Source organism: Tachyglossus aculeatus, chromosome 3 (assembly GCF_015852505.1).
Source record: "Tachyglossus aculeatus isolate mTacAcu1 chromosome 3, mTacAcu1.pri, whole genome shotgun sequence".
Classification (NCBI taxonomy): domain Eukaryota; kingdom Metazoa; phylum Chordata; class Mammalia; order Monotremata; family Tachyglossidae; genus Tachyglossus; species Tachyglossus aculeatus.
Genome location: NC_052068.1, coordinates 90,003,677 through 90,147,855, shown reverse-complemented (window position 1 = coordinate 90,147,855; position 144,179 = coordinate 90,003,677). Strand labels below are relative to the sequence as shown.

General features: G+C 45.1%; 1 protein-coding gene across 3 annotated transcripts; it reads left to right on the top strand.

The window, feature by feature from the left end:
* The first annotated feature begins 37,210 nt into the window (after positions 1-37,210).
* C3H18orf25 (chromosome 3 C18orf25 homolog) lies at positions 37,211-141,624 on the top strand. 3 transcript variants are annotated; one of them, XM_038744256.1, is made up of 5 exons: positions 37,211-37,374; positions 99,390-100,205; positions 119,024-119,206; positions 126,590-126,716; positions 137,176-141,624. In XM_038744256.1, exons 2-5 carry the CDS (start codon positions 99,479-99,481, stop codon positions 137,363-137,365), a joined length of 1,227 nt encoding a protein of 408 aa, XP_038600184.1. In that variant the 5' UTR covers positions 37,211-37,374; positions 99,390-99,478; the 3' UTR covers positions 137,366-141,624. The 3 variants fall into 3 exon arrangements, with proteins under 3 accessions (XP_038600184.1, XP_038600186.1, XP_038600185.1); XM_038744258.1 differs by lacking the exon at positions 119,024-119,206; XM_038744257.1 differs by lacking the exons at positions 119,024-119,206; positions 126,590-126,716; positions 137,176-141,624 and adding an exon at positions 106,564-107,231.
* Positions 141,625-144,179: the final 2,555 nt, after the last annotated feature.

The following is a 144,179-nucleotide window of genomic DNA, read 5'->3' as shown; positions in this document are numbered from 1 at the left end:
GGGCCTGGGAGTCTCAAGTTTTGCTGCCATTTGTCTGCTACATGGGGATAGGGCACAGGCCTGGGAGTGACAAGGTTTGCTGCCATTTGTCTGCTGCATGGGGACAGGGCATGGGCCTGGGAGTCACGAGGTTTGCTGCCATTTGTCTGCTGCATGGGGACAGGGCACGGGCCTGGGAGTCACGAGGTTTGCTGCCATTTGTCTGCTGCCTGGGGTTAGGGCAAGGCCCTGGGAGTCACAAGGTTTGCTGCCATTTGTCTGCTGCATGGGGACAGGGCACGGGCCTGGGAATCACAAGGTTTGCTGCCTTTTGTCCACTGCACAGGGAAAGGGCACGGGCCTGGTAGTCACCAGGTTTGCTGCCATTTCTCTGCTGCATGGGGTTAGGGCACGGACCTGGGAGTCACAAGGTTTGCTGCCATTTGTGTGCTGCATGGGGTTAGGGCACGGTCCTGGGAGTGACAAGGTTTGCTGCCATTTGTCTGCTACATTGGGAAAGGGCACGGGCCTGGGAGTCCCAGGGTTTGCTGCCATTTGTCTGCTGCATGGGGTTAGGGCACGGGTCTGGGAGTCACGAGGTTTGCTGCCATTTGTCCGCTGCATGGGGACAGGGCTCAGGCCTGGGAGTCACAAGGTTTGCTGCCATTTGTCTGCTACATGGGGATAGGGCACAGGCCTGGGAGTCACAAGGTTTGCTGCCATTTGTCTGCTGCATGGGGACAGGGCACGGGCCTGGGAGTCACGAGGTTTGCTGCCACTTGTCCGCTGCATGGGGACAGGGCACGGGCCTGGGAATCACATGGTTTGCTGCCATTTGTCTGCTGCATGGGGACAGGGCACGGGCCTGGGAGTCACGAGGTTTGCTGCCATTTGTCTGCTGCCTGAGGTTAGCGCAAGGCTCTGGGAGTCACAAGGTTTGCTGCCATTTGTGTGCTGCATGGGGACAGGGCATGGGCCTGGGAGTCACAAGGTTTGCTGCCATTTGTCCGCTGCATGGGGACAGGGCATGGGCCTGCGAGTCACAAGGTTTGCTACCATTTGTCTGCTGCATGGGGACAGGGCACGGGCCTGGGAGTCACATGGTTTCCTGCCATTTGTCCTCTGCATGGGGATAGGGCATGGGCCTGGGAGTCACCAGGTTTGCTGCCATTTGTCTGCTGCATGGGATTAGGGCACGGGCCTGGGAGTCACGAGCCTTGCTGACATTTGTCCGCTGCATGGGGACAGGGCACGGGCCTGGGAGTCATAAGGTTTGCTGCCATTTGTCTGCTGCATGTGGACAGGGCACGGGCCTGGGAGTCATAAGGTTTGCTGCCATTTGTCTGCTGCATGTGGACAGGGCACGGGCCTGGGAGTCACAAGGTTTGCTGCCATTTGTCTGCTGTGTGGGGACAGGGCACGGGCCTGGGAGTCACGAGGCTTACTGCCATTTGTCTGCTGCATGGAGACAGGGCATGGGCCTGGGAGTCACGAGGTTTGCTGCCATTTGTCTGCTGCATGGGGTTAGGGTACAGGCTTGGGAGTCACAAGGGTTGCTGCCATTTGTCTGCTGCATTGGGACAGGGAACGGGCCTGGGAGTCACAAGGTTTGCTGCAGTTGTCTGCTGCATAGGGTTAGGGCATGGGCCGGGGAGTGACAAGGTTTGCTGCCATTTGTCTGCTGCATGGGGACAGGGCACGGGCCTGGGAGTCACGAGGCTTACTGCCATTTGTCCGCTGCATGGGGACAGGGCAGGGCCTGGGAGTCACGAGGTTTGCTGCCATTTGCCTGCTGCATGGGTTAGGGCACGGGCCTGGGAGTCACAAGGTTTCCTGCCATTTGTCCGCTGCATGGGGATAGGGCACGGGCCTGGGATTCACCAGGTTTGCTGCCATCTGTCCGCTGCATGGGGTTAGGGCACGGGCATGGGAGTCACGAGGTGCGCTGCCATTTGTCCGCTGCATGGGGACAGGGCACGGGCCTGGGAGTCACAAGGTTTGCTGCCACTAGTATGCTGCCTGGGGTTAGGGCACGGGCCTGGCAGTCAAAAGGTTTCCTGCCACTTGTCTGCTGCATGGGGATAGGGCATGGGCCCGGGAGTCACAAGGTTTGCTGCCATTTGTCTGCTGCCTGGGGTTAGGGCACGGGCCTGGGAGTCACAAGGTTTCCTGCCATTTGTCTGCTGCATGGGGACAGGGCACGGGCCTGGTAGTCACGAGGTTTGCTGCCATTAGTCTGCTGCATGGGGACAGGGCACGGGCCTGGGAGTCACAAGGTTTGCTGCCATTTATCTGCTGCATGGGGACAGGGCACGGACCTGGAAGTCACAAGGTCTGCTGCCATTTGTCTGCTGCATGGGGACAGGGCACGGGTCTGGAAGTCACAAGGTTTGCTGCCATTAGTCTGCTGCATGGAGACAGGGCACTGGCCTGGGAGTCACGAGGTTTGCTGCCTTTTGTCCCCTGGATGGGGAAAGGGCACGGGCCGGGGAGTCACGAGGTTTGCTGCCACTTGTCTGCTGCATGGGGACAGGGCACAGGCCTGGGAGTCACAAGGTTTGCTGCCATTTGTCTGCTGCATGGGGACAGGGCATGGGCCTGGGAGTCACAAGGTTTGCTGCCATTAGTCTGCTGCATGGGGACAGGGCACGGGCCGGGGAGTCAAAAGGTTTGCTGCCATTTGTCTTGCTGCATGGGGACAAGGCACAGATCTGGGAGTCACAAGGTTTGCTGCCATTTGTCTGCTGTCTGGGGTTAGGGCACAGGACTGGGAGTCAAAAGGTTTGCTGCCATTTGTCTGCTGCATGGGTTAGGGCACGGCCCTGGGAGTCACAAGGTTTGCTGCCATTTGTCTGCTTTCATGGGGACAGGGCACAGGCCGGGGAGTCAAAAGATTTCCTGCCATTTGTTTGCTGCATGGGGATAGGGCACGGGATTGGGAGTCAGAAGGTTTGCTGCCATTTGTCTGCTGCGTGAGGACAGGGCACGGGTCTGGGAGTCACGAGGCTTACTGCCATTTGTCTGCTGCATGGGGAAAGGGCACGGGCCTGGGAGTGAAAAGGTTTGCTGCCATTTATCTGCTGCATGGGGAGAGGGCACGGGCCTGGGAGTGAAAAGGTTTGCTGCCATTTGTCTGCTACATGGGGACAGGGCACGGGCCTGGGAGTCACAAGGTTTGCTGCCATGAGTCTGCTGCATGGGGACAGGGCACGGGCCTGGGAGTCACAAGGTTTGCTGCCATTTGTCTGCTTCATAGGTTTCGGGCACGGGCCTGGGAGTCACAAGGTTTGCTGCCATTTGTCCGCTGCATGGGGACAGGGCATGGGCCTGGAAGCACGAGGTTTGCTGCCATTTGTCCACTGCATGGGGACAGGGCACGGGCCTGGGAGTCACAAGGTTTGCTGCCATTTGTCCGCTGCATGGAGACAGGGCACGGGCCTGGGAGTCACAAGGTTTGCTGCCATTTGTCTGCTGCATAGGGTTAGGGTATGGGCCTGGGAGTCACAAGGTTTGCTGCCATTTGTCTGCTGCATGGGGACAGGGCACAGGCCTGGGAGTCACAAGGTTTCCTGCCATTTGTCCGCTGCATGGGGACAGGGCATGGGCCTGGGAGTCACGAGGTTTGCTGCCATTTGTCCGCTGCATGGAGACAGGGCACGGGCCTGGGAGTCACCAGGTTTGCTGCCATTAGTCTGCTGTCTGGGGTTAGGGCACGGGCCTGGGAGTCACAAGGTTTGCTGCCATTTGTCTGCTGCATTGGGACAGGGCACGGGTCTGGGAGTCACAAGGTTTGCTGCCATTTGTCTGCTGCATGGGGACAAGTCTCGGGCCTGGGAGTCACAAGGTTTGCTGCCATTTGTCTGCTGCATGGGGACAGGGCACGGGCCTGGGAGTCACGAGGCTTACTGCCATTTGTCCGCTGCATGGGGACAGGGCACGGGCCTGGGAGTCCCGAGGTTTGCTGCCATTAGTCTGCTGCATGGAGACTGGGCACGGGCCTGGGAGTCACAAGGTTTGCTGCCATTTGCCTGCTGCATGGGTTAGGGCACGGGCTTGGGAGTCACAAGGTTTCCTGCCATTTGTCCGCTGCATGGGGATAGAGCATGGGCCTGGGAGTCACCAGGTTTGCTGCCATTTGTCTGCTGCATGGGGTTAGGGCACGGGCCTGGGAGTCACGAGGCTTGCTGCCATTTGTCCACTGCATGGGGACAGGGCACGGGCCTGGGAGTCACAAAGTTTACTGCCATTTGTCTGCTGCATGGGGACAGGGCACGGGCCTGGTAGTCACGAGGTTTGCTGCCATTAGTCTGCTGCATGGGGACAGGGCACAGGCCTGGGAGTCACAAGGTTTGTTGCCATTTGCCTGCTGCATGGGGACAGGGCATGGGCCTGGGAGTCACGAGGTTTGCTGCCATTTGTCCGCTGCATGGGGACAGGGCACGGGCCTGGGAGTCGCAAGGTTTGCTGCCATTTGTCTGCTGCGTGGGGACAGGGCACGGGCCTGGGAGTCACAAGGTTTGCTGCCATTTGTCTGCTACATGGGGATAGGGCACAGGCCTGGGAGTCACAAGGTTTGCTACCATTTGTCTGCTGCATGGGGTTAGGGCACGGGCCTGGGAGTCAAAAGGTTTGCTGCCATTTGTCTGCTGCATGGGGACAGGGCACGGGCCGGGGAGTCACAAGGTTTGCTGCCATTTATCTGCTGCATGGGGACAGGGCACGGGCCTGGGAGTCACAAGGTTTGCTGCCATTTGTCTGCTGCATGGGGACAGGGCACGGGCCTGGGAGTCACGAGGTTTGCTGAAATTTGTCCACTGCATGGGGAAAGAGCACGGGCCTGGTAGTCACCAGGTTTGCTACCATTTGTCTGCTGCAAGGGGACAGGGCACGGGCCTGGGAGTCACAAGGTTTGCTGCCATTTGTCTGCTGCATGGGGACAGGGCACGGGCCTGGGAGTCACAAGGTTTGCTGCCATTTGTCTGCTGCATGGGGCCAGGGCACGGGCCTGGGAGTCCCAGGGTTTGCTGAAATCTGTCCACTGCATGGGGAAAGGGCACGGGCCTGGTAGTCACCAGGTTTGCTGCCATTTGTCTGCTGCATGGAGTTAGGGCATGGGCCTGGGAGTCACAAGGTTTGCTGCCATTCGTCTGCTGCATGGGGAATGGGCAAGGACCTGGTAGTCCCAGGGTTTGCTGCCATTTGTCTGCTGCATGGGGATAGGGCACTTGCCTGGGAGTCACAAGTTTTGCTGTCATTTGTCCGCTGCATGGGGACATGGTACGGGCCTGTGAGTCACAAGGTTTGCTGCCATTAGTCTGCTGCTTCAGGACAGGGTACGGGCCTGGGAGTTACAAGGTTTGCTGCCATTTTTCTGCTGCATGGGGACAGGGCACAGGCCTGGGAGTCACGAGGTTTGCTGCCATTTGTCTGCTGCATGGGGACAGGGTACGGGCCTGGGAGTCAGGAGGCTTGCTGCCATTTGTCTGCTGCATGGGGACAGGGCACGGGCCTGGGAGTCACAAGGTTTGCTGCCATTTGTCTGCTGCATGGGGACAGGGCACGGGCCTGGGAGTCCCAAGGTTTGCTACCATTCGTCCGCTGCATGGGGACAGGGCACGGGCCTGGGAGTCACGAGGTTTGCTGCCATTTGTCCGCTGCATGGGGAAAGGGCACGGGCCTGGTAGTCACCATGTTTGCTGCCATTTGTCTGCTGCATGGGGTTAGGGCATGGGTCTGGGAGTCACAAGGTCTCCTGCCATTTGTCTGCTGCATGGGGAAAGGGCACGGGCCTGGTAGTCACCATGTTTGCTGCCATTTGTCTGCTGCATGGGGTTAGGGCATGGGTCTGGGAGTCACAAGGTCTCCTGCCATTTGTCTGCTGCATGGGGAAAGGGCACAGGCCTGGTAGTCCCAGGGTTTGCTGCCATTTGTCTGCTGCATGGGGTTAGATCATCATCATCATCATCAGTCGTATTTATTGAGCGCTTACTGTGTGCAGAGCACTGTACTAAGTGCTTGGGAAGTACAAGTTGGCAACATATAGATACAGTCCCTACCCAACAGTGGGCTCACAGTCTAAAAGGGAGAGACAGAGAACAAAACCAAACATACTAACAAAATAAAATAAATAGAATAGATATGTACAAGTAAAATAAATAAATAGAGCAACAAATGTGTACAAACATATATACATATATACAGGTGCAGTGGGGAAGGGAAGGAGGTAAGATGGGGGTGGATGGAGAGCGAGACGAGGGGGAGAGGAAGGAAGAGGCTTAGTCTGGGAAGGCCTCCTGGAGTAGGTGAGCTCTCAGTAGGGCCTTGAAGGGAGGAAGAGAGCTAGCTTGGCGGATGGGCAGAGGGAGGGCATCCAGGCCCCGGGGATGACGTGGGCCGGGGGTCGATGGCGGGACAGGCGAGAACGAGCTATGGTGAGGTGATTAGCGGAGGAGGAGTGGATGGTGCGGGGTGGGCTGGAGAAGGAGAGAAGGGAGGTGAGGTAGGAGGGGGAGAGGTGATGGACAACCTTGAAGGCCAGGGTGAGGAGTTTCTGCCTGATGCACAGATTGATTGGTAGCCACTGGAGATTTTTGAGGAGGGAAGTAACAAGCCCAGAGCATTTCTGGACGAAGACAATCCGGGCAGCAGCATGAAGTATGGATTGAAGTGAGGAGAGACACGAGGATGGGAGATCAGAGAGAAGGCTGATGCAGTAGTCCAGACGGGATAGGATGAGAGCTTGAACTAGAAGGGTAGCAGTGTGGATGGAGAGGAAAGGGCAGATCTTGGCAATGTTGTGGAGCTGAGACCGGCAGGTTTTGGTGACGGCTTGGATGTGAGGGTTGAATGAGAGAGCGGAGTCGAGGATGACACCAAGGTTGCGGGCTTGTGAGACGGGAAGGATGGTAGTGCCGTCAACAGAGATGGGAAAGTCAGGGAGAGGGCAGGGTTTGGGAGGGAAGACAAGGAGTTCAGTCTTGGACATGTCACAAGATTTGACATGTGTCAAGACTTGTGTCACGAGTCACAAGGTTTGCTGCCATTTGTCTGCTGCATGGGGATAGGGCACGGGCCTGGGAGTCACAAGGTTTGCTGCCATTTGTCTGCTGCATGGGGATAGGGCACGGGCCTGGGAGTCACAAGGTTTGCTGCCATTTGTCCACTGCATGGGGACAGGGCACAGGCCTGGGAGTCACGAGGTTTGCTGCCATTTCTCTGCTGCATGGGGATAGGGCACGGGCCTGGGAGTCACAAGGTTTGCTGCCATTTGTCTGCTGCATGACCTTGGGCGAGCCACTTAACTGGAGAAGCAGCATGGCTCAGTGGAAAGAGCCCGGGCTTTGGAGTCAGAGGTCATGGGTTCAAATCCTGGCTCCGCCAATTGTCAGCTGTGTGACTTTGGGCAAGTCACTTCACTCTCTGCGCCTCGGTGACCTCATGTGTAAAATGGGGATTAAGACTGTGAGCCTGTGGGACAACCTGATCTCCTTGTATCCCCCCCAGCGCTTAGAACAGTGTTTTGCACATAGTAAGCACTTAACAAATACCATCATCATCATCATTATTATTATTCTCTGGGCCTCAGTTCCCTCAGGGTGGCTCAGTGGAAAGAGCCCGGGCTTGGGAGTCAGAGGTCATGGGTTCTAATTCCGGCTCTTCCACTTATCTGCTGTGTGACTTTGGGAAAGTCACTTAACTTCTCTGTGCTTCAGTTACCTCATCTGTAAAATGGGGATTAAAAACTGTGAGCCCCATGTGGGACAACCTGATTACCCTGAATCTGCCCCAGTGCTTAGAACAGTGCTTTGGACATAGTAAGCGCTTAGCAAATGCCATCACTATTATTACTAACAAGCCAGCGTTTAGAACAGTGCTTGGGACATAGTAAGCGCTCAGCAAATGCCATCACTATTATTACTAACAAGCCAGCGCTTAGAACAGTGCTTTGGACATAGTAAGTGCTCAGCAAATGCCATCACTATTATTACTAACAAGCCAGAGCTTAGAACAGTGCTTTGGACATAGTAAGCACTCAGCAAATGCCATCACTATCATTACTAACAAGCCAGCAGTTAGAACAGTGCTTTGGACATAGTAAGCGCTCAGCAAATGCCATCACTATTATTACTAACAAGCCTCCTCCTCATTATTGAGTCCCCTCTTCCCCCTCTCCATCCCCCCGGCCTTACCTCCTTCCCTTCCCCACAGCACCTGTATATATGTATATATGTTTGTACGTATTATTACTCTATTTATTTATTTTACTTGTACATATCTATTCTATTTATTTTATTTTGTTAATACATTTTGTTTTATTCTCTGTCTCCCCCTTCTAGACTGTGAGCCCACTGTTGGGTAGGGACCGTCTCTATATGTTGCCAACTTGTACTTCTCAAGTGCTTAGTACAGTGCTCTGCACACAGTAAGCGCTCAATAAATACAATTGATTGATTGATTGATTGATTAGTCGGTTAATCAATCGTATTTATTGAGCATTTACTGTGTGCTAAGCGCTTTAGTAAATACTTGGGAGAGTGCACTGCTACAATCAACAGACACATTCCCTGCCCATAGTGAGCTTACAGTCTCCATCACCAGCCCTCCAGAGTGGGAATTTTTTTTATGGCATTTGTAAAGCACTTAGTATGTGTTAAGCACTGCTTTAAGCGCTGGGGTAGATGGATACAGGTTTATCAGGTTGGACACAGCCCATGTCCCACATGAGGCTCACGATCTAGATTGGAGGAAGGAGGATTGAATCCCTACTTTACAGTTAAGGGAAGTGAGGCCAAGAGAAGTTAACTGACTTGCCCAAGGTCACACGGCAAACAATTGGCAGAGTTGGGATTAGATCCTAGTCCTTTGACTCACAAGCCCGCGCTCTTTCAACTGGGCCACACAGCGTCTCAGGTTTAAAGTAGCCATGACAGATGTGCGGCATCAGAGGGAGTGTGGAGAGAAGGGCCTGCAGTTCCGGGCATCCGGCAACCTCCTCCTTCTCCCTCCAACACCAGGCATGTGCGGCACCCATTTTGGAAAGGTCTGTCTTGGCTTCTATAGTCATCACGTTCCAAGCAGCAGTCATGATGGTAAGGTAAGACTTTTTATCGTCTTTGTTAAGTGTAATCATCTTTGTTAAGTGATCACTACGTGCTTATTGTACTAGGCACTGGGGTGGATATAAGTTAATCAGGTTGGACCCAGTCCACATTCCAACATGGGGCTCACAGTCTTAATTTTCCATTTTACAGAGGAGGTAACTGAAACACAGAGATGTTAAGTGACTGGTCCAAGGTCACACGGCAAGCAATTGGGAGAGCTGGGATTAGAATACAGGTCCTGTAACTCCCAGGCCCAGGCTCTTTCCACTAGGCCAGGCTGCCTCTCAGGTTTAAAGTAGCCATGGCAGATGTGCAGCACCAGAGAGAGTGTAGAGAGAAAGGCCGGCGCTTCTGGCTATTCGACAACTTCCTCCTTCTCCTTCCAACTCCGGGCATGGGCAGCAGCCAATTCTGGGCAGGTCTATCTAGGCTTCCATATTCATCATGTCCCAAGCAGCAGTCATGATGGTAAGCCTAGATTTTTTTTTTTTTTTTGTATTTGTTAAGTGCTTACTATGTGCCAGGCACAGTTCTAAGTGCTGGGGTAGATAATAGTAATAATAATAATGATGATGGCATTTGTTAAGTGCTTACTATGTGCAAAGCACTGTTCTAAGCATTGGGGGGGATACAAGGTGATCAGGTTGTCCCACGTGGGGCTCACAATTTTAATCCCCATTTTACAGATGAGGTAACTGAGGCTCAGAGAAGTTAAGTGACTTGCCCAAGGTCACACAGCAGACATGTGGCAGAGCCAGGATTCAAACGCATGACCTCTGACTCCCAAGCCCGGGCTCCTTCCACTGAGCCACGTTGCTTCTCTAGTTGCAAGCTAACCAGGTTGGACACAGTCCCTTTCCTCCATGGGGCTCACAGTCTTCCTCCCCATTTTTTCAGATGAGGTAACCGAGGCACAGTGAAGTTAAGTGACTCGACCAAGGTCACACAGCAGGCAAGTGGCGGAGCTGGGATTGGAACCGAGGTCCTTTTGATTCCCTGGCCCTTGCTCTATCTACTAGACCACACCGCTTCTCCTGTACTTAAATGGCACACAGTGGCCTCCTGAAGCAGCTGCAACTTACTAGTTACTAGTTACACCTTACTAGAGTTACTACTTTAATTAATCAATCAATCAATCAATCGTATTTATTGAGCGCTTACTGTGTGCAGAGCACTGCACTAAGCGCTTGGGAAGTACAAGTTGGCAACATATAGAGACGGTCCCTACCCAACAGTGGTCTCACAGTCTAAAAGTTTAGCACTAGTTGGATCACTAACACAGCACTCACGTACATATCTTTAAATTAGATATTATAAATTACTTATTCCTATCAATATCTGTCTCCCCCACTAGACTGTACGCTTTTTATGGGTAGAGAATACATCTGCTAACTGTTGTTTTATACCCTCTCACTATGTGCTCAGCACAGAGTAAGCGCAAAAGAAGTACACTTGATTGATTGATGGATTGATAGTCTCTGGAGTAAGGAAATCTGCATGGCCCCTCCCCAGGTCAGAACCCCTTCCTTAATCTAGCCCCACCCCTGGCCTCCACCTTTGACTCCTGAAATATTAGGAAGCAACCTAACTCTCAATGGCCTAGCAGAGTGAGGGCTATCTTGGGCTCATCTTATCCCTAGACCATTTTTCAGTAGGACTCAACCTAAATTATCCCAGGCAGAAAGTATCTAACTGTGTGCAGAGCACTGTACTTAGCGCTACGATATAACGGAGTTGGTAGACCCTCTCCCTGCCCACATTGAATTTAACAATCTTGTACCTAGCACATTCTTATATAAATTAGCAACCTACAAAGTGGTTTATTTTAAACCATCCCCATTCTTTTCTCCCCACTTTCCTCCCAAAGTCTGATCACCTCAGAGTCAAAGCAGGTTCTCACCAGGGATCTAGTGATGGCTTCATTTGGTTGGCAGCTCAGCACTCTAAATGTATTAGTTTTCCAAAGATTATTATCAAAGAAGCAACCCAAGAAGGTAGTCTGGCAGGAAAATAAATCACCCCAGCATTCTTTCCCATTTGGGGTCTCTACTTGCAGGAAACGTGTCAACCAATTATGTTAGATTATATTCTCCCAATTGCTTAGTACAGTGCTCTGCACTCAGGAAGTGTTCTATAAATCCCACTGGCTGATTTTTTCAAGGTATCCATTTAGCACTTGCTATGCCCCAGGAATTGTACTGAGCGCTGGGATGGATACAAAGTAATTAGGTTTGTCACAGCTCATGTCCCACAGTCTTTATCCCCACTTTACAGATGAGTTAACCAAGGCATAGAGAACTGAAGTGACTAGTCTAAGGTCATACAACAGACACGTGGCAGAGCCGGGATTAGAACCCAGGTCCTTCTGACTCCCAGGCACATATTCTACACGCTAGGCAACGCACCAAATGGATTGATTTTGCTCCCACTCACCGGCTTCAACCAGTCTCCCTCTCTGTGTGTCCCACATCTTGTGTGTCTTCAATGTGCTCTCTCTCCTGTGGATCTCTGCCCCAGCCTCTCAAAGGGAGAGATTGCGTCTTCACAACATTTAGTCCAGTGTTGAGTACACAATGCCAAGATCTTTTTGTCCTATTCCTCCACTAAATTGGTTAGCAGTGTAGCATGAGAAGCAGCGTGGCTTAGTGGAAAGAGCATGGGCTTGGGAGTCAGAGGATGTGCGCTCTAGTCCCGGCTCCACCATTTGGCTACCGTGTGACTTTGGGCTAGTCACTTCACTTCTCTGGGCCTCAGTTAACTCATTTGGAAAATGGGGATTAAGACTGTGAGCCCCACGTGGGACAACCTGGTTACCTTGAATCTACCCCAACGCTTAGAACAGTGCGTTATGTTGCCAACTTGTACTTCCCAAGCGCTTAGTACAGTGCTCTGCACACAGTAAGCACTCAACAAATATGATTGATTGGCACATAATGAGTGCTTAACAAATATCATAATCATAACAACTATTATTATTATTAATAACGCATTGCTCGTGGGTATTGTATTCCATGAGTCAGTCAGTGTGTACATTCTCCAAATAGCTCTGCCGTTCTTCAGGAGGAATGAGTCACATGCTTGCTGTGTGACCTTGGGCAAGTCACTTCACTTCTTTGTTCCTCAGCTTCCTGTTTCAGTTCCTGTTCTCCCTCCTACCTAGATTGTGAGCTCCATGTGGGACAGGGACTGTGTCCAACCTGATTATCTTGTAAGTGCTCAACAAATACCACAGTTATTATTAAAATGGCCTGCACTGGGAATCAGGATGCCTAGTTTCTAGTCTTGGTTTTGCTTGCTGGAACCAGGCCATCAGCAGTGTAGTTTTTTGGGTTTTTTATTTACTAAGTGCCAGGCACTGTACTAAATGCTGGGGTCTTGACTTGTCTTATGCTGTCGAGTGGTCTTCGCCCCATAGCGACTCCATGGACACATCTCTCCCAGAACTCCTCACCTCCATCTGCGATCGTTCTGGTAGAATAGCCATAGAGTTTTCTTGGTAAAAATATGGAAGTGGTTTACCATTGCCTCCTTCCATGTGGTAAACTTGAGTCTTCACCCTCGATTCTCTCCTATGCTGCTGCTGCTCACCGTAGGTGAGTTTTGACTTGTAGCAGATTGTCTTCCACTCACTAGCCACTGTACAAGCTAAGAATGGAAAGGACAGGCCTCTACTTGACTCTCCCTTCTGTAGTCGAGATAGGTGGGGTACCGGGAACTCTCCAGGTGTGACCCTGAGAGGGAAATGCTGGGGTAAATGCAAGATTATCAGGTTGGACACAATCAGTGTCCCACATGGGGCTCGCAGTCTTAATCCTTGTTTTACAGACGAGGTAACTGAGGCACAGAGAAGTTAAGTGATTTGCCCAAGTTCACAAACCAGACAAGTGGCGGAGCCGGGATTAGAATCCAGGTCCTTTGATTCCCAGACCTGTGCTTTTTCCACTAGGCCAAGCTGCTTTTTTCGATAGCTGAGTGAGGCACCCACTAAGGTGTTTTATGAGGATAATTAATGAATTAATTAACAATTCCGGATCCAACAGGAATCCTGAAAAAAAGCTGCCAAATAAAAATAATGACGATGAAATTGCTAGTGCTTACCAGGTGCCAAACACTGTCCTAGGCACTGAAGTAAATATAATGCAGTCAGATTCAGGCCTTGTCATTCATTCATCCACTCAATCATATTTATTAAGCGCTTACTGTGTGCAGAGCACTGTACTAAGCACTCGGGAAAGAACAATACGACAATAAACAGTGACAATCCCAGTACTCTACCAGTCTCGTCTATGGGAGGGAGAGTCAAGCAGAGGCCTACCCATTCCATTCCTACCATGGGCAGTGGCTAGCGAGTGGAAGGCAATCTGTTATAAGTCAAAATTCACTTGTGCTGGGCAGCAGCAACAGGGGAGAGAGTCAATCAATCAATCAATCATATTTATTGAGCGCTTACTGTGTGCAGAGCACTGTACTAAGCGCTTGGGACATACAAGTTGGCAACATATAGAGACAGTCCCTACCCAACAGTGGGCTCACAGTCTAGAAGAGTCAAGCGGGGAGACTGAAGTTTATTGCGTGGAAGAAGGCAATGGTAAACCGCTTACCAAGAAAACTCCATGGATACACTACCAGAATAATTGCAGATGGAGAATGTGGCACTCTGGGAGAGATATGTCCATTGCGTAGGAGCTGGAGGTGACTCGAGGGCATAAGACAAGACAATAATAATAACAACAACAACAATATTTATTATTATTAATAATAATAATTTTGGTATTTGTTAAGTACTTACTATGTGCAAAGCACTGTTCTAAGCATTGGGGAGGATACAAGGTGATCAGGTTGTCCCACGGGGGTCTCACAATCTTAAATCCCCATTTTACAGATGAGGTCACTGAGGCACAGAGAAGTTAAGTGACTTGCCCGAAATCACACAGCTGACAAGCAGCAGAGCTGGGATTTGAACCCATGACCTCTGACTTCCAAGCCCATGCTCTTTCCACTGAGCCATGCTGCTTTTCTGACCAAGTCCTCTGGAGAGGGCTCTACCACCCATCCTTAACCGTGAAAACTGATGTGATTTTCAACAGAATTTCTGATGACTAAAGAAAGAATATTAACCTGTATATATGTATATATGTTTGTACATATTAATTACTCTATTTATTTATTTATTTTACTTGTACATATCTATTCTATTTATTTTATTTTGTTAGTATGTTTGGTTTTGTTCTCTGTCTCCCCCCTTTTAGACTTTGAGCCCACTGTTGGGTAGGGACTGTCTCTATATGTTGCCAACTTGTCCTTCCCAAGCTCTTAGTACAGTGCTCTGCACACAGTAAGTGCTCAATAAATACGACTGAGTGATTGATTGATTGAACCCACAGATATAGAAACGGTTATCACCACCTTTGTTAATTACCTCAATTTATGTGTTCCAAGGTATCTTCTTTCTTTGATTTTCTGTCCTGGGCTGAATACTTGCTTATCGTTATTAAGCACTTACTATATGCCAAACACTGTGCTGAACAGTGTTTCCAGGCCATCTCTCCCTTAAACCTGCAATCAACCCCCAGACACCAGGTCCCCAACAGAAGACCCTCGGTTCTTTTGTTTGTTTGATTGTTTTCTAATGGTATTTGTTAAGCACTTACTATGTGCCAGGCACCGTTCTAAACTCTGGAGTAGATACAAGGTAATCAGGTTGGACACAGTCCTTGTCCTACATGGGGCTCACGGTCTCAATCCCCATTTTACAGATGAGGTAACTGAGGCCCAGAGAAGTTAAGTGACTTGCCCAAGGTCACACACTAGAAATGTGGTGGAGTCAGGATTAGAACCGAGGTCCTTCTGACTCCTACACCCATGCCGTATCTACTAGGTGACACTGCTTCTCATTCTCGGGATTGATCTTCTGGTCCCCAGCTGCAGGGTAAAAGAGAGGGAGCTTAGGCTAGTGACCAAGAACACAGGACTGGGAGTCAGGAGACCTGGGTTCTAATCTCTGCTCTGCCCCTTGCCTGCTGTGTATCCTTGGCTGAGTCACTTAGTTTTTCTGTGCCTCAGTTTTCTCATCTGTAAAAGGGAGATTAAATACCTGTTCTTCCTATCCCTTAGATTGTGAGTACCATGTGGAACAGGGACTGTTTTTATAAATCTACCCAGAGCTCATTAGAATCAATCAATCAATCATTCAATCCATCCACCAGTGGTATTTATTGAGCACTTACTATTTTCCGAGCACTGTCCTAAGTGCTCAGGAGAGTACAATACAACAGAAGTAGCAGGCATGTTTCCTGTCCATAATGATCTTGCAATCTAGAGGGGGAGATAGATATTAATATGAATAAATAAATAATTTACGATATATAATTTAAAGATATGCTTGGCATATAATAATAGTAATAATAATGTCATTAATAAGTGCTTACTATGTGCTGAACAGTGTACTAACCTCTGGGGTAGATAGAAGATAATCAGGTTGGACCCAGTCCCTGTCCCACATAGGGCCCACAGGCTAAGTAGGAGGGAGTAGTCAATCAGTTAGTCAGTGGTATTTATTGAGTGGGAATTAATTCCCATTTGATAGATGAGGAAACTGAGGCACAGAAAAGTTAAATGATTTGCCCAAGGCCACAGAGTAGACAAGAAGTAGAGCTGAGATTAGAGCCCCGCTCCTCTGACTCCCAAGCCCAAGCTCTTTCCAACAGGCCTCATTGCTTTTTTTTTTATGTGGTATTTGTGAAGCACTTGCTAATAATAATAGCATTTATTAAGCACCTACTATGTGCAAAGCACCAGGCACTGTACTGAGCATTGAGTACAAGTTAACTAAGTTAACAAGTTAACTTAATTAAGTACAAGTTAATCAGGTTGGACACAGTCCCTGTCCCGCATAGGGCTCACAGTCTAATCCCTATTTTAAAGATAAAGTAACCGAGGCTCAAAAAGGTGAAGTGACTTGCCCTAAGGGCACACAGCTGACAAGTGGTAGGATTAGAACTCAGATCATCTGACTTCCCAGGTCCGTGCTCTATCCAATAGGCCAACTCTGCTTCCCTTTGATTATTATTAAGTGCCGTCGGGTCGTTTCCGATTCATAGCGACTCCATGGATATACTTTCTCCAGAACGTCCTGTCCTCTGCCATAATCAGCGACCTTTCTAGGGACCGTCTCTATATGTTGCCAACTTGTACTTCCCAAGTGCTTAGTACAGTGCTCTGCACACAGTAAGCGCTCAATAAATACGATTGATTGATTAATTGATTGATTGACCTTTCTAATGGGTCTTCCGTTATCGTTGTTATGGTCCGGTTCCCTAGCAGTGGCTTTAAAAATGCTACTATCACTATTAGGGTAGGAGAGCTGAGTCGGTTCAGATTTCCCCTCCCATTATCCCCTTCACCAGTCCCACTTATTTTCCAAACAGGAAAAGCACGTTCCAGTCTAAATCAATGCTGTAACTCACCCCCAAACCTGGAGTTGGAACCAGATGGAACTCAGATGAGTCATCCAGCAGTGTTGGCACACGTACACACGGCTAGAATTCTTCAGTCGCCTCTCGCAGCTGAATTCAGCCACAAAACCTTCAAGCGGGACCCGTGAAACTTTCTCCCCAGTGTCACTTACTGGCAAATCCAAGTCCATTTGGAATGCTGTTGCTAGTTAAATGACTCATAATTAGAAAAAAAAAACAGAGGTAAATAATCTTCCAATTTTTTATGTTTTGAGACTGGTGGCACATTGCTAATAATTGCCACTGGAGCAAAATCAAAGAGTCCAGTAGAAAATGGAGGCAAGGGGTGTCTCCGCTGTGCCCCAGAACTATGGCCAGGGTCCTGCCGTTGCCTTTGAGAATTCACCACTTTGAATCTTCACCCTACTCAGCCCCTTTCCCCCAGGACCGTAAGACTGTAGACCGTTAGGCTGTCTCTAGACTGTAAGTTCCGTCTCTAGTCTTGTGAGAAGCAGCGTGGCTCAGTGGAAAGAGCCCGGGCTTTGGAGTCAGAGGTCATGGGTTCATATCCCGGCTCTGCCAGTTGTCAGCTGTGTGACTTTGGGCATGTCACTTAACTTCTCTGTGCCTCAGTTCCCTCATCTGTAAAATGGGGATTAAGACTGTGAGCCCCCCGTAGGACAACCTGATCACCTTGTAACCCTCCCCAGCACTGAGAACAGTGCTTTGCACGTAGTAAGCACTTAATAAATGCCATCATTATTAGTCTGTAAGCTGGTTGTGGGCAGGGGATGTGTCTCTTTATTGTTATTTTGTACTCTCCCGAGCGCTTAGTACAGTGTTTTGCACACAGTAAGTGCTCAATAAACACGATTGAATGAATGAATGAATGAAGGACTGAGTTATGTGCAGGAAATGTGTCTGTTGTGTTGTACTCTCCCAAGTGCTTAGGTACAGTGCCCTGCACACAGTAAGTGCCTAATAAATACGATTGATTGATTGATTATAACAACTCAACGCTCTCCTTATTGATTTCTCACTTGCCTAGCCCAGCTCCCAAACTCACACGCCTGCCCATCTAATCAATTGGCCTACCTGGCTAATTAAAAAAATAAAAGAATATAAACGTGGCGACATATAAATGGGATATTGGGGAGCCCCAGGTGCCCCCAGCCTGGCCGTTACCTATCTGAGCAATGTTTGAGGGCTGTCAGTGGGGAGTTGTTGTGACAGTAGAGAAGCCATGTGGCTTAATGGTTAGAGTTAGGCCTGGGAATCTGAAGGACTTGGATTCTAGTTCCGGCTCCATCAGGGTCCGGCTCCATCACTCGCTTCCTGTGTGACTTTGGGCAAGTCATTTCACTTCTCTGTGCCTCAGTTCCCTCATCTGTAAAATGGGGATTAGGACCGTGAGCTCCATGTAGGACAGGGACTCTGTGTCCAACCTGATTATCTTGCACATAGTAAGCACTTAATAAATGCTATTATTATTATTATTATTATTATTACTGTATCTACCCCAGCGCTTAGAACAGTGCCTGACACACAGGAAGCACTTAACAAATACCATTATGAAGGGAAAAAGGGGCATCTAGGGTTCGCTGAGGTTGGCCAGACCAACCTAAGTCTCATATGGGTTTTTCAGCACTTAGAACAGTGCTTGGCACATAGTAAGCGCTTAATAAATGCTATTATTATTATTATTGTATCTACCCCAGCGCTTAGAACAGTGCCTGACGCACAGGAAGCACTTAACAAATACCATTATGAAGGAAAAGAGGGGCATCTAGGGTTCACTGAGGTTGGCCGGACCAACCTAAGTCTCATATGGGTTTTTCAGCACTTAGAACAGTACTTGGCACATAGTAAGTGCTTAATAAATGCTATTATTATTATTATTGTATCTACCCCAGCACTTAGAACAGTGCCTGACACATAGGAAGCACTTAACAAATACCATTATGAAGGAAAAGAGGGGCATCTAGGGTTCGCTGAGGTTGGCCAGACCAACCTAAGTCTCATAAGGGTTTTTCAACACTTAGAACAGTGCTTAGCACATAGTAAGTGCTTAACAAATACCATTATGATTATTATTATTATTTTTACTCTGTTTCCCATCTCCATTTGCTCTCCTTCCTTCCGGCATCTGACCTTCAGGCTCTCCCCTGTGCATCCACAAACCCAGCCTCACTCTCACCCCACTGGCCCTGTGCCTTGAAACACCGAATCTGCCCCACATGCCTTGTTTAAGAAAATCGTGTCCCATTCTGGTTGCTCTGTGCCTTCCCTATAATAATAATAATAATAATAATAATAGCATTTATTAAGCACTTACTATGTGCAAAGCACTGTTCTATGGTGCTTTTCTAACTCCCTCTTTGCCCGGTCTAAGACCCTAAAATCTCCAGGGCAGGGAGGCTTGGGTCACAGTGGACCCATCCTGTCCCTGCTCCCTGTGTTAGAGACCTTGGGTGGGTAGGAGGCTGCCAGAAAAACATGCATTTTAGAAGCAGTGTGGCCTAATGGATAGAGCCCAGGCCTGGGAATCAGGAGTACCTGGGTTCTAATTCCGGCCTCATCACCCGTCTGCTGTGTGATCTCGGGCAAGTCACTTCCTCTGTGCCTCAGTTCCCTCATCTGTAAAATGGGGATTAAGACTGTGAGCCCCATGTGGGTCAGGGACTGTGTCCAACCCCGTTTACTTGTATCCACTCCAGTGCTTAGTACAGTTCCTGGCACATAGTAAGCGCTTAACAAGTACCACAGTTATTATTATTATGAGGCAGGGTGGGTAAGATGAGGTGTTTCTTTTTAAGAGGGCAGTGGTGGGGTTGTAGCTTCCAGGTCCTGGGCTGGTACTGTCAAGGGGCCCAAGAACATTTGAGGAGCTCAGGAAGCTTAAAAGTGGATAGAGACAGTGGGGACAGGGAGGTGAAAATTAATTAATTCATTCATTCAATTGTATTTATTGAGTGCTTACTGAGTGCAGAGCACTATACTAAGTGCTTGGGAGGGTACAGTACAACACTAAACAGAGACATTCCCTGCCCACAACAAGTTTACAGTCTGGAGTCTCCTTCCAGGAAGGAGAGTGGATGGAGGAATAGCCTCAGCATGGCAAAGTGGATAGAGCACAGGCTTAGGAGTCAGAAGGTCATGGGCTCTAATAATAATAATAATAGTAATAGTATTTGTTAAGCACTTACTACTTTCAAAGCACTGTTCTAAGCGCTGGGGTGATACAAGGTGATCAGGTTGTCCCATGGGGGGCTCACAATCTTAATCCCCATTTTACAGAATGGGTAATTGAGGCACAGAGAAGTTAAGTGACTTGCCCAAAGTCTCACAGCCGATAAGTGGCAGAGCTGGGATTAGAACTCATGACCTCTGACTTTCAAGCCCGTGCTCCTTCCACCGAGCCACGCTGCTTACATATCCCCCTCCTAAAAAAAACCCACCGTGAATCCACGGCTCCTGCCAGTTTCACTCCATCTCCCTCCTACCACCCCTCTCCAAACTCCTTGAGAGAGTTGTTTACACCTGCTGTCTCCACTTCCTCTCCTCCAGTTCTCTCCGTGATCCCTTCTAATCTGGTTTCCGTCCCCTTCACTCTGGGGAAACGGCCCTCTCTAAGGTTACCGCTGACTTTTTCACCAAAGCCGTTGGCCTCTACTTCATCCTAATCCTCCTAGACCACTCAGCTGCTTTGGCACTGTGGACCAGCCCGTTCTCCTTGAAACTTTAGCCAACTTTGGCTTCACTGATACCGTCCTCTCTTGGTTCTCTTCCTAGCTCTCTGACCAATCTTTCTCAGTCTCTTTTGCAGGCTCCTCCTTTGTCTCCCACCCTCTGTCAGTGGGAATCCCCCAAGACTAAGTTCTGGGTGCCCTCTCCCTTGGAGAACTCATTCTCTCCCATGGCTTCAACTACCATCTCTATGCAGATAATTCCCATTCTCCATCTTCATCCCTGATCTCTCTTCTTTTCTTTTCACATTTCCTCCTGTTTTCTCTACTTGGATGTCCCATCTACACCTCAAATGAAACATGTCCAAAACAGAACTCCTTATCTTTCCACCCAAACTCCGTTCTTCTCTGTCTCTCCCATCAATGTATCATTGTATCTCCCTATCTCAGAAGTCCCGTAACCTTGGTGTTATCAACTCATCTCTCTCATTCAATCCACATGCTCAATCTGTCTCCAAAGCCTGTCACTTCTACCTTCACAACATCTCTAGAATCCACTCCTTCCTCTCCATCCAAAAAAATGACCACATTCAGTTTTTACTTTAAAGGTATTCGTGAAGCACTTTCTATCTATCGGGCGTTGTACTAAAGATACAGGTTCATTCATTCATTCAATTGCATTTATTAAGCACTTACATGCAGAGCACTGTACTAAGCGCTTGGGAAAGTACAATGCAGCAATAAAGAGTGACAATCCCTGCTCACAGTGAGCTCACGGTCTAGGGAGGCGGAGGGGAGACAGGCATCGATAAAAATAAACAGACATCAATATAAATAAATAACATTACAGATATATACATAAGTGCTGTTGGGGTGGGGGAGAGGGGGAAAGAGCAGAGGGACGCAGAAGGGAGCGACACAAGAGCGACACAGAAGGGAGCAGGAGATGAGGAAAAGTGGGGCTTAGTCTGGGAAGGCCTCTTGGAGGAGATTGCCTTCAGTGCACAGTCCATGTCCCACATGGGGCTCACAGTCTTAAGTCCCATTTTACAGATGAAGTAACTAAGGCACGGAGAAAAATTGCGGGCAAGTCACACAGCAGACAAGCAACTGAGCCGGGATTAAAACCAGATCCTCTGACACCCAGGCCTGTGCTCTTTCCAGTTGGCCACGCTGCTTCTCCATTCATTCATTAATTCATTCAGTCGTATTTATTGAGTGCTTACTGTGTGCAGAGCACTGTACTAAGCACTTGGGAAGTACAAGTTGGCAACATATAGAGACGGTCCCTACCCAACAGCAGGCTCACAGTCTAGAAGACTCCATCCAAGCCCTTCTCACATCCCACCTTAAATATTCCTTCAGCTTCCTCAGTGACCTCCCTGCCTCCAGTCTCTCCCTACTCCAGTCCATAATTCACTTTGCTGCGGGGATCATTTTTCTAAAAAATCCATTCAATCCACGTCTGCTCACTCACGCACTCAATCAGTTCGCCTCCTCCTATTTTACTTCACTGATCTCCCACTTCAGCCCAGCCCACACATTTCACTCCTCTATTCTAACACCACTATATCTTGTCTACCTCTCTGCTGATCCCTTTCCCACTGGTCTGGAATGCCCTCCCTCTCCATATATGCCAGACCATCACTCTCCCCACCTTCAAAGCCTTATTAAGGTCACATCTCCTCCAAGAGGCCTTCCCAGACTGTTAGCCCACTGTTGTGTAGGGACCGTCTCTATATGTTGCCAACTTGTACTTCCCAAGCGCTTAGTACAGTGCTCTGCACACAGTAAGCGCTCAATAAATACGATTGATTGATTGATTCCCAGATGAAGCATTCTTTTCCCCAGCTCCATCTCCCTTCTGTATCATCTTTGCACTTGGATCTGTGACATTTGGACACTTGGTATTTTCCCCACCCTCAGCCCCACAGCTCTTGTATACATACCTCCATACATGTATTATAAATTATTTATTTATATCAAGGCCTATCTCCTCCTCTAGACTGTAAACTCTCTGTGGGCAGGGAATGTGTCTACCAACTTTGTTGTATTATCCTCTCCCAAGCACTCAGTACAGAGTTCTGCACACAGTTAGCGCCCAATAAACAGTAGTGATTGATTGACTGATTGATGGCTGATCAGCTCTGTCACTCGCTCGCTATATGACCTTGAGCAAGTGACTTTGCCTCTTTGTTCCTCAGTTTCTCTAATCTATAAAATGGGTGCAATAATCCTTACCCGGGACCCTAGGAGTGAGTCAACCAGAAATACTACTTTGAGCTCTCATATGAATTTGGTACATAATTCTTGGTTCCAGCTGTGGCATGCATGGAAAAGTGGTTGAGTCTGGATTTATTTAGGAATGTAGGATTAATTCAGAGGGTGGTGTGTGTGTGTGTGTTTGTGTGTGTGTGTGTGTGTGTTTGTGTGTGTGTGCGTGCTGGGGTAGAATTTGAGATTTTCTGAGTAGCTAGGTTTGGGCCTAGATTGTAAACTCGTCATGGGCATGGAATGGGTCTGGATATTGTTGTATTGTATTCCCCCAAGCGCTCAGTAAAGTGCTCAAGTACAGTGCTTAGTATAGCCCAGTAAGTGCTCAATAACTACGATCAACTGATGATTGATTGACTAACTTCTCTGGGAACATGACTTCTTCAGGAGTCCATTTAGATTAGCCCAGTTAAAATCAATCAATCAATCAATCAATCATATTTATTGAGCGCTTAATATGTGCAGAGCACTGTACTAAGGGCTTGGGAAGTACAAATTGGCAACACATAGAGACAGTCCCTACCCAACAGTGGGCTCACAGTCTAAAAGGGGGAGACAGAGAACAGAACCAAACATACCAACAAAATAAAATAAATAGGATAGAAATGTACAAGTAAAATAAATAAATAAATAAATAAATAGAGTAATAAATATGTACAACCATATATACATATATACAGGTGCTGTGGGGAAGGGAAGGAGGTAAGATGGGGGGATGGAGAGGGGGACGAGGGGGAGAGGAGGGAAGGGGCTCAGTCTGGGAAGGCCTCCTGGAGGAGTTGAGCTCTCAGCAGGGCCTTGAAGGGAGGAAGAGAGCTAGCTTGGCGGATGGGCAGAGGGAGGGCATTCCAGGCCCGGGGGATGACGTGGGCCGGGGGTCGACGGCGGGACAGGCGAGAACGAGGTACAGTGAGGAGATTAGCGGTGGAGGAGCGGAGGGTGCGGGCTGGGCAGTAGAAGGAGAGAAGGGAGGTGAGGTAGGAGGGGGCGAGGTGATGGACAGCCTTGAAGCCCAGGGTGAGGAGTTTCTGCCTGATGCGCAGATTGATTGGTAGCCACTGGAGATTTTTGAGGAGGGGAGTAATATGCCCAGAGCGTTTCTGGACAAAGATAATCCGGGCAGCAGCATGAAGTATGGATTGAAGTGGAGAGAGACACGAGGATGGGAGATCAGAGAGAAGACTGGTGCAGTAGTCCAGACGGGATAGGATGAGAGCTTGAATGAGCAGGGTAGCAGTTTGGATGGAGAGGAAAGGGCGGATCTTGGCAATGTTGCGGAGCTGAGACCGGCAGGTTTTGGTGACGGCTTGGATGTGAGGGGTGAATGAGAGAGCGGAGTCGAGGATGACACCAAGGTTGCGGGCTTGTGAGACGGGAAGGATGGTAGTGCCGTCAACAGAGATGGGAAAGTCAGGGAGAGGACAAGGTTTGGGAGGGAAGACAAGGAGCTCAGTCTTCGACATGTTGAGCTTTAGGTGGCGGGCGGACATCCAGATGGAGATGTCCTGAAGGCAGGAGGAGATGCGAGCCCGGAGGGAGGGGGAGAGAGCAGGGGCAGAGATGTAGATCTGGGTGTCATCAGCGTAGAAGTAAAAAGTCAGTTAAAAGTATGCTGAATGTGTAAAAACCATGACCTTTTCTCTGTGGTATTTGTTAAGCGCTCATTATGTGACGGGCACTGTACTAAGCACTAGGTTCCATACAAGATAAACAGATTGGACACAGTTCCTTACCAAATAGGACTCACACATTAATCCTCATTTTACAGATGAGGTAACTGAGACACAGAGAAGTTAAGTGACTTGCAGACAGTTAAGTTGTCACCCAGCAGACAGGGGAACGTGTCTAACAACTCTGTTGTATTATACTCTCCCAAGCGCTTAGTACAGTGCTCTGTACACAGTAAGAGCTCAATAAATACCACTGATTGATCGGTTGAAGTGGCAGAGCTGGGATTAGAACCCAGGTCCTCTGACCCCGAGGCCTGTGCTCTATCCACTAGGCCATGCTGCTTCTCCATATATCCTTGGAGTTCTACCACATGGAGCCCCACATGGGACAACCTGATCACCTTGTATCCTCCCCAGTGCTTAGAACAGTGCTTTGCATATAGTAAGCACTTAACAAATGCCAAAATTATTATTACCACGGGCAACTCCTGACCTCTCTGTTGTGGGGAAAACATTGCAAGAATCTCACCTCCCCCTTTTCCCCTTCCCCACCTTTGCAAGGCATGGAAGGAAATGGGATGTGTGTGTGCGTGTGTGTGTGTGTGTGTGTGTGTGTATGTGTGTTGTTATTCTTGAAGTTTTCTCGCCCCTCTAGACTGTAAGCTCCTTGTGGGCAGGGAACAGATCTACCACCCCTGTTATATTGTACTCTCCCAAGTGCTCAGTACAGTGCTCTGTGCACAGTAAGCACTCGATAAATAGCATTGATTGATTGAAGCTTTCTCCCAGGCATGAACTGAAGGAGAAGGGTTGCTCCCTGGTCACAATCAGTGGTCCTTCTCCCTACAGGTGCTAATTGCCCTTGGTCTTGTGTGCACGGAGGTTGTTTTTGTTTTTCACTCAGAAGCCTTTTGCTCTAGGTGGTTGCCAGCAGCCAGAGACCAATGTCACAGGGAAAAAGACTCTGAGTGGGGGTGAGGGGCTCAGCTGGGCATCTGGGTACCCACAGAATAATGCCCTGGGCCCTTCGCAGAGGGGAGTGTCCCTCTCTTGATGTCTCCCGGTGGCGGAGATTTCTCCTGGAGCGAAGGCTTCAAATGCCCTTCATGTTCAACAACAAATTCAACCAGTCAGCTTAGTGCTCTCTGCCGATCTGAGCCAGACTCCTGCTAGGGATTGGAGAGTAATTGGAGCAGAGACCAGCTCCTTCTAAGAATCTATCCCAGTCTGTATGGAAAGTTGAGGCAATGCTCCCGGGAGCATTCTTTCTCTGGGTAGGCGGCCAGTCTATTTCCGAGTACTCGGGAAAGCAGAAACTCCTGTATTTCACCATGGACTCGCACTTTGGAGGGGCAGATGGGGGGGTTGGGAGGAAGGGCCGGAAGAGTTGGTAGTTTGCTTTGCTTTCCTCTTTGCTGCAAGGGTTTGGGGAAATCAATTAAGGGGGCGAGGTGGCCCTAGTCCCTCTGCAAAACTCAGTCGGCATCATCCTCGATCAAGGTTCTGTGGGGCTGTAGGATCTGGCTCATTCCAGGCAGGGGCAGCGCTACACTGCAAAAACCAGTCAGATGAGTTCTAAGCTCTTTTCTTTTATATATGGTATTTTTTAATAATAATAATAGTGATGATGGCATTAGTTAGCGCACTTACTATGTGCAAAGCACTGTACTAAGAGCTGGGGAGGATATAAGGTGATCAGGTGGTCCCACGTGGGGATCACAGTCTTAATCCCCCTTTTACAAATGAGGTAACTGAGGCCCAGAGCAGTAAAGTGACTTGCCCAAAGTCACACAGCTGACAATTGACAGAGCTGGGATTCGAACCCATGACCGCTGACTCCCAAGCCCATGCTCTTTCCACTGAGCCACACTGCTTCTCTGTAAGTACTATGGGTCAAGCACTGATCCTGCCCCTGAGGTAGACCAGCGCTTAGAACAGTGCTTTGCACATAGTAAGCACTTAATAAATGCCATTATTATATAGGATAATCAGCTTGGGTACAGTCCCTGTCCTGCATAGGGAATCACAGTTTTAATCCTCATGTTACAGCTGAGGTAACTGAGGCCCAGAGAAGTTAAGCAACTTTCCCAAGGTCACACAGCAGACAAGTGGCAGAGCCAGGATTAGAACCCAGGACCTTCTGATTCCAAGGTCCGTGCTCCATCCACTAGGCCATGAATCAGGTCCACTCAGAGCAGAAGAGAGCAACAGACTTGCACAATATGGCCCTTAAATAAAACTGGAAATAAAAGGAAAGCATTGCCTTGAAAACAATATGCTTACAAGGTTTCCCCATCTTCCTGGTGGGGCGGGATAGAATGCAACAAAGAGAGAGGTTTTTTTCACCGTATTTGTTAAGCACTTACTAAGTGTCAGGCATTGGACTAAGTACTGGGGTAGGTACAAGGTAATCAGGTTGTCCCACGGGGCTCACAGTCTTAATCTCCATTTTACAGATGAGGGAACTTAGGCTCGAAGAAGGTAAGCTACTTGGCCAAAATCACGTGGCAAGCAAATTAGGGAGCTGGGATTGTAACCCAGGTTTTCCTGATGCCCAGGCCCGTGAGCTCTCTACTAGGCCATGCTGCTTCTTAAGGGTTCAGATAGAGGGGTGATGGAGAGAGAAGGGGAGCCAGGCCACAGGTGCTTAGCCTGACTGATCCCCCAAATCCAGCGGATTTAGGTCAGCTTGACTCATGCCACTGAGCACTCGCTCAGTCTACTGCCTTGGGCCGAGCTAGACAACGGGAGAGCACCTAGGGGACGTGGGAGTGATTTTTCCTTTCGCTTTCGAATTTAGACTCCCAGATGCGCTGATCTCAATCCTCTCACCAGACCGGAGGGCTTCCAATCAGGGTGGAACGGATCTCCGAATGGTGACTTTCCCACCTATTAGCTTTTAGAATCTGTGAGCCCCCCATGGGACAACCTGATCACCTTGTAACCTCTCCAGTGCTTAGAACAGTGCTTTGCACATAGTAAGCGCTTAACAAATGCCATCTTTATTATTATTATTATTAAGTGGCAGAGGCGGGATTGGGACACAGGTCCTTATGACACCCAGGCCCGGGCTCCGCCTGCTAGGCCATTCCAGGGTCACAGAGGCTCTTCCCCGTCTCTCAGTCCCCCCCTTAGCTTCCAAAGCCCACTGACCACGGGTGTTCCAGATGGAATTTTTTGTTTTCCACTCAGCAGCGATCCCTCGAGTTTTGAGAGGGTTGCCGAGGCCAGAACAGCTGGTCGGTGGTAGCAGGAAGCTATTTGCTCTTGGAATGAGGTGAGCCAGCCTCCACCTTCCTGAGGCCGGCCCCCGTCTCTTCAAAGACTGGGAGAGAAAATCCCAGAAGCTGACAAATGGGAGAGGAACAGTGAGGAGGCTTGTTTCTGTCTTTTTTTCTTTCGCCCAAGGGAATAAAAAGAACTTTGAGTGACTCACTGAGTTATCGAAGGCTGAAGCGTAAAAAGATCCGGCTGGTCTTTCTGAGCCCCCTCTCATCTCCTCCCCTGCAGATGTGATGGGAAGGAGAAAGAGGGGGGACTTTATGTGGGGTGGAAAAGGATCAAATTGTCCTTGCGAAGGGTCTACGTTAGGGAAAGTTGTGCGGTTCTGAATAGTCTGGAGACATTAAATTCCACCGTGGGAAGAGGGCTGAGAGCCTGTGAGGGGAAGAGTGTCCGTCTTTGAGGACCGGCTCCGTTTCTGAGTAACTCTGGTCTCCCTTTGGGTGATGACTCCATTACCAGGAAATCTGTCAAGCTGCATAGCACTTTTCAGAAACTTTTTTTTAACGGCAAAAATGACTTTCCTGGTGGGTGACAGAAGAGGTTGGTAGTGGAGAATATCAGTGATGCCCAACCCTCCCTCCAGCTAGGAAAACTTGGGTAAGTCCCTGCTTCATTCCTTCCTGTCTCCATGTTTACAATGTACGTTTTTTAATGGTATTTTTTAAATCCATTCATTTGTTCACTAAAGTTGTTGCCAACTTGTACTTCCCAAGTGCTTAGTACAGTGCTCTGCACACAGTAAGCGCTCAATAGATACAATTGAATGAATGAATGAATGAATAAATCATATTTATGGAGAGTTTACTGTGTGCAGAGCACTGTACTAAGCTCTTGGAAAGTACAATGCGGCAATAAGATCATAACAACTTAATATCATTGTTAATAATAATAATTAATGTTATTTCGATTATATTACAATGCACTATTATATTACAATACAATATAATTATATTATATTAATATTACAAGTTATGTATGATCAATCAATTGATAATAATAATGTTAAGCACCGTCTGTGTGTCAAGCACTCTTCTAAGAACTGGGGTGACACTATAATTATAGTATATTACAATACAATATAATTATATCATATTAATATCACAAGTTATATTATTAATGATCAATTAATAATAATAATGTTAAGCACCATCTGTGTGTCAAGCACTCTTCTAAGCACCGGGGTAACACTATAATTATAGTATATTACAATACAATATAATTATATCATATTAATATCACAAGTTACATTATTAATGATCAATTAATAATAATAATGTTAAGCACCGCCTGTGTGTCAAGCACTCTTCTAAGCACTGGGGTAACACTATAATTATATTATATTACAATACAATATAATTATATCATATTAATATCACAAGTTATATTATTAATGATCAATTAATAATAATAATGTTAAGCACCGTCTGTGTGTCAAGCACTGGGGTAAATAAAAGCTAATCAGGTCAGACACAGTCCACGTCCCCACATGGGGCTCGCGGCCTTCCGGACGAAGTAACGGCAGAACAGAGAAGTGAAGTGATTTGCCCAAGGTCCCACAGCAGCCAGGAGTCGGGATTAGAACCCAGATCCTCTATCTACATTCCTAAGAAGCCATCTTCCGCTTAACATGGGGTTTAGGAGTTAATCCTAGCTATGCGCTTCACCTTTTTATATTCAAGCGCTCGAGTCCCAGCCACGTTGGCTTGGTTCAGGACTAGCTGGGAGACAGGAGCTTTAAATAATAATAATAATAATGATGGCATTTATTAAGCACTTACTATGTGCAAAGCACTGTTCTAAGCGCTGGGGATTACAAGGTGATCAGGTTGTCCCACGAGGGATGCAGTGTCAAGCCACCCAGGGAGGTGAAATCAATATCAATTGAAGTGAAAGCTCGATCCTTGCCTAATTGAGATTAAAAAGAGGGGCTGGAGTAGATTCCATTATGGCTAAACATCAAGGATAATCCTCTGGGTGAGCCAAGGTTCTGAGCCTCAAATAATATAAAATAAAATATAAAATAAAATATAATATAATATAATACAATATAATATAATATAATATAATATGATATAACATAATATAATATAACACAATACAATACAATATAATATAATATAATATAATATATAATATAATATAATATAGTATAATATATAAAACACAATATAATATAATATATAATACATAATATAATATAATCTGATATAATATATAATCTGATATAATACAATAATATAATATAATATGAGAAGCAGCGTGGCTCAGTGGAAAGAGCATGGGCTTTGGAGTCAGAGGTCAGGGGTTCGAATCCTAGCTCTGCCCCAGGTCTGCTGTGTGACCTTGGGCAAGTCACTTCACTTCTCTGAGCCTCAGTTACCTCATCTGTAAAATGGGGATTGACTGTGAGCCCCACGTGGGACAACTTAATCACCTTGTATCCTCCCCAGCGCTTAGAACAGTGCTCTGCACATCGTAAGTGCTTAACAAATGCCATCATTATTATTATTATATAATAACCATTATGATTATATTATAATATAATATATAATAACACAATATAAAATAATATAATAGATAATATAATATACAATATACAGTGCACATTATATAATATATAATAATATGTAATGTAATATAATATATAATATAATATAATATATTATTATTATTATTGTTATTATAATGATGGCATTTGTTAAGCACTTACTACGTGCAGAGCACTGTTCAAATGAATTAACCCCAGGAGATTGTGGTCCCTCTCTTCTTTTCTGGCATTTTTAAGGATCCGGGCCACTTTCTGGAGGGGTCTCAGGCCCGGGGGGCACTGCAAGCTTTCCTCCAGTCACACGATGCCCTGACTTTGTCTTCAGTACATCAGTCGATCACGGTATTTACTGAGCGCTCTCTGTGCGCCGAGCACAGGACCGCGGGCCTGGAGAGTACAAGGTAACAGAGTTGGTAGACGTGTTCCCTGTCCCCGCTGTGAGAAGCGGCCTGGTGTAGTGATTAGAGCACGGGACCGGGAGTCACAGGACCTGGGCTCGAATCCCTGTTCCACCACTTGTCTGCTGTGTGACCTTGAGCAAGTCACTTCACTTCTCTGAGCCCCGGTTACTTCATCTCTGAAAAATGGGGATTAAGAATGTGAGCCCCACATGTGACCGGGCCTGTGTCCAACCTGGTTAATTTGTATCTACCCCAGTGCTTAGAACAGGGCCTGACACATAATAATAATAATAATAATGGCATTTATTAAGTGCTTACTATGTGCAAAGCACTGTTCTAAGCGCTGGGGAGGTTACAAGGTGATTAGGTTGCCCCACGGGTCGGGGGGGGCTCACAGTCTTCATCCCCATTTAACAGATGAGGTAACTGAGGCACAGAGAAGTCAAGTGACTTGCCCAAAGTCACACAGCTGACAACTGGCAGAGCCGGGATTTGAACCCATGACCTCTGACTCCAAAGCCCGGGCTCTTTCCACTGAGCCACGAGCTCTTAACAAGTAATAATGATAATAATGATGGCATTTATTAAGCGCTTACTATGTGCAAAGAAAGCACTGTTCTAAGCACTGGGGAGGTTACAAGATCAGGTTGTCCCATGGGGAGCTCACAGTCTTCATCCCCATTTTACAGATGAGGGAACTGAGGCACAGAGAAGCTAAGTGACTTGCCCAAAGTCACACAGCTGACAATTGGCAGAGCCGGGATTTGAACCCATGACCTCTGACTCCAAAGCCCGGGCTCTTTTCCACTGAGCCACGCTGCTTAACAAATACTGTAGTTATTATTATTGGCATCCTCTAACTGAGTCTCTGGGTTCAAGTCAAAACGGCCCTCAACTATCACAGCCCTGAGCTTGGGCAGGGAAAATTGGCTCAGTGGAAAGAGCCCGGGCTTGGGAGTCAGAGGTCACGGGTTCAAATTCCGGCTCCGCCACTTGTCAGCTGTGTGACTTTGGACAAGTCACTTAACTTCTCTGTGCCTCAGTTACCTCATCTGTAAAATGGGGATTAAGACTGTGACCCCCCCCCCCCCCCCCCCCCGTGAGACAACCTGATCACTTCGTAACCTCCCTAGCGCTTAGAACAGTGCTTGGCACATAGTAAGCACTCAATAAATGCCATTATTATTATTGTTATTATTATTATATGGTTCATTCTCACTCAGGCACACTTCTGCTACTTGTATCTCATCGAAGAAGCAGCATGGCTCAGTAAAAAGAGCCCGGGCTTTGGAGTCAGAAGTCATGGGTTCTAATTCTGGCTCCGCCACTTGTCAGCTGTGTGACTTTGGGCAAGTCACTTCACTCCTCTGTGCCTCAGTTCCCTCATCTGTAAAATGGGGATAAAGACTGTGAGCCCTACGTGGGGCAAGCTGATCACCTTGTAACTCCCCCAGTGCTTAGAACAGTGCTTGGCACATAGGAAGTGCTTAATAAATGCCATTTTTATTATTCTCTGGGCCACTGTTCCCTCATCTGTAAAATGGGGATGAAGCCTGTGAGTCCCACGCAGGACACCCTGATGACCTTGTATCTCCCCCAGTGCTTAGAACAGTGCTTGGCACATAGTAAGCGCATAACAAATGCCGTCATCATCATCATCCCATGTCCGGTGGTGGTCCCCCTTGAAAAAAATCTCCAGGCAACGCATAATGTTGGTATTTGTTAAGCACTTACTATGTGCCAAGCACTGTTCTAAGCGCTGCTTATTCATTCATTCAATCATACTTATTGAGCGCTTACTTTCATTCCTTCATTCAATTGTATTTATTGAGCGTTTACTGTGTGCAGGGCATTCATTCATTCATTCATTCGTATTTATTGAGTGCTTGCTTTCATTCATTCATTCATTCATTCAATCGTATTTATTGAGCGCTTACTTTCATTCATTCATTCATTCATGCTTATTGAGTGCTTACTTTCATTCCTTCATCCAATCGTATTTATTGAGTGCTTACTGTGTGCAGGACGTTCATTCATTCAATCATATTTATTGAGCGCTTACTTTCACTCATTCATTCATTCAATCGTATTTATTGAGCGCTTACTTTCTTTTATTCATTCATTCATACTTATTGAGCGCTTACTTTCATTCCTTCATTCAATCGTATTTATTGAGCGCTTACTGTGTGCAGGATGTTCATTCATTCAATCATATTTATTGAGCGCTTACTTTCACTCATTCATTCATTCAATCGTACTTATTGAGCGCTTATTTTCATTCCTTCATTCATTCATATTTATTGAGCGCTTATTGGGTGCGGAGCACAGTGCTAAGTGCTTGGGAAGCACAATCCGGCCACAGATAGAGACAAGCCCTGCCCAACAACGGGCTCACGATCGAGAAGGTCATCAATAACAACTCCTTCCCGAGTGGCCCAGTCCTTTGTCGGACGAGTCTTCCTAAAGTCTAACCTGAATCCCCGCTGAGGTAAGTAATAATAATAATAATAATAATAATAATAATAATGGCATTTATTAAGCGCTTACTATGTGCAAAGCACTGTTCTAAGCACCGGGAAGGTTACAGTGTGATCAGGTTGTCCCACGGGGGGCTCACAGTCTTAATCCCCATTTTACAGATGAGGTAACTGAGGCACAAAGAAGTTAAAAGTGACCTGCCCAAAGTCATACAGCTAATTGACAGAGCCGGAATTTGAACCCATGTCCTCTGACTCCAAAGCCCGGGATCTTTCCACTGAGCCACGCTGCTTCCCATTATGATGATGATGGCATTTATTAAGCGCTTACTATGTGCAAAGCACTTTTCTTGTTTTGTTTTGTCATCTATCTAGCCTGTGAGCCCGTTGTAGGGTAGGGACCGTCTCTATCTGTTGCCCATTTGTACGCTCCCCAGCACTTCGTCCAGTGCTCTGCACACAGTAAGCGAAGTGGCGTGGCTCAGTGGAAAGAGCCCGGGCTTGGGAGTCTGAGGTCATGGGTTCGAATCTCAGTTCAGCCGCTTGTCTGCTGTGTGACTTTGGGTGAGTCACTTCACTTCTCTGGGCCTCAATGACCTCATCTGTAAAATGGGGATGAAGACTGTGAGCCCCGCGTGGGACAACCTGATCACCTTGTATAATAATAATAATAATAATGATGGCATTTGTGCAGCGTGGCTCAGTGGAAAGAGCCTGGGCTTTGGAGTCAGAGGTCATGGGTTCAAATCCCTGCTCCACCACTGGTCAGCTGTGTGACTTTGGGCAAGTCACTTCACTTCTCTGGGCCTCAGTTCCCTCATCTGTAAAATGGGGATGAAGATTGTGAGCCCCCCGTGAGACACCCTGATCACCTTGTAACCTCCCCAGCGCTTAGAACAGTGCTTTGCACATAGTAAGCGCTTAATAAATGCTATTATTATTATTATTATTATTTGTTAAGCGCTTCCTATGTGCCAAGCACTGTTCTAAGCACTGAGGAGCTTACAAGGTGATCAGGTTGTCATTCATTCATTCAATCGTATTTATTGAGTGCTTACTGTGTGCGGAGCACTGTACTAAGTGCTTAAGTTCCAAAGGGGGGCTGTAAGTCCCAAAGGGGGGCTCACAGTCTTCATCCCCATTTTCCAGATAAGGTCACTGAGGCCCAGAGAAGTGAAGTGACTTGCCCAAGGTCGCACAGCTGACAATTGGTGGAGGTGGGATTTGAACCCATGACCTTTGACTCTCAACCCGTGCTCTTTCCATTGAGCCACCCCCCCAGCGCTTAGAACAGTGCTTGGCACCTAGTATGCCCTTAACAAACGCCAGCATTATTATTATTATTAATAAATAGGATTGTATGGATGAGTGACTTTCCCCCTCCCCATCACCCCTGCTTTACCTCCTTCCCCTCCACACAGCCCCTGTATATATATATATATATATATATATATATATATATATATACTTGTACATATTTATTACTCTATTTATGTATTTTACTTGTACATATTTATTCTATTAATTTTATTTTGTTAGTATGTTTGGTTTTGTTGTCTGTCACCCCCTTCTAGACTGTGAGCCCGCTGTCGGGTAGGGACCGTCTCTACATGTTGCCACCTTGTACTTCCCAAGCGCTTAGTCCAGTGCTCTGCACACAGTAAGCGCTCAATAAATACGATGGAATGAATGAATGAATGAACAAACGCCATCATTATTATTATTCTTAATAAATAGGATTGTATGGACGAATGACTCTCCCCCTCCCCATCCCCCCCGGTTTACCCCCTTCCCCTCCCCACAGCACCTGTATATATGTATATATGTTTGTACGGATTTATTACTCTATTTATTGATTTTATTTGTACATATTAATTCTATTTATTTTATTTTGTTAATATGTTTAGTTTTGTCGTCTGTCTCCCCCTTCTAGTCTGTGAACCCGCTGTCGGGTCGGGACCGTCTCTATATGTTGCCAACTTGTCCTTCCCAAGCGCTCAGTGCAGTGCTCTGCACACAGTAGGCGCTCAATAAATACGATTGAATGATTGAATGAATGAATGAATGAATGAACAAACACCATCATCATTATTATTATTTTTAATAAATAGGATTGTATGGAGGAATGACTCTCCCCCTCCCCATCCCCCCCGCTTTACCTCCTTCCCCTCCCCACAGCATCTGTATATATGTATATATGTTTGTACGGATTTATTACTCTATTTATTGATTGATTTTATTTGTACGTATTAATTCTATTTATTTTATTTTGTTAATATGTTTAGTTTTGTCGTCTGTCTCCCCCTTCTAGACTGTGAGCGCGCTGTCGGGTCGGGCCCGTCTCTAGAAGTTGCCAACCTGGACTTCCCAAGCGCTTAGTGCAGTGCTCTGCACGCAGTAGGTGCTCAATAAATACGATTGAATGAATGAATGAATGAATGAATGAACAAACACCATCGTCTTTATTATTATTATTATAATTCTTAATAAATAGGATTGTATGGAGGAATGACTCTCCCCCTCCCCATCCCCCCCACTTTACCCCCTTCCCCTCCCCACAGCACCTGTATATATCTATATATGTTTGTACGGATTTATTCCTCTATTTATTGATTGATTTTATTTGTACGTATTAATTCCATTTATTTTATTTTGTTAGTATGTTTAGTTTTGTCGTCTGTCTCCCCCTTCTAGACTGTTAGCGCGCTGTCGGGTCGGGCCCGTCTCTAGATGTTGCCAACTTGGACTATCCCAAGCGCTTAGTGCAGTGCTCTGCACACAGTAAGCGCTCAATAAATACGATTGAATGAATGAATGAATGAACACCATCATCATTATTATTATAATAATAATTCTTAATAAATAGGACTGTATGGAGGAATGACTCCCCCCCCCTCCCCCCCTCTTTACCCCCTTCCCCTCCCCACAGCACCTGTATATATGTATATATGTTTGTACGGATTTATTACTCTATTTATTGATTGATTTTATTTGTACGTATTAATTCCATTTATTTTATTTTGTTAATGTGTTTAGTTTTGTCGTCTGTCTCCCCCTTCTAGACTGTGAGCGCGCTGTCGGGTCGGGCCCGTCTCTAGATGTTGCCAACTTGTCCTTCCCAAGCGCTTAGTGCAGTGCTCTGCACACAGTAGGCGCTCAATAAATACGATCCAATGAATAAATGAATGACTGAATGACTGACTGACTGACTGAATGAATGAATGAATGACTGAATGAAAAAACACCATCATTATTACCATTCATAATAAATAGAATTGTATGGACGAAGGACTCTCCCCCTCCCCCCCATCTTACCCCCTTCCCCTCCCCACAGCCACCTGTATATATGTTTGAACGTATTATTACCCTGTTTATCGATTGATTTTACTTGTACATATCTATTCTATTTATTTTATTTTGTTAATAGGTTTGGTTTTGTCGCCTGTCTCCCCCTTCCAGACTGAGAGCCCGCTGTTGGGTCGGGCCCGTCTCTAATGGGTCGGGCCCGCCTCTAGATGTTGCCAAGTTGTCCTTCCCAAGCGCTCAGTGCAGTGCTCTGCGCACAGTAGGCGCTCAATAAATACGATCGAATGAATAAATGACTGACTGACTGAATGAATGAATGAATGACTGAATGAATGAAAAAGCACCATCATTATTACCATTCATAATAAATAGAATTGTATGGACGAAGGACTCTCCCCCTCCCCCCATCTTGCCCCCTTCCCCTCCCCACAGCCACCTGTATATATGTTTGAACGTATTATTACCCTGTTTATCGATTGGTTTTACTTGTACATATCTATTCTATTTATTTTATTTGGTTAATAGGTTTAGTTTTGTCGCCTGTCTCCCCCTTCCAGACTGACGGCCCGCTGTTGGGTCGGGCCCGCCTCTAGATGTTGCCAAGTTGTCCTTCCCAAGCGCTCAGTGCAGTGCTCTGCACACAGTAGGCGCTCAATAAAAGACCGTGAGCCCACTGTTGGGTAGGGACTGTCTCTAGATGTTGCCAACTTGTACTTCCCAGGCGCTTAGTACAGTGCTGTGCACATAGTAAGCGCTCAATAAATACGATTGATGGATGGACGATGGACTGACTGAGTAACTGAGCGCTAAGCGGTGGGCCCCGCAGTGGGAGGAGCGAAGCGGGCCCGGTCGGCAGGGGGCGCTGCGGCCGTCCGGCGGCGCGCCTCCCCGCCTCCCCTCCTCCCCTCCTCCCCGGCGGGCGGTGGCGGCGCTCTATCCGCGGAAGCGGGCGGCGCTCTATCCTGGCGGCTCGGTGGTGCTGGGCGGAAGTGAGGCGCGGAGCGGAACGGGCTCTGCTGACATTTTCTCCGGGCGGCGCGGAGGGCGGACGCGGGAGCCCTCGGACTCTTCGTCCTCCATCCTCCTCCTTCTCCTCAGCGACCTCTTCCTCGTCGTCCTTCTCCTCCTCCTCCTCCTCAGCGGCCTCCTCCTCCTCATCCTCGTCGTCCTCGTCTTCCCCAGCGCGGGCCCAGGTGAGGCAGAGCTGGTCCCCCCCTCCTCGCCCACGGATGTGCCCCCCCCCCAGGCCCGGATCCACGACGGCTTCACACCCCCCTCTGTGTGTATGTGTGTGTGTGTGTGTGTGTGTCTTGCTCCCCCGTGTGTGTGTGTGTCTTCCCCCCCGTGTGTGTGTCTTCCCTCTTGTGTGTGTCTTGCCCCCCCCGTGTGTGTGTGTGTGTCTTGCCCCCCCGTGTGTACGTGTCTTGCCCCCCTGTGTGTGCGCGTGTCTTGCCCCCCTGTGTGTGTCTTCCCCCTGTGTGTGTGTCTTCCCCCTGTGTGTGTGTCTTCCCCCTTGTGTGTGTCTTGCCCCCCCGTGTGTGTGTGTCTTCCCCCCCCGTGTGTGTGTGTGTGTGTGTGTCTTGCCCCCTCGTGTGCGTGTGTGTGTGTCTTGCCCCCTCGTGTGTGTGTGTGTGTCTTGCCCCCCCGTGTGTGTGTGTGTGTCTTGCCCCCCCTCGTGTGTGTGTGTGTGTGTCTTGCCCCCCCGTGTGTGTGTGTGTGTCTTGCCCCTCCGTGTGTGTGTGTGTGTCTTGCCCCCCCGTGTGTGTGTGTGTGTCTTGCCCCCCTGTGTGTGTGTCTTCCCCCCCGTGCGTGTCATGCCCCCCCGTGTCTGTCTTGCCCCCCCGTGTCTGCCTTGCCCCCCCCGTGTGTCTTGCCCCCCTGTGTGTGTCTTCCCCCTGTGTGTGTGTCTTCCCCCTGTGTGTGTGTCTTCCCCCTGTGTGTGTGTCTTCCCCCTTGTGCGTGTCTTGCCCCCCCGTGTGTGTGTGTCTTGCCCCCCCGTGTGTGCGTGTCTTGCCCCCCTGTGTGTGTCTTCCCCCTGTGTGTGTGTCTTCCCCCTGTGTGTGTGTCTTCCCCCTTGTGCGTGTCTTGCCCCCCCGTGTGTGTGTGTCTTGCCCCCCCGTGTGTGTGTGTCTTGCCCCCCCCGTGTGTGTGTGTCTTGCCCCCCCGTGTATGTGTGTGTGTGTGTCTTGCCCCCTCGTGTGTGTGTGTGTGTGTGTGTGTCTTGCCCCCTCGTGTGTGTGTGTGTCTTGCCCCCCCCGTGTGTGTGTGTGTGTGTCTTACCCCCTCGTGTGTGTGTGTGTGTGTCTTGCCCCCCCGTGTGTGTGTGTGTGTCTTGCCCCCCCGTGTGTGTGTGTGTGTCTTGCCCCCCCGTGTGTGTGTGTGTGTCTTGCCCCCCTGTGTGTGTGTCTTCCCCCCCGTGCGTGTCATGCCCCCCCGTGTCTGTCTTGCCCCCCCGTGTCTGCCTTGCCCCCCCCCGTGTGTCTTGCCCCCCTGTGTGTCTTACCCCCTTGTGTGTGTCTTGCCCCCTGTGTGTCCTGTCCCCTTGTGTGTGTCTTGCCCCCCGTGTCCTCCCCCTGTGTCCCGCCCCGTGGCCGGTGCCCCATCCCCCGTGTGTGTCTTGCCCCCCGTGTGTGTCTTGCCCCCCGTGTCCTCCCCCTGTGTCCCGCCCCGTGGCCGGTGCCCCTGTCCCCTGTGTGTGTCTTGCCCCCCTGTGTGTGTCTTGCCCCCCTGTGTGTGTCTTGCCCCCCGTGTGTGTCTTGCCCCCCCCGTCTGTCTTGCCCCCCGTGTCTGTGTTGCCCCCCTGTGCGTGTCTTGCGCTCCGTGTCTGTCTTGCCCCCCTGTACGTGTCTTGCCCCCCTGTGCGTGTCTTGCCCCCCTGTGCGTGTCTTGCCCCCCTGTGCGTGTCTTGCGCCCCGTGTGTGTCTTGCTCCCCTTGTGCGTGTCTTGCCCCCTTGTGCGTGTCTTGCTCCCCTTGTGCGTGTCTTTGCCCCCTTGTGTCTGTCTTTCCCCCCTTGTGCATGTCTTGCTCCCCTTGTGCGTGTCTTGCCCCCCTTGTGCGTGTCTTGCCTTACCCCCCGTGCGTGTCTTGCCCCCTTGTGCGTGTCTTGCTCCCCTTGTGCGTGTCTTGCCCCCTTGTGCGTGTCTTGCCCCCCTTGTGCGTGTCTTGCCCCCCTTGTGCGTGTCTTGCCTTACCCCCCGTGCGTGTCTTGCCCCCTTGTGCTTGTCCTGCCCCCCGTGTCTTCCCCCTATGTCCCACCCCATGGCCGGGCCCCCTGCCCCCTGTGTCTCGTCCCCGATGTCACACGCCCCCTGCATCCTCCCCCTTGTGTCCCGCTCCATGGCCGGTGTCCCTGTCCCCTGTGTCCTCCCCGTTGTGTCTGCCCACCGTGTCCTCCTCCTTGTGTCGGTGTCTCTGCCCCCTGCATCCTCCCCCTTGTGCCCCACCCCCTGTGCCTTGTCCCCCTGTGCCCTGTCCCCGTGTACCCTCCCCCTGTGTCTTGTTCTCCTGTGTCCTCCCCGCTGTGTCTTGCCCCCCATGTCCTCCCTCCTTTGTCCCACCCCATGGCCCGTGATCCCTGCCCATTCTTGGGGCTGGAGGCTTTCCTCACCTCCCGTCGCCTCCCCGTCTTCCTGCCTTCCCTTCGGCCCCCAGCCCCGGGACCCGGGGGGACACAAATCCCCATTCCCCTCACTCCCCCCAACAACCCGCCTTCCAGGGCAAGGAATTCGGGTCGGGGCATAGGGAAGGGCGTGAACCTTCAAGGGTTGAACTCTAGTTTCCCCAAAGTTCTTGGTCTTTTAGGTGCTCCCTTCCCTCTCCGCGTCGCTTTTCTGTGTGAGCGAATGTTGGGGCCTTCCCAGTGGGGAGAGAATCCCAGTGGAAACATTTTATCCTTTTAATTAGGAATATATCCTACTTCCAGTTGGATTGAGGCTCTGGTCGCGTGGTATCTTCGGGTGCCTGACAGCTGGTACTTCCCAAGCGCTTAGTACAGTGCTCTGCACACAGTAAGCGCTCAATAAATACAATTGATTGATTGATTGACTTGTCAGCCGCCTCCTCTGGGTGCGGTGCCGTGCACTCCCGAGAAGGACGGTACGTGAAACCCCACTTTCTCCAGCAGACCACCACTTGAGGGTTAAGCAGGCTTTCTTGAAGAAGGACCCAGAGTCGGTGGTAGTTTCCCAGTGTTTCATTGCTACCTGGAGGTTGATATTTGGACAGCGTAGGCACAGTGGGTTCAATTCAGGAAACTCTGGGACGCTGGGATGTCTCGCTGCGTGAATCGCTTTCTGAACAGAGTAAACTTGGCCAAGCGACCGGTATTTTCTGTGTTACCGGAGGGATCCAATAGCCGCATTGTCGTTTACAGTGTTATATGGCGCCCACCTTCTAGTATGAAAAGAAACATTCAAAACTTCATCCTTCACGTAAAGGTTCTAGTCTCGTTTTCCCATTGCGGGGTGGGTGGGATGGTGAACAAGTGCATCAAAGGTCCCTTTGAAGAGTTTGTCAAGTATGTTTCTTGAATAAATCCTAATTTAAAGCCCCAAATAAAGTGAGGTTCTTAAAAGAAATATTATCGTGCCGTTTTCCAGTGTTTGTATTCGTATTTACTGTGGTATTAGAGAAGCTTTCAAAGTTGACTTAATGCAAGTTCCGGAAGTGGGGATTACGGTCTTGTCTTGGTTTTTCAACTTGGATCCTGAATTTTAAGACTCTGGGCCAAAGGTTAACGCAGCGCCTTGTGTGATCATTGAATACGTTGCTCTCGGGACATGGCGTTCTATTCAACTCTTTTAAAAAAGTTTATCGGCCGCGATCGTTCGCCGGGTCTCTCCGGTACCTCAGACTTGCACCTAGCCGCTCACTAAAATGAATGTCGTATCTTCTGGCGGTTTGAAGTTTGATAGTTCAGAAGGCCCAGCTCTTTTTGTAAACCAGGCTAGACGGCTGAGGTCTGAGGTGGGCACAGGAATTTTGGATTACTAACCTCTGTGTGAGTCTGTATCCGAAGGCACCTGTTAAATAAGGGAACGATGCCATTGTCGGGTCAAGTCAATTTAACGCTTCCAGAGACTTTGGAAGATGACAAATAGGTTCAAGTCTTACGGTTTCAAGCTTCCTAAATGTCTGGCAGATGAAGCTACGGCTCCACATTGCTTTCATCTTTTATTATTTTTTTTCAACAAAATGACTCATCACGCCTTTGGTTCAAGGTTTTACAGCACTGGTTGTAGACTTTTTTTTGGACCACCGAACTTACACCGTGTAACAGATTCAGTTTTTTTTTAAATGCTAAACTTGGTTCTAAAACGTAATTCACTCGCACCTCTCGTTCTCTTTCCGGCTGTCGTCTTCCTTCTTTTGTCAGAACCGTTGCTGTCGAACTACTAAAGCCAAACAGACATGTTTAATTTTCAGCTCCTAGGCGGGAAGCCGTCCTCAGTCAAGGTGGAATTGAATGCAAGTGGGTTAGTTTCACACAGCCCACAGGGCCTTGTGGTAGCAGAGAGGAACAGGGTGAAACCGAAAAGTCGTCAGCTTTCAATTTTGGCTGCGTGAGCCTCCCCAGAAAGGTTTTTGCCGTGGAGTTGTTAAAAAAAGAAAATGCCAGAGGAGGAAGGAGCAGTCTTATGAACAATCTACACACCGAGGTGGTGCTTATAACCGTCTGTGGGTGTTGTCCTATATTCGAAGATGTTGCCGTGAGAGAGCAAGTGCCCTAAATGACCAGTGCGGCACCAGCTTAAAGGCACGTGTAGCCCGCCTTGCTTACCCGTCATGACCTCTATTTCCGTGGACTGTTGTCTGTGGAGAGGTCTGCCTGCTTGCTTCCTGGCCTACTCCCCATCCGAGCTTGCCCGTCTCAGCGTGTTAATCCTTCTGCTGCTTCTTTGAAAGGCGGTCTGTCTGCAGCCAGCCTCGAGACACACCGCACCACAAAATTGTCAAGTTAACCAGTTGGAAATGTCTCCGCTGCATCATTTCCAGGTGAAGGTTAACGAAGGAGGGCCGCTTATCAGGGGAGGAAAATATATGGGAGGAAAGTAGAGGAAAGCCCCTCTCCAGGGCTTGACTGAGGAGCGGGGAAGGGAGGGAAAGGGAAGAGGGAGAAGACATACCAATCCTACTTTTTTAAAATTTCCCCCACTGCCGGTCGTTTTGGAAAACGACCGTGCCGGAAGAAACCAATATAACAATGGAAACTGCCGGGAGAAGCCAATATTACTACAGAATGGCCTTTTAAATTATCTTCTTGGAAGCTCATTGTGGGCAGGGGATGCGTCTACCAACTCTGTTATCGTGTACTCTCCCAAGTGCTTAGCACGGTCCTCTGCATATAGCACTCAATAAATAGGATGGTTTAAAAAGCTAGCGCTCCTTTTCTTGTGAGCCCACTGTTGGGTAGGGACTGTGCTCTGCACATAGTAAGCGCTCAATAAATACGATTGATTGATTGATTGATTGACTGTCTCTATATGTTGCCAACTTGTACTTCCCAAGCTCTTAGTACAGTGCTCTGCACACAGTAAGCGCTCAATAAATGCGATTGATTGATTGATTATACTTGATTAATTTGCAAACTACTTCACCATGTGGCGATCCAATCCAAATATCAGCAAATTAGCAGAGGTGTCACAGAAGGATGCAATTGTGCTAAAGCTTGGCTAAGCACAACACCCATTCCAAAAATGGATTTAATCTGGTTTCTGGTTAGGTTGTCCTAGTCAATAATGGAGAGAGATGAGATATTGACCAAAGATGCTAACATAAGTTGCTTGTTACGAAGATGTTGTTGCTTTGAGAAATTTTAAGCCATCAGCGTTTTCTAAAATGACATATCGTCGAAAGGTACTCTGTTGTTGTGAAGCGCAGAAAAGGGGAGGCTGGGTGGGGACCGAAATTCTAGGAAAATAGAGTTATTTTCCTTTCGTTACTAAGAACAAATACTCACTGTGGTTATCCTGTCTGCATTTGGGTTTACCTTTACAAATGCAGACTGTTCTCAAATCAGCGCTTTTATCACTATGCACCAAGTACTTAGAAACTTTGCCCTCCAAGACCAACAAGGGTCTACGGATACAATAGGTAGACTGCAATTATATTGCAATGTTTTGGGGACTGCAACTCCCTGTGTCTGAAGTAACTTCTCCGCTCAAGATGGGATGTTGTTTGGACTGATTATTGATACAAAATGGCTAGGGTGCCATCTCTCTCTGAGTCCCAAAGCTGTATTCCAAACCTCCCGGATATTACAGGGATCTCTTGGATGGTCTGAAGGAGGCTCTTCCGTAGTAGACTATTTTCTAATGCCTATGCCCTTGGATCTGTACCCCATCTGCACCCCCAATCCCCACCCCAACACTCTAGTACAAGTCCTTGATTGATTCATTCATTAAATTGTATTTATTGAACGCTTACTGTGTGCGGAGCACTGTACTGAGCGCTTGGGAAGTACAAGTTGGCAACATATAGAGACGGCCCCTACCCAACAACGGGGTCACAGTCCGTTGACAACAGACAACAAAACAAATAGGTGTTAAAACAGTGCTTTGCACATAGTAAGCGCTTAACAGATACCATCATCATCATCAAAACCTTGATGTTCTCCTGTTTACCCTAGCTGTTGCTTTATTTTAATGTCTGTCTCTTCTTGACTGGTGGCTACCAACGTGATTGTATTGTACTCTCCCAAGCCCCCAGTAGAGTGCTGTGCACACAGTGAGCGCTGATTAAATACCACTGCTTGATCGACTCTACAAAGTACGAGGGTTGACACGTAATAGTTCTTTAAAAGACCCCAGTAAATGTAGCACCCATCTCTCAGCTCTGCCAAACTCCTCCCACTGGCACCCTGTGCCCCTCTGCGTCCAGCAGAATTTGGCAGTTGGAGTCAAAGTCCATCGCTAACTCGTACTCCCTTATATAGCTGCTTTTTTCACTTACCAATCCCCAGAGCGCCCTTTTGGTTCCTCCCAAACTAACCCAACTGTACCCCGTTCTCGACTCTCCCCATCCCACCCCCTCACTTAGCCCGTTTTCCTGGCTTGGAACTCACAACCTCCCCAGATCCATCAGGCCACAGTTCCCCTCCCTTCTGTTCAAAGCCCTTCTAAAAACCCATTTCCTCCAACAACATTCCCTGATGAATTTCCAGCATCTCAAATCGTACAAAGCACTGAGAAGCGGTGTGGCGTAGTGGAAAGACCTCTGGGTCCTAAGTCTGCCATTTACCTGCTGTGTGACCTTGGGCAAGTCTCTCAACTTCTCTGTGCCTTTCTGTAAAATGGAGAGTCCGTGTCTGTTCTCCCTCCTCCTGTGAGTCCCATGGAGGACCTGATCATCTTGTATCTACCCTAATACTTAATACAGTGCTTGGCACATACTAAGCACTTAATAATAATAAAATAATGGTATCTTATTATTATTATTATTATTATCATTATCATAAAACCATCAGCTATTTCTAGCACTTATGTACTCATTCATACCCATCGTCCGCACTTAGATACCTATATTTATTTATTTTGATTATTCTGTTGGTAATTATTTTCGCATCCTCCTCCCCTGTCAGCGTTTACTCCTGGGCTAAAAAAATGTGTCACTCTCTTGCCCGGTACTTCTCACGTGCCTAGGCACACAGTGGGCACTCAAGTGCTACTGTGGCTTTGTTCGGTTCAATGCCTAAGGTCTTTTGGCTGCTTATTTAGCGTATTATCATAAGCCCCAGCCTTGGGTCACGCACGTCCTAGTAGTAGCGGTAGAAGCCGTGGGGAGCCGTCATCGCTCCGGGTTTATTTTTGGGGCTTATGATATCAGTGGTGGGCTGGGAGGCAAAGCTATTCTGATTCTCATAAATGTAACAGCTTTGATTTCAGCATAAGGCTTTCCAAATTCAACCCACTGTGGGACTCGTTTGTGTACTGCAGTAGAGCTTTGCCAGGGCGAAAGTCCGCGGGCCAGCGTGATCCAAGGTGAACCCCCCCAAGGGGCCGCCCCTCTTAGTTCTGGTAGGGGTGAAGCCACTCACACAGCATCAGCCAGCCCACAAGGCTTGTCACCCCTACTCACCCTTGGGATTTAGAATCCTAAAGGAATTTTGTGGGCGTAGGGGTAGTGCCAAAGCAGTTGTGTTTGCCAGGGGCTAGGAGCACCCCCACCTATGCCAGTGTGGTCCAAATCTAGTCAGTTCTTCCGAGGTGCTGCTAAAGGAGTTGACAGATCCCTCTGACTGTAGCGACATCCTTCCTGACCTCCAGCAGTCAATCAGTGGAATTTTTTGAGGGCTCGCCTTGGGCAGAGCACTGCACTAAGCGCTTGGGAGAGGACAGCCCAGCAGAGTTGGTAGCGTGGCTCAGTAGGAAAGAGCATGGGCTTTGGAGTCAGAGGTCATGGGTTCAAATCCCGGCTCTGCCAATTGTCAGCTGTGTGACTTTGGGCAAGTCACTTAACTTCTCTGTGCCTCAGTTACCTCATCTGGAAGATGGGGATTAAATATGGGAGCCCCACGAGGGACAACCTGATCACCTTGTAACCTCCCCAGCGCTTAGAACTGTGCTTTGCACATAGTAAGCGCTTAATAAATGCCATCATTATTATTATTATTATACCTTCCCTTTTCCCAGATAGCTTGCAGTCTAGAGGTGGGGAGACAGACGTTAGTATAAATATGTAAATAATGGACAGGTACATGCACCTAACTGCTCTGGGGCTGAGGGTGCGTGGCTCAGTGGAAAGAGCACGAGCTTGGGAGTCAGAGGTCATGGGTTCTAATGCCGCCTCTGCCACTTGTCTGCTGTGTGACTTTGGGCAGGTCACTTCTCTGTGCCTCCGTTACCCCATCTGTAAAATGGGGATTGACTGTGGGACAGCCCAATTACCTTGTATCTCCCCCAGCGCTCAGAACAGTGCTTGCCACATAGTAAGCACTTAACAAATGCCGTTATTATTTTGAAGCAGCGTGGCTCGGTGGAAAGAGCACGGGCTTGGGAGTCAGAGGTCTTGGGTACGAATTCCGGCTCCACCACCTGTCAGCTGTGTGACCTTGGGCAAGTCACTTCTCTGTGCCTCAGTTCCCTCATCTGGAAAATGGGGATGAAGGCTGTGAGCCCCACGTGGGATAACCTGATCACTTTGTATTCCCCCCCCCCCCCAGCACTTAGAACAGTGCTTGGCACATAGTAAGCGCTTAACAAATACCAGCATTATTATTATATCAAGTGCTTAAAGGGCCCAGATCCAAGAGAGTCTGGGTCCAAGGTGACACAGGAGGGAGAGGGAGTAGGGGGACAGAGGGCTTAATCAGGGCAGGCCTCTTGGAGGAGATGGGATTTGAATAAGGCCATGAAGGTGGCGAGAGTAGCGGTCAGTCTTCTACTGAGGGGAAGATGTTCCTGGCCAGAGGGAGGACCTGGGCAAGGGCTCGGTGGTGAGATAGACGAGCTCAAGTTAGAGGGAGTAAGTGGGTGTATGCCAGGTTCTTTTAGCTTCCCCTTCTACTTGAGCTGTCCCTCCTCTTTTTTATTTTCTGGTATTAAGAGCTTACTATGTGCCATGCACTGTACTAAGCGCCGGGGTAGGTACAATCTAATCAGTTTAGAAACGGTCCAGGTCCCACATGGGGTTCGCAGTCGTAACCACCATTTTATCGACGAGGCCCAGAGAAGCGAAGTGACTTGCCCAAGGGGCAGAGCTGGGACTAGAACCCAGATCCTCCTGACCAACAGGCTCTTGCTCTTCCCGCGAGGCCACGCTGCTCCTCTCGTCGTCTTCGTTAACCTGTCTCTTGCTTAGGGCCTCCCCCGCTCCCGCTTCATCTGGTCCTCGACTATCGATGCAACTCCAGCTGCCCACTCTTACTGCTGCTCCGTTATCCAAACTGCTCTTAGCCCAGCTTGAGGAGGAACTGAGTCGAGTGAACTGGGAAGCCGCACCCTTTTCTCTGTTGGCCGCACCAGCTCCTCTGGGTCTCTTTGACCTCGAGTCACTGGACTACGCCTGCGAGAACTTTGGCCTTAACTCTGCTGCCTCTCGAAGACAGGGCTGTCGTAAGAGCAGCCCGATTTTGTAGCTAAGGCCTGCAGCTAGGATCGATCATCTTAAATCCGAGCGGCACCTCGGAAAAGCAGCTATTTTTAAGGTGGCCGTCCCCTTGTCATTTCAGTAAATTGATATTTTTGTATAGAGACGAGAGTTGAAAATAGGTTACTCATTTTTCCATTCAGCTGTAAGGTAACCTACATAATTATGCTATTATGGAACAAGTAACGGCAACTTTTTCCAGAACTAAGATCTTGCCTATGTAGTAATTTGCTCAAAAAAGAAAGATTCTTTGAGACTCAGCACCTGGCTTTCAGCAAGACGTTGCTTTTACCACCCTCTACAACTTCTAAGTGGCTTGAGGCAAAAAGAGAAGTCAGTAGCATATCTCACTGGTTCATTGTAGATCCAGCCCCTCATCTTTCATGTAAGCATTGAACTACCTTATTTGTGTTTTCCAGTTGTAAGCAACTAGTGGAAGAACCGTTAGAAAGGTCGTGGATTATGGCAGAAGGCAGGACGTTCTGGAGAAAGTATATCTACGGAGTCGCCATGAATCGGAAACAACTCTGCGGTGCTTAATGATAATAATAATCATAAAAGCAACTAGTATAATCCCAGTGCTGTGCAATCTGTCATATCGTACTCTCTCAAGCGCTCAGTCCAATGCTCTGCACACATTAAGTGCACAGTAAAGACATCGATTGATTAACCGGTTCTGGTTTGATCCGGTTCTGGTTTGCTGATTGAATACTGAAGTGTGAAATCACCAAATTGGAAGTTTTGGTGTTGATTTTCAAGTAGGTGGTCAGCAGACTATCAGAGGAGCCTCTCACTTGAAAGTGGGCTAGGTTAGCAGTTCAGTAAAAAATCAGATCTGAAGCTCGTGGTCGTGGGAAGACTTTTTTGTTTCGTTTTCGAGAACAGCCTTCCTTGATACTGTTTGTCACAAAATATGCTGTGTGCCCACCCCCCCGATGAAGAGAAGCAGCGTGGCTTAGTGGAAAGAGCACGGGCTTGGGAGTCAGAGGATGTGGGTTCTGATCCTGGCTCTGCCACTTGTCCTCATCTGGAAAATGGGGATTAAGACTGTGAGCCCCATGTGGGACAACCTGATTAATTTGTAACTACCCCAGAGCTTAGAACCGTGCTTGGCACATAGTAAGTGCCTAACAAATACCTTTATTATCATCATCATCATTATTATTATTATTATTATTGTTACTATTATAAGCACTGTGGCCTAATGGAAAACACACAGGTCTTGGAATCAGAGGACCTGATTCTAATTTTGGTCCTGCCACTTCTCTGCCTTGTGACCTTGGGCAAGTCACTTAACAGTTCTGCGCCTCACTTACCTCATCTGTAAAATGGAGATTAAATCCTCCCTCTGACTTTGACTGTGAGTCCCATATGGGACAGGGACTGTGCTCAGTCTGATTCTCTCGTATCTACCCCAGTTCTTAATACAGTGACGGACGTACAGTAAGCACTGAACAAGTACTATTTAAGATAAATAAATTAAAAAAAAGCAAAAACCCGTTAGGCTTAAATTTTCGTAAGTTACGGTTTTGTCAGTTGCTATTGGTTGTCATTGATTCTTGTAGGGAATAGTACTTCTAAAATTAGAAAATCAGATAATTATTAGATTCCAATTACTGGTTTTGAAATCCTCCGTGATTAGGTTGTCACACTCTGTCCTGATAGCCAGGTCAGCTGACACTGGAATATCTTTAAAATCTGTCTCTGACAATAACAATAACCAGGAGGAGGTAGGTGCAGAATGCTGTTTTAAAAGCAGTAACTTTCGGGTGTTACCTTTTTGGGTTTGCAAGTTTCCCCTTCCCCTTCTTCACACCCTAACTGCCATCTTCAATTGCCTTTCCCCCTTCTAGACTGTGAGCCCATTGTTGGGTAGGGACCATCTCTATATGTTGCCGATTTGTACTTCCTGAGCGCTTAGTACAGTGCTCTGCACGCAGTAAGCACTTAATAAATGCAGTTGAATGAATGAATGAATGGTGCCTTCCAGTCTACCCGGGCATTCCCTGTTCATGCCGTGGGAAGAAAGCTTTTTCTTGGGGACTATTTCTCAACAGCTGAGGGTAGACATGGCAAAACCTAATGCCAAGGCAGGGGAGAGGATGGTGGGCGGGCTTGAAGACTGGCAATTGGCTATTCACGTATTTATTGTGTTTAAAATATATAAAGTGAACGCCAGGGAGGTGACTTTGAAGTATATGTGACAGGTAGCAATGGTGCAGATGAAACATTCTGCTTTCTCATTGGTTTTTTGCTTTGGGAGAAGGGGAATTTTCATTGAGTGGGAGAATATCTGAACAGATTTTTTTTTATAATGGAGTTTAAGTGCTTCCTGTTTGCCAGGCACTGTACTAAGTGCTGGGATAGACACAAGGTAATCGAGTTGGTCACAGTCCTTGTCCCACATGGGGCTCATAGTCTTAATCCCCATTTTATATAATCCCATTTTATAGATGAGGTAACTGAGGCACAGAAAAGTGAAGTGACTTGCCTGAGGTCACACAGCAGACCAGTGGTAGAGCCGGGATTGGAACCCAGGTCCTTCTGACTTCTCAGGCCCCTGCTCAATCCACTAGGCTATGCTACTTCTTTAATCCATCTAATCACCGATTGCTGCCTATAGTGGGCAAGGTCCCAAGTAGTAAATTCAATTTCTTAGTGGCGTCCTCTCAGTGCTTTGACTGTAGAGCAATAATCCTCATGTCTTCAGCCTGCGGTAGTTGTTTTTGGTGCTGAAATCCTCACTGTCAAGTTGTAATGCTTACAGAAATAAACAGGCTCTAACGTGTACACAGGTGCCCCGAAATAGGGGTAGGATGTTTAGGATGTTGGTCATTTACTTTAAATACTAATTTGCCAAGTGAGGCGTGAATAAGGGAGAGAGACTTATTTTTAAAATGTGACCCTTTTTATAAAGGCATGGCGATAATTATAGCATAAGAATGAAAACCTATAGAATAGCCACAGCCAATGCGGCGCTATCGTCGCGAGACACCACCCGAAGTGCCGGAAATTCCCATATTGGGGTCCTTTAAAACTAGATCAGCTAGAGCATGAAAAGTGGATTACAGGAAGAAATCCTTAGAGGTGTCGGTTATAAAGTACCCGACCCTTTGAATCAAGGTTCCATTTTGTTTCTCAGTTGTTATTTTTGTACTGAGTTTTTGTTTTTCTGTTAGCATTAAGGGCAAGCTCTGAGAACCGTGGTGTCTGCGAAAAGTCCAACGGTACCTTGTGGCCAGTCCCCCTGAAAATGTCACCCATGCCTCAGATGTCATGGCTCTCATCCAGAGCTGGGCAGGAAGTAGCTGATGTGGTATTCATTCAGTCATATTTATTGAGCACTTACTGTGTGCGGAGCACCTTACTTAACACTTGGGAGAGTACAGTATAAGAATAACAGACACATTCTCTGCCCACAGCGAGCTTGCAGTCTAGAGGGGGAGCTTACAGTCTGAGGCAGCAGTGGCCTCAGTGGTTCCTCTGCCCTTGGAGGGCTAAGGCAGTCTGACTGATCCCTCTTGCAACCCGAGGGGGACCCGTTCTGGACCAGGAAGAAGGTTTAATGGCAGTCAAGCGTTCCCGAATGTTTAGGTTTTTTGGAAAATTTACGGCTGTTGTGGTTGCCAGACTGAGGATGGCCCTCCTTGTTCATTTGTTCAGTCAGTCATATTTATTGAGCGCTTACTGTGTGCAGAGCACTGTGTTAAGCGCTTGGGAAAGTACAGTACAACAATAGAGACAGTCCCTGCCCACAACGAGCTCACAGTCTAGCGGGGGGAGACAGGCATCAATACAAGGAAACAGACACCAATATAATTAAATTACAGGTATACGCAGATATGTACATAAGTGCTGGGGGACGGGGGGGAGAGCCAAGGGAGCAAGTCAGGGTGATGCGGAAGGGAGTGGGAGATGAGAAAAAGTGGGGCTTAGTCTGGGAAGGCCTCTTGGAGGAGATGTGCCTTCAGTAAGGCTTTGAAGGGGAGGAAAGTAATAAGCAGGCATGAAGACCTGCTCCTTGGTTTTGTTTTTTTTTAATAGTATATGTTAAGCACGTACTGTGTGCCAGGCACTGTTCTAAGCGCTGGGGTCAATGCAAGCTAATCAGGTTGGACTCAGTCCCTGTCCCACCTGGGGCTCAGTCTTAATCCCCATTTTACAAATGAGGGAACTGAGGCCCAGAGAAGTTCAGCGACTTCCCCAGGGACACCCAGCAGACGAGTGGCAGAGCCGGGACTAGAACCCAAGTCCTTTTGACTCCCAGGCCTTCGATCTACCCACTAGGCCACACTGCTCCTCATGTGTCGTCTTGTGTCAGTTGCTGCTTTCCCTCCTGCTCCTGCTGTAGTAGTTGGTGAGCACCCTGTGGGCTTAGAGATCATCTGATTTTCAGCCCTGTTCTTTTTCCTCCCACGGTGCTCCTCCCCCAGGAGGTACTCAGTATTATTGAGTGAATGGATGACTATGGATCCATGAATGGATCACTCAGTATTATTGAGTGAATGGATGGCTGCTTTCTTGCTGACTTCAGTCACCCTACTGTTTACTGGTTCGTTTGCAGCCCCAACACACAGCCACTGATGAGATCCCATCTCTTGGGGACTGGGGCAAAATGCAACACGTCAGCTGAAAAAGATAATTATCATTCGTTCAATCGTATTTATTGAGCGCTTACTGTCTGCAGAGCATTGTACAAAGTGCTTGGGAAGTACAGGCCGGCAACGTATAGAGACGGTCCCTACCCAACAACGGGCTCACAGTCTAGAATGGAACATGCTGGCTTGGGCTAACTATAAGGTAAGAGTACCAAAGAAAAGGTCACTGTATTCATGTTTTCATGAGCAAAATGGGCTGAGCGAACTCTGTAGAATAAGCTGAAAGCAGTAGTAATTTGGGGGAAAGGACCATGCTTGTTGACTAAGTTGACCCCACCTGCACGATGCCCATGTCCCTTCAAAATGTAATGCCGTAATAATAATCATCGTACTTGCTAAGCACTTACCCTTTGCCAAGTTCTAAGTGCTGAGGTGGATACAAGGTAATCAGGTTGGACACAGTCCCTGTCCCACACGGGGGCTCACCATCTTAATCCCCATTTCACAGATGAGGAAACTGAGGCATTGAGAAGTTAAGTGACTTGCCCAAGGTCACACAGCAGGCATGTGGCGGAGCTGAGATTAGAACTCAGGACTTCAGACTCCCAGGCTCCTGTTTTTTCCATTAGGCCTTGCTGCTTTTGGTTGAGTAATTGTTGTCAGCAACCATATGGTAGGTGATTTGCATTTAATAATAATAATAATGATGGAATTTATTAAGCGCTTACTATGTGCAAAATACTGTTCTAAGCGCTGGGGAGGTTGCAAAGTGATCAGGTTGTCCTTCGGGGGGGCTCACAGTCTTAATCCCCATTTTACAGATGAGGTCACTGAAGCACGGAGAAGTGAAGTGACTTGCCCAAGGTCACACAGCTGACAGTTGGTGGAGCCGGGATTTGAACCCATGACCTCTGACTCCAAAGCCTGGGTTCTTTTCACTGAGCCACGCTGCTTCTCTCTTGGCATTTATCAGGGCAGCTTTTTTCTGTACGGAAAAAAATATAACATATAACTTTTTTAGCATTATAGCTTTCCTAAACAACACCTAGAATGCCAGTGAAGAAGTGGTAGACAGTAAGGTGGGAAGAGCCGGCTGATAGATGAGTACTTTGGAGATTACTGACCTAGTCATAGAAGTCCTCTGAAGATGTTTGAGGTTCCCAAGCCCTGACTCAGAATTTCCAATTCAAAACTTCAACCTTGCATACGCCTGGATGGTGACTGAAACTTGTGGGTGGCTAACAACAGTTCACTTCTGCAGACAGGTTGCTCACTTAACTTGGTACCCCCTGGACCAATACTGAAGGAGAAGGCAGTGATAGTCTGGTAACCTTAAGTTTTGAATCTGCTTTGGCTATGCAGGTCGTTAACTGGTCGTTAACTACTCACCAGTGAGGCTGAGTAATGCCCAAGAAACATTTCCTGTTGTCTTACCAATTCCTCGTAGCTTCAGGATCTGGGACATAAGTTTGAGGCATTAAAAAGGCAAGTTAAACTCTCGGTTTCAGGTTCGGAAAGGTTTTCAGTAATTTTCTGCTTACCCACAGAGCAAATTTGACATAGTGATGGCTTACGTTAAGTACTCCGTCCTTCCTGGTATGGGTGAAGCCTGTCTGTGGCAGTTCTCTCAGGCCCTGGCCTGGAGAAGTGCTAACTTCCTTGTTATTATATCAGTCAGTTGATAGCAGAACTCTGTGTAAGTGCTTGGGGGTTTACAGTAGCATTAGATGTAATCCTGACCTCAAGGTGCTGACAGTCTTATCTTCATTGTCAGTTCGGGAGGACATTTGCCCAGTGTGTAGCAAATTCATTCTTCACCCCTTGGTTGAAAGTGCCAGTACTGATATAGATTACTATTTATTGAGCCTCTAGTGGGCTCACAGCATTGGGTTAAGCACGGTGGGAGCCACAGAGAACAAAGTCGAACCCTTGGATTTGAAGCAGACTGAGGCTTCAAATTGATTGCACTGGGGCCACAGGAGACACACTGTGGATTTTTTTTCTTTTTGGTTCATGTCGAGTTGGATTTGTTTTTTTAAAGGCATTTAAACGCTAAGTATGTGCCAGGCATTGGGGTTGGTACAAGTTAATCAGGTTGGATTGAGTCTTCGTCCCACATGGGGCTCCCAGTTTTAGTCACCGTTTTACAGATGACAGAGGAATAGAAAAGTGATGTGATTTACATAAGGTCAGACGACAGACAAGTGGCAGAGCTAGGATTAGAATCCAGGTCCTCCTAACTCGGAAGGCCTGTGCTCTATCCACTAGGCCGTGCTGCATGTCAGATAGAAACCCCTTATTTTTATGGTGCCAAGAAGTAGCCAGGGTCACAAATATCCATTTGTCTTAAATTAAGAGAACTAAAGGTATGGCCCTGAAAGTTAATCTAAAAGTTCTATTTAATGTTTTACGTTTTAAAATGAGTGGATTCTCGCTCGAAGAACCCTAGGCGCTAAAATAAATACGGTCCCTACATGTGGCAGTGCTTCCAGAATTCTGGAGTTTTGGAGAACTCTGGAGCTTGTTTTTTTAGTAAGAATGAACTACTCTTATGTCAGGCAGGAATGAGCAGGAGTTACCTTCATCTTGCTAGCTGAAGGGACCAAGTTCAAGTCTCTGAAGCGTGCTTTCTAGACTTAAGAGAATTGTGTAAACCTCTTTCTATTTGAGATATGTAAAAAAGCCCTGGAGATTTGTGTGGTATGTAATCAGCATAAGTAGCATACTCTGTCCAAATAACGGAAACAGTTTCACAACTTGCAAATGAGATCCAACTCAAGTGATAAGTCAAAGGAAGGCATTAGTTGCTGTTTACCTCCTCTGGAGGATAAAGGGAGAACATTTTTTAAGTTTGGGGGGGAGGGCCGTAAAAAAGAAATGTGGAGTGAGGCCTTGAGTATAACATTTTTTAACTTTATCTTTTGGAGCTTTTGGTCTAATAAAGCAAGATCGATTTAGTTACAACCAGCTCTTTTTAAGTTGGAAGCCAGGTGGTTGTGAGGTTTAGTCGTCATTTGGTGGGAGGAGGAAAGAGGGGGCTTCGTCAGTTCCCCTGACTTTGGGGAAGGAGGAGTTGACTTTGTCTACTTTGAACAGTGAGATGGTTGGCCTTTGAGAAATGGGAAGGTTGTTTGTAAGGGGTATGTGTGTGTGTGTGTAGAAATGATTTATTTATGTATGTGAAAGAATGGGAAAGTGAGAGGTGAATAGAAATTAACAAGAATAATTGGACATGCTGGTTTGGTGGGGGACACTTGAATAATTTGACATGTGGGGTGCTGGGGCACCAGATTATACAAGAGTTGCCTAGTAGAAGAAACATAAGAAAAGGATGATATTCATGAAATTTTGAACAGATAAAGAGGAGGGAGATCTGAGGCATAATTAAAAAAATCCCAAGAAATTCCATTATTGAATAAGACCAATGATCTACCCATCCCAGTGTTCTATCTTGACAACAGTAGCAGGATATTTTGAAAGGAGGTTCAACATTGGTCTCCATATCCAAGAATTTATCTTCTAGGTTGTGAGATCCTCCACTAGGTTGTAAACTTTGTGAGGGCAGGGATCTTCTCTTCCAACTCTTATATTGTAATCTCCCAAGCTCTTAGTACAGGGAGTGCTTTATACACAGTAGGTGCTGAATAAATACCACTGTTGGAAAGACCAGTAATAATAATAATATTGGTGTGTGGTAAATGCATCCAATGTGTCAAGCACTGTTCTAAACTGCTGGGGTAGATACAAGCTAATCAGGTTGGTCCCAGTCCCTGTCCCCCGTGAGGCTTCCAGTCTTAATTCCCATTTTGCAGATGAGGGAACTGAGGCCCAGTGAAGTGACTGGCCCAAGGTCACACTGCAGACAAGTGGCCCTAGGTCACACAGCAGACAAGTGGCAGAGCCGAAATTTGAACCCAGGTCCTTCTGACTCCCACGAGGCCACGCTGCTCTGGTAAAGAAGCTGTTTGTAGTAGCTTAATAAAGGCTGTCATTATTATTAGTGCAGACAGAAAATGATGAAGACTTCTGCCAGGGTCGGGGTAGTAAGGGTAGAGAAGAAGACACAATATCAGAAATGTTAGTGTGGAAGAATCAATTGACTGTGTTTATTGCATACTTGTGGTGTGCAGAGCTCCATACTGAGCACTCACGAGAGTACAATGTAAGAGTTGGTAGACATGCTCCCTGCCCACAATGAGTTTACAATCTAAAGGGGGAGACAGACATTAATATAGATAAAGCGCAGATATGTACATGGGGGCTGTGGGGCTGAGCAAGGGGTGAATTCAGGGAGCCGTAGGTTCAGTGTTAGTAGGAGGCTTGTGGGCAGGGAACAGTCTGCCAAGTCTTAACGTGTCCTCTCCCAAGCATTCAGTACAGTGATCTGCACCTCATAAGCATCAGTAAATACCACTGATATGACTGAGTGTGGTGGGTAAATGGACAGAGGAGTGAGATGACACTGAAGTTTGGGGATGAGAATATGATGTTTTTGCCAACAGCAATGGGAAAACGAAGATGAGACACTCTCTTGGAGGCTAGAAGAAAGATTCCTAATGTTGTAGCTGAAACCACGTATATGGATGAGCCCTGGAACAGAATGAGCATTAGGTGAGTAGAGGAATCAGAGTTGAGCATTGAGGGACACACACAGAGTGATTAAGAACTGGTGAAAGAAAGGTTGAAGAGGCAGGTAGAGAACCAGAAGAGTTGTACTGTCAGCAGAATCAAGGCCAGTGAGTTTGTCGGAGGGGGAAACCTCAACTGTGTTGCCTTCATCTTTCCACATTGAAGGGTCTTAACGCTTTCATTTTTCGCTTAGAAGGAAGCTTCTCCATTTCAATCAATCAATCAATCGTATTTATTGAGCGCTTACTATGTGCAGAGCACTGTACTAAGCGCTTGGGAAGTACAAATTGGCATCACATAGAGACAGTCCCTACCCAACAGTGGGCTCACAGTCTAAAAGGGGGAGACAGAGAACAGAACCAAACATACCAACAAAATAAAATAAGTAGGATAGAAATGTACAAGTAAAATAAATAAATAAATAAATAGAGTAATAAATATGTACAACCATATATACATATATACAGGTGCTGTGGGGAAGGGAAGGAGGTAAGACGGGGGGATGGAGAGGGGGACGAGGGGGAGAGGAAAGAAGGGGCTCAGTCTGGGAAGGCCTCCTGGAGGAGGTGAGCTCTCAGCAGGGCCTTGAAGGGAGGAAGAGAGCTAGCTTGGCGGATGGGCAGAGGGAGGGCATTCCATGCCCGGGGGATGACGTGGGCTGGGGGTCGATGGCGGGACAGGCGAGAGCGAGGTACAGTGAGGAGATTAGTGGTGGAGGAGCGGAGGGTGCGGGCTGGGCAGTAGAAGGAGAGAAGGGAGGTGAGGTAGGAGGGGGCGAGGTGATGGACAGCCTTGAAGCCCAGGGTGAGGAGTTTCTGCCTGATGCGCAGATTGATCGGTAGCCATTGGAGGTTTTTGAGGAGGGGAGTAATATGTCCAGAGCGTTTCTGGACAAAGATAATCCGGGCAGCAGCATGAAGTATGGATTGAAGTGGAGAGAGACACGAGGATGGGAGATCAGAGAGAAGGCTAGTGCAGTAGTCCACTCCATTTCCCTGAACGTCTCGGTTGCCCATCTCTATATTTTCTTTAGCTCTTTTCTTTCCCAAGATTTAGGTTCCAAATGTGTTATTTCACATTCTATGTGGTATTCCACATGTAGTATTCCAAGCAAGGCTTGAGGTGACTAAATGTTCTATTAAAGATGACTGTCCGTCCGCCAGGACACTGACATCTTGTTTCATCTGAGGAGGGGCCATTTCTTCATCTTCCCCCTTTCCCTGCAGCCGGGCCTAAGTCCACCCAGGTGACAGCAACCCAGATTTTTACATGTCAGCTACTGCTTGCCTTCAAACCAACCCAGCCCCTTCTTTACTCCTGAACACTGGTCTCTTCACTCTCAAGTGCCTGCATGCATTTCAACAGTCTCCTCAGGGAACCACCAGGTTACACAGTTATTGCTGTTGATAATCTCACTTAAACCTCCCTGCTGTCTCAATCTCCATCTCCCAGTCCTCCCCTCCCACACACTCCCTCATAAATATAAATAAAGAAAGGGCTATAAATAAATATCACTTTATAAATAAATGGAATTATAGTTATGTACACATCATCAGTAAAAATAAATAGAATTATAATCACAAATATGTACATATATACAGAAGTGAGGTGGGGCGGGGGGGGGTGTAGGACAAAGGAAGCGGGTTGGGGCAGTGGGGAGGGGAAGGGAAGCAGAGGAGAAATCTCCCGTGGTTGCCGATCAAGCTCCATATCAAAAAGTCCTCACCGTTGGCTTCAAAGCTGTCCATCACCCCGCCCCTTCTTACCTCACCTCCCTTCTCTCCTTCTACATCCCAGCCTGCACACTCCACTCCTTTGGTGTCACTAACCATCTCACCGGGCCTCGTTCTTGCCTGTCCCTCCACTGACCCCTGGCCCACGTCCTGCCTCTGGCCTGGAATGCCTTCCTTTCTCAAATTTGCCGAACTAGCTCACTTGCCCTCTTCAAAGCCTTACTGAAAGCTCACCTCCTCCAGGAGGCTTTCCCAGACTAAGCCCCACCATCTTTTCCTCTGCTCCCCCCTCCTTCACATTGCTTGTACTCTCCTAAGCGCGTAGTACAGTGTGCTGCGTGCAGGTAGTGCACAATAAATATTACAGTGATTGATTGAAGATTATCCAGCGCTTAGTACAGTGCCTGGCACAAAGTGCTTAACAAATACTACAATTAGTATTGTCTAAAGAGGGAGGAACTGAAACAGGCAATTCTCCCATAATGTCTTTTTTCTTCTGTCTGTCTTGGAGAGAACGCTGTTTGACAGTTAGGAAACATTTTTGCCATGAGACAGACCTGTCTGGATAGAGCACAGGAAGATGTCAGTAGAAACTGCGTTTTCTGTTTGTGTGCAGCATCGTTCAAGGAATGAATATCCTAATGCATGGCTTGTCAGTAACGTAACCACCACGTGCTCGGTGAACCAACTACTGCCCATGTTGATTGGAGTCGAATGTAGCAGGATTTCAGGACTCTCCTCTCCCCTTTATCCCCAGTTCAAAAACTGATTTACATGGGAATTTATTAAAGTAAAGATTTCACGCACTCTCCAGGGAACTGTAGATCCTGTGAGTTTGACTTTCTTTCTTTCTCGCTCTGTCTGTCTTCATTTTCAGTAAATGGTGAGGGAAGTAGGAGGAGAAGGCCCAGTGTGTGCCGATGGACATTTATGCTAGTAAAGTACACTAGGAGACAGCTGGAAGGGTTGAGAGGGAGTTGGAGCTGGCTTGACGTAAGAAGGTTGTGAAACCGTCAGATGCTGACTCCTAGTTAAGGGAACTCTGTTAACAAGCTTTCCTGTTCTTAGAGCAGCTGCCCGAGAAGCCATTCTCTTCTCCAAACAGAGGCATGGCTGTTCCCTAAGCCACTATGGTGTTTGGCAGCAAGGACATCCCTGATCCCAAGAAGTGGGGCAATTTAAGTAAGGGTGGGAGCTCCTATTGTCTTGCCGCTTTAATCTGTTATTGGGGTGTGGGGAGACGGGGGAGAAACGACTCATTTCATGCAGGGAATGTTCTAGCGCATAGGTTTTCAGTAGTACTTTTCCTGGTTTCGACCAGAATTAGGAAGTGTCAAGGTTCCAAGCTCCTATTTGCAAGTGCATATGAAAAATTACCCACGTTTCCCGCTTCATTAGTTGTGGTATGGAAGAAGAGATTACTAGGTGCCAGGCAGGATGCTAAACACTGGAGCAGTTACCGGAAAATAAGATCAGGCACAGTTTCTGTCCCACGGGAGGTTACAAGCAACGAGGAAGGGAATGCCCCATTTTACAGGTGAGAAAACTGAGGCCCAAAGAGGATGTGACTTGCTTAAGGTCATAGAACAGGCTAGTGGCAGGGCTGGGATTGGATCTCAGGTCTCCTGACTTCCATGATCTTTCAGTCTAATTTAGCCAGTTGTTTTCAATTTAAATTTTATTTCTATCCTTGGTTATTTCTGGGTTCCCTCTATCTCCTAATCTCATAATTTCTCACCTTTCCTTTCTCTCCCAGTACATTTAGCTGTTCAGGTTCAAAAGTGATACTTCTGGTGAAATTTCATTACCATTCTCTGTTGATTGAAAAAGCAGTCTCTTCCATCCTGCTCCCACACAGAGATAGTTAGGACATCTTTTCCAGCCCCTTTGCCCAAATCAGGTGAGGAGTGCCTTCCCCTAGTGTAATAGTTGTAGTGTTTAAGTGCTTATTATGTTCCAAGAACTATACTGAGCGCTAGGTAGCAACAACATAATCAGTTTGGATACAGTCCCTGTCAAATGTGGAGTTCTCAGTTGAAGTGGGAGGGAGAACAACTATTACGTCCCCATTTTACAGGTGAGGAAACTGAGGCATAGAGAAATTGTGACTTGTCCAAGGTCACACACTAGGCAAGGGACAGAAGCCAGGTCTAGAACCCAGGTCTTCACGGGCCCATGCTCATTCCTCCAGGTCATGCTGCTTAACTTTCTGGGCAGCAAGAGGCTGCCAAAAAACATGCATTTTTCCTCCTCAGGCAGCCTGCTTAGCGTAAGTCTTTAGGGATGAGGAAGAATGTCTACAAGAGATGTGTGATTTATCCCCGACCCCAACCCAAAACACACTCCCAGAGTGAAGTGGGTTGAGTTGAACCGTCTGCATCCTTTTGCCTAATCCCGCGTCGAAAAGCATGTATTGTGAGATGACAGTGTCATGTGTGCTGCTTGTTTCAGTACTATTCAGTCAAGAGAGAGAAGATGCACAGAACCAGGGGAGGTGGGAGAGTCTGTTCCCTGAAATCTACATCTAATTTTTTTTTTAATCGTACTTGTAGAATGCTTACTATATGCCAAGCACTATACTAAATTCTAAGATAGGTTGGATAAAGCCCCTTTCCCACGTGGAGCTCACAAGCTAAGTAGGGAGGAAGTAGTTTTTAATCCACATTTTACAGGATGAGGAAACCGAGAAACACTGGGTGAGACTCAAGTCCAGGAACGGTGGTATTTGACCAATTTGGAGAAATACATGAGCTTTGGGCTTGGTTTTGGAACAGGCCACAGAGTAAGTCCGGAAAGAAACTTCCTTATTCTTTGCCAATGAACACAAGGCAGCAGACCATTTGGCTCGGGGCTAAGAAGCAGGTTTGGAATGTAATAATAATAATAATAATAATAATGACATTTATTAAGCGCTTACTATGTGCAAAGCACTGTTCTAAGCGCTGGAGAGGTTACAAGGTGATCAGGTTGTCCCACGGGGGGCTCCCAGTCTTACTCCCCATTTTACAGATGAGGTAACTGAGGCACAGAGAAGTGAAGTGACTTGCCCAAAGTCACACAGCAGACAATTGGCAGAACCAGGGTTTGAACCCATGACCTCTGACTCCAAAGCCCAGGCTCTTTCCTCAGAGCCACGCTGCTTCTCTAGGAGCTTTGTTCTAAACATTACTTGTCCATGAATTTACTCAGTGATCTTTTATGAGCCTGTCTCCTCTAAATTGAGAATAATACTGTTTACCTTTTGGGGTGGTTGTGAGGAGGAGCTAATAAAAGGTATTAAAAGTTTTTGCAAAGTATATAAAGGGCCATATAAATTAATAGTGACTGTTAAAATGTCTAGGGCCCTTGGTCTGTATAAACAGTAGTGTGGCTTTAAATTGTGCCTGTTTTTGAAAAAGTGCACCCTATATAAAAGCTTGCAGTAAAATGTGGGTTTTTTTTTTTTCCCATGAAAAAGACCTTTGACTGAAACATTTGGTTTCTTCTCCTAGGTCTTTCTGATGAAAGGAAAATTGGAGGTCCTGACCTCTTCTGGTCATTAAGTACTCCTTGGAACTTCTTGAAAGCCCTGTTGTCCTAGCTAAACTCCGATTGGGTAATTGTACTCTGCATCTCCTAAAATTTCTCTGGGTCCCACTGGGACATAATTTGAAGGCTTGCATAGAACTGTCAGTTGCTGGGTTTTAAAAACAAAAGACCGATCATGTTGACTCTAGCCAAATGGTGTGCCGCAGTTGAAGCGAAAACGTCATTTTATCCGTGAAACCCAGAGGCAGAGCCACCAAGTGCAATTGTGCATTTTGTTTTTTCCTCATCAGTGGGGCAATTTATACATGCTCTGTTAGAAAATTGTGCATTTCCTCACCAGTGGGGCAATTTATATATGCTCTGTTAGAAAAGAACCCCAGGAACTCATTGCACTGTGAAAGCTCCACTAATACTCCTAGGTGGAAGAGGACAACAGCATCTTGATTACATAAGTTTTTGTTTACTGTGCCCTCCCGAGGCACACGTGCTACTGCTTTTGGTCCTTTGCCACTCCCCTGGTTCTTTCATACCACCCTACCTACCTCCAGAGCTGGAGGTAAGTTGGAGCGGGCTGGGACTCGGCCCTGGTACAAGGAAACGTACTGGAAAGTCTGCTCTTGGCCACCGGGGTGAGTGGTCCTTTTGGCCACCCGGGTGTAATAATAATAATAATAATAATAAGGGCATTTATTAAGCGCTTACTATGTGCAAAGTGCTGTTCTAAGCCCTGGGGAGGTTACAAGGTGATCAGATTGTCCCATGGGGGGCTCACAGTCTTCATCCCCCACTTTATAGATGAGGTAACTGAGGCCCAGAGAAGTGAAGTGACTTGTCCAAAGTCACCCAGCCGACAGTTGACGGAGCCGGGATTTGAACCCATGACCTCTGACTCCAAAAGCCCGTGCTCTTTCGTCTGAGCCCCGGGTGTAGCACCCCCTTCTCTCTCCTCCTCACCCCACACACCCAACCCCTACTGTCTGCTGTCCCTTGGTCACCAACATCAACAATAGAGTGGCTAGAGCTCGGGCCTGGGGGTCAGAAGGTCATGGGTTCTAATCCCAGCTCCACCACTTGTCTGCTGTGTGTGACCTTGGGCAAGGCATGCCACTTTTCTGTGCCTCAGTTACCTCATCTGTGAAACGGGGATTGAGACTGCGAGCCCCACATGGGACAGGGACTGTGTCCGACCTGATTTGCTTGATTACCCTCCAGCGCTTAGTACAGTGCCTAGCACAAAGTAAGTGCTTAATAAATATCACAGTTATTATCACTGTTGTTATTACCTCTCCCATCTCAGTCCACCCCAGGGCTATGGGTCCGGCGTTGCTTTATTGGCTGGATGGCCACGGGCCTGGTCATACCATCAGGGCATGATGGAAGAAGACCAAGGTACTGAGTAGATCCCACAGCTTCAGACCCTGGATTCAGGCCGACCTGCCCTTTTCTCTCAGTGCAGAGTCCGAGCAAAGTAGTCATGCCCGGACAGGGAGGGATTAGAAATTAACCTGAATAGGGGGGAGGACTGGGAAGCGGTGTGGGCTGGGAGTCAGAAGGACCCGGATTCTGATCTTGGCTCCTCCACTTACCTGCCGTGTGTCAGCAACTCACTTCACTTCTCTGTACCTCCGTTACATCATTTGAAAATGGGAATTAAGGCTGTGAGCCTTATGTGGGACATGGACTGTGTCCAAATTGATTGGCTTGTAGCGCTTAGAATAGTGCCTGGTCTATACTAAGCTCTTAAATACCATTAAAAAAGAATGGGAGCAGTTGGCCTAAGTGGGAGTGAGAACTGACTGTAAGATTATAAGTGTGTTGTGGGCAGAGAATGCGTCTTGTTGTGTTGTACACTCCCAAGTGCTTAGTTCAGTGCTCCGCACACAGTGTTCGATAAATACGATTGATTGATTGAACACCCTTAAACTTGAATCGGTATGGTGTTGTGGCAAGAGTCCAGGAATCGGGGGACCCGGGCTCTAAACTAGTCCCATCTGTGCTGCTGGACTGCTGTGTAGTCTTGAGCAAGTTTGGATCTCCATTTTCTCATCTCTGAAATGGGGATAAGATATGTGGGTCATTGGCTGGTCTGATAAAATTATATCTACTCTAGTGCTTGGCCAATCCCTGTAACCGCTTAGTCTTGTACAAAAATGCAACAGGAAGTGAGGCACTTCTTCCAAAAACCTCCAGTGGTTGCCCTTTCACCTCTGCATCAAACAGAAACTCCTTCCCGTGGCTTTAAAGCACTCAATCACCTTGACCCTCCCACCCTACCTCCCTGATTTTCTACTACAACCCAGCGTGCACACCTTCGCTCCTCTAATGCCAACCTACTCACTGTTCGTCTAACTCATCCATCTCGCCACTGACTCCTCGCCCACCTCCTGCCTCTGGCCTGGAATGCCCTCCCTCCTCATATCCGACAGAGGATCACTCTCTCCACTTTCAAAGCATTATTCATTTCATTCATTCATTCAGTCGTATTTGTTGAGAGCTTACTGTGTGCAGAGCACTGTACTAAGCGCTTGGGAAGTACAAGTCGGCAACATGTAGAGACGGTCCCTACCCAACAACGGGCTCACAGTCTAGAAGGGGGAGACAGACAACAAAACAAAACATGTCCAGGACCTTTTCCAGTTAAGCCCCTATTTCCTCTTATCCCACTTCCTTCTGCATCACTCTTTGCCTTGGATTTGCATCCTTTATTCAACCCTCCCCTGGCCCCACAGCACTTATATATCCGTAATTTGTGTCTGTTAATGTCTGTTTTCCCCTCTAGACTATAAGCTGTTTGTGGTCAGGTAAAGTGTCTACCAACTCTTACGTGGGACTCTCCCAAGTTCTTAGTACAGTGCTGTGCACACAGAAAGTGCTCAATAGATATAATAATAATAATGATAGCATTTATTAAGCACTTACTATGTGCAAAGCACCGTTCTAAGCGCCGGGGAGGTTACAAGATGATCAGGTTGTCCCACGGGGGGCTCACAGTCTCACATCCCCATTTTACAGATGAGGGAACTGAGGCACAGAGAAGTTAAGTGACTTAAAGTCACACAGCTGACAAGTGGCGGAGCTGGGATTTGAATCCCTGACCTCTGACTCCCAAACCCAGGCTCTTTCCACTGAGCCATGCTGCTACCTATGTTTGAAGTGACTGCAAAAGCTATAAAGTGTGCCAAGAAAATAGGGAGGATAGAGTAATTTATCTATCTGTAATTTGTCTGTCTCCACCTGCAGACTGTAAGCTCCTTGTGGTTAGGGATCACATCTACGAACTCTACTGTATTAATTCATTCAATCGTATTTATTGAGCGCTTACTGTGTGCAGAGCACTGTACTAATCGCTTGGGCAATACAAGTTGGCAACATGTAGAGACGGTCCCTACCCAACAGCAGGCTCACAGTCTAGAAGGGGGAGACGGACAACAAAACAAAACATATTAACAAAATAAAATAAATAGAATTTCATTCATTCAGTTGTATTTATTGAGCGCTTACTGTGTGCAGAATACTGTATTAAGCGCTTGGGAAGTACAAGTTGGCAACACATAGAGACGTACCCAACAGTGGGCTCACAGTCTACAGTCTATGTACAAGTAAAATAAATGGAGTAATAAATATGTACAAACATAAATACATATATACGTATATGCAGGTAATAATAATAATGATGTCCCCAAGCGGGTAGTACAGTACTCTGCACACAGTAGGCACTAAATAAATACCACTGGTTGATAAACGTACAGAAATGCTGAGGAAGTGGTATAAACAAGGGCTAGAGGTGGCTGTTGGTTTATACATTTGGGGGTGGTGGGAAATTAGAGCAGTCTTGTTTGAGGAAGTGAGAGTGTTAACAGTAGACGTGGGGGAGATGGGAGCTGCCTCCGGGTGTCGTGGTTAGCATGAGCATGTATGAATTTGTATGAACTTGTATGAATTTATTACTCTATTTTATCTGTGCATATTTATTCTATTTTGTTAATATGTTTTGTTTTGTTCTCTGTCTCCCCCTTCTAGACTGTGAGCCCACTGTTGGGTAGGGACCGTCTCTATATGTTGCCAACTTGTACTTCCCAAGTGCTTAGTACAGTGCTCTGCACACGGTAAGCGCTCAATAAATACGATTGAATGAATGAATGAGCAGGGGGATGGCAGCAGCAAGATAAGAGCGGAGTACTGTTAGAGGGCGAAGACGGAACAGAGAGCAGCAAGTCAGGGGATGGCAGGTGGGGAGAGCAGCTGTGTGGGATGAGGCGAGCAGGCTTTAGAGCCCTTGGCTTGTTGCAGAGGGACTTGTGAAGTAAGGGAGAGTAGGGGGAGGGGAGAATTGTCCACCTAAGTGCCTGCTTCATGGTGCCAGGAGAGAATCAATCAATCAATCGTATTTATTGAGCGCTTACTATGTGCAGAGCACTGCACATAGTAAGAGAGAAATGCCATTAGCGATTTGTCCCATGGCTCTTTCAGCTGGAGCAGCATGGCCTAGTGGGCAGAGCATGGTCCAGGAGCCAGGGGCCTGCTTTCTACTTCTGGCTGTGCTACTTGCCTGCTGCGTGACCTTGGGCAAGTCACTTCATTCGTGTTGAATAGGGACTGTCTCTATGTGTTGCCAACTTGTACTTCCCAAGCGCTTAGTGCAGTGCTCTGCACACAATAAATGCTTAATAAATACGAATGAATGAATGAATGAATTCAGTTGTATTGAGTGCTCACGGTGCGCAGAGCACTGTACTAAGTGCTTGGGAAGTACAGCTTCACTTCTATCCTTCAGTTTCCTCATCTGTAAAATTCATTCAATCGTATTTATTGAGCACATACTGTGTGCAGAGCACTGTACTAAGTGCTTGGGAAAGGGGGATTAAATCCTACTTCCTACTGCCAAGACTGTGAACCCCAAGTGATATGGGGACTGAGTCATTCATTCATTCGTACTATTGAGCGCTTACTGTGTGCAGAGCACTATACTAAGCACTTGGAAAGTACAATTCAGCAATGAAGAGACCATCCCTGCCCACACTGGGCTTACAGTCTACAAGGGGGGGAGGGGGTCTTCAGCAGTCCCAACTTGACTATCTTGTATCTACCTTAGTGCTACCAACCACAGTGCCTGGCGCATAGTAGGTGCTTAACAGATACAAATTATTATTATTATATGCATATAAATTTGTTTGCCCAACTCCTCCATTAGGTTTTTAGCTCTTTGAGGGTGGGGAAACCTATGTTTTGCTTCTGGCCTGTTCTCCCACGTGCTTAGAGTTAGAAGTGGGCAGAGCAGAGGAAGCAGGTCTGGCCTCATGGGATATGCCCCTCAATAAAGGGTGAGGGGAGGTGAAAGAGTAAGCACAGGAAAATCCATTGCAGAGAAAGAGTTAGCCCAGCCCCTGTGGAACTTCTGCTCTCTGCTGTTTTCAACTTCTCAGTTTAAGATGCTGGGGAGTCATTCGTTTTTATCCGTATTATTTGTTAAAAGTATTCTCAGGAGTTGGCGGCTCTGGTGTGCTGAGAACCAGGAGAGTGATTTGAGGAGGAAGGAGTGGTCAACAACGTCAAAGACAGCCAAAACAGATTAGAGCTCGTGGATTATAGAAGTACTAGAGGCAGCGTGGGTCAGTGGAAAGAGCATGGGCTTTGGAGTCAGAGGTCATGGTTTCAAATCCCGACCCCGCCAATTGCCAGCTGTGTGACTTTGGGCAAGTCACTTAACTTCTCTGTGCCTGTTACCTCATTTGTAAAAATGGGGATTAAGGCTGTGAGCCCCCCCGTGGGACAACCTGATCATCTTGTAACCTCCCCAGCACTTAGAACAGTGCTTTGCACATAGTAAGCGCTTAGTAAATGCTATAAAAAAAAGATTAGCCAGGGTAGATTGTTTTAACTTCCTTCTTGTTTTCAGGTACTCCTTCCAAAATGGTAGCAACAATATTCTTTGGCATTTTTGGTAACTGAGCCAGATGATTTTGGAAATTCAGAAGCAAGTTGTCGATCCGCGGGCACTCCTTGACCTAAGCCTTTGACGAATTGCCTTCACAGCCCTTCTACATTTTACACCGTACTTCTTTAACTTTACAAGACATTTGCTTTGACTTTACAACGCTCCTCTCCTTTATGGCATTAGCTCAGGAGTGCAGGTGGGGTGGGGGTGGAGAGCTGCAGGAGTCCTTGAGAAATGGCAAAATCATTTAAAAGCCTGTGATGGGGAGGGAAATGGGGAAAGTCTTTTAAGGAGGTTTACCTGATCTCCTGGCAGTCCCCAGGGAGGGCCAACATATTACTTCTGTGGGCTCTCAGTGACTCAATACCATATATTTATTTTACTTTTACATATCTATTCTATTTTATTTTGTTAGTATGTTTGGTTTTGTTCTCTGTCTCCCCCTTTTAGACTGTGAGCCCACTGTTGGGTAGGGACTGTCTCTATATGTTGCCAAGTTGTACTTCCCAAGCACTTAGTACAGTGCTGTACACACAGTAAGCACTCAATAAATACGATTGATGATGATGATATAGCTGTCTTATTGTAACTGTATTCCTCGCCTATAATTGAACAACCAATTCCGGTTAATTTTGGTCAAAATAGGGTATCCTATTTTGGTTCCGGAACCACTCGGCCATTTATGATGTTGTTCATATGGGAAAATTGTTTCTGACCTACAAAGTTTGAGAAGCAGCATGGCCTCTGTGAAAGAGCACAGGCCTGGGTGGAGGACCCGGGATCTAATGCGGGCTCTGCCAGTTGCTTGCTGCGTGACCGTGGGCAAATCACTTAACTTCTCTGTGCCTCAGGTTTCCCATTTGTAAAATGGGGATTAAATCCTCCTCCCTCCAATTTAGACTGTGAATTCCACGTGGGGCAGGGACTGCGTCCAACCTGATAAACTTGTATCTGTTGAGCACTTAGAACAGTGCCTGACACATAGTAAGCGTTTAACAAATAACATAAAAAGTTTCAATTTACCTTGTTCCTGAGGACTGTGTCCTGTGTCTTAAGCCTTAGGACTACTTATGGTGAGAGGCAATCCTTGAAGAAGAAGAGGAGTATTGAGTGGCCCTGGTCTTAACCGTCTTCTTTAGAGCTTATGGGGAACATTTCTGTTATGCCTTCTGATCAAAATACTGAAACTGTTTCAAAGGAAATAGGCCTTTACTGCTCTGAGGAAAAAGTGGCATTTTAGTCCTCTTTCTCTAAGGCCCTGAGAGAACTGAGAGCAAAACTAGGTTCAGCAGTTATGGTGAAGTTAGTTACTCTGAAATGACATTTTTTAATATTAATGGTATTTGTGGCGGGGGTGAAATATTCTTTCAAAATGGGAGTAGTGATGAGTATACTTTAGACATGCAAAACAGGTATAAAACAGATGCATCTCAACCCTGCTGCAGTGCTCTTCCCTTAGGAAGAGGAATACAAGACTTTAATGCTGATAGGCCCCGCACACTCATTATATGATTGCAATAATGATGTCTGGTAATCATTCATTCAGTCGTATTTATTGAGCGCTTACTGTGTGCAGAGCACTATACTAAGTGCTTAGCACTGTCATATGAAGCTGTCTCACTTCCAGATGAAAAGTCACCGATAGGTTCTAGATCTTAAATCAGAAAACAATGAGCTAAATCAGAGTTCATTATCCCCTTTGAACAAGGTGAGCCACTTGTGGGGCATGGCAACTGTCTTGACAGGTACCCTAGCAGCCCAGGAGGAGAAAAACACTAAATAAAAGTAAAGGGAGATTTTTAAGAAGATAAAATGTAAAAACCAATTGCCCAAGTCCAGTTTGGCCTTCAGAGCTAACGTTTCGATTCTTACTGTTCTTTACAGTAGTGATATTAAGCGCATGCTATTTGCCAGGCACTGTACTAAGCACCGGGCTAAATACAAGGTAATCAGGTTGGACAGTGTCCCTGTCCCACCCGGGTCTCACAGTCGAAGTAAAATTCTTCGAAGAGATCCTGCTTTTCCTCAGTGCGTCTCTTCGGAAAGATGCTAGAGCAGAGCAAAACATCTGGAACGAGGTTCTTCAGCTGGAAAAGTTGGATTTGTTTAACATTAGGTACTGCTGGGAGCGCTAGGTACTGCATGGCACAGAGCTGTTCTCCCACTCAAACACATCTAGTTTCAGACTTATTGAGATTCGGAGATTGGTGAGATCTCACAGAGATCGATGACTCTGTGTGTTCTTATACCGCGTGAGCTGAAAGCAAGCTTCAGTACATCGCAGGTGAAAGATCTTAAGGGACTTCTTTCATCACTGAGAAGAAGGTTACATTTCATGTGGCAGTTAAAGTCCTTATCAGCTGCCAAGTCAATTAAAGCCCTGCAGGCATTGAGGTGTACATGATCTCTTATTTGGTTCTCCAGGAAATGCTCTATTTTTGTCCTAGGTTAACAGCAGGTTCAGGAACCGTGGTCCTTTCAGTTTCCAGTCGAGGAGGTCTCTGATCAACCCTTTGGCCCTTAACAGCCTTCTATGAATAGAGTATATGTACAAATTAGTCACATTTCTCCCTAAGAAAAGAGCCTCATGGACTTATCGTCAGGCCCAGAGTTGTGGGAGATGGTTACAGCAGACGTCTAGGCACTGTACAGTTTCTCCCCTCACCAACTCTGAAATCCCTCTATCTGACCTCCACCTCATCACCTGCCATCTCTCCCACACCTTCCTGCAGATCTGTCCTGTTCCCTGTTCCCCCACGGAGACCTCTGGTCTTTTGACCCCATCCAATTTTCTCAAGTCATCATATCCCACTTAGCCTCCATACCCAAACTACTACCTTCCCTTGATGACTGAATTGACACCTTCAACAGAACCCTGTCTACTAAACACAACTCACTCGATCCTCTATCCCTTCGTCAATCTCGTACCACCAACCCACAGCCCTGGATCATCTCCACAGTCCATTTCCCTTGGTCTTTTGCAAGAGCCGCAGAGCTCTGCCGGTGGAAATATAGATATCAGGTCACCCACGTCTACCTCAAGGTCATCCTTGCAGGTTTTAACTCTGCCTTCTCCTCTGTCCGGCAAAATTATTTTTCCATTCTTATTGACACCCATGCCCAGTTGTTTTTTCTCTTTTATGGTATTTATTAAGAGCTTACTCTGTGCCGGGCAGTTGTACGAAGTGCTGAGTTGAATACAAGTTCATCAGTTTGGACAAAGTCCCTGGCCCAAATAGGCCTCACAGTCTTAATCGCGATTATACAGATGAGGTAACTGAGGCACAGAGAAGTGACTTGACCAAGGTCACACAGCAGACAAGTGGTGGAGCCAGGACTAGAACCCAGGTTCTTCTGCTTCCAGGCCCATACACTATCCACTAGGCCATGCTGCTTCTCATTTGTTCCAGATGTTTAGCTCGCTCTTCAAGCCCCCTGTTCCCACACCACCCCCATCTCTCCCCCCTAATGACCTGGCCACGTATTTTATTGAGAAAATCAAAACTATCAGGCGTGATCTCCTTAAAATCTCCCCTGTCCCTTCTTCAATGCTCCCATTTTTTTCCAGGAGTATCTCAAAAGATCTCCTGCCTTTTTTCAAAATCCACCCCCTCCACTTGCACATCATACCCCATCCCTTAGCACCTATCAAAGCATTTACCCTCATCCTTCTTCCCTCCCTGACTGCCAACTTCAACTGTTTGCTCTCTCCAATGGCTTCTTCCCCACTGCTTTCAAACATGCTCATGTCTCCCCTACCCTAAAAAAAAGCTCTTCCTTAACCCTAGGGCTCCCTCCAGTTACCACCCTACCTCCCTTCAGCCAGTCTTCTCCACACTCCTTGAGCGAGTTGTCTACACCCTCTGTCTCAGGTTCCTCTCCTCCAATTCCCTCCTGATCCCCTCCAGTCTAGCTTCCATCCCCTGCACTGTACAGAAACAGCTCTCTCAAAGGACACCAATGATCTCCTTGCCAAATGCAGGGGCCTCTACTCCATCCTAACCCTCCTCAACCTCTCAGCTACCTTTGACACTTTCGACCACCCCCTTCTGGAACCATTATCCAACCTCAGCTTCACTGACGCTGTCCTCTGCCAGTTCTCCTCCTCTCTGACCACTCATGCTCAGTCTCTTTCGTGGGCTCCTCCTCTGCCTCCCACTCTCTAGCCCAGTGGGTTTCTGTCAAGGTTCAGTTGTGGGTCCCCATCTATTCTCCAGAGATCCACTCCCTTGGAGAACTCTGTGTTTCCCACGACTCCAACCACCACCTCTATGCAGATGGCTCCCAAATGTACATCTCCAGCCCCGATCCCTCTCCCCTTCTGCAGTCTTGCATTTCCTCCTGCCTTCAAGACATCTCTACTTGAATGTCCTGTTGACCCCCCCACCAAGCAGCTGAAATTTAACATGTCCAAAACAGAACTCTTTATCTTCCCAACCAAATCCTGTTCTCACCCTGATTTTTCCTGTCACTTTAGACAACACCACCATCCTTCCTGTATTGCAAGACCATAATCCTGGCATTGCCTTTGACTCATCTCCCTCCCTCATTCAGTGCACATATTCAATCTATCACTAAATTCTGTTGGTTCAACCTTCACAATATTGCTTCAATTGCCCTTTCCTCTCCATCCAAACTGCTGCCACATTAACCGAAGCACTTATTCAATCGTATTTGAGCGTCCACTGTGTGCAGAGCACTGCAATAATAATAATAATGGCATTTATTAAGTGCTTACTGTGTGCAGAGCACTGTAATAATAATAGTAATAATGGCATTTAGTAAGCGCTTACTATGTGCAGAGCACTGTTCTAAGCACTGGGGAGGTTACAAGGTGATCAGGTTGTCCCCGGGGGGACTCACAATCTTAATCCCCATTTTCCAGATGAGGGAACTGAGGCCCAGAGAAGTGAAGTGACTTGCCCAAGGTCACACAGCTGACAATTGGCGGAGTTGGGATTTGAGCCCATGACCTCTGACGCTGCAGCCCATGCTCTTTCCATTGAGCCACGCTGCTTCTCAAGCACTGTACTGTACTAAGCGCTTGGAAAGTACAATTCGGCAACATATAGAGACAATCCCTACCCAGAAACTGGCTCGCTTCGATTACTGTATCAGTCACCTTGCTGACCTCCCTGCCGCCTATTTCTCCTCACTCCAGTCCCTACCTTATCCTGCTTTTCGGATAGTTTTTCTACAAAACGTTCAGTCCATGTTTCCCCACTCCAAAAGAACCTCCAGTGGTTGCCCATCTATCTCTGCATCGAATAGAAACTCCTTAGCATCGGCATTAAAGCACTCAATCACCTTACTCCCCTCCTACACCACCTCATTACTACAACTCAGCCCGCACACTTCGCTCCTCCAGTGCCAACCCACTCTTTGTATCTCGATCTCCTCTATCGCACTGCTGACCTCTTTCCCAACTCCTGCTTCTGGTCTGGAGCAACTTTCCTCTTCATATCCAGCAGACACTGACTCTTCCCATCTTCAAAGCCTTATTGAAGGCACATCTCCAGTAGCCCTATCCTGACTAAGCCCTTTTCCCACTCCCTTCTGCGTTGCCCTGATGTGATCTCTTTATTCACCCCTCCCCCCCACAGCCCCACAGCACTTATGTACATTTCTGTAATCTGTATTAATGCCTGCCTCCCACTGTAGACTGTAAAGCGCACTGTGGGCAGGGAATGTGTCTGTCAACTTCGTAATATACTCTCCCAAATGGTTAGTATAGTGCCCAGCACACAAGTAAGCTCTCAATAAATATGATTGATTGAGTGTGCGGGAGAAGGGCTACTCAGTCTTGCTTGACCCTGGCTAGAGCCTCCATCCTTGAGATTTAAGGGGGAGTGACAAAACCCCACCACCCTTCCAAACCCGAAGCAGGGAGCTGGGTGGAAGGAGTTGAAAGCTCTTGACAAACCATATTTTATCAGCCAGTTATGTCCCACTGCATTTTGTAATCCTTGGGGATTCTTCCAATTCTTCTACCACCATATGTATCCCCTATCCTAAAAACCCTCCCCTGTCCCCACAGCTGTCTCCGGTTATCACCCTTTCTCCCTCTTACCATTCATTCCTCTCCAAACTCCTTCAACTGCGTCTCTATGCAGATGACTCCCAAATTGACCCCTCAGGCCCCGGTCTGTCTCCTTTTCTGCAATCTCATATTTCCTCCTGTCTTTACGAGGTCTCTATTCAGATGTCCCACTGACACCTCAAACTTAACATGTCTAAAAACAGAACTCTCAAATTCCCACTGAAACTGTTCTCCCCATCTTTTCTATCACTGTGAGTAACACCACTATCCTAACAACCCCATAACCGTGGCAGCATCCTTGACCTTCTCTCACGTTCAGTCAGTCAATCAGCAGAGCAGTGTACTAAGTGCTTAGCTTAGGAGACTACATTATAATAGTTGGTGGACATGTTCCCTACCCACAGTAACTTACAGTCTACAGTGTGTTCCAAAATTATTTTGGTTCTTCCCTTTACAACCTCTCTAAAATCCACTCCATTTTCTCCATCCAAACTGCCACTGCACTAATCCAAGCATTTCATTATCTCCCACCTACTGCATCAGTATCTTTGCTAACCTTCCCAGCCTCCTGTTTATCCCACTCCAGTCCTTACTTAACTCTGCTGCCAGATCATATTTTTTTTAAGTTCGGTCCACATCTCCCCACTCTTTAAGAACCTCTGGTGGTTGCCCATCCACCTCCACGTCAGAACAGATGCTCCTTACTGTCAGCCGTAAATGGTTGTCTCAACTCTCCCCCTTACCTTACTGCACTGATTTCCTACTACAGTCCGGCTCACACACTCTGCTTCTCCAACACTAACCTGCTCACTGTACCTCAATCTCACCAGTTTCACTGCTGACCCTTGCCCACATCCTCCCTCTGGTCTGGAACCCATCCTCCTCTCCCCCCAATCCCCTTCACATATGACAGACCACTACTCTCCCCACCTTCAAAGCCTTATTAAAATCACATCTCCTGCAAGAGGCCTTCCCCTACTAAACTCTCATCTCCCCTACTCCCTCTCCCTTCTGTGTCACCCCGCCACTTGGATCAGTACCTGGGATCAGTACCCACTTGATATTCTCCTTTCTCTTAGTCCCACAACATCTCTGTGCATACCCACAATTTCTTCTATTAGACTCTAAGTGCCTTCTGGGCAAGGAATATTCATTCAGTCCTGTCGAGCTCTTACTGTTTGCAGAGCACTGTACTAAGCACTTGCATGTACTAAGAACACTGTACTAAACACTAATATATCCCCCAACTCTGTTGCACTCTCCTAAGTGCCCTCCACACAGTCAGCCTTCAGGAAACGGTATTGATGGATTCAGTCTGCAGTTCTTTGAAGAAGTGAGACCAGGCATTTCTTCGTCTTTGTCTTTCTCCATGCCTTTTGCAGACGTCTTGGCTCTTCCTCCATTGCTCACCTTCATTGCCTGGGACTCTGAGGGATGGGAAGAGTGCAGGTTAGGATGATGCTGGTTAGGAAATGCCACACTGATTTCTTGAACACCTACTTAGTGCCAGTCACTATTCTAAGTACTTGGGAGAATATGAGAGTAATGAGGCCCAAGTTCCCTGCCCTTTAAGAGATTTACCCACCCGCAAGAAGCTTGTATTCTAATGGGGGAGATCATCAAAATGATTTGTAGATGTAGCATCACTCAGCACACATCCCTCTCCCCCAAAGTGTCTAATCGTTTCCATTTCCTGTTGTATCCAGTAAACTCCACACGATCCACTTCAAGGCACTTCACCGACACTCCACATTTTATTCAACAGCTCTCTTCAGCCACTTCGCAGCTTGCTGTCTTGGTTCCTTTTAAGCTATCCATCCAACAGTACTCTGCCCACGAATTTCCTGCCTCTGTCCCCTTGCTCAGGCTGTTCCATAGACATGGAACTCCTTCTCTTCTCCCAGCCCCCAAAAAGACTTGGGTCTGGGTTCAAAACCCTCCCCAAACCCCATCTCCTCCACCTAACCTTCGTTGGTTAATTCCCCACAACCCAAGTTGTATCAAACCCACAGTCACCTTTATATATGATTACCTGAATGGTTAATTATTTATTCTGACTACACTTTATTGTAAGTAATTTCATATTTGTCCCTCCCATTAGAGTCTAAGTATTTGTGATTGGAGATTGTGTTGTGGGCTTTTGTTGTATTTTCCCAAGAGCTTAGTACAGTTGTAATCCACCCAATAAATACCATTACATACTATTATGGTAGTGAAAGTCCTAGGATGAACAAACAAAGCAGGAAACAGTACAAATACATCAAGGTGAAACAGCTGAACAAATAATTGAGTATACAGATTAAATAGAAGGCTAGGGGCAGGCTGACATTGTCACTTCAACTCTTACCCCTTTCCTCCTAGTCCTGTTTTTTTTTTTTTTTGCTTTCCAGAGTGTGTTAGAGATTTAATTATTAATGAACATGATGTGTGCAGCCCAGGCATTCCCAGAAATCCCCAAGTCCCGTAAACATTTAAATAAAAAATAACAGAAAATTGTTATTTGAGACCTGCTGCCTGATTTCTTTGAGACCCGCTGCTTGATTTCTTGGGCTCTGAGCATATGGTTCATTCATTCAATCGTATTTATTGAGCACTTACTGTGTGCAGAGCACTGTACTACACGCTTGGGAAGTACAAGTCGGCAACATATAGAGATGGTCCCTACCCAACAACAGGCTCACAGTCTAGAAGGGGGAGACAGACAACAGAACAAAATTGTCTGAACAAATAGAATTAAAGCTAAATGCACATCATTGACAAAATAAATAGAATAGTAAATATGTACAAGTAAAATAAATAGAGTAATAAATCTGTGCAAACATATATACAGGTGCTGTGGGGAGGGGAAGGAGGTTGGGGGGGATGCGGAGGAGGAGAGGAAAAAGGGGGTTCAGTCTGGGAAGGCCTCCTGGAGGAGGTGAGCTCTCACTAGGGCTTTGAATGGAGGAAGAGAGCTAGCTTGGTGGTTGTGCGGAGGGAGGGCATTCCAGGCCAGGGGAAGGATGTGGGCCGGGGGTCGACGGCGGGATAGGTGAGAACGAGGTACAGTGAGGAGGTGAGCGGAGGGTGCGGGCTGGGCTGGAGAAGGAGAGAAGGGAGGTGAGGCAGGGGGCGAGGTGATGGACAGCCTTGAAGCCGAGAGTGAGGAGTTTTTTCTTGATTCGTAGGTTGACAGGCAGCCACTGGAGATTTTTGAGGAGGGAGGTGACATGCCCAGAGCGTTTCTGTACAAAGATAATCTGGGCAGCAGAGTGAAGTATAGACTGAAGACAGTCTATCCTGAAGACTATGGTTGAAGACCTAAAATAATATATTAGTAATAATAATAGTGGTAAGCGCTTAGTACAGTGCTCTGCACACAGTAAGCGCTCAATACATACGATTGATTGATTGATTGGTATTTTTAAGCACTTACTATGTGCCAGGCACTGTACTAAGCACTGGGGTGGGTACAAGCAAATTGGGTTGGACACAGTCCCTGTCCCACATAAGGCTCACAGTCTCAATCTCTATATTACAGATGAGGTAACTGAGGCACAGAGAAGTGAAGTGACTTTCCCAAGGCCTCACAGTAGACAAGTGGCAGAGCCGGGATTAGAACCCATGACCTTCTGACTCCCAGGCCCGTGCTGTATCTACTATTCATTCATTCAGTCATATTTATTGAGCGCTTACTGTGTGCAGAGCACTGTACTAAGCGCTTGGGAAGTACAAGTTGGCAACATATAGAGACGGTCCCTACCCACGAGCGGGCTCACAGTCTAGCACTACACCATGCTGCTCCTCCTATTCATTATTTATTCATATTATGCAGTTTTATCACTAGTACTTCACAAACAGCATCTTATTAGTTTGTAGATAAGAGGAAAATTGAGCACAGGTTTTTTTTGCCCGGGGCCAAAGAGCATTGTCAGAGTCGGGATCAGATCTGAAATGATCTTTGATTTCCCCTCCAACACCTACTTAATACATAACCCTCTCTAGTTCATCAAGGGAAGTCATTTTCTCTTGGGTAATAGTGGTGATCTTTATGTTTACTTTGTGCCAGTGTAATCAGGCACTGCAAGGCTCATGATCTGAGGCAGGGAGGGCCGGTATCTTAGCCCCATTTTACAGATGAAGAGACTTAGACCCAAAGAGGTTAGTAACTGACCCAAGATCACTCAGACGGCCAGGGACAGGGCTAGGCTGGGAGCCCAGGCCTCCTAACCCCAAGTCTGTGCTCTTTCCATTAGGCTTTGTTGCCTCCCAAGTTGTCTACCTTAAATTAAATATTCTTAGGCTTGTCAGCCTTCATCCTTTTCATTGCTCTTTTTGTATTGATGGAGGGGTGAAAGGAGATGATATTGCTGTTTCAAGATTTCGGGACTATAAATTTCATTCCTAGTTATATAACCTGTACTTTAGCCCCGGCACCGCAACCAGCTAGCTGGTTATCTTTAAGCCGATGAACATCTCTCTCTTGCTTTTCCTTTCTGTAAAATGGGAATTAGTGAAACCTGTCAAAGTTAATCACAGGACTATTGGGAGGTTGAAGGAGAAAGCTAAAAGCACTTTTTCACTCTCGGTAAGGGAGGTTCTTGACATGGCCCCAGTTAACTCATGCCACCTTCCACCTTCGAGCAAGGGACGTGTCTGGTTTGTACTAGGGTATGTCCGAAGAAGGTAATGAACAGAAACCTTCAGTTGCAACCCTCCCTCAGAAATGTATTGTTGATCCACAGACTGGTAAACCCAAGACCCAGGAAATTCAAGCAGATAAAACCTAAATGCAAACATTAATCTCTACAGTTCTACCCACAATTTTCACCTGGCAGTATGAATTCAGTGCCTAGATTTCCCTTCTCTTTTTCTCCGGTGTTAGAGATCCCTAATTCTTTATTTTCTCCAAGGGCCACAAGCTCGCTCCCTTTCTCAACCAAAGTCTGATTGGATACCGATTACACCTCCCAGACTGCCTGCTGGAAGGCCTTTTCCAAACTAAAAACTATTTTGAGATGGCTAAGTTTTTTCTGCAGCTTAGTCTCAAACAAGTTCCCTTCCTGTGCTCCTTTTCCTGCTTAGTAACGCAGGGGTCCAACCTTGAGACCAGGGCCGGTCCTGAACCAGTGATCCCCATATTAGTAATCATTATTCTTAGTAGGCTGCCTCTAGGAAACTGAAGCAGCAAAGTTTGTGATTGTCCATTTTTGCCAAATTTTGAATTAACCGGGGAGACGAAACAAACCCCAATCTTCTGAATCCATAGGCTCATTCCCAGATTGACTGGGAATCGAAGAATCCTGCAGGAAAGAAGAAATTTAGTGGTATTCTATTTCATTCCCACTGCAGCCTTTTGCCAACTGTATTGCTGTTCAGGTGATTTCAGCCTGCCTCGGAGTGAATGGCATTTATAGCCCTTTGAGTTTACTACTGACTGAGGGCAAACTTCATTCCAGAAAGTTCTTTAATAGAATGCTCTTGTTTGGGAGCAACAACATTTGTGAACATACATTTGAGGTGTATTTTGCTGTATAATGCCGATGATTTTCAAGCATTTAGTAATGCCCTCTACTCAGTAAATACTATGGCCTTTTGATGATGTAGTTCAGTCATTTCTCCCAGTCATTTCTGATATTAGTACACTAATCCAGACAAAAATGTTGTGGGAGAACTGCTTTAATAGTAATAATAATTGTGCTTTTTTTGTTAAGCACCTCTGTGCTAAGCACTCTGCTAAGTCCTGGGGTAGACACAACATAATCAGGTCTCACATGGGGCTCATAGTCTAAGCAGGATGGAGAATAGGTACTAAATCCTCATTTTCCAGTTGAGGAAACTGAGGCTTAGAGAAGTTATGGTTTCCCCAAGATCTCACAGCAGACAATAGGCGGAGCCAGGATTAGAATCAGGTCCTCTGACTGCTGGCTTGTGCTCTTTCCAGTAGGCTTTACTGCTTCGTACTATTACTTAGTTGCAAATGTTTGCTGAGTATATAAAACTAAGATATTAAAGTAAAATGTGTGTAGTACAGTAAGAGATGGAGCTGTGAGGTAAATTTATATAGCAAGCCCTCATTGTATTTTATATAATACATGTGCTTAGGCAAACCTAAAGCTTTGGAAAGGAGAGGTCACAGATTTGGTTAGGTATGATTTATAAATCCCAGTCCTAATATTGTGGGTTCCAGGTTGCCTCTGTAGAGCTTAGGGAAGTGTTGGGGGAAGATATGAGTCTTGCCTCTGATGACAGTAGTTTATAGCAGAGGCTATTTTTAATTGTTGGATTTGTTTCCCAGTCCCCTCAAAGGTTGTATAAAATCTGTGCAATCGCTGCAGGATGGTATGCATAGTATTTGGTTTTTATGCCTCTGGAGGTGTCCTAGAGAGCTGAGGAAGAGCCTTGAGGTGGTACTTCACGTGTTGTGCTGATTCTTAGATGCCCTAGGAAGAATTTGAAATTCCTCTAGGTTCCACTGTCTACTACCCTATCCCATAGGGCAGTAGATAGGAAGAGCCTGAGGAAATGCCCTAGCTTTCCTGACATTCACTCCCAGGCCCCCTCGACACACCCTGTCATTCAAGGTACATTTTTGACCTTTGGACTCCAGGATCCTTGAACTCCAGGATCCCCTGACTCCCCTTTTCTGATTGTGTTTTCTGAGTGATGAAATTGCCCTCAGTTTGACTGCTCAGCCGTCAGGGCGGAAAAAAAGACAGAGCAGGGTCAGCAGTCCTGGGCGGCATCAAAATAAAGAAAGAATCTGTCTATCCTGAAAGGAGGACGGAAGAGGAGGAGATGAGAAAATCCAGGATCTAGGACCATGTCACCCCCAACTTGGCCTCAGTGTCTGCTCTCACTCTGGGGTTTTCTTATAGTCAGAATTCCAGGCACCCGAAACTAATTGTACAGTTGAAATTCTGTTTTTGCAGGCATCTCCTCAGCTGCTCAGAGCTCTGGGTCCAGCAGTTTAACAGGCCTGAGTTAAGACATGGGACCTCTTTGCCTTTTCACACCTGAGGATTATAGGAAATGTATATGACCGGAGTCACTTAGTCTCATAATGTCTTAAGAGTTTGTCAGTGCCCCCTCAGTGGGTCAGTTTTTCAGTTCATCAGAACAGCAGTATTTTTGTTCATTTGATTCACACAAAGTTTTTCAACATTAGAAGTTCACCGTTTTTCAAAACACGGGCAGCATTCATATGATGTCACGTATCTTGTATAATTTCCTAGAAGTTCTGGAATCTGTGTTGGGAGAACTTGAGTAAACTTCTTGTTCAGTGGATTTGAAGCCAGCAACCTTGGCTGGTCCAATTTTCCTTTTCTCCTTTTCCCTTAAAGGATCTGATATTTATTTTGGTGATCTAAATGTAAAAAAATCCCCCTTTACTTTTTCACTTTTCACTTCTCTGTCCCATATCGAGCTTCCCAGATTTCATTCCTGTGTTGGTTCCAGAGCTCTGCCCATATTTCTACTCTGATCGGACCTGGCCTCCCAAATGGGTTAACCTGAATTACGGCTGAACTCCCTGATAGTGCTAGCCAAGCTAGTGTTTTTAATAGCCGAAGCTTGCCAGCAGGCTTCCCCTCGTCCTCTCTTCCACCATCCAGGGGAGGTGGTCCATCACAACTTGAAAATGTTGGGAAGCTGCCCTTACTCAGGACCATGTTTTTTCCACCCTGTGCTCAACCCATCCCTGTTCTCCTCTTTGGCTGCCCCTATAAAGCATATATTGGGACCTCATTCTCACCTGAAAACAGTCTCCCCTGCCGCTCTCTCTTGAGGGAGCTCATCTCCCATCTCCCCCCTGCCCCCTGCTCCCCCACCAACCGACTCATGGGGGGAATGCCTGGGAGGAGACAGACATTAAGCAGCATGGCATAATGGATAGAGCACAGGCTTGGGAGTCTGAAGGCCATGGATTCTAATCCCAGCTCCACCACATCTCTGCTGTGTAACCTTGGCCATGTCACTTCACTTCTCTGGGTGTCAGTTACCTCATCTGTAAAGTGGGGATTGAGACTGTGAGCCCCATGTGGGACAGGGACTGTGTCTAACCCGATTTGCTTGTGTCCACCCCAGCACTTAGTACAGTGCCTGGGCACATAGTAATTGCCTAATAAGTACCATTATTATTATTATTACTACTAATAATAATATTACCTGACAGTAAGTACTTAAATATCCCCCAAAATTAATTTTATCATCTCCCTCTGACCCCTTGCAACCTATTGTTTTATCCTATTAAGCATTCATTTGAATATTCACCTTTCCTTCCTCCTCTTATTTGTAAATGATAAATGTGTTTTGTCTCTCCCACTAGATTGTAATGTCACTGTGGGCATGTACTGGATCTGTTATACTCACCCAAGTGCTTAGTGCAGTTTTCTGCATGCAGTAGGTGCTTTCTGGCGCTTAGAACAGTGCTTGGCACATAGTAAACACTTAACAAATACCATCGTTATTATTAATAACCTTTGGTTGTTTGGATAGGGTTTGTATTCTGGTTTTAGCCTGGAATATAGAAATGGTTTACCATCTACTCTTTTTTGGGACTATCCAGGAATTTGTCAGCTAACCCTGTTGTATCGGACTCTCTGAAGTGCTTAGTACAGTTCTCTGCACATAGTAAGCACTTAATAAATGCCATCAATCAGTGGAACGATGGAATGCCAAGGCCTCGGAGGCAGGGGAATCCAGAATGTTCAACCACCGATTATTATCCGATTCGGCTCTCTTGGCAGTGCCCTCATCGAGGAAGCAGTTTTCACACACTATTCTACATTTCAAAGGGGACTTCCTGAAGAAATTCTGCCAATTCCAGTTCTCGAGGCCCACAAAATTCTCAGCAGGGGACTTTTTACAGAGCAGTACTGAAGTTTAAATCCTGGGAGGGGGACGACGGAAAAAAACAAAACTTGTCTTATATTCCAGCCAATACAGTCGCCTCTCTAGGGAAAATAGTGGAAGCTTCATTGCTTGACATTTAAAACTAGATTAAAGTAGTAGATGTACTTACACTGTCTGGAGCTGCCCTACAATGGCAAAAAAAAAAAATAGACTGACTCACCTCTTAGGCGTGTTTCAAGTCTAATTTATCTGACTGGGAAAACATCTTGCCTTCTTCAAAGGCCAAAAAGGATTTTGCAGTGAACATCGGTAGTGTGGTAACTTCACCAGAGTTAGCTTGCATTGAAAATGTGAAGCCTTGGGGTTAGGCCGTATCCCAATATCCTGTTTTGTGCAAGAGTGCGTAGTTGATACTCATGAATTATCAAAGGCTGTCACTTGCACGTGTTCCGAGGCTGTGTAAGTTAACCAGTTCATATCCTGTCTGGGGGGATTAACTGCTTAGATCTTTTATAACTCTGGGGTGATGTTTTAAGAAGAATGGGAGGCCGGAATGGTGCAGGTTGGAACTTCTCATTTTGCTGGGCCCTTGGTGCAGCAAAATCCTCCATAGAAATGTTCATCCGGTTAGCATCACTTCATAGGCAGTGCGTGTGTCAGCTTGTGGTTTCAACGGAAAAGTGCCTGTGGCAATAGAGAAAGCTGACAACCAACTCCTTGATTGTATTTTTTTTTCTCTCAGGAAGGAAAGAGCACATTTTAGTTTGAAGCACTTCTTAATTACAGTAAGTTGAACTGAAATTAAAATGTCAATTTAAAGCTGTTGAAATATTCCAAGTCGGAGACATCTGCAACAGCCCCAAATGAATATTTTTTAGGTTACTTCCACTTGGAATGGAACCGAAGGAGATTCAGAGGAGGGGAAGCAAGCCACGTTTGAGTTTCAGTAAGGATTAAGGTACCTTCCGGTAAAGGGTAGTAATGTCTCTCGTGTTTAGGATTTGGAGCTGTAGGCGGGACTCCGAATTTTCACCGAATAAAAAGTTATTTGTAAGAGTTTTCTTTTTGCTTGCTTTATTTACCCATCCAAGAGCTTAGTACGGTGCTCTGTACCTAGTAAGCAGTCAGTAAATACCACTGACTGATTATTTGTTCATTTATTCAATGTGCTGTGGTCTTAGAATCCTTGTGGATGGAACAGCAATCTATTATGGTATCCCATAGAGTGGAAACACTTTCAGCATGGATGGAAATGGTATTCACTGGATACCCAACACCCATCTACCATTCAGCAGCACGTTTCTCGGGCATTCTCCCTGTTCCTACCAAGAAAAGCAATTGAGGGTGAGGTCAACCCCTTGACAAGCAGTTCTAAAAATCCCCAGGACACAGATAACAGTACCTGACTTGTTCCCATTTCCAGGGCTCTCCCCAAAGGACAGAGACCCTTAGGTGCGATTTTTCAAAGTGTGGAGTGGCTTGCCTTTCCCCAAGACACCTGCTCGGTCCTAGTTCCCAACGTTGGTGGCTGGCACAGGCACACGAGGAAGCCTGCATTTTTGTGGCCTCTTTTAAGGCTGTTTATTCAACAGGAAGCGCACGTGCTCTTCTGACATCCTCATCGGGGCCTTAGGGGAAATGCAGAGTCCAGGGGGAGACCGGTAAGCACATTTTCCAGCCCCGACTATTTCTTTGACCTATTTCGGCCTACCCATTCACGGGTTGTAAACTCTCCTGTGCTTCAGGTTTTTCATCCCCAGGATAAAACCTCCTACCTAAGATTAGGTGAGAGACACTCCTGAAATGTGGTACTGAAGATCCTCAGATCTTTCAACTCTGTTTTGAAAGTGTGGCTAATTATAGAATTGAAACATCCGGAGGGAAATGGTGTATTGTCTTTTGAACATTCTCTAGCCACCTAAACAAACTACCGCACACATGCTGGTAAAATTGAGATGGAGGCCATTTGAGATACTTTCTGACCTATTCTTTCTCTATCCAAGTCCTTATGGCTGTTCATGTTCCCCTCTAGACTGTGAGGTCGTTGTGAGCAGGGATATGTCTATTGTTACATTGTACTTTCTCAAGTGTTTAGTACAGTGCTTTGCACACAGTAAGCACTCAGTAAATACGATTGAATGAATATTTTATAAGAGATCATGCGGTGTGTGGGAGGGTGAAGTTTTGACTTCTGTGAAATTATAGTATTCTCAAACTTTAGATTCTTCTTCATGTATCAACACAGGATTCATTAGCATCTTTAGTGATTTCCCCTTTTCCATCCCCAGACTTTTCTTTGTTAGGAGATGAGGAATAATCCCCTTTTGGGGCATCCAGTGGCCATGCTTGCCGCATGAAGAAAACTTATCCTCACGGCCTGGGTTTAAATGCCTGCTTAGTTAGCCCCCCCACCCCCTTCCTTGGGACTTACCTATGTATGACTGTTTAACTGAATGTTTGGAGTAGAAAAGGATTTTACTTGGAATTCCCAAACACCAGATCACTAAATACCTATTTGATTCAGTGTTTCTGCTCAAACTGCTTATTGATATAGTGAATTTAAAAAAAAATCAAAGTAGCTCTTGTTCTCTCATTTCTCTAGTAGTTTGTTAGAGAACTTGTCATCTGCCTGCTCAGTACAGTAATTTGGGCTGAATAGACTCTCTTCAGTACTTCACTTTTGGTGTAAGGGATTGTTGCTCATACTTGCTTTTTATGGCAACACATGCTGTGTAATCCAGGGTAGGATTGCTATGTCCAGTTTAAAACATAAGTAATGTTGCTTGCTCACATTCTCTCCAGTAACTTTCATAATTCCAGTTTCATTCTTAGCTTTTGTGGTGTCTTATTGATCTCATCGTCTGTCCTTTTTCTCCCCAAACTCACCAAGCACAGTTGGCAGTCTCTGTGGACACTGATGTTGGGGAAGTAGTGGTGGAGTGGGGACCCATCCCAGTTTTCGGGAGGCAACTTGATGTGGTCATTAGAGTACGTGTTTCTTGCCGCTGTTCCGTAAATTGCTCCAGTTACTCCTGCGTGGATCAGAATTCCAGGGTTTAGCCTGGTTTGGTCTGGGTTCAAGTTGGATGGGGAGGGGATTCCAGGTGGAGCAGAAATTCATTCATTCTTCAGTCGTATTTATTGAGTGCTTACTGTGTGCAGAGCACAGTACTAAGTGCTTGGGAAGTACAAGTCAGCGACATATGACTAAGTTCATTGTGGGCAGGGAATGTGTCTGTTTATTGTTATATCAAACTCTTCGCAAGCGCTCTTCAGACAGTACGTAGTCAGTGAAAGTGATTGAATGAATGAAATGACTGAGGATACTTTTCTGGGAGATTGCTACATTGTCTGTGCAGTGGCCCTCATGGGCTGCTGTGAGATATACTGGTAGTCCTAGGGGCAAGTGGCCCTGGGTGTCAGGAGAACCCCAATAAATAAGGGCTGGTCCGGACAGGGTTTCAGTCCAAGGCTGCAGTTTCACTGGTGTGAAATGGGGTTCTGGGGAGGAATGTGTGCAGGTATCGTATCTACCGACTCCGCTTAGTACGGTGCTGTGAGTACAGTAAGCACTCAATAAATGATTTTTTTTAACGGTATTTAAGTGCTTACTGTGTGCCAGGCACTGTACTAAGCTCTGGGGACGAGACAAGCTAATCAGGTTGGACACAGTCTCTGTCCCATGTGGGGCTCACAGTCTTCATCCCCGCTTTTACAGATGAGGAAACGGAGGTGTAGAGAAGTGAAGGTCACACAGGGTCACACAGCAGACTCGCGGTGGCGCTGGGATTAGAATCCAGGTCCTTCTGACTCCCAGGACCATGCCTTATCTACTAGGCCACACTGTTTCTCGTGACTGATAGGGAGCGTCTGAACCTGGCCATGGTGGAGGTTTTTTTCTGACTAGATCTAATTCTGTGGACGGTAACCGATCTGTATAGGCAATGGTATTGAATCCTGAGGTCTCCTGGGCTACCGTCACTTTCACTGGATGGAAACTCAATTGTTTTCAAACCTCTGCTACCTACTTCTGGACTCTCGGTGTTTGAATTCCATCACCTGTTGCATTGAGTGTTCTGCTGGAACCATGGGTATTTTTTCCCTGGAGCCGTGGAACGATTTGGCCGGTGCCCAAGTACTGGTCACTATGGGAGGCACTGGGGGGAAAGTGTAGGTTGGGGTGGGGCGTTCCTGGCAAGGCTAGTGTGAAGAGCAATTGATATTTAGAGAACGAACACAAGCCGGAAGGAAAGAGGGCAGGGATAAGGATCAGCTAAACTCTCATTCTGAAATCCTACAGGAAGTCTCCCGTCTGAAGTCCCCCACCCTGAACTACATGGCTACGAATTGGGAATGAGCAGGGATGGAATTTTAGAATTCTGCTCTGGGCTTTCGCTTCGCTGTGGCTTTGAATTTTTTTAACCCGACGAGGCGGTAAACGGTCCATACTGTGAATCAGTGTTCATGGCATTTTGGGACTTTCTAAAAATTGTCACTCTGTGAGAGAGATTTGGGATGGTTAAAGATGCTTTAAAAAAGATTTGATTGTGTGCAGCGGATAAGGTTGAAAATTTTAAAAGTAGTACAAGTTAACTACTGATTTTATAATTCAGAGGTTTTTAGGGCCATTTATCACTTGGCTCTTCCCAACTTTCTGCAAGAACTTTCCTGCTAAGAAGCTGAGGGGTTGAAACAGAACAAACCAATATTACATTTGTAGCTAAAAAAAGTTTTCATTGAATTGATAATTTGTGCCTGGATATTCCTTTAGAGGTGTTTCAGGCACTTTGCTGTCTGCCACCCTGACTGGAGAAAAGAAATGCTTGCCAAAGTTCTCCCTATGTTCTCAACTCATAATAGCTATATTTGCTATTGTAGTAATCAATGGTATTTATAGAGCGCGTACTATTGCAGAGCACTGTACTAAGTGTTTAGGGGAGTACAATGCAGTAGAGTTGCCAGACGTGTCCCTTACCCACAGAGAAAGCATCACATCACTTAATGTCAGGTGTCTCATCTCCCCCCCCCCCCCCCCATCGCCCCCCACGAACCAGGCCAACTTCACCACCAAGTGTGTTTTAGATTTTTCGTATTGAGATTTCGTGATGTGTTATATATAGTGGCTTTTATGAAAGTACATCCTTGGGAAAGAATGTGACTAAAAACACGACAGTGTAGAATTGTGTGGGTTGAATTCATGTCAAGATGCTGCTGCAATAATGCTGCACCACAAAAGCAGTGCCATCAAAATACGGCCTGAAAAAATAGTGGGCTGGCATTGCAGCACAGAGCCAAACAGCCCAGGAGACCACACTTCTGTGCTGTGTATTACATGAGTAAACAACCTCAAATAATATCATTTGATATGCTTAAGGAATGGTGCTTGCAGGGACGCTTGGAGGGAGGGGGAAAAGACAGGAAGTTGGAGGAGGGGCTTCTGCTAAACTTGGGCAAGGCGATCATTCTCCTTCTTTGTTCTATCAATTTTGCTTTTCCTTTCCAAGCGCACCCTCAGCACTTGTCCCTGTTGAATTTCACCGCCTAGCTGACCTTTTCTCCAGTCGAGGCTAATTTTGGATTGCGAGACCACAGGCCTCCATTCTGCATCTATCTTCCCGAAAAGTTCTAGAAAAGCGCCGAGGATCACGGCTCACTCGAATCGTTCGGCTGCTCCGACCAAGCAGTTCAGTCAAGAGCTGCTTGACATTTCAAAACTGCAAACTTGAAAGTGACACACAAGGAAAGAGAATTCTATGCAACGTGTCAACTTGAAGGTGCCCTCTATTGAAGCTGGGAAAGATCCAGGCTAGAAAAGCTACTGCTGTGTCCCACTTAAGGCTCTTAATTGGTTCCATGAAATAAGTCAGTGAGTGTGCTAAGCAAAATAGACTTTCCCACAGGAACTGATGTAAATAACACATTCCCAAGAGCCCCAGATGGACCAAAGCGATATAAAAATTAGAAGCAGAAATTAAAAACACACCATAAATGTTATGACGTGACCAAATACCAATATAAATAAATACCTAACAAGCTTTTGAATCGGATGTTTTCAAGTGTACATACATGAAAGCTTATTTTCCAAGTGATCTCCTTCGCATTCTAGTCAGTAAAGAGCCCCTTTGGGCTAACAGCAGGCATGGGTCATTATGCTAATTAGATCAATTAAAGTGACTTTAATCAGTATTCAAGTCAATCATTGGTATTTTTGGAGCGCTTACTCCATGTCCACCACTCTACTGAGCTCTTGGGAGAGCACAGTACAATAGAGTCAGTAGACATGGATCTGCCCACAAGGAGCTTATGGTCTAGAGGGGAGACAGACGTTAAAATAAATTACAGATAGGGAATGGCGGAGTATAAAGGGCATTCACTTAAGTGCTGAGTGTAGTGTGAGTCCGTCAAAATACATTAAAAGTTGAGGAGAGGAAGGGGAGGTGTTTAAACCAAAGTTAAACCTTGTAGATGATCTTCAAAGTAGTTGAGGGTAGCTGTATCAAGAACTAGTTCAGATTTTTCACTAGTTCTAAGGCTAGTGGTTTTCAAATTTTTTCCAGGCTATCCTCCTGTAAAGGTCCTGTGTCTCAGATTTCCCCAGTGCTCTTCTGCGAGAGAGAGGGTTGACTGAGGAGGGGAGAACTAGAGTGGTCATGTCTTGGTTCCTACCTCCTTCACTGTAGAGACCCAGCTGATGAACACAGGTATCCTGAATTCATTCAATTGTATTTATTGAGCGCTTATTGTGTGCAGAGTACTAAGTGCTTGGGAGAGTACAATGCAATAATAAACAGACACATTCCCTGCCTACAGTGAATGCTTGGGAGGGGTGGAAACAGACATTAATATAAATAAATTACAGCTACATACTTAAGTGCTGTGGGGCTGGGATGGGGGAAGGACATAGGGAGCAGGTCAGGGCAACGCAGGAGTGGAAGAAGCGGTGAGGGCGCTTGGTTGGGGAAGGCATCTTGGAGGAGATGAACCTTCAATAAGGTTTTGAAGGCAGGGGAGAGTAATTCTCGGATTTGAGGTGGTAGGGCGTTTCAGGCCAGAGGCGGAGCATAAGTGAGGGGTCGGCGGTAAGATAGATGAGATGGAGGCCAAGTAAGAAGATTAGCATTTGATGCGCAAAGTTTGTGGTTGGGCTGTAGTAGAAAGAGTAGTGAGGTGAGGTAGGAGGGAGCAAGGTGATTGGGTGTTTTGAAACTAATAGTGAAGAATTTTTTTGCTTTGTTTTGGATGCAGAAGTGGATGGGCAAACACTGTAGTTTTCTGAGAAGTGGGGAAACACGTCCTGAGTGTTTTTTGTAGAAAAATGATCTGGACAGCAGAGGGAAGTATGGACTGGAGTGGGGAGAGACAGGAGGCTGGGAGGTCAGCAAGGAGGCTGATGCAGTAATCCAGACAGGATAGGATGAGCAATTGGATTAACGTGGTAGCAGTTTGGATGGAGAGGAAAGGGCAGCTTTTAGCAATGCTGTGAAGGCGGAACCGACAGGATTTAGTGATGGATTGAATATGTGGGTTGAACGAGGGAGGGTTGAATGGCCTATCCTTAACGCCAAGGTTACGGGCGTTACCTAATCGTTTTCCTAATGAACCCCTCCAAACCAAGTCTGCCGTGCCACATTCTATCCTAACCCTTCCTGTCCCTTCGGCTGCTTTCGGCATCGTTCTCATTGAAGCACCATCCAACCCCCCAGTTCTCCTCCCTCTCACCACTCCTTCGTAGTTTCGTTTGCTGATTCATCTTCTGCCACATAAAGGGGATGAGGGGGGATTTTTGGTTGCTTGAATGTGAGACAGATAAGTGGGAACGATAGACTGTGGGAGTCTCCCCCACCCCCCAGTTACTGGTAGCTGCAGTTGGTTGAGGGCCCTTAAGGATTTCGCGTTCGGGTGTAAAGGCACAGCCAGACAAGGAAGAGTGTCATCACGGTAAATCTGACAATGGCATTTTCCTAGCCAGGAGAAAGTAGTAAAAGCAAAACCAGATGAGACAACACTATGAGGCAGAGCAATGTCTGCATATTATCTAGGATACGCTTTACAAGGGCAATTGACTGTCATGTTTCAGAGCACTAGGCGATTACCAACTACTAGCAGGCCCCAGTGTGTCCGGGAGTGGAAAGATCAGGAGATCTGGCTTCTAATTTGCCTGCTGTGTGACCTTTGGCAAGTTACTTAACTTCTCTGGGCCTCAGTGTGCTCATCTATAAAATGAGGATTTAATGTGGAGAAGCACCACAGCTTAGTAGCAAGAGCACGGGCTTGAGAGTCAGAGGACGTGGGTTCTAATTCCGGACCCGCCTCTTGTCTGCGGTGTGATCTTGGGCAAGCCGCTTAACTTCTCTGTGCTCCAGGGACTTCATCTGTAAAATGGGGTTTAAGACTGTGAGCCCCACGTGGCTCAACCTGATTACCTTGTATCTATCCCAGCACTTAGAACAGTGTACATAGTACGTAGTAAGTGCTTAACAAATACCATAATAATAATAATTATTATTATTATTATTATTTCCTCTCTCCCTCCCCCTTAGATTGTGAGCCCCATGTGGAACAGGGGCAATTTTTGATATGATTGTATTTCCCACAGCACTTAGCACAGTGCTTGACATATGATAAGCCCTTAACAGCTTACACTCTGCTTGGAAGCATTTGACACTGGCTTTGATCAGATTCAAGTAAGTGAACTTTTGATGTATTCTGGTATGCCCGATATCTGTTAGGTGCACATACTAATAATTTTAGGGTAATTGTGATTGTTTTGAATTGTGTTTCTCCTCTTTCCCAGCCTATAAAAAGAGGGTAGATTCCTCCTCTTAGCAGTAAGTCGAATAAAAGAACTTTCAAAATAACAAAGCTATCACTTTCACCTCTGCTTTTTGCTGTCAAAGTAGCCGGTCAGGCAGAAGCAGGTACATGACGTGTCATGCGGTGGAGAAGTATGAAATAATTCCTGATGTTGTCAATCAGTGGTATTTATTGGGCACGTACTGTGTGCCAAGAACTTGCTTTCTGCTGGCAGCAGTTAAAAACCTGCTTCGTAGAAATCTTTTTCATACCTGTGTTTTCGAAAGAAATAATTTCTAATGGTCAGTGTGGCGGTCTATGCCCTTGGAGTTAACAGGGTTTTTGCTGAACTCCATGGTCAAAGCAAAAACCTAGCTGGGAGTCATTTTCCATTGTGACACTGCAGCGGGCTGCGCCCAAGTGGGCGGGCATTGTCCGGCAGATGTTTCCAAATTCCCTAACAGCACCCTAAACCAAAACACCAAGTGAAGCCCAGAGTTGTGGCTGAACTGAACAACGGGTCGTAGTCTCAGGACTCCCGTTTTGTCATCACCCTGAAATAGTACTGAAGCATTTAGGTGCACATGGGAACCTCATGCTCTGCGTAATGCCTAACGTACTACGAACCTTGCTAGCGGCGGGCCTGCCTTCAGCTGATTTTTTTTTTCCTCGCAGAGGTCCGTGAAGTCCGCGTTGATGGCTCTGTGGACAGAGGCCCAACTCCCCATTACCCAGATGGGTCCTAGAGGCCCTATTCCCTGCAATACAGATGGCACTCAAGCCACCTCTTCAGTTCTGTTAGCTCCATTTTTCTCCCCTTCAGTAAGTGCAGGGAATTGAGAGAGAAACTCTCGGTGCGATAGGGAGAATAGTTCCTATCCACTAGCCAATTACTCTCCCCACCTGCAAAGCCTTATTGAAAGCACATCTCCTTCAAAAGGGCTTCCCTGACTAAATCCTTATTTCCTTTTCTCAAACTCTCTTCCGCGTCACCCTGAATCGCTCCGTTTCTTAACGCCGCCCCCCACTCAGCCCCACAGCACTTATGTACATATTTGTAATTTATTTGATTTAATGTCTGACTCCCCCTCGAGACTGTAAGCTTGTTGTGGGCTGGGAATGTGTCTACCTAATCTGTTATATTGTAGTCTGCCAAATGCTCGGTACAGTGGCCTGCACTCAATAAATACACAAGATAAATTGCAAATATCAATAGAAAAGCAGCGTGGCCCAATGGATAGAACACATGCCTGTGAGTCAGAAGGACCTGCGTTCTAGTTCCGGCTCCTCCCCCTATCTGCCGTGACCTTGGGCAAGTCATTTAACTTCTCTGAGCCTCAGATACCTCATCTGTAAAATGGGGTTTAAGACCGTGAGCCACATGTTGGACAGGGACACGATTAGCTTGTATCCACCCCCAGCACTTAGTACAGTGCCTGGCACATAGAAAGCGCTTAACAAATACCACAGTTATTACTATTGTTATTGTTAATCAGTTTCTATTTCTTTTCATTTCACCTCTGCTGCTTCTGCGGAGGTTTTTCCCCCTCTTTTGTCTTGGAGAGTTCCCTTGTTAGATGGTAGGCCTTGTTCCACCTGACCTATCCCTGCATGGTCTCAGCCTCTCCTGCCTCCCTCTGCCCAGCAGGATCGATGCTACACATATTTTAGACTGTGAGCCCACTGTTGGGTAGGGACTGTCTCTATATGTTGCCAACTTGTACTTCCCAAGCGCTTAGTACAGTGCTCTTCACACAGTAAGAGCTCAATAAATACTATTGATTGATTGATATTGGAGGGGCCCAGTATTGGGCCAGAGGCACCCAGGAACCCTCAAGGAGGAGAACTCTGTAAGACCCAGGAGAGGATACTGGCAGGGTCAGAGGAAACCAATTCCACCATTCATCCATTTATGCAATCATATTTATTGAGTGCTTACTGTGTGCAAAGCGCTTGGGAGAGTACAGTAGAACAACAGACACATTCCTGTCCACAACGAGCACCACTATGGGCGCATGTAATCAGTCCCTCCTTCACTGCTCGGTTCTCTCCTGCTGATTCAGTGAATACTGCAATGTAATAATAGTACTAATTGTGGTGTTTAAGCGCTTACTGGTGTTCCAAGCACAGTACTAAGCGCTGGTGTGGATACAAGCAAAATCAAGTTGGACACAATCCCTGTCCCTTGTGGGGCTCACAGTCTCAATCCCCATTTTACAGATGAGGTAACTGAGGCCCAGAGAAGTCAAGGGACTTGTCCAAGGTCACACAGCATGCCTATTGAAGGACTTCCAATGAAACACCGCGTTTATCCAAAGTATTGTAGTGCAGCTACTCAGCGTGCATTTCGTCACGTTTTCTCACATCCCATTCTCATGTTTCAGAGTGGATGTAAGCACTTAGTACAGTGCCCTGCACACAGTAAGCGCTCAATAAATACGATTGAATGAATGAACGTTCGATAATTTCCTGGTCTCCTGTGTGTTTCCAGGTGATCAAACGTCGAATTTTTAAAAGAGATCATTTTCCTTTTCCCACAAAGGTACAACCAATTTTATCACTCCTACGTCGTAAATTTGAAATACTTTGCAGGGAAGTATCGGTGATGTGCCATCAGTTTGAAAAGTTACTGGTCCTTCTCCGCTTCTCCTTTGAGAGAGATAAGAGCTACTGGTGTCATCTAACCTCTGACGTTTTTCTGTCTTAGGAATGTAGAGCCGCAATTCTCTTGTGAACGGCTGTGAACGTGGATTCTTTTTTTTTTTTTTGGTCATAGAAAAACGGTTCACTACACCTTCAGTTTTCTCCTAGACTCCAGGTTTTTCTATTCCTGCCTGTATTTAAAATTAGCATTTTATTTTCTGGTTTCAATAACTGGAATTACTGTCTCGGGTTTAGGTTTATTTAACTCTTACCCCCTCTGCTGGCATTATAAGGGGGCTACATTTGCTTTAGTCCAGTTATTCTATAACAGTCTTTCACTCGTATTAGGCGCTCACTGTGTGCAAAGCACTGTACGAAGCGCTTGGGAGAGTACAGTATAACAATAGACAGCCAGTCCCTGCCCACAGCGATCTTACAGTCTAGATTTAATCAATCAATAGTTGGGTAGGGACCGTCTCTAGATGTTGCCCACTTGTACTTCCCAAGCTCTTAGTCCAGTGCTCTGCACACAGTAGGCGCTCAATAAATACGATTGAATGAATGAATGCGTGAATGGTATTTATTGAACACTTACTGGGTGCAGAGCACCGTACGAAGTGCTTGGGACTGTACATATGCTTGGTACCTGTATATATGTTTTGTACATATTTATTACTTTATTTTACTTGTACATATCTATTCTATTTATTTTATTTTGTTAATATGGTTTTGTTCTCTGACTCCCCCTTCTAGATTGTGAGTCCACTGTTGGGTAGGGACCATCTCTATATGTTGCCAACTTGTACTTCCCAAGCGCTTAGTATAGTGCTCTGCACACAGTAAGCGCTCAATAAATACGATTGATTGAATGAATGAATGGTATTTATTGAGCACTTACTGGGTGCAGTGCACTGTATGAAGTGCTTGGGACTGTATATATGCTTGGTACCTGTATATATATTTATAGAGAGAGAGTAATAAATATATACCTGTATATATATATATATTTATAGAGTAATAAATACGTACAAACATATATACATATATGTTTGTACGTATTTATTACTCTTTATTTATTTTACTTGTACATATCTATTCTATTTATTTTATTTTGTTAATATGTTTTGTTTTGTTCTCTGTCTCCCCCTTCTAGACTGTGAGCCCACTGTTGGGTAGGGACCGTCTCTATATGTTGCCAACTTGTACTTCCCAAGCGCTTAGTACAGTGCTCTGCACACAGTAAGCACTCAATAAATGCGATTGATTGACTGATTGGGAGAGTCCAGTACAACAGAGTTAGTAGACATGATACCTGCCCACAAGGAGCTAACAGTTTAGAGTAGGTCAAAGACTTACAGCCTAAGTACTGCATAACCATTTTGAAAGTAGGTCCCATTTTTGCAATACACTGTAAATGTGTCCAGGGCCTAGATAAATCATGAGTCAATTGATTAACATTTGGGGATGAACCCCTGTGCTTTAAGGGAGGCACTCTATTATCACCCTCCCTCGTATTTATCCATTCTCTTCTCCCACTATATGCCAGCTTTCACTTTCCGTTCTGCTCAAACTAACCCACTCACTGTTCCTTGTTCCTGTCTCTCGCGTCTCTGACTTTTTCCTCGTGCCCTTCCTCCTGCGTGGAGCTCCCTCCCCCTTCAAATCTGCCAATCCTTAGTTCTCTCAGCCATTTAAGCCCTTCTCGAATCACATCTCTTGCAGGAGGCCTTCCCTGGTTGAATTTATCCTCACTCCAGGCTGAGTCCCTTTTGTAACACCTCAGCCCTTTTGTGCCAGTGAGGCACTTAGGCACCCGAAGCACCTGTGTACGTGTCCGCCTTCCTACCCTACTACTGTTTAAAGCACTCTTGTAGGTAGTGCGTTTCCCTTTCTCCTTCTGTAAACAGTTTTGTTTGTTGTCTTCTATCTCTGTTGTAATCCTCCCAAGCACTCAGTACAGTACTCAGTTCAGTAGGAGCTCACTAACTATTGATCAGTTAGAAGGGGAATTATAAATCTAGATGAAAATACACCCCTGACACAGTGATTTGGTGTGAATAGTTTGCATAATATAGGCTTGAACTTTGGGGACGAAACAGTAAAGGGCTTATATGGTGTCCCCCAGGAACCGCTTCACATAGAGAATTTTCAGATCTGCAGGTGATCAGCTTCTGGTTTCGGAAAGTTGTTAAAATTAGCTTCTGTACAATGATACCGTATATAACATATACCTCAAGGAGCCAAGTGAAACAGTAGGCAAGCTAATCAGGTTGGACACAGTCCCTGTAGCACATGGGGCTCACAGTCTTAATCCCCATTTTACAGATGAGGGAACTGAGGCATAGAGAAATTGAGTTGCCCAAGATCACACAGCAGACAAGTGGTGGAGCCGGGATTAGATCCCACGACCTCTGACTCCCAAGCCTGTGCTCCATCCACTCGGACACACTTCTCTTGATGATAGGTAAAGAGGGGTTTCAAGCTCGTTTTATTCTTTATAGGCCTCCCCGTCACCCTCGTTTCTCATGAGAAGGAAGTAGAGGTGCTCTTTATAGTTTGCAACTGAAGTTAAAAGCTTAGGAGAGAAAAATGTATTCTTTGACAACAAACAGAAACCACCATCTCTTGTTTAGCGAGGCTGGGAAAGATGGGTGCATGAAATAGTCAGTAGTCCTTCCCGGATGCGGGAACTAGGACCCGAAATAGTTTCTCCTTAGTAACTGGGGGTAGGAATCAGGGGAGGGAACTTACAACTACTGTGAGGCATTGATCCTAAAAGGTAAGACATGAGGTAGAGGAAAACTTGAATTAACTCCTGCCTTGCAAAAGTTAGAGGCCCCGGTCTCTGATTTTTCCAAATGACATTTCTTTCTTAGAATCTAAAATTCACCTTAAAGCCAGCATTTTCAAGGTCACGGAGCTTGTTGAAAACGAATATAGAATATGAAGTTTGGAAGTGGTTTTCGTAGCTAAATGCAAGCATCTATGAAGACAGTTGCAGGTGTGAATGTGCCATTTTTAGGAACTTCTTGTAACAGCACCTCAGTAAGTAGACCCCAGACCATTTCTCCCTCTAAATAAAGCATCCAGGAAAGAAGTACAGATTCTCTGGATGTGTTCTCAGGAGATGTCAAGTCTCTACAGGGTAATTTTGTCAGCTTCTTCCAAAAGATACCCTGAGGTGCTTCTATCAATCAATCAATCAATCAATCGTATTTATTGAGCGCTTACTATGTGCAGAGCACTGTACTAAGCGCTTGGGAAGTACAAATTGGCATCACATAGAGACAGTCCCTACCCGATAGTGGGCTCACAGTCTAAAAGGGGGAGACAGAGAACAGAACCAAACATACCAACAAAATAAAATAAGTAGGATAGAAATGTACAAGTAAAATAAATAAATAAATAAACAGAGTAATAAATATGTACAACCATATATACATATATACAGGTGCTGTGGGGAAGGGAAGGAGGTAAGACGGGGATGGAGAGGGGGACGAGGGGGAGAGGAAAGAAGGGGCTCAGTCTGGGAAGGCCTCCTGGAGGAGGTGAGCTCTCAGCAGGGCCTTGAAGGGAGGAAGAGAGCTAGCTTGGCGGATGGGCAGAGGGAGGGCATTCCAGGCCCGGGGGATGACGTGGGCCGGGGGTCGACGGCGGGACAGGCGAGAGCGAGGTACAGTGAGGAGATTAGTGGTGGAGGAGCGGAGGGTGCGGGCTGGGCAGTAGAAGGAGAGAAGGGAGGTGAGGTAGGAGGGGGCGAGGTGATGGAGAGCCTTGAAGCCCAGGGTGAGGAGTTTCTGCCTGATGCGCAGATTGATCGGTAGCCATTGGAGGTTTTTGAGGAGGGGAGTGATATGTCCAGAGCGTTTCTGGACAAAGATAATCCGGGCAGCAGCATGAAGTATGGATTGAAGTGGAGAGAGACACGAGGATGGGAGATCAGAGAGAAGGCTAGTGCAGTAGTCCAGACGGGATAGGATGAGAGCTTGAATTAGCAGGGTAGCGGTTTGGATGGAGAGGAAAGGGCGGATCTTGGCAATGTTGCGGAGCTGAGACCGGCAGGTTTTGGTGACGGCTTGGATGTGAGGGGTGAATGAGAGAGCGGAGTCGAGGATGACACCAAGGTTGCGGGCTTGTGAGACGGGAAGGATGGTAGTGCCGTCAACAGAGATGGGAAAGTCAGGGAGAGGACAAGGTTTGGGAGGGAAGACAAGGAGCTCAGTCTTCGACATGTTGAGCTTTAGGTGGCGGGCGGACATCCAGATGGAGATGTCCTGAAGGCAGGAGGAGATGCGAGCCTGGAGGGAGGGGGAGAGAGCAGGGGCAGAGATGTAGATCTGGGTGTCATCAGCGTAGAGATGATAGTTGAAGCCGTGGGAGCGAATGAGGTCACCAAGGGAGTGAGTGTAGATTGAGAACAGAAGGGGACCAAGCACTGAACCTTGGGGAACTCCCACAGTAAGAGGATGGGAGGGGGAGGAGGAGCCTGCAAAAGAGACTGAGAAAGAACGACCGGAGAGGTAAGAGGAGAACCAGGAGAGGACGGAGTCTGTGAAGCCAAGGTCAGATAACGTGTTGAGGAGAAGGGGGTGGTCCACAGTGTCAAAGGCAGCTGAGAGGTCGAGGAGGATTAGGACAGAGTATGAGCCGTTGGATTTGGCAAGCAGGAGGTCATTGGTGACCTTTGAGAGCGCAGTTTCCGTGGAATGAAGGGGACGGAAGCCAGACTGGAGGGGGTCGAGGAGAGAGTTGTTGTTGAGGAATTCTAGGCAGCGTGTGTAGACAACTTGTTCAAGGAGTTTGGAAAGGAATGGTAGGAGGGATATGGGACGATAACTAGAAGGTGAGGTGGGGTCAAGAGAGGGTTTTTTTAGGATGGGAGAGACATGGGCATGTTTGAAGGCAGAGGGGAAGGAACCAGTGGAGAGTGAGCGGTTGAAGATGGAAGTTAAGGAGGGGAGAAGGGATGGAGCGAGAGATTTCATAAGATGAGAGGGAATGGGGTCAGAAGCACAGGTGGCCGGAGTAGCACTTGAGAGGAGGGAGGAGAGTTCCTCTGAGGATACCGCTGGGAAGGATGGGAGAGTAGCAGAGAATGTTGAGAGCCGGGGGGTTGGAGAAAGGGGGGAAGAGACTTTGGGGAGGTCGGACCTGATGGATTTAATTTTGTTAATGAAGTAGGAGGCCAGATCGTTGGGGGTGAGGGAAGGAGGAGGGGGAGGAACCGGGGGCCTGAGAAGGGAGTTGAATGTACGGAAGAGCTGGCGGGGGTGATGGGCATGGGTGTCAATAAGGGAGGAGAAATAGTTTCCTTCTTCTAGGGTTTGAATAGTCTGTTTGAACAGTCTGTCCTTTACGTTCCGTTCACTAATTGTGTGTGTCTTTGCGCAGGTTGCTTTCCCGTTGAATCCTTGATCTAGTTCCCCAGCCTCTAGACGCTGGGCTCCATGATCTGACTCCAGGGAAGTGGGAATTCTGCAATGAAGATGGAGGAGGCGGTTGGAAAAGTCGAAGAGCTCATCGAGCCCGAAGGCCGGCCGAAACCGTCGGGAAAACAGGAGGCGGCTCAGGCCGAAGACGGACCTATAGAACTGGAAAGCCCCGCTCCGAAAGACGGAGTGGCCATCGTAGCAGATTCCACGGTCCTCTCTTCAATGCCTTGCTTGCTGATGGAACTGAGGCGGGACTCCTCCGAGTCTCAGCTGGCATCCACCGAGAGCGACAAGCCCGTGGCCAGCCGGGTGTACGAGAGCGACTCTTCGAATCACTGCATGCTCTCCCCCTCCTCCAGCGGGCACCTGGCCGACTCCGACACGCTGTCCTCCGCCGAGGAGAACGAGCCGGGCCAGGCGGAGGCCGCCGTCGAGGGCGACCCTTCCGGCGGGACCGGCTCGGCGGTGGGGCGCAAGGCCAGACGGTCCCGGTCCGAGAGCGAGACGTCCACCATGGCCGCCAAGAAAAACCGGCAGTCGAGCGAGAAGCAGAACGGCCGAGTCGCCAAGGTTAAAGGCCACCGGAGCCAAAAGCACAAAGAGAGGATCCGGCTCCTGAGGCAGAAGCGGGAGGCGGCGGCCCGGAAGAAGTACAACCTGCTGCAGGACAGCAGTACCAGCGACAGCGACCTGACCTGCGACTCCAGCACGAGCTCGTCCGACGACGACGAAGAGGTCTCGGGGAGCAGCAAGACAATCACTGCGGAGATACCAGGTAGAGGATGTTTTTTAAACTGAACTGTAAAAGCGCCTGACGCCGTTTCTCAGCTGTCATGCTAAATTAGATGAGTGACACTTGAGAAAACCAGGAGGCCTGCAGCTCTGTGTAAATTTGAAGACTGCAGTGTATTAACAAGACATGGCAAATTAAAAAAAAAAAAAAAAAAAACCACACACACACAAACAAAAAAACCCAAAAAGCTTGTTTTGAGGTTTCCAGTGCACTTTTGCACGCCAGCAAAAATATCAAAATGGTGAAAGATAGGGACGAGACTATTTTTAAACCATGGGATCTTGCCCAGATCTCTTTCTCTTTTAATGAACCTCCCACTAGTGCTTTCAGTATTGATTAGACGTTATTAAGACACGGCCTCACTGCTCCGTACCTTGTCCAGAGTAGTAGGTGCCCCTTCCTTACAGCATCTTCACCCAACTTTATAGCATCTGAAATCACGTTCTGTCTTATCTGAGTCTTCCGATCCCCTCTGCCTCATTCAGCGGCCCATGCTTTATAGTTCTGATCTACTTTTCAATGCCTGATAAGCTTAGTTAGCTTCTTTGTGCATTATTTCTACGCTAAGAATGGCTTGTTGGTGTTTAAGTAACAATCCAGCAAGTTTTGCAAAATTTCCCCCCTTTTGAACCGCTCAGTTCAAGCATTCCGAAATGTCGAGCGGTCTGCTAATTTCAACTCCTTATGTTATCCTGGTCTAATAGTTTGCATCTTTGAAGTCTCCTCCGTGTTCTCATCGCTGGCACAGTGTACTTTCAAGGCCAGCTCTGTCATTTCACAGAGGAAAGATGAGTCTGCCATATGAAAGAGATCCATTAGAGCACGGTCAGAAATATGTTAAGTACTTGTCCATCACCTGATCCTCAGCTTTGGTATTTGCAACCTTAAAGGGGGGGAAGTTTTGGTTTTTCAAACTTACACGGGTAGTTCTACAAAAAATTCTTTTCTTCTAGCTAATTTATCGGAAGGTACTTGGGCCAATTGTGTACCTATGTGCTAGATAATATTGCCGTAGTGGAAGGGAGATTCAAAATAGAAGATTGTTGGCTAATCTTCATAAATGCCTAAATTTATATAAGCTGAGAAATAGAGAATGGTTGTAAAGCACATGAAAGATATAAAAGTGCTGTAGAGGGGGCATATAATAAAACATCTACTGTACAAGAATATATATTAAATATGAAATTTTTCATATTTCAGTATGTCTGTTTCAGTATCTCTCCATTGAATGAATGGGGTGTGTCTCCCCGTGGGAGCTGTCGCACTTTGATACCTCACCATGGCTGGAACTCCTGCTGGGAAGTGGGTGAAATCAAAGAAAATGAAGCTCAGCATATGAGTGCATGAGAGAGGCAGAGACTTTTTGAGATGATGTAACTCATTTTTACAAGTTAGCAGTGGCTTTAGTAATGGTATCACCTCAAAAATCATCTGTTTTCATACATGTCATTGATGAGCTCCATTTTGGAAGGCTTAGCCTCTGTTGTCAGTTTGTCAGGACTTTAGTCCTCAGAATTTTATTCTTTGATATATAGGTTTTTTTTTTAATTTGTAATTTGACCCATTGCGTGAATGATATTACTTGTTGCTGGCACTCTGGGGGTGCGAGGGAGGAATTGTTAGAAGTTGAATGCTCCATGTAGAAGAGCTGGTGGCCAAATTAGCGTATGTCTTAAACCACTTTAATATGGGAAAACACACACACACACACACTCACACACACACAACGCTTTAGCACATACATAACATGTATATATACTTATATATATGTATGTGCTAAAGCATTGTCTTCACTTTCTCAATGTCGGTCATGTTATTTCAAATATGCAATGAAAAATGTGATACTTCATTTCCTGAAGTGTCTACAGAGGCTCTAATATAGTACATTTTGGGGGAATCAGATGGATGGTTCAGCAACCAGTGCTCCTTGCTACGAGAAAATGGTAATATTGTGATATTAAAACTTGCAATCCTTAGGATTCTGAGAAGTGGTCAAAAGTCACTGATTATTTTTCAGTAACCCGAGTATTGCTCTAATGGCAATTACTACCTCCAAGCTGGCTCATTAGGACATGATTTCAACGTAATGATTTCAGCACAATGCAGATGAACTTGAAAACTGGATGTACAAAGAGAAAAAAAGCCTCTTGGACAGCGATGCCTAGCGACCTATCTCATCACTAAAAGAGAGACAAAGGGGAAGTAAAAAAGTAGAGGTTCTCACTGTCACCTGACATGAAAAAGCAGATAGTGTTATAATGCAGACTACTAGCTTCAATAACAAATGCTTATTGTTTTTAAATAACCTGAAAATTGAAGGTATGAAGTAAAATTCCAGGTAGATATCAGAAGTTCTTGGATGCCAAAAATGTCAAGTTTCCTTGTAAGGGGACGGATAGTTGATGGTTGAGACATGTGGTATAGGATCGTGCTGTAAAATTAAATGTGTGATGTGGGTAATGTTTACTAAAAAGAAAGGCTGATTTATTTGGTAAAAGTGGCTAATTATTCCACGGGCCACCTAAAAAACAGTATTAGAGCAGGTCCTCTCAATTCCTCCTGAAAGTACCCTTAAAAAAAAAAAGTAAGTTGAAATTGGTCATTAGGATTTCAGAAACCAAAATTCATGTAGACACTTCTAGTTTTGGAGAACTGGGAGTGAGGTGAAGAACAAATGATCTGAGTTCACAAATTACTTTGGTTAATTGCAGCATTTCCTAGAATTTCTGCATAAGAATTACTTTTTGGAGCACTGTGGTAAAAATCACCCTAAAGCGAAATGGCATTTCCAAGGGCTGAACTTGGGAACAAATTGTTACTCTTGTTTTCATGGGGCAAATTTAATGGCTTAAGAAAGTCAAAAATTCGGACAGACTTTAAAAATGCTATTAGTATCTGATTCTTTAACCAGAGTCCTTTTGAAAGAGAATTAGATACTTGTGCTTTGGAAATTCAGCATAGTAGGACTCAAATGCCATAGGTTGTGATGATACCGATTATTTTTGTTGTGAGATTGGGTCCTTTTGAGTACCTCCTAATTGGCCCAGAAATTTGCCAGGAAGATTGGAATAGACAGCCGCTTCCTGGATGATGCTTAGTACAGTACACTGCACCCAGCGGGCTCTCAGTAAATGTTATTACAAAGCATTTCATCAATCAGTGGTATTTATTGAGCGCTTACCGTGTGCTCTACAGTAGAACAGAGTTGGTAGGAACGTTCCCTGCTCAAAACTAGCTTATTTTTTCTTTTTCCCTCCTCTGGGGCTTTTCTCCATCACTGCTTCCTTCCTCCACTGTCCTCTCATTCAATCTGGACAACTGCTCGCCCACCCACCAGGTTGCAGTAAGGAAGCAAAGGAGAAAAGTTTTAATGCAGCATCCCAGGATATGGAGATACAGGACCCCCAAAACGTTAATTTCATCTACCAAGCCCCGTCTCTCCGAAGTTGGATGGGGTTGATGTTTGTCCTACTCTTTTTGGTTTCAGGCCCCAGAATGATTTTTCTACTGAAAACTTAACTTTAAAAATGCCTGGGCCACGTATACATGGAAGACAAGATTTCAGAAAGGCACTCTATTTTAGAAAACAAATCCATAATAAGGACTAGCCCATGGCAGAAGAAATAGTTAAATGTTCTCCTGGATTTGTGCCATTTTCAGCATGGAGTGACTCTTTGTGAGCTTCCAGGAGCAGTGGGGACCGTCGATCAACGAATGGTATTTTATTGGGGGCTTGCTCTGTGTGGAACGCTGCACTAAGCGCTTGGTACAATAGAGTTGATAGATACAATCCCTGCCCATAAGGAGCCCACAGTTTGCATTGTGGAGACTTTTGATTTACTATCCATGCCAAGTGACTGAAAATAGCCTACAGTCCTGTGAACTGCAGTATTAGCAAGGGGAAAACTCTTTTGGGGTGCCCTAACGAACCATGCAGAAAATCCCACAGCTGTTACTTGCCACAGCGCCACTTCCCTGGTCTCCAGGATCGTGACTGGCAGTCCTTCCCTTGTCCCTGCCAAGAGTTCAGACAGATGAACTGTTGAGGAGGTGAGCTGTTTTTTTTTTTTTTCCTCAACTTACGAAAACCCAGGAAAAGCATTCAGGAAGCTGTCTTCTCATTCCCTTGTAACCTCCCCAGCGCTTAGAACAGTGCTTTGCACATAGTAAGCGCTTAATAAATGCTATTATTATTATTATTCCCCCCGCTTTACCTAGGAAAAGCAGAGTGGCACCAGTAGAAAGGAGTGTGAGAGTAACTCTCCCCTTTCTGTTGCCAAGCCCAGATGCCCAGTAGAGTATTCTTATCTTTAAACTGAAAACTCTCCAACCAACGCTGATACTTGGTTATCCTTTCACATCCTGGCATTGTACTCCAGCCTTGAACTTTTACTCAGTGTGTTTACCCAACCAAGCTGAATGTTTGTTTTTTCCCCCCCTTTTCCTCCTTTTTTCTTTAGGCACCAGGAATATTTGGGAATGAGGAGATACTGGCCTGGGTAGTTAGTGTTCAAACCATAGAGTTTGAGCTGCAGTTGTTAATATTCCTTCCCGAAGACTATGGCCCTCCCTTCCTCTCTGTCCCTGAACTCCCAGTATCTTGTATTAGTGACCTTTATGCTTGACAAGTTAGCATCTGAATTAGTGCAGTAAAGTCAGCAGGTGAGGGCCCCTAGGCCAAGGTTCTACGAAGTGATTTTTGAACATCTGTGGAATGCTGTCCCAGTGGAAAGCTGAGGAACATGTGCCCATTCTTTAAGGAGATGAGCCAGTCTTAATCTGGGGGCATCTCTGTACCAGGTAGGAACCTCATGTAATACATAAATGAGATACTGAGAATGTCAAATAAAATAATTAATGTCCTCAGGAAAATTAAAAAGTGAAATTCTTTTTCTGTCCCCTGTTTCTTTTCCATCTTCCTTCCCCAGAAGTTCATCATTCTAATAAACACCCTTCAATTTTGCAATTTCCACTTAATTAACCACAAGGCATCTAGTGGAATTGAAATTTATTTAATAAGCTTGCATGTGAGCAAAGAGATGTTTACTGAATCTTGACCTATCACATTTTAACCCTCCAAGTGATAAATCTTCAAAAGATTATGGATGAAAACAACAAACCAGCCGCCCCCCTTCTAAAAACTGGTCATCACTATAATTTTAGAGCAAGAAACAAATTCCTTAAATCGGAGAAAAATTTGCTTAAATGTTTTCAATATTAAACAAGGAAATCCTTTTTCTTATATCTGAGTTCAGTGACTGTGTCTATATTGTGAACTGTATGTGCTGAAGACTGGAGAGTTGTCCTAAATTTTGCAAGCTTTGAAATGTGGGATTGCCTCTACGTTCTTTCTTGACAGTCTCCTGCTTTATCGTCCATCTTGCTCAGTGTCAGTTATAATTTTTGCACTTCATTTCTTGCTGCATTGGAAGCGAGGGCTTGTCAAATTTAGGAGCGTAGGGGCCCCCCTGCATTGGAGACTTGAGGCTGAGAATGCCCAACTTGGGGTCGGTTGGAACAAAAGTGATGAATGCTGAAGTGAACATACGGTCCCAAGGTTCTTTCCCTGTCCCCCGAACTCCCCACCCCAAGCCTTGCCTGAGTCCCTTTATTTATTTGGAATGATCTTTGCAAGACTACTTCCAGTCTCACCTTGTACCCTGGATGTGGTCAGAGCCGCCTTCCTGCCAATTTGAGGCCTACCCGCTCTTTCTTGTCCCCACTGTTCAATATTTTCAGTGAACTAGTTACTGTCAAGATAGTGCAACACCTATCCTTTGGAGTTTTACTATCCAATGTATGTAGTCATGTTTGTATTTTTGCCCAACTCTCATTTTGGAGTTAGCTTAAATAAGATCTTTGACGTTTCAATTAAATCACGGCATTTCATAGAGCAAATGTATTCTAGTTTTGATCGAGACACACACTTTCAACCCCAAGAGTTGTAAAATGCTTTGGGTCTGAGTCAACTGTGAAAACACTGAAAAACAATTTCTGGTTGAAAAGGGCCGTTAGATCTTCACAGTCCACAAATTGGGGTAGCCAAACTACCGGGGAATGGAGAATGAAGCATTTTTTTAAAAAAACCTTTAAGAAAGCAAGAAAAAAATTGGAAGCATAATAGGATAAACTTAAAGCACTGGTGATTTGTACGGTTTGTTTTCCTCTGAAGTGCATACACTCTTCCAGTCAATTTGGAGTTTGCAGCTTCTCCAATAGTGTATCCGCCTGGTCGTGATTAGGAATGTTTATGCTGTTTTCCTGAGTTAGCATGTCATAATAAAAGTAACAATGTTCTGACTTAATGATGTCTTATCAAATGGCCTCAATGTCTTTAAAGCTGGCTTCAGTCGTGCTGGGGGATCTGGAGGAGCGACCAGGGAAATTCCAGGATTGCTTGACAGGGGCACCGTGTGGGATAGGAACTGCATAGGCAATGTCCTGGAAGAGGCCATGAACTGCTTTGCGGAGATGCAGAGGCAGACAGAGGAGAAATTTCGCATGTGGATAGAAAAGCTAACGCGCCTTGACACTGACGAAGAAAGCAAGCACCAGCTGGAACCCAGGGAACCTAAAATGCAACTAGTTGGCCAAAGAATTCCCCCCTCCACCCAGTCAGGTGTACAGATGCCTGATAGCCAAGTTCTTCCGCAACAACCCTTCAGTTCTTATGTGAGCTATCAAAATGTTGACACGACAGTAGAATTTCCGGCGACTTTAAATAACAATTTTCCAACTAACTTTCCAGAAAATGGGAATATTGCAGAGCATGATTTGAATCAGTCACAAACTTAAAAGTCTGATTTTAAACTGTGACATTTCTTTGGATTATGCTAAAAAAAAAAAGCGCTTTTTCTCCATGTGAGTTTTTTTCTTGATGTTGTTTTAAACACCACAACAGTGAATGTTTTATTTAAGGAAAACTCTTGTGAAAACAAAACCCACAAACACCCCCACCAAAGCTTGGTAAGATGTAACTTAGAATCTTGTTACTTATCTTTGCAACATTAGAGCTCTGTTTGTTATACTGTAATAGAAGTGTTCATACTATATTCTACTGTATGCTCTTTTTGCATGGCAAAATGTGGATTTAGGGAAATTTAGTTTTACGTTTAGAGATCTAATGATCCTAAAGCACCTGTGAGCAGTTAGTACCTTCATATACATTCTGCAATTCAGACTTCTTTATTGATGACTCTCTCCACTCAGATTTGGCAGATTTCATAGGTTAGACCTTTCGCCCCTCACAAATCTCTAACATGCATGGTAATTGATATTCATATTTCACTAACTCACATCTCATTTAATTACTAATTTGCCCTCAAGCTTTTGTGGATTCCAGTACTGTGTTTCTGAAAATTTATATGTAGGATAAAGCAGCAAGAGAAAATTATGATTGCCGTGCTGGAGTAGTGTCATATTTATTGGTAGGTAGGAGAACTTGAGTTTCCAGCCGGGAATTTAAAAGCGAATAACCGATAACTTGACAAGGATTATGGCGTTCTTGTTGCCCTGTAGAATACTCAATTTATAAAGTGCAAGCATTTTCTTTGGATTTTTTTTTAAATGGCCAAGTTGCAATGGTCATTTTCCAGTGGGTGTGTTTAGGTGACCGTATTTTTGTTTTATGTGTCGTGCCTAAACTGTTCTTTTTGTTGAATTGTTGAAGTATGAGTTGGTTGTGGACATGCATTTCCTAGGATTTCAGTGCATCTAATGCACTGAAATAATGGGGCGGGGGGGGTGGGGATATATCACAAGACGCTCTAACTTTGGCAGTGATAGCTGCTGCTGTAGTACCGCCTGACCCAGGTGTATTAGGATATAGGCTTCTGCAGTGAATGTGACTATGCAGACTGGCAAGCTTCGTGTTAATGATGTAATAGAACTTTGTAGTGTCAGTATCCTGCATTACCCGAGTGTCTTCAGTGTCTTGCCTTTTGGGCCTGCACCTGAAAGTAAGGCCCCCCTCTCAACTCCAAATTTATAGTAGTAGTTGAGTAACCTTGAAAGGCATATAATCTTATAGATGAATCACAACTGTTATTTCGCGGTTCATCCAACACTGAATTTTATGAAGAGGAGAGGGAGGTCATTTGTATTTTGAAATAAGCTTCTAAACCATCTGGGGAATTAATTCAGAGTTGGGCAGCCAGAGCCCATTTAAAGTAGTCAAAAATGCCAAAGGGTATTAGTATTATGTTTTGAAAATGGAGTATTTGTAGTTGGGAAGTTAACGGAGCTGCCCAAGCCAGTCAAGACTTCCTGTATTTTTGGTGTTTTGAGTGGAAAAGGAGTGGATCTCTTCCCTTTGCCAGAGCTTCATATTGAAGGACTGGGGGTTAAGAATGGAAAGTGTAAGCAAAATTGAGGCCAGTATCTCTTGTATTTTATAAATGGCACCTATTTTGGCAGCACGTCTTTTTATGGTATTTTTAAGCGCTTACTATGTGCCAAACACTGTTCTAGGCGCTGGGGTAATCAACAAGGTAAACAGGTTGTCCCACATGAGGCTCACAGTCTCGGTCCCCATTTTACAGATGAGGTAATTGAGGCACAGAGAAGTAAAGTGACTTGCCCAAGGTACCCATCTGACAAGTGACAGAGTCTTTCCTAGGAATGTGGAGAAGTTGAGAGATCTACGGAAATGTAAAGGTGATGAGAGACTAGTTCTCTTATTCATACTCAGACTGTCTTCAGGATTTCTGCTGTATAGCTTTTAGATGCCAGGGTTAAAATTTTTACTTGGTTTTAAGCAACCAGAAGTAAAGTTCTTCCGTATGTAAGCCCTAGGATGATTTTAATAAGGAAAGTTTCCACTGAACTGTGGAGAACCCTCAAATAAAGCTACCTGGATTCTTTAAAATGAAAGAAAAATACACGTAAATTTTACCTCATGAAGTCTTTAAAGCCTAGGCAAATTAAAGATTATAATGCGATAAATGTCTTCAGTCGAAATCGTTCTTTTCAGGGAAGTTTTGTTTATCTTTTCCCCGATGTCCCCTCACTTTTTTGAAATTCACATTATGTACAAAGTTTGAGGAATCTGTACAAATCACTGTGCATTCACAGCATGTTAACATTACTGGCTTCCCCATGCATGCATAAGCAACTTCAAGCAGTAATTGGTTTGGGTTTTTGTTTTTTTGATCTCCTAATTAACATGTTAAGCATGCCCTGAAATGATTTTATTTTTTTAACACATAAGCATTTTTAAAAGGAATGAATTGCAGAACTGCATATAGATTTGAATTAAATTGTTGTTGTTTGTGGAGTCATGTGCTAATTATTATTATAACTGATTTACTTGTAATTGGAAAACAGCTTTTAGCTTGTTTTTTGGCCTTCAGGGGTATAATCGTGGAAACCTGTTTAAATGAGGTCCATCTCTTCTTAAATATGGATCTTAATGTTGTAAGCTGATACTAATTTAAGAGGTTGTTGGGTTTTTGGTTTTGGTTTTTTTTTTTTTAGTGTAGCTTATCTGTCTCTTCCTTCTTGCCTCTGAGTCTCTTCTTGTGTCCCCGATTCCCACTTTTACAAAGAACACCACTTCCAAATGTCCAATTTGGATGAAATGAAGGAGGCTTTCAGACAAAAGTTTATTGAGTATATCCTGATGAATTTCCAAAGTTATTAAGTAATGCTTCCGTTTGGACTCCTCCTTTTCAACAAGTTGCTTAATTATGAAGATAACCTCTAAGGTAGATATTTGAAGTTTTAAGTGATTTTTATCGTCAGTCTCTAACTGATCCTTGAAAACGTCATAGATTGTTTTCTGGTTTCACAGATCATTCTTTTGAAAAGAACAAACTTAAGGCAAAGCCAGACGTTTCTCTGTTCATATTGTATTATTATTGTATGTGACTTTTCACAGTTAAAGGATGCAATTCCTCTCTGTATCCCGAATTTTTGAAAAGCATTGTTTCCTGGAAAAAAAATGAACTCTTTACCATTGATTTTGTTTTGAAATTATGATTGTAAAATGTTGCTCAACACTGGTTTCCCCAAGTTTTGATAGTCTTGCCATTTGAAAGCAACTCTAGAAAGTAGGAGTTTCCTTTTGATTATAATATAATAATAATCTCGTAGCTAGAGTTAAGGTTCTGGTAACTCTTTTCCCCGTATGCCCCTAATTTTAGAAGAATTATGGCTAGTTTAAAATCATGCCCTATGCCAAAATTTAGTCAGTAGTGCCTTTATAGCAGTTTAGTTATTGTTTGAAAGAATAAAATGCCTATCCCAATTTTTAATTGTTTTTTCTTAATTTTTAAATGAATTTTAAAGGACTCCTGAATTTTCTTTTCAGGGGCTAAGCTAGCGAACCATTTTGTCTTTAAGTAGTGGTCTGGTTGGAAATAGGGAGGGAAAGAATGGAAATTAACACGAGGTTTTTTAACCTCATTTTTAAATGAGGTTCCTGCACAAGGTGAGTGTATCTGATCCAAATAAATGCTCTAGCATTTTACTCAGAGACTCTGAAAAAGTATGAGGGCAACATTCTGGCCATTCTTAAGTGTAATAAAACAGTAAGAACCCCATATGTATACCATTTTAAAGCTTCCCACATTTCCCCTGAGGGCATACCATATTATTAATGTGTACTTTTTAAAATAAGGCAAATCTAGGACCAAATTATAAGGTCAAATCATGATTATTGTGTTACTCCACATAGCTTGGAAAAATAGTGCTGTGGAGCCAATTCATCTCATGGGTGTAAAAGACAAATTTTCCCCTGGGCTTACTCATGAGTCTTTCAGAGAAGGAGCTGTTCGGAAGGGGGATCTATTTTCGTTCCATTGAAGTCAAAAGCAAAATCTGGGAGAACATTCTGCGTAGTATTTAAGTGTCTGAAATATATTAGGAGTTAAGGAGTTTAAAATAAGTACACAAGCTATATGGACATTTTCACAGTGTGCAGCTCAAGTTGGAGCAAATGCTGGAGCAAAAATCCGTCTTTTAATAGAACAGCATTTGGGGCTGCTCTGGCCACTAGTGTACCCCTTCCTGTTAGGCTGAAGCCCTTTCTAAAATTTTAATTCTTTTTTAAAAGAGTATGTGGGAATCTACAGTAAATGAGAATGCCGCCGGAGTTACTGCCTGGTAAAATTTAACTGGCTTCCCATAACATCAAGAGGCCTCTCCCAAACCTTTTTCACGTAGAGTATTAACTGTTTTACTCAAGAGATCAGGTACATTATGGGTACCACTCCTAGAGTACTTAATACCCATGGGGTTAGGTGGGATTTTGTTCTTTTTATTGTATTTAAATGCTTACTACATGCCAGACACTGTACTAAGCACTGAAGAGGACAAAAACTAATCGGGTTGGACACAGTCCATGTCCCACATGGGGCTTACAATTTTAAACCCCATTTACCGATGAGGTAACCGAGGCACAGGGAAGTTAAGTGATTTGCCCAAAGTCACACAGCAGGCAAGTGGTTAGTCACCTATGTCAAATACTTGACAGGTGATTCGTACTTTCGTACATCCATACCTGGTGTTGTGAGTTTAAGACCTGCAGGACAGAAATAAGGAAAAACCAACAGCTGTGCCATGTCTAAGTAGGAAAAAAAATAGAAATTCTGGATTTTTCCAGTGCATGCCACACTCGGTAATGTCGAGTGCTGTTTTTTCGGGTGTTCTTTTTTGGAGTGGATAGCTAACAGAATCTTATGTTCATGTTTTCAAAGTACTGGTTATTTGCACCCATACCATTATGATTACTCTCATATTAAACCCTTATGTTTGAGAGGGTGTTTTGTAAACATAAAACTCATCATGCACATGTTCCCTAGGGGAGACCTTTTTTAAAATTACCAATTTAGATTTTCTTGGGGTGGTGGAGGTGGGAAAGGGAGGATAATACAGATTTTTTTAAAAAAAATCTTAGATCACATCCAAATACTTCTGTGAATACATTTAATTTTTAATATCCGATTGACTGAGTTGCCTTTGATGGCAAATAAATGACTTGTATTTTATCCTTGAGAAAACTTAAGGATGCTAAAAATATAAAATGTGCATATTGTGCATGCATTATATCTATCTTCCTGATCACTATCATTTTGTGTTTTGAACCTGCACCCTTAGTCTGTAATTATACAATAAATTGTACAGATTATTCTGATGGAGGCAGTTCTTTCAGTTGACTGCATTCTTTAAAGGGTTTAAGTATTGACCCAATTCTAATTCATGGATTCTCCAAGTGCATATAAGCCAAGTTCTGCCCTTGAATGAACTTAGCTTCTATTGTCCTTAATGAAACTGTGGACCTACTCATGAAAGTAAAGTTTATTCATGGATTCTTTTTAAGTCCATGTTTCTTGGAAATGAAATACTTTGTTTTATTTTGCATTTAAGCACTTAGTACAGTGCTCTGCACACAGTAAGCACTCAATAAATACAATTGAGTAAATGAATCTGTGTTGCCTGACATTTAACTCAAGTTCAGTAAGAATACTTTGATTCAGTATAACAGAGCCTTTCGGTATTACAGCCACAGGAAAACTTAGGATCCTAGATACATTTACCTGATGATTAGGTGTAATGGAGAATATCTTGCTAAAGATGAAATTTGAATTTTCGTGTAGCTGATCTTATTTATCCCATGTACTTTCTTCCCCTTTCCTTTTCATATTGTCTACTAGGCAAAGTAAGGGTCTATAATAGGTGATTTTTGGGGATGTCAGAGAACTGCAAAGTGACACCCAAATACTGTCCAAACCATTTTTACAGTATTTTGCTTTTGATGGAGAATTTATGCTGCAGGAAGGGTAAATGTATATTGTACAGAAGGTTCAGAGTCTATCTGAATTTGCCCTAAATAACAATGCAACTTTGTAAAGAAATTGCTTTTCTGTATAAATTGTTAAAACCGTTATGCTTCATTTAATGAGAGAGTAGTAGGAAAAAGATGAAAAGATTTTTTAGACTTTCACACCCAATTCTCTGTTTCTCTTTTAAGTTCTCTCAAATCTAGAAAAGTCAGACTGGGCTGAGTGAGTGAGTGTGTTTACGTGTACAGTTTACAGTGATATATCAGCCACCCCACCACTTGATATCTTTTCATGCAGTATTACCACATTGTAAAATAAATCAGATGCCCTGTAAAATGAAGGAAAATCTGAGCAGTATTCCTCTCTCCAGCAATGAAGCTTTTTTTCCCCATTAATAATTTTGAAATTTTATGGAGAATGTTGTTGAAATAATATAGGTTTCTATTGTATTTACATTATGTATTCTCTGCTTAATTCTGTCAATTTGAAATGTAATTACTGTAACCTAGAATAAATAAATATAAAAAAGTGAGTGTTTCTTGTTACTACATTTTAACAAGGACAGTATTCTACATTTTAGGGATTTTCTGTAGTATTCAGCGTCATGAATCACATTCGCATTGTAAGATCAGTGCTTGATTTATATAGTGAACATAATCAGGTTTATATCATCTGTAAGCCAGCGGTAGATTTGAAGCTTTAAGGATTGATAATTCTTGAATGACTGGCTTTTTAAAATGAATACCTTATCATTATACTGTTTCATATGTTAGGGTCAGTATCAAGCCAGAACAGTGTTGTGAAGAGATCACTTCTCACCATTTCTTCCTCTCCTACTCCAAAAATTTAAGCTAACTTATAGAAAAGCCCTGATTATGAATTACCAGCCAGTTTATTGAATATGCCCAATCAACCCAAGAAGTTAAAAAAAAGGTTTTTTTTAGGGGGTGGGGGGCACTCTTTTTGAAGCTGCAGAATTCCTGACAGATCAGATAGGGTTATCCTAGCTGGAGTAAGTCTATAGTGCGTTTGACACTTTTGTGATTTATTTTTTGCCTCTAGAGTAATCAAAAACAAGCAAACAAAGAAACCCCAGTGATTTCAAGAGGTGAAGTTATAGATCCTTGGTCTCATTATGTTTCTGAATAATCCATTAGTTATCTCTGCTTTTTCCCATTACATTTTGGTTTAAATTGATGTCTGATTTATTGGCTTAAGTGGGCTACCTTTTGATGGTGGCTAAAGCTTTTTGAGTGGAGATGGTTTATATATGGCCTGTTGCCTTTTATTGCACGCTGTAGCCTGAAAGATTCTGTCGTAGGGTAAGAGGATGTTTTTATTCATTCATTCATTCATTCAGTTGTATTTATTGAGAGCTTACTGTGTGCAGAGCACTGTACCAAGCGCTTGGGAAGTACAAGTCGGCAACATAATAGAGACGGTCCCTACCCAACAACGGGCTCACAGTCTAGAAGGGGGAGACAGTTTATTAATAGGGTAAGTGCAATGATAAACAAAATTGAATGTAGACTTAATTTGATTTCAAAAACTCTCTCAATCATTTGTCTTGGTGTTTTTCATTTTTGTCAAAGGGCAGTAATTATCCCTTACTGGGATTTCTTCCCTTTCAAGCTAAAATGTGTTCAGTACAGCATTGAGAAATGGATACTTTTGCCTTTTTTGTTGTTGTTGTTATTTAAACAATTCCCACCATCCGTGGAGAACACAGTTAATACTGTGTCTGGAGGACTTTTTGAACTCCTCATTTTCACCATAAAAAAACTGTTTTCCTATCTATCCAAAACATTTCTAGTAAATATTCCACTTTACCTCTGGTGCTATGTAGCAAAAATAATCTCTGGTTCCTTGGCATTTCTCTGCAGCTGCCAATTTTGTTTTACCTAATGTAATATTTCAGTACAGTTGATTAATATGGTAATATATAATGGCCAATTGCATTATTATTTGTGTCTAAAGTAGCATCTAAAAGCAAAGGAAACTTTTAAACTGGAATATAGGTAAAAGTCAGTGTGGCTGCCACTTTGGGGCTTAAGGTGGTTTTCATGAGTATTTTGGAGGATAAGGCCACTAGGCTAAGTAAAACGGGTCCAGAGATCTTTGCCAGATCAGAAGGGTGGTAACAGAAGGTGGTCCCAACTCACGGTAGGTGAAGCACATAGTTTCCAAAAAGCTTATGGGGGTAAAAAGTAAGAAGCAGCAGCATCAGAAAGATTGAGAGGGCAGAGTGGGCACAGAATTGAGACTATCAGTAGAAAGCAGTCAATTAGTGATATTTATGAAGCGCTTACTGTGTGCAGAGTACTGTTTTAAGCGCTTGGGAGAGTACAGTAGAACAGAGTTGGTAGACACGTTCAAGTTTACGATCTAGAGAAAGCAGAGGCATGGAAGGTATCCAGATATGAACAGAGAGGAGGAAATTAGGCATGTTAGGCGAGAAGGAAAGGGGGAATCTTGAGTGTGAGTTGCCACAATGGGAAAGGCAACTTTTGCTAATGGGAAACAGCAAAAGTATATTGGGATCATTGGGATTCATGGATAATCCTCAAGCCCCATTTTAGGCAAGGGTGTTTATTTCTTACCTTTAAGCCCATTGCAAGTGCTGTTAATGAGTGATGAAATGGATAAACCCCAATTTTTACCCCCAACCAAGTCTGGCAGAGATAAGCAGTTTCAGGGGAACGGAAGAGCTAAAGATTGGGAAAACCAAACACTGGGTGATCAGCCCCAGGGTAGTCCTTTCTTAGTGAAAAGGATGCATTCTTACAGTACAGTAGAGAAATTTATGATGGATTATCTGTTAATTTGAATGATTCTTCGAAGGTGGTGATTTCCAATTTTGAAGGGGGCCTTGGGTAGTGCTACACTTATTGACTCCTTGGGGCTAAGGGTGTGTAAGCCAGCAAATCACAGTTACATGTCGTTTTTGGCACCTTCACTCTATATACTCTTATGAATTTACCCTGCAGTTTCAAAGTAGGGGAGGAGGGAGCTCATGTTTTTCCAGGTTTGCAACAGACATGTAGAACTAAACATATTGAAAATTCTGCCTGGCAAGTGTTGCCAATGTTGAATAGTAACTGCAGTGAAATTCAAATGTTGAGTAATACCTGCAATTCTAATAATTGAGAACTGAGAAAGATCAATGCATTTCCTGGTACATGAAATTGTACTGGAAACTAATTGCTAAATTATTCCTCATGGAAATTGAACTCCCACTTTGTTCACTCTGCAATGCTATTGTAACTTTCCTCATTATTTAGTGGGGGAAATCTAGTGTTAGTTAGGAAGTTATGTCCACATTTAGACCTGGATTCAAATCCAGAATCTTTGTAAACATCAACGGAACCTTCCTAAATTGCCCCACCCCCAACCTTTTTTTAAAAAAAATTTTGAGCTTTCCCCTCTGCCACCCCCCCACCTCCCCTTCCCATGGCTCTTTTTGAAACTTCCCCCCAATCGTAATATTTCTTCAATATTATGCCCAGGCAGTTACATTCATCAGTCATTGGTGAGAGGTTTAAATTAGCTGTGAGTCAGAGGAGCCCCTCATTTACAATTTTAAATTTCTTTTGAAAGGCAAATTTGAAAAGACAAATATGCTGATGGATTGTAAAATATTGCTTTCTTTCAGCCAGGTTTTCTGTAAATTAAGAATGGTTACAATTGAATGTAAAATATAAAAACACTGCTGTCTTTGTTTATAATGTGTACTAAATTTAAGCTAAGTTATAAGGTGTGCTGTTTGGAAGTGTGGAAGATACAAGAGTGGAGCTACAGATAACAAGTTTATGCTTGTATATCCTTCTGATGAAGACTTTCACAAGTTATTTCCATGGGTAGGTGATAAGAAATATCACTCTGCATGTATATACATTTATTATACATTTTTGCATGATTATACATGTAGGAGTGGTACAATTTTGACTTGACTGCTAATGCTTTTTTATCCAAATATTATTTGACTTTTGTAGGCATGTCTGTCCAAATTTGACTTTTTTCATAGCAATATTGAAATTACAGTAAAGAATAAAAAATCCATTAACTGAAAGAGTGCATTAAACGTCTTAGAATCCATTCCACAAAATTAGATCCTTTTGTAATTAGAAAACATGGTCAAATAGTCAATATTGTACTTGACCCTCGTATCTTCTGCACTCAAGCATTTAGTCTTTGAGGTCACAAGATATATCGATATCATGATTTATCACTTTGAACTCTGATGAGAGCATAGGGAAGGGATGCAGCCAAATGTTCTTTTTCCTTTTCAAAAAATAAAATATCTAATCTATAATCTAGTTTATATGTAATTATCTTCCCCTTTTCCTTCAACCGAAAAGGCAGTCCCAACCCATTTAATTGTAAGGCCATTGTCTTTGAACTTGTGTGTCCCTTTTTGGAGACTAGAGGTCATCTTTTTATAGTTAGCTATCTGGATTTTTTTTTTTCAGTTTTGTCAGAATTTCATATTGTGATCTGTTGGCTCTTTCTACATTGGCATTAAACTACCCATTTCCTTTTACTTTGGGTCTTTTTTAATTTGTAGTATTACTACATGAATGTGATATGGAAGCTGGGGGAGAAGAGAAGATGCCAAAAATGTGTTGTGGCAGTTTTACAGAACTAATGTCTATATCAAGTAAATTTCCTTCAAAATATATTCCAATTTGAGATGTGTTTCTCTTTTGAAGTACACCATTTCATAAAATGGTTTTATTTGCAATATCCACTTCAAGGGTGAAACAGAAAAAATCCCTTTCAAATATAAGAAATAGTTTTAAGCCATGTCACTGTGTGTTGAAATTCATTTTTGGCCTTTGGCCAGTGAGGGGGAAAAACCCAAAACATTCTGCATGTGTCACTTTATAGGGATAGTGAGAATTTTCTGCTTCCTTGAAAGAAAACCTTTTTTGCAGGGGATTTTAGCTGATGATATATATGCTGTGGATAATATAAAGGAAGCCATTAATATTTTTTCAGACTGTAGATGTGTCCAATTAGCACACATATTTAAGCATTCTAGCCTGCAGCACCGAAATGTAATTCCTTTAGAGACTATTCCTTGTTGGCTTCTCCAGTCCTGTCAATCAGGGACAGGAGGGAATTTGTTTTTCCCCCAGAGAAAACTTGAGCATCCTCAGTGGTAGTTAATAATTAGCCCCTACTCTAAAAATCACCCAGAATCAATTAAAATCTTTTGGAGTCTGTGGCTTCTTCTGATTTTCAGGGATAGGTAATAGGGAAGAGAATATTTCTCTGTGTCTTGATGTTACTCCAGAGCAGAATCCTAAAAAACTGACATTTGTAGTTTCTCTTACTGTGGAAAGAGTAGATTAACATTGTGAACTGTACAAATTCTTATCGTCACAATCCTTTCCTTGTTACAGACAAGCAGCTCATGAGTTGCAGTCCTTTAGAATGTTTCAGCTGGTTATAAAAACGCTTGATATTTATATAAACTAGGGTACATGCTAGGAAAATTTTATATGGGGAAGATGTCCTACCTCCAATACCTTATTAATCTAGAACATTTGGCTAGAATTGCCCATTGAAAATGACACCCACTCAAATCAGTTGTTAAAAATTTATATTACTTTTTTAATGGCTTATATTGATTTCTGCAACTCTCCCCCCACCCCCACTTGAACTAACAAAATTCAATTTCATAAATTTTGTAGTAGTTTTTTTCCCCCCTGAATCATTTATTTTATTCTTTGACAGTAAAGATAATTGAATATAGCCCGTTGAATTCTATCAAGCATTTTTTTAACTAACAAGTTTTCCTTGTTCTGACGTCAGTTTAGTGTCCTATCCTGAATCTTTCCAAGTCTAAAACACCTCTCTGGTCTCAGATTATATTTACAATTGAAGCAGGAGGCATGACTCTTCTGCTCAGTCCCTGTAGGAAAAGGCAACTGACATGAAGTGAGCTCTTGTTTATTTTCAGGAGTGCTTTGTACCACACATGTAGATACAGTATACATTTTCTTTCCTCCCCAGATGGACCTCCAGTTGTAGCTCATTATGATATATCAGACACCAACTCTGACCCAGAAGTGGTAAATGTGGACAATTTATTGGCGGCTGCAGTAGTTCAAGAGCACAGTAATTCTGTAGGAAGCCAGGACACAGGAGCTACCTGGAGGACCAGCGGGCTTCTAGAGGAACTGAATGCTGAGGCAGGTTGGTCTACTTTAACCCCTTTCTGATGCCATTATGTGCATGTGTCCTTGGCAGCAATCTTCCCTGTACTTCTAATATACCCTGCCAAATTGTTGGAACAGGCCAGACCAGATATGCTTGACCGCATCTGATTGGGCCTCTAATAAAAGTAGCTGTTCACTGCAAGTGACTGACAGCCTATCACACAGAAAAGGAGAGAGGCCAAGCATACACTTGAAATATTAGTGGTCAGGCTCAGGTTGATTTCAATATCGAAATGCTAGGATACTTTAAAGGAGGCTAAACTTTTTCTTCGGCCTTTGCCGTATTTCTTTTCAGAAGGTTGGATCAGAAATCTTTTCTCAGCTGTCTCATGGGCTTCCATTCAGATTTCTAGTAGTAGTTACTTTCAAGTCATCCTTGCTTTTATGCAACATAAGAAATTGTATATTGAGTGGTTTGGTTTGGAAAATGGCCCCGTGTTAAAAAAAAATACAGACCTTAAGACCATCACAAGAAAACGCTGTCCCTACCGAAGCTGCAAGTAGTGTTTAGCATGTACGTGTTTGACAGTGAATGGCATCTCCAGCTAATATCGTTTAAGACCAATTTCATCCACCCTGTAAAATCTATTTACTGTCGCCCTCTCAGGAGACTCGGGCAGTCGCTGGTTATTTCTCAGGTGGACGGGGATTCTCAACTATTTCAAGTTATTTTTCATAGCGGTCGTAATTTTGGCCAACCTAGGCCTCCGAGGCACAAAAAAAAAATGGAGAATTTTCACGCCCGCTCGCACTTAGTAGAAGAGTGGAAATCCGGTGCGTGCATTTTAATGTGCTGTGAGGCCACAACCAAGTTTTAGACACTGTTTTGGCTTGGTTTTCGACTTCTGATCCATTCTAAAGCGTTACTATTGACTGTTTTCCGAAAGGTCCACTGTGGGTTATGTGTGTGTTCTGAGCAGTGTGGTGAATTGGTCCTCATTGTAAATTGGGGACTTAGAATGGTTCCAGAGTGCAGCGTAATGCCGGAGGAGAGTGGAGTCTAGGTCCCGTGGGACACTGAATACCAGATCTGTGGCTCAAGGCCAGGACCGGATGTGCTGCGAGACTGTAGCTCCCCTGAGGCGGGCAAAGCAACCTGCCGCTTTTCCCAAGGAAGTGGGCGGCCTTCTAGGAGCCAAACTTTTTTTTTTTTTAGCAAGAGGACATCTCTGCATCCGAGGCAGAAGAACTGAATCGTCTACGGATTGAGGAAACTAAGTAAATTCAAGAGAGTCAGTCATCAGAGGAATGGGTCCATACAGGTATTGCATTGCTTTCTTGCTTGTTGAAATAAGTAGCTTAATGAATGGGATTATCTGACAAGAATTGGGAGCCAAAGCTGCACATTTTCTGTTATCCAGGCAGTCGGTCCCATTTACCTTTGTGCTGGGGAACGCGTTGCTCTTCACCGGCATATCCGAAAACCTGTGCTTCTTTTACAACAGCTGGTTTACAGTTCAGCGTTAACTTGCGGGCCTGTAACAGCTAGCCGGTGGCAGACCTAAGGCTAGAACATGGGACTCTTCATTTCAGATCAAATCCTGTAAGATTCCATGACAGTTATTTACCAACCATTGGGGCAGGTTTTTCAGTGATCATTGGGGGTTCCTTTGAGCCAGCCAGTTGCCTTCCATTATAGAATGCCCTCAAAACCCACTGAAAAGTATTCAGTTATTTTTGACTATTTCTAGAGATATAGCAGGCTGAATCCCATCTGCTGGTTGGAAGAATATAGGCAGAGCTCCTCTTTGGTACCCTTACAACTAAACCATTCGAGATGACAACGAAGCACGGTTCTTTAACTCTATGGCTTGCACAGTTGCTTCAAGTCACTTGGCAGATTTTCCCGTTTAGTGGCCTTTTCCACCCATCTCTTGGACACATTCGTCTGTAGGCTTAGTCAAGTTGATGCATCCGCTTACCTGGGTGGTTAATATGGAAAGTGCCACTGGTGCTTTTTTTTAACGATATTTCATTCAATCATATTTATTCAGCGCTTACTGTGTTCAGAGCACTGTACTAAGATATTTCTTAAGTGCTTCCTATTTGCCAGGCACTGTACTAAGCGCTGGAGTAGATATGAGCTAATCAGGTTCAATCCAGACCCTGTCCCTCATGTAGCTCACCATCTTACTCCCCATTTTACAGATGAGGTAGATGAGGCACAGAGAAGGTGAAACAGCAGACAAATAGCAGAACTGGGATTAGAACCCAGGTGCTTCTGACTCTCTAAAGGAGGGTGGAGGCCATATTGGATGATCTCTGTGGCCCGCTCCAAATCAATCAATTATATTTGTTGAGCGCTTCCTGCCAAAAGTCTGTTTCCCATCCTATTTCAAAGTGTGAATTTTTGTGGACGTTGTGCAGAAAAGGGTTTCTCACTTGAGAAAATCCGCTTTCTTTAATACACCCTAAAACCCAATCCTACAGAGATAAGATGAGATTTTTTCGAAGCACCATCAGTGTACAGGGTGCCAATACCAAATTAGGCTCTCCTTTTACCTCTTCTTACAGTGCAGTGTTCTCTAGATCTTTCCACCTTTTGGTCTTTTAGCCTACTTGCCACAGTACATCATATAGTGGCCATTCTTTTATCAGTCAAAGGTATTTATTGACTGTCTGCTGTGTGCAGAGCACTGTATGAAGCGTTGGGAAAGTACAATACAATAGAGTTAATAGACCCCGATCCCTGCCCACAAGGAGCCTACAGTCTACAGGGGGAGACAGCCATTGAAATAAATGACAGAGGTTATAGACTATAAGGAGATGTACGAAAGTGCTGTGGGTTTGGGGGAAGTATCATAATGCTTAAGGGATGCATAGCCAAGTGCACAGGTGACACAGAGGGGAGGGTGGGTAAGCAAAATGAGGGCTTAGTTGGGGAGTTTTGTGCTTAGTTTTCTTTCTAGCCAGATTGCCTGTCCTGACATTTTATGTTGGTTGAAAATGTCTCTGGTGGGAGGAAAGAAAGCAAAAGAACTTCAGAAAAGTAATTATCTTTACAAGGTTGTGTACAGGCAATACAAAGAGTACACAGGCAGCCCGCTGCCATCATAACTAAATATAGTCCTTTTTAATATATTATGGTGATAATTAAATTTTTCTATTTTCAGGCCTGACTCAGGCATCTGAGCTGGAGAAGGCTACCACCCTGATCCCAGCATCTCAGAAAGAAGCAGAATTTCTGATCCTGTTGCATGCCCAGATATCTGCCCTGAAGAGCAACTTGGATTAAGCATGAAGGAAGGCGATGTAGAATGTCCAGTGCACGTCCGGCCTTGCTCAGTACGAAGCAGAAGGTTCCCGGAGGAATTTTTGGTGTGACATTCAGAGGCATGGGGAGAAAAGAGGCGTTCAGACCATGGCTGTAGAACGGATGAAAGCAGATGGCAGCTCATCCCAGGCTGTTTTAGAAGACGGCCGATGCCACGCCCTTGAAGGATATCCTCCCGCCCCGACTCACAGTCAGCACGAAGCTTCTTTCCCACTGAGGCTCCAGGGAAGAATGAGGCAGATGCTCTCGAATCTCAAGCCGAGGAGGATGCCGCGGGAGATTGGAGCTGGCATCGTTCGGTTTCTGATCTCGCTTAATTTTTTTTCACAAATTTTGTGCATATAAGCTATCAATAAAAATAGTTTGGGGTACAAAATGACGACTCTTAACTATCAATTTCACAGATTCGTGACCAGAGTTTTGGGTGCACGTTTTACATTTACAGACAGGTCCACTTCTGTTTGGATTCCCGTGGTTTTGCAAAGGCTGCTGCTGTACTCACTGGCTGCTAATTCTGCACTGAGCTTAGCACAAGGTTTTAAAAATCACCTGCCAAGTTATTTCTCCCCATTCCTTGGGTAAGATTTGCTACCGTCATGAAAAATACACTAGGCTTTGATAGCTTTTAGATCCCATGAAAAGCAGAAGAAAAATCTCCCCCTTTAGTAGTAAGTGTAAAACTGCACTAAGCATTTGAAAGCTTTATTGCATGATCGCACTGTCATCGCGTCGGGTCATCTTTCCGAGGCAAACCAGAGCTTCACTAATGTGATTAGTCAATCCGTCTCATTGGGCTATGTGTTTGTTTGTTTTTTAATGTTGATTTTGCTAGAGGCAGCAGGGCTCTCCCAGCGCTTCTAGCTTCAGAGTCAGAACAACTTCTTGCTTATTGCTGGTACACATTCTTGATTCCGTGTTTCCAAAGATCCCCTGTGCACTCTCTCAAGGGGCTATGCACACCACTGAAGGATACCATATTATTGATCGGTTGATTGATATCATCTCATTCCCTCTTTTGACACATTTGTTCCCCTCACCCATAGGAATGTGTAAGCTTTTCCATGTGTTGTTACTAATGTTTAGCACTTCTAGTCCTGCTCTCGCCTAACCTCTAGCTAGAACATCCGCATCAAAGGCTCTTTCAGTGTTGGTTGTTGCTTTAATAATAATCATGGTATTTGTTAAGCGCTTACTATGTGCCAAGCACTGTTGTTATAGATAATACAGTGCTCTGCACACAGTGAGCGTTCAGTAAATACTACTAATTGAGAGATGATGACTGAAACCTCCCAATGACTTTGTCCTTTGTACCGAAAGCTATTTCAGTGGTAATATCAATATCAGAGGGGGAATTAATGAAAAAAAAATTGGACGGTGCCATGCCTTGATTGTTGTTGAATATGAAGCCTACATTAGAAGAGAATCAGATTTAGTTGAATAGCTGTTAATCCCCAGAATGCACTTCTGATGCATGGGATAATGGGAAACCTTCCAGCATACAAAGTCCCATTCTTCATAGCTAAATATAGTTTTACCGATCAAATAGTAACTTGAAGGCTCACAGATTAGTTGATACTCTAATGTAAAAACTCATAAAACTGAACTCTGGCATCCTGGAACTTTTTTCAGTTTTGAGAAAGACTGTATATAATCCTGGAGATGCTATTTTATGACCCTAAAAAGCACATGGAGACCAGCTTCTCTTATTGCTAAGGGTGGATTCGTTATAGTTTTGAGCGAGTGGTTGCTTAGAAAAGCTATAATGCATTTTAGACATCTGCTAAATGCAATTACCCAGAATTAAAAAAAAATGATCTGGGCTCAATTGCCAAAGGAGAATCCCTATTAGTAATTTCACACACATGGTTGGAGCTGCAATCAATCAATCATTGGTATTTATTGAGCGCTTACAGTGTGCGGAGCACTCGGGGGAGTACAATACAAAAGAGCTGGTAGCAAAGATGTGCTAAATTCAGAGCCCACACCCCCCTCCTCTGCTGTCCCACTCCAGTTACCTTCATGAAAGCAGTGATGCGGAGAAAAAAAGTTGACTAAGGCCCACACGTATTTTAAATGTGCCTTTTATTTTTTTGTTTTCTGGGCTCAGGTTAGAGTGATGGGCTCAGCTTCTTGCCTGCTGTTGGGTATGCGAGAAGCTTTCTGAAGGCCTGTTTAGTAATGAAAAGACGAGTAAAACTGAAGCAATAAGACCGATTTTTCAGGAGTGGTACTATTTTATCTGGGCTGCCTTTTGGTTTTGAAAGCCAGCCTTTCCATTTGGGCAGACAATAACTTCCAGGTTTCATGTTTAACCACGGCCGTGCCTTGTTTTGGATGAGGACCTTTTTCACAGTGGACTTGGAGTATTTTAGGCATTAGTCTTAACAGCATTACTAGTATCAGTAATACCTAATTTGAAGATGAGGGGTGTGTGTGCCCCCAACTTGGATGTTGTGTATATTTTTAAAGTTGAGTTCTTTCCTTACCTACAAGTTCCCAGTCTTGAGGGGAAGCGCTTAACAAATACCATCATTATTATTATAAAAGACAGCTGACCATAATTAAAAATAAATATCTTCCTAGGCCACACAGCAACAGGTATCCCAAAATGGAGATTTGTTAGTTAACTGGAACTGCATGGAGATGCAGTTCTTTAACCTGTAGGGATGGTTTCTGAGTGATGTGAAAGTTGGAAGAAACAGTTTGACTAGTATGTCTAATATCTAACCAACATCATTACCATGATGTAATGAGGAGGCAGGTAGCAGAGGCCTGTTTTACAGTGAAAGAAATGGAGCTACCGTGAGGTTGTGGCTTACCGAAGCCAAATTATATTGATGGCCACTGGGATGGGATTCCTGATTCTCAGGAGATGTGGTTATGCTGTATCTGCCAAAGAGCCTCAAGGTTGTCATTTTTGGAGAGATTCTCAGAATATCCTGAAGAGAAGAATCTGGCCTTTCGCATTGTAATGTTATGTCAGTCAAGAATTGCAGTTAGTGATCACTTAAAAAAAATTGTTTATACCTTTTCCTATTGCAGGATGGTGAAAATTCATCTTGGTTCCGGGTACCGACAAGTCTTCTGGAGTTGGGACAAATGCTTGCATTTGATTGTAGTTGTGACCATTTCAGGGTAGTCTCTGGTTTGTTTCGTTGGTTACAATTGATGTTATTCATGGATGTCAAGCCAGAAAATAAAAATTGAATAAAAGTGTAGGATCCTAATGAGAAACAGGAAGGCTGTTGTTGACATGTTCTCTGCCTGCCTAGCTGATACCCTTCCTGATGCCCATAAAACACAGAATGTGTTCCATTTTGAGGTGTCTTAGGATGAGAAGTTACCTGGGATGCTGCATCTATTTAAAGGATCGGAAGAAAAGAATCATCTTTTTTCCTTTCAGTGTAATTCTCTACTAAATTGTTGACATTCCTGCTCTTTCAGAAAATCTGTAGTTACCACCTGGGCTGTGTGTCATGGCAGTAGCCACTCTCCTCAATGTTCCGATTCCTTTTGCCTAGCAACTTTATAAGGCCCTGACTTATTCTGCTACTGGAGGTCTCTAAGAGTTGAACCAATAAAATATCCATTCCTCTCCAGCCACTTTCCAGCCAGTGGTAAATCTTGCCTCCGGAGTCATGTTCAACCTCACTGGATCAATGCGCAGACAGTTCTGTCGTTACCACATGTGTTCCGAATGGGTTTTGTCTACAGTTCCGCTTGGGAACCGGGGAATGTTCTGACAACACACCTCTATACTGGATGCACGCTTGTGCGCAGGGTCACTCAATGCCACCACGTGAGTTTCCGTGACACAGGGTCCAGCAGGAAAGCACCCCCTGTGTTAGAGGAAAATGTGGTGTGTGAGTTATAGGTAACACAGCGAGGATTGAAAGTCGGCAAATAGGGCACTCAACCCTTTGAGCCTTTTCTTATTCTGTGGTTCTTTATGATGGACTGAAATTAGATAAGACATTCTGGTTTACAAAGTTCTTTTATGGTGGATTGTTTGTGAAAAGTGATTGCAAGTGAAAAAAATAATCAAACCACAGCATGTGACGTTTGTTTCTTTCTCTTCTTTCACAGGTCATTTGGATCCTGGGTACCTAGGAAGTGACAAAACCACCTCTGGCAACGCACAGCTCAACGAAGAGATCAACATTGCCTCTTCAGATAGTGAAGTGGAGATCATTGGAGTTCAGGAACACGCAAGGTAGAGAAATGAAGCTCCTGTCTTGCATTTGATAATTCCTGAAATAGCCCTCTAAACCCAAAGGAAACTGATGAGTGGCACATTGCATGAGATGAACAGCGAATGCTGTCTGATCTACTTGCGGAGGTCTGGAAATGCACATGTTTTTATGTTCAAGAAGGGAGGGTATATTGCCTCTTGTCTTGAACAATCAGCAAATAGGTCCCCATAGGAAAGAGCTGAAATCCATACAGGCTTACACATTTTTCTCTGTATATCAGTTGCCTCATCGTACTTTCAGGTTTATATTTTGTTCGTTTTTTGGCAGGGGGAGGTGTTTTAGCCTCACTTTTTGCAGTTTGCCCAAGTGTTTCTCTTCCTTCGTCTTGGGCCGAGGCAATATTAGAAGTTAACAGTTGAAGGTATGCTTCAAAGTGACCAGGGACTCCAATTTTAGATTTGGAACCCAGGCAGTAAGTCTTTGCTGAACCTTCTGATTTTGAACTTCCCAAATAAAAAAAAAAGTTATGACTGCAGACAAAGCTTTGAGTTTCTAATTTACGCTGTACACAGGTAGTCGAACGTAGTAGCCTTCCAATGAGAAATCATCTTAATGAAAAGAAAACAAGCAGATTAGATATCTTTTGGGCCTCTTCCCTTAGGTAACATTCATAAAAACATTTATTATAATGAATCAGTGTTATTGAGCACTTACTGTGTGCAGAGCGTTGTACTGAGTGCTTGAGAGAGTACAATACAATGTGACAGACACATTCCCAGCCATGATTTCTCTAGAGGAATTTTCATCCTCAAATGATTTGTCCTTGAAGCAGCAGACGTAAATACGTGATTCTCTCAGAGAACACTGAAAATCTTGCCAGAAATTGGAAAAGCATCACAATGCCTGGATTTTCATTGCACCTTGCCTTAGCCTAAACTGATGTGGTTAGAGTAACAATCACAGTGGAAATCATTCATTTATTCAATCGTATTTATTAAGCACTTACTGTGTGCAGAGCACTGTACTAAGCACTTGGGAAGGTACAGTACAACAATGAACAGTTGTTTTGCCTGCAACAAAAGTCACCGAGAAATATCTCACTGTTCCTACCAAAAGTGAGCTGAGATGCATTGGTGCAGGGTGGACGTATTCTGTAGATCACCTCTTTGAGGAGATAACTTTTGCTGTAGGCTTATGATGATACCTGATGAGAAATTGCAGTGAGATTTGGCCTGCCACCAAATGTACTTTAAGAATGGAGAATGCAACAGAATAACTTGAAAACTGTAATCTCACTAATGACAAATCTAGAATTCTTCAGACCCCATCCACCTTCGAAAGAGCTTCAATTGAACAACTTTCTTCTTTCCTCACTGTTGTTTCTTGCCTACACAGCTTTCTCTTCTCTCCCTGTTCCTAGTTTTTACTTTCGTTCTCATTAATCGTTTTCCCTCCTCACTCTCCTGAAAGGTTTTCTTTCCCAGCCTCCTTACTTCAACCTATATGTACTTCCCTACCCTCCTCATTGATTGCCCTCATTCGTATTCCCTCGGATATCCTTGCCGTCTGCCTTCTCTTCTGCCATTGTAGGCTCATATTTCGGCAGGGTCTACATCCCTCTCTGTCTTCTCAACCTTCTGCTTTGTCTTCCCGGTGTCTCGTCTTCATCTGAATCCGTTCGATGGGCCATTCTCTCATCACTCCAGCTGTTCTCTAGTGGTTTTCTCTTGGTAGCTCCAAGTAGATGAGTGTACTCTGTATCTTTTTCTCTCCTCATGTAACTTTTACTGTCTCAGACTTTGTGTCTTGGAGGCAAACGTTCTTGGATATTATTTAACTACTTGCACATCTGTTTCTCTACTCACCCTTATTTCATTCAGTTGTATTTATTGAGCGGTTACGGTGTTCAGAGCACTGTACTAAGCATTTGGGAAGTACAAGGTGGCAACATATAGAGACGGTCCCTACCCAACAACGGGCTCACAGTCTCACCTTATCCATCCGTTCTATTATCTACATTGTCTCAAATCCTGTGAATTTTTTTTTAATGGTATTTGTTGAGCAATTACTATGTGCCAGGCGCTGTACTAAGTACTGGGGAAGATCCAGGCTAATCAGGTTGAACACAATCCATGTCCTACATGGGGCTCTTAGTATTAATCATGCTGGAAGCAGCATGGCTTTGTGGAAAGAGCCTGGGCTTTGGACTCAGAGGTCATGGGTTCAGATCCCAGCTCTGGCAATTGTCAGCTGTGTGACTTTGGGCAAGTCACTTAATTTCTCTGGGCCTCAGTTACCTCATCTGTAAAATGGGGGTTCATTCATTCATTCAATCATATTTATTGAGCGCTTACTCTGTGCAGAGCACTGTACTAAGCGCTTGGGAAGTACAAGTTGGCAACATATAGAGACGGTCCCTACCCAACAGTGGGCTCACAGTCTAGAAGGGGGAGACAGAGAACAAAACAAAACATATTAACAAAGTAAAATAAATAGAATAAATATGTACAAATAAAATAGAGTAACAAATCTGTACAAACATATGTACATATATACAGGTACTGTGGGGAGGGGAAGGAGGTAAGGCGGGGGGATGGGGAGGGGGAGAAGGGGGAGAGACTAAGACTGTGAGCCCCCCGAGGGACAACCATATTACCTTGCAACCTCCGCAGCACTTAGAACAGTGATTTGCACATAGTAAGCACTTAATAAATGCCATTATTATTATTATTATTAATCCCCACTTTACAGAGGAGGTAACTGAGGCACAGAGAAGATCAATGCCTTGCCCAAGGTCACACAACAGGCAAGTGGCGGAACCAGAATTAGAAGCTAGGTCCCTCTGATTCTCAGGCCCATGCTGTATCCACTAGGCCATGCAACCTGTAAAGACTGTTGAAACTTCAGGACTGTATATAGGAGCCCATCTTCTAGACTGTGAGCCCACTGTTGAGTAGGGACCGTCTCTGTATGTTGCCAACTTGTATTTCCCAAGCGCTTAGTACAGTGCTCTGCACACAGTAAGCACTCAATAAATGCGATTGAATGAATAACCATTCTCTCTCTAGAAATATTGTATTTTCTGGCTTACTGCAGCACCCACCATATTGGCCTCCCTGCTTCTCGCCCTTCCTCCACAATCCACCATGTCAGTCCACAGTCAGTTCACAATGCTGTAGGTATAGCAGTCATCTTAAATTATTGTCTTATTCTTCAGATTTTGATTCTAGGACTTAACGTTTACCCCCTCACACACACCCCTCTCCCACACACACACACTCAGCTCCCATCTTTGTTACTTCACTAATCTCCGTGTCCTCCTTTTCCCCTTGGCCAGTTGCAGAATGTGACCATGTCTTAACTTTATATCATTCCCATCTTTCTGTGGCCTCTTCCCATCCCTGAGGATGACCCTATTTTTTCTCTTCCATGAAATCACTTTTTCAGGCTCCCTCCTTTCAAGAAGGTGTAGTTGGAACTTGTTTGTCTAACTATCCTCCCCATTGTTTAATATGAAAGTTGAGGGAGAATGAAGAAACTGAAAGTACATGTCAAGTAATAAAACCGAAACCCTAAACTCCAGCACTTTTCACTGGTCCGTGGCTTAGTGGAAAGAGCCCGGGCTTTGGAGTCAGAGGTCATGGGTTCAAATTCCGGCTCCACCAGTTGTCAGCTGTGTGACTTTGGGCAAGCCACTTCACTTCTCCAGGCCTCAGTTCTCTCGTCTGTAAAATGGGGATGAAGCCTGTGAGCCCACCGTGGGACAACCTGATTACCTTGTACACCCCCAGTGCTTAGAACAGTGCTTTGCAAATAGGAAGCGCTTAATAAATGCCATTATTATTATTATTATTATTATTATCATCTTCATTGATCATCTCAGCTACTTTGTAAATCCACCAGGCAGAGATTTGGGGTCTCAATTTCTGAACCTCGAACACCGGCTTTCAAAAGATGCAGTGTAACAATACGAGTACAATCCTGAGCCCTTCAGAAATGTTCTTCATGAACCAAATGATGAGCTGAAGCACAGAAGCATAAAAATGGAGATTCTTTCCCGTTTGGATTCCTGGAGGCTTTCTTCAGGTCGACGCTGTTAACTTTGGTAGCAAATATAATGGTGTCCATGAAGTAAAAACCTTGTTTATATTTTTAGTATTCTGTTATTGGAGTGCACTTAGGGATGTGCATATTTAAACTTAAGAAAGAGTCAAGTCTTCATTCTCCTCTTCAGTAGGTGGTCTTAGCGCCTTTCTCAGTGGCTTCTCATTTAGGCTAAGCATTCAGATTATGGGCCTGAGAAGCAAATGGGGAGGCTTTCCTTGTTAGTCGCTTCCAAATTGCACCTCTTAAGGGTGCATTTTCTCATTTGGAATTTATTTCTTTTGCAGGTCTAGGGTTGCAGTTACGAAGTATTGATGGGGGCTTCTGTCAGGGTTATCACGTGGAATAAAGGTTTTAGGTTTTGAACCACATCTTTTTACTCTCATTTGATTTGCATGCGTAGTTAGCTGTTCTTTGGATTTAGTTGCCCTGTTCTCATTGTATTTTTCTCTTCTTCATATCCACAATTTTATTGGATTTGTAAGGATTGCTAAACTCAGGAATTTGACCTCGAGGTAATTTTTTGGTTTGCGGTGACTCAGGTAGTTCGTGCCATTTTTCCTTAATGGAAATATTTTGGCATTTGCCCTGAAATCTTTTGGTTGTGATTTATTTAAACTAGTGATTTTTTTCTTCATGCATGTGAAGCCTTTCTCTGTTAGATTTTAGACTTGATGTTTTCACTTCAGGTTTCACGCTTCCTAGAGCCACTGTATAGAAAGCATGCTCTCTGAACTAGTTGAATGCATCTCTAGCCGATGCCTGCTTTGTGTTGACATGCTTGACTTATTCTTTCCTGAAGCGTCATCCTCTCCACCCAGGGGTTTTTCTGAGCGGTAGGTCTCCCTGGGTGGGAAGCTACCTCTAGGCTGGTCAAGGTGTGTCATTAGCAGTTTTGATTGATTCATTCATTCAGTCGTATTTATTGAGCGCTTACTGTGTGCAGAGCACTGTACTAAGCGCTTGGGAAGTACAAGTCGGCAACAGTGGATTAAACTACGTATCATCAGAGAGATACTTTCATTGGTTATTTCAAAATCCATCACTGCTGAGCTAAAAAAATGCATTCCTGTTTATAGCACTACTAGGGAGGGGATTGTATAATGTGGCTATAAATTAATCAAAGAACAAAAATCAAAGGGATATTTCCATTTTGAACTGGTATAACCCTAACTGTTACTAAAGGATGATCATTTGGCAAACTACTGAAATGTTTGAGGACTAAAACAGGCTATTTCTACAAAGAACATCTCCAATATTAATTTTCCTGAAATGTGGGACAGATTTTTAACTAAAAAAAAAAAAGAAGAAATCGGTCCACAGTATGATGGTCTGTTACTCTCACAGATCGTACAATAGCACGATAAGCATATACACATCCTACTTGACTCAAAACAGTATAATAGTGTATTTCACTTTAAATTCAAATCCTCCCTAATCCACACCTCCATCATCACTACCCCATTTCTTTTTATCTAAGATACTACCTTTGATTTTCTTGACTTGCTTGACTCTGAACTGGAGGGGAGGAATCGGCCATAATTCTGAAAATTAAACAGGTGAAACACACTCCGGCAAATTTAGATGCATTAGATGAAGGCAGTGCAGCTGTCACGGTAATGGCCCTGCCTCTGGGTGTCACTTCTTTGGCCATCTACCTTGTTGTGCCATTTTGGCTAAAATGAATTTCACCGCCTCCCGTCCCTCCTCCCCCCTCAACATGTTATTTGCTCTTCCTCCCTCCCCACCACTGCTGCAACAGGGTTGACCTTGGATTTGGGGCCAAGACTAAACCGGGGCTGAGTTCAGTGTTGTATTACGGTGTTGTGTTAGAGATGTTCCAAAGTAAATATGTCCTGAGTCCCCTTCAGTTGGTCCTGCTGCTCTAGAAGCCTATTCTCCCACCCTGCCCCTTTCCATTTCCCCTCCTTTTTCAAAAAACAAAACAAACAAAATAAAAAACCACACACAACCCCCCAAACCCCTCAGCACCTCTTTTTGTCACTGACTGTTAGTAATGTCAGTGATTCTCAAGAAGTTAACGGAAAGAGGTGCTGATTTGGTTTTAAAGTTAATGGCTTCCCTCTAGACTGTAAGCTCGTTATGGGCAGGGAATGTGTCTGCCAATTGTGTTGTATTCTCCCAAGTGCTTAGTACAGTGCTCTGCACATTCTCAGTAAATACGATTGATTTTTTTAATAGTGTTGAGCGCTAACTATGTGCTTAACACTGGGATAGATACAAGGTAATCAGGTTGGATACAGTCCATGTCCCACATGGGTTCACAGTCTTAGTCCCCATTTTACAGATGAGGTAACTGAGGCACAGTGAAGTGACTTGCCCAGGGTCATACAGCAGTCAGGCGGCAGAGAGGGGATTAGAACTCAGGTCCTCCTGGCTTCTAGGCCCAGGCTCTATCCACTAGGCCACGCTGCTTCCAAGGTTCATTAGAGACAAAATAGGAAATTTTAAACATGTTCAAATATGCTGAACATTTTATAAGATTGTTGAGGCAGATAGGGAATACCGAAGGCCTAGAAATCAAGTCTTCTAAGTTTTTTGAAATTACTCAGGCTTCCTGGAAGGAAACTAGAAAATATGCGTGGTCACTAAGAGTGCCGCATGAACTACTGATTTCGGTGGCCTTCTTTCTAAAAATAAATTATCTGTGTCATGAGGCTGACCACCCAAGCTTGTTTGTTTCCCAAGCCTTCTCCAGTGTTTATCTTTCCACCCTTTGAGTTAGGATTTGATGTCATCTTGTTTCTGATTGGAGACAACTCTGGGTTTTTCAGGCCACTTGCTGCTTCTGTTTCTCCATCTGTCTGGCTTTTGGCCATTTCACAGAAAGGAGAAGAAAGTAAAACCCAGCCATTCCCCAATTTACCAACTGCTCTGATAGCGGCTTAGTGGAGAGGAAGGTTAAAGTGAGGCTTTAGGCTCGTATTTCCATGCTGCCCCTGCCTTTTTAGATTCCCCTTGCTATACCTTTAAATCATCACTTTAAATCTAGAACATAATGTGTATTTTTTATCATTTATATTTAGTTTATTTGGGGTATATTTTCAAAGTATTTTTCTGAACGTTGGTAAATGACTTTATTTGCCAATGAATCTCTTACAGTATTCTAAGGAAGCCATTATAATCATTGTGATATTAAACACGTATATGTGCCAAGCAGAGTACTAAGCCCTGGGGTAGATATAAAGGTTTGCAGATTGAACATTGTCCCAGTCCCACATAGGGCTCACAGTCTGAGGGAGAACAAATATTGAAATTATATTTTTACAGATGAAGATACTGAGGCGTGGAGAAGTTAAGTGACTCGTCCAAAGACATACTATAGGCAAGCGGAGGAGTCAGAATTAAAACCCAAGTCTATGCTCTTTACAATAGGGATGCTGCTTCTCATTATTCAAGACATTGGCCGTTGTAGAGGTGCTGCAGTATAGTCTCTTGTGTTTTGGCAAAAATCCTTCATGTAATAATAATAATTATGGTACTTGTTAAGTTCTTATTATGTGCCAAACACTTTTCTAAGCTCTGGGGTAGATAAAATGTAGTCAGGTTGGACACAGTCCTGTCCCACATAGGGCTCACTCTCTTAGGCCCCATTTTACAGATGAAGTCGCTGAAGCCTAAAGAAGTGAAGTGACGTGCCCTAGGTCACACAGAAGATGTGGCGGAGCTGGGATTAGGACCCATGACCTTCTGACTCCCAGACTTGTGCTGTATCCACTAAGCCACACTGCTTCTCTGTATTAACTGTATGTCTTAGACTCCAAAATATTTTTCTTTGGAATAATAGATTTTAAAGGATTTCCCACCATTTCATCACCATTCTCATCAGTGGTACTGAGCACTTACTGCGTGCAGAGCGCTGTACCAGGCACTTGGGAGAGTACAATACAACCGAGTGGGTTCACACGTTCCCTTCCCACAATGGGTGTACAGTCTAGTGCCGGAGACAGACATTAATATAAGTAAAGAATTTATAACATTAGAATGAACTGGGATGAGAGGAGGGGAGAGGAGGGAAATAAGATCAGTGAATTTAGAAGCTAATTCATCGGCAGCTACAATTCTGTATAAACTTATATACATATGTCATAATCATCAGTGGTATTTGAATGCTTATTATGAGCAGAGCACTGAAGTAAGCGCTTGGGATATATTCCCATGCTGCCCTTGGGAAGCTGCGTGGCTTAGTGTAAAGAGCCAGGTTTGGGAGTCAGAGGACTTCCAGCTCTGCTAAGTGTTTGCTTTGTGACCTCTGGCCAGTCACTTAACTTCTCTGTTCCTCATTTGTAAAATGGTGATTAAATAGTTGTTCTCCCTCCTACTTAAACTGTGAGCCCCATGTGGGACAAGGTCTGTGTTCAGCCTATCGTGTATCTATCCCAGCACATGCTCACCTAGTAAGCGCTCAAGAAGTATTATCATTATTACTTTATTCCAAGCATAATAATACTTTATTAATAAAAATGAATACATGAAGCGACCTTCTTTTACCTCGACCTTTCACACTTTAGCTTGCTGGGCTTTTTATGTTGAGCTTCTCTCAAGGAATTAATCTCAGAATTATCCTTTCTTTCAAAAAAGTGGTGTTGCTTTTTCCTCATCCTCCCTTCACCCCCAAACTCTTTGACCATCCAACTCATCTTTGTGGCCTGAGCTCATCTCAGCCCCCAAATGACAACCAATCCATTTGACAGAAGGCTGGATCATCAAGCTTTAGGACCTTATCTTTTCTTCCTCGTCCTTTTCTCTGTACTCTAGTTTCAGATCCAGTCCCTGGGTGGAGCTTGGAACTCTTGCCTGTGGAACTCTTGTTTGTTTTTTTTGGTGTTGTTTTTTGCTTCAAAATCTGGAGAGCTGAGATCGCACTGGGTGGGGAGGGAAAGAATTTGTGGCTCTGCCCAATTAAATGAGCATCCTCTGTAGGTCAGGCAGGGGTTGATACTGGGCTCAAACCTGCTTTCCCTCCCACAGCCTCTAGTATTCACATCTTTAACTAGGTAATAATAATAATGATGGCATTTGTTAAGCGCTTACTATGTGCAAAGCACTGTTCTAAGCGCTGGGGATCTTACAAGGTGATCAGGTTGTCCCACGTGGGGCTCACAGCCTTTATCCCCATTTTACAGATGAGGTCACTGAGGCCCAGAGAAGTGAAGTGACTTGCCCGAAGTCACACAGCTGACAAGTGGCGGAACCAAGATTTGAACCCATGACCTCTGACTCCAAAGCCCGGGCTCTTTCCACTGAGCCACGCTGCTTCTCCAGAGAATAATTCTGCAAGTGGAGGAACTCCTGGATCAGTGCCATTCTTCCTTATTTATTCCAAGCTGTATGTCAGACTATTAGAATAGGTCTGTCAGGGTAGATCAATTTATAGGCCGAGCCCTATGCACTGGCCACTACTCCAATAAACTGCCGAATCATATTATAATAGAAATTCCTAGGAGATCCAAGCCCCACTGTTTGCTCCCATCTCAGGAGTGTGAGGCCTCAACGAAAACGCCCTCTGGCATTCTTAGTTACTGCCAAAAGCCATTTCAGTGGCGCTGGCTCAGGGCCACAGGCTCAGTAGTTCAATGGGAAAACGAGTTTTGATGACCTCTGTGGTTGCTTCCCCTTTGAGTCGGATGGATTGATTTTTGGGAACTCGATTGGGCCGAAACCCAAATGGTCAACCGTCCCATGGCACCGTAGCTGAAAGCAGGGCTGTAAGACTGCAGATTGGTAATGCCACCTGCCATCTTGAGCCTCACTGGCCCTCATACCGCACATGATACTTCTTTGGCTCTTTAAAGCTGAAGGAAGCGATCTTGTTCCCGTGGGATTCATGAGAGCCAAAGGGGCTGCCGAAATCCAGTTTGGGTTTTGGTGTCTGGCAATGATTGCTTTTGTATGGGCACCAGTGATTGAAAAACCAATCTTCTTTTACTTTTGGGAGTTGAAGCAGTTCGCCTTCCAAGCTTTGGAACCTGAGGGCCGGGGGAATGTCAAAATACTTCCAAGTACTAGTGGCAAGTAGCATCGTCCCCGTCTACAGACGAAGAGTCCACGGCCCAGGGAGATGAAGTTTCTTAGCCAAGCTGAATCAGCGTCGAGGGTGGGACTTGAATTCCCAACTCTCCGACTGAGCCCTGGGTTGACACCCTTGACTGATCTCCGTTAAACTCTGTTCGTGGCTTATCCCGTAGTTAGGAAACATGTTGACTGACAAGCATATAGAGAATGGAAGAGTCTAATGGTAGAGTTCACGACTGTCACTAAGGTCGTGATTGTCCGCCCCCTGTAAATCGCAGCATTTGGCTTTGCGCGTCGGAAAGTTTAATGGTTTTTGTGTCTCTGTTTCCCTATGTGCAGATGTGTACATCCCAGAGGAGGGGTGATTCAGAGTGTGTCATCATGGAAGCACGGCTCAGGCTCGCAGTACATTAGCACCCGACAAACGCAATCGTGGACAGCTGTGACACCCCAGCAGAATTGGTCTTCACCTCCGGAAGTAGTCGATCTCACCTTGGATGAGGATACCAGACGCAAATACCTACTGTAATACAACGTCACTGTTTCTTCAGCCCTTCTTCCCCCCACTGCTTTCCCCCTCGCCCTGCTCCCTGGCCCTTCTTCCTCTTCCTCCTCCTTCCTTTGTGGCACAAAAGTTCGTCGTCATAGCTCAGCTTCAGAAGCCCCTTTCTTGGCATTTGTGGAATTGAAATTTGTGGAGAATTGCCCTTTTCAGAAGTAGAGATTTTATTTTTAAAGTCACTTAGAAAATGACTTGGTTTCCCCCAAATTAGGACCCTTTTTCTCTCTTCCTCACTAGGAAGGTGAGAGATAATGGTGGATTTTAATAAAAACAACCACAGAGCCATATTGTGGTTGTTAATCTGAGGAAATAATGTACAGACCCACCCCTGGTGGAACAATACCACTTTAATTGCCAGCGAATTTGTATTTTGGCTTTGGAGGTGGATATTTTTCTGTATGAATGGCAGCAGTAATGTTCTCAGTGTGAATTCCCCCTTTTCCTTCCCCACCTACCCCAGAGCGTTCGCATTTGCACACATACCGGGTTGGATTATGTTACCAGCACTCATTTGGTAAGGCAACATGTGCACTTAAATGCACTTAACAGTTTTTCCTTTCAAGCAGAAAACATTCGTCTTTGTTTTCTCTTCCCGATCAAGTCTTCTGCCTCCTTTAGCAACTACTGTTTGGGCTGGCGATTTGCCACAGCATGAATTAATGACATGGTTCTAATGCTTGTGATAGCAAATGCTTATATCCATGGTATTATTATGGCTTCCATTCCAGTCCACTACTTTAACTCATGACTTTCTGAAAAACGTTGTTCTTGGGACAGGGACTTTTTGTAACAAGCCTCTACCCTAAGGTGACACTTTCTAGGCGGTCCGAGGGCTCTGAGACATTGATTCCATGTTAATTGTGTGTGAGTGGGTGTGGGTGTGTTTGCGTGCCCGCACGTGTCTTCAAATAACTGGAAAATTAACCGATCTAGAAATTGGCAGCTCTGTCAGTAAGTACATATAAACAACCTGACAGAGGGAAACGTTAGGGATTTAGTGTTAAAGCTGAAATCTGTTTAAGCTCCTAAATGCCCTCTACAGAGGGGAGACTCTTAAAGTACTCAGCCATCAAGCCCTAAGGTCACAAAAGTAGTTATGACATCAATTCCAGTACATTCGTCGCCTCCGTCTTTAGGAAATAAAACACCTTCAAAAGCATACCGTAAGAAGTAAAATACCAATAATATCGAGGGGTTTTTTTGCATTATTTAATCTAGGGCGGAGATGATCAAAATGGCCCATTTGAGGAATTCAGGGTAACCGACCTCTAGATTGTAGTTGCGCATAGAAGGGACTCTCTTGGTTGCTTATTGGTCTTGCCAAGATTAAACATGTGCAGCTGAACAGTGTCATCTCTGAGCCTTGGGATGCAAAGACAGCTGAAGTGCTTTTCAGTTGTGATGTTAGTCTGACACACTCTGGAAGGGGGGAAAAAAAGGGAGTCTAAAATATCCCCCTTTATCGTACGGTCCTCTGATCACTGCCTGCCCTGTCCCCGGAGGACTCAGCTGATTTGTTGGTCAGAGGTTTTCATGGGCTGGCATTCTAGAGCCTGACCTGGCTCCTGAGGCTCAAAGATTTTATTCTGTTGAGGAAGGGCTAGGTAGAGGAGAAATAGGGGATGGGAGAACAGGATTAGAGAAGAGAGTCGAGTCGAGCAATGCCAAGTCTGGCCTGAATAATGACTTTTTGATCCCTGGCCTAAACCACCAGGCCCGTCCAGACCCTTACTCTGTGCTGCCACCTGCAAAACCCGTTCACGCCAGTAGCTCTTAGGGGCCTGCCACTGAGATCAGCTCCACTGATACGCTGCCCCGTCCTTGCCACGAATACATATACCTCCCTCTCTCCCTCTCTTTGAGGCAACAGGCAACCCACTTGGGCTGCTGCTTCAAAGAAGGGATCATCTGCAAGCACTGTATTGAATCAGGGTTCCAGTTGAAGCTGCACTTAGGAACCCTACTGAAGGTGTAACTCCTCTAGCCCCTCAGGTCCTGTCTCGAGACTGCAGATTCTGCCCTGGGAGGGCAACATGGTTTGACTGTCCCGATACTCAACCGCCCCTCTTCTGCAGGCGGCCTTACTCTTGCCAAGGTGCACTGGAGTGGAAAGCCAGGTTCAAAATTAAACGTTTGGGGGGAAAAATAATTCAATCATTACCCACGGTGTCTTGCCAATTCGTATTTTCTCATAGATTCCATCCAGATGGGGATATGTCACCTTCTAAGGCCGCACCTCTTGTTGTTGTTTTTTTAAGCTTTTTCATTTCTAAAGGTGTCACCTGCTTTGCCATGACAATAGATCTGGCCTTTCACCTCAGACGTTTGTGGCAACATGTTGTCGTAAGAGGCATTTTAAAACGGCAGAACCAGAATCAGCTACATGATCCCATCTGCTTCCTTTTACAGAGCCTTTTGGGCTTCCTCCAGTCCTCACCTACTACAGAAAATCCCTAAATTTGATCAGTTAACTTTGTTGAGTCATATTCTTTGCTGTATTTTACCGTTCACGGGACGGAGATTTGCTTCCTTTTCACGTCTACTCTCGGGTTCAGCCGTGGAAATGGAAAGTCCCATTTTAAAATCGTGGGCTGGGTCAGCACAACCAAAAGGGCAAGTTATTCAGTCTGAATCTGTCAGTCCCAACTGTTCTTGTCCACTCAAGGTGTTGGGTTTCGTTTTTCGTTTCCTTGTTTCCCAGTGAATAGCCTGTTAACAGAAGTGATTGTTTTCCTCTCGGGATAAATACCAAGCAAGCGGAACACACCGAGGTTGCTTATCATCCAGGAATTCTCACAGCTGCATCCACCACAGTTGCCACTGCAAGTTCAAGAGCCCATCATCCCCGCAGGGTATTTCGGATAGCGACATACTCTTGTGGGCTTTTTGTGCTCACTTGTGTGGTGGCGGATGACCCCTGGTGCCCCGGCTCCAGTGCATCCCACAGGGGTTGTGGTGGACACAGCTGCGTGATTTTTTGTAAGACTGGCAAGCCTGAAACATGCCTTCTAGAGGACCTTTCTGGAGCACCAGTTGGCAGAGTAGAGATGGGCCATCCCCTGGTAATTTGGCTTAAACATTCGCTCCACGGCCTCGTGTTTGAAAGCACAGAATATCAATAGGGGGAAAAGTTGCAGCACCTAAAAGTACGCCCCTGTTCAATGGTAATAGCAGGCTGGGGAATGGTTCCTGTTTGGCAAGGAAAACAAATTGAAATCGGGAAACCGCCAGCTCTGTTATTTTGTGATCCTGGCCGGCGAGAGGTATTTGCTGCTTTTTGGGAGTTGGCGTGTTTCTGGTTTGGAGTTGGGAGGTCTGTAATGAATGGAATCCATAGTCACCTAATTGGAACATCCCACAGCCGTGAAAATAAGTCATTTGCTAATTTTACAACTTGAGCATCATCCTTGCCAGATGAGCTTTGTAGAGAAACTCAGAGCGATTAGTTAGTTGCTTGCTTTTTACTGTTTCACCTCTAAAGACCAGTTTTTATGAAACCTGAGACAATTCAGCCTTCCCTGTAGAAACAGAAGACCCTCCCTCCACAGTCTTCATTTTTTCAGTCTGTATATGATGTGACTTCCATGTATATATAAAAATGACTGCACCCTAACCAGACTTCCTCAGATTGTGCACTGTTTTTGTTTAAAATAATTGCATATTTTAGTATGATGCTGTTGGTTTTCCCCCCATTTTATTTAAAACACTACATATTTCTTATATTCTTAACAAATTTTAAAAAAAGGTAGTGATCTTTAAAAAAAACCACAATCACTGGATAGTTAGGAAATGTGTTTTTGTTTTTGTTTTTTAAGGAGAGCAAAGAGAGAGGGAGACCTTAAATCCTTTCTGCTTCTCTCACCAAGAAAGTGAAATGCTAGCTAGCCATTGTGTGGCTAGGGCCTAATGCACTTGACGGTTTAAACAGATCTGCTGTTGCTGGAGTTTGAACTTGGAACTTGATGCAGTGAGGACAAATCATTGCTTATAATTCCTGTTTAAAATGTGCAACTCTAGTTTTTAAAAAAAATTGGTTCTTCTTGATATTCATTATTTAGTTCTTGTTTCCATCTAGTATTTAATGGTCTTTGGAGAAAAAATAATAAAACAGAGTGTTATATATATATTTTTTGGTGCAAGACAAGACCTTCTGTTTTTTGAAACAAGTCTGTAGCATAAAGGTTAAACTATTTTACGACAAAATAAAATAGAGTGTATTTAAACAAGAATGTTATCTGAAGTGGTGTTTTTTTTCTCTGCTGAAGTTAATCAGCACAGTGGAACCGTCTCCAAAAATATTTTTAAGCTATGAAAGTGAAATTGTTTTGAACGCCAGAGTGACCGTTTCCTGACAACGGAAGCTTTCCATTGAGATTCTTCTTTTAGCGTGGCTTCCTTGGATGATATGAGATGGGGAAAAAGGCCTAGGTGAACAGCCCTCTGAGCTGACGTCTCCATGACCTTTCCCAGATTTCATCCCTGCTGTCTCGGCAGTACGCTTGGCCTGGAGGTTGGGGGTGGGTTCCACCTACGGAAGGGATGTGGATGCCCTCAGATTTCCAGGAAAGAAAAAAGGAAAAAAAAAATCCGGTTTTGTGATGCAGGACAACCTCTTGCCCGGGAACCGGATTGGGAGCGCCCCCTCATTTCACAGAAGCTCCCAGATGGAATCCACTTCTGCTTTCCTGAGGACTGTAGGAGAGACGTGACTGTGCTTTGCTTCATATTCAAAACTGAAGCACAGTCTGGGAGGTTTCAAAAATAGTCACTGGAGTCCCTTTCCACTGCCGCCGCCCCGCCTTCCCCAAATCAGTTTTCCCTGTGTTCTTAAATACTGTTGGGAGCAAAGGAAATGAAAGACAGGCTGTATTCAAACCTGAGGATCCTTGATATTTCGGGGACCAGCCCAGAACCCTAACTCTATCAGGTAACATGTCCATCGGCAGTCTAGTGCCGATGGACCTTTGGGAAAAGCTTGATTCCTGGAACTAAGCCGGATCAAGAAGAGCCAGGGAGATCTGCGCTGACCGGTTTTATATAAGCAGCGTGGCTCCGTGGAAAGAGACCGGGCTTTGGAGTCAGAGGTCATGGGTTCAAATCCCGGCTCCGCCAATTGTCAGCTGTGTGACTTTGGGCAAGTCACTTCTCTGTGCCTCAGTTACCTCATCTGTAAAATGGGGATTAAGATTGTGAGCCCCACGTGGGACAACCTGATCGCCTTGTATTCCCCCAGCGCTTAGAACAGTGCTTGGCACATAGTAAGCGCTTAACAAATACCGTCATTATAATTATTATTATATAAACCTGTTATTAAAACTTCAGATTCCAGATCAATTTTCTTTCTTCCAGATTTATTAGTTTCTTCTGTCCCGCCATGGGAATTTCCAGCTCCTTGAAAACTAAATTGAGAGGCTGTCTCTCCTTATGGTTTTTCTGAAATACTGTGCTTTTGGGGTGCTCTCATTTTGTCAAACCCTTTTCCCCCCATACCAAAGAAACTGTTGTTTCTTTTCTTCAGTACCAGAAGAAAATTTTCATCTCCTTGTTACTTTGCTTTTGAACCTTGTTACCTATAGGGGCTGTATTTTTTTTATGGTATTTAAGTGCTTGCTATGTGCCAGACACTGTACTAAGCGCTGGGGTAGGCACAAGCTGACCAGCTGTCCCACATGGAGCTCACAATCAATCCCCACTTTACAGATGAGGTAACAGAGACACAGAGAAGTGAAGTGACTTGCCCAAGCAGACAAGCGATGGAGTCCGGATCAGAGCCCAGGTCCTTCTGATTCCCAGCCTCATGGTCTACCCACTAGGTCACAGCTAAGGCTTAGGTTTAGACAGACAATAAACAGATCCTTCTCTGCTGGCTCCAGAAGAGCAGGGTTGGGCCCATGTACACGCTTGTTTTCTGACGGTGTGCATCTCTGCTGTCCTACTACTGGCTCAGTGGAAAGAGCACGGGCTTTGGAGTCAGAGGTCATGGGTTCAAATCCCGGCTCCGCCACTTGTTAGCTGTGTGACTTTGGGCAAGTCACTTCACTTCTCTGGGCCTCAGTTACCTCATCTGTAAAATGGAGATTAAGACTGTGAGCCCCCCGTGGGACAACCTGATCACCTTGTAACCTCCCCAGCACTGAGAACAGTGCTTTGCACTTAGTAAGCGCTTAATAAATGCCATCATTATTATTATTATTGTTACAACCCAGCCTGCACATGTCACTCCTCTAATGCCGACCTACTCACTGTATTTCGATCTCGTCTATCTCGCCACTGACCCCTCACCCATGTCCTGCCTCTGGCCTGGAGCCCCCTCCCTCTTCACACCCGGTAGACAATCACTCTCCCCACCTTCAAAACCTTATTAAAATCATGTCTCCTCCAAGAGGCCTTCCCTGACTAAGCCCTCATTTCCACTTCTCCCACTCACTTGTGCATCACCTCGGCACTTAGATTTGCACCCTTTATTCTCCCTCCCCACCCCCTCAGCTGCACAGCACTTATGTCCGTATCTAGTTTATATTTCTGTCTCCCTGCTCTAGACTGTAAGCTCATTGAGGGCAGGGAGTGTGTCTACCAACTCTTACAATGTGCTCTCCCAAGCACTTAATACAGTGCTCTGCCCATAGTAAGCCCTCAGTAAGTACAATTGATTATCTGTGACCTTCAAAGTTTAGGTCAAGTTCCTGGGCAAAGCCGTGGGGAACGGTGCCTGGTACATAATGAGCACTTGACAAATACTGTTAAAAAAAAAAATGGAGGGTGGGGGTTAGAACTGACTGTA

Bases quoted from the DNA above. Each gene is read 5' to 3' on its own strand.
- C3H18orf25 (XM_038744256.1), top strand. From the start codon at position 99,479: ATGAAGATGGAGGAGGCGGTTGGAAAAGTCGAAGAGCTCATCGAGCCC. The intron at 100,206-119,023 runs GTAGAGGATGTT...TTTCCTCCCCAG, and splicing joins AATCACTGCGGAGATACCAG to ATGGACCTCCAGTTGTAGCT. The intron at 119,207-126,589 runs GTTGGTCTACTT...CTTCTTTCACAG, and splicing joins GGAACTGAATGCTGAGGCAG to GTCATTTGGATCCTGGGTAC.